The sequence below is a fragment of the Ranitomeya variabilis genome, chromosome 2 (assembly GCF_051348905.1).
Source record: "Ranitomeya variabilis isolate aRanVar5 chromosome 2, aRanVar5.hap1, whole genome shotgun sequence".
Taxonomy (NCBI): Eukaryota; Metazoa; Chordata; class Amphibia; order Anura; family Dendrobatidae; genus Ranitomeya; species Ranitomeya variabilis.
This window is the reverse complement of record NC_135233.1, coordinates 641,896,913-642,041,091: the sequence shown is the minus strand read 5'-3', so window position 1 is coordinate 642,041,091 and position 144,179 is coordinate 641,896,913. Positions and strand designations below refer to the sequence as shown.

Below are 144,179 nucleotides of genomic sequence, written 5' to 3'. Positions count from 1 at the left end.
CCATTTTTTCACAAATAAACGCAAATCATATCAATGAAATTTTACCTCTAACATTAAGTAAAATATGTCAAGAGAAAACAATGTCAGATTCACTAGGATCCATGGAAGCGTTCCAGAGTTATTATCTCATAAAGTGACAGTGGTCAGAATTGTAAAAATGGCCAGATCATTAACGTGCAAACTACCCTTGGGGGTTAAGGGGGTAATAATAAAGATTTTTCTGTGGGAAAAAAAAACATTGCTGAATATTACAAAAAAATACACACTGCTCAAAAAATAAAAGCAAGACTATAATGCCATATCCCCATATCCTAGATATCACTGAAAGAAAAATTTCAGTTGCAAATCTTTATTCATTACATAGTGGAATGCGTTGAGAACAATAAAACATAAAAAATATCAATGTAAATCAAAATTAATATTTCATGGAGATCTGGATTTGGAATGATACTCAAAATCAAAGTGGAAAATCAAATTACAGGCTTATCCAACTTCAGTAGAAGTGCCTCAAGACAAGGAAATGATTCTCAGTAGTGTGTGTGGCCTCCACGTGAATGTATGACCTCCCTTCAAAACCTGGGTATGCTCCTAATGAGGCGACGGATATTCTCCTGAGGGATCTCCACCCAGACCTGGATTAAAACATCAATCAGCTCCTGGACAGTCTGTGGTGTAACGTGGTGTTAGCAGAGGGAACGAGACATGATGTCCTAGATGTGCTCGACTGGAATCAGGTCTGGAAAAAGGTCAGGCCTGTCCATAGCATCAATGCCTTCATCATTGCAAGAACTGCTGACACACTTCAGCCACCTGAGGCCTAGCATTCTCATGCATCAGAAAGAACCCAATGCCCATATGGTATCACAATGGATTTGAGGATCTCATCCCGGTACCTCTGGCTAGCACATGGAGGGCTGTGCGGCCTTCCAAAGAAATGCGTCCCAACACCATTACTGACTTACTACCAAACTGGTCATGCTGGAGGATGTTGCAGGCAGCAGAACATTAGCCATGGAGTCTCCAGATTCTGACATATCTGTCACATGTGCTCAGTATGAACCGTCTCTCATCCGTGAAGAGCATAGGGAGCCAATGTCAAAAATCGCCCTGCACGGTGTTGGGCTATAAGCACAACCCCCAGTTGTGGACATCAAGCACTCATACCAACCTAATGGAGTCTGTTTCTGACAGTTTGAGCAGACACATGGATGTTAGTGGCCTGCTGGAGGACATTTTGCAGGGCTCTGGCACTACTCCTCCTGTTCCTCCTTGCACAAAGGAAGAGGTAGCAGTCCTGCTGCTGGGTTGCTGCCCTCCTACAGCCCCTTCCACGTCTCATGGTGTACTTGCCTGTCAACTGGTATCTGCTCCAAGCTCTGTACACTGTGCTGACAGACACAGCTACCCTTTTTTCCACAGCTCGCATTGATGTGCCATCCTGGATGAGCTGCATTACTGGAGCAACTTCTGTGGGTTGTAAACATGACATAATAGTACTGTATTGTACATTTATGGGTGAGAGCAATGGCGAAATGCAAAAGTGACCAAAACAACAGCCAAAAAGAATGAGCACAAATAAATGGTCCATGGTCACCCACTGCCGAACCACTCCTTTATATGGGTTGTCTTGCCAATTGCCTATCATTTCTACCAATTGTCTGCTCCATTTGCACAATAGCAGGAGAAATTGATTCACAATACATGTTGCTTCATAACTGGACAGGGTGATTTCACAAAAGTGTGATTGACTTGGATTTACACTTTGTTGTTTAAGTGTTCCCTTTATTTTTGAGCAGTGTATATATATATATATATATATATATATATATATATATATTATTAAGTTATTTCAGTTCTTCAATTCAAAAAGTGACACTCATATATTATATAGAGTCATTACAAACATAGTGATCTATTTCAAGTGCTTATTTCTGTTAATGTTGATGATAATGGCTTATAGCCAATGAAAACCCAAAAGTCATTATCTCAGTAAATCGGAATAATTAACAAAAAACACATGCAAAGGCTTCCTAAGCGTTTAAAAAAGTCCCTTAAGGTACCTTCACACGAAGCGACGCTGCAGCGATAGCGACAACGATGCCGATCGCTGCAGCGTCGCTGTTTGATCGCTGGGGAGCTGTCACACAGACCACTCTCCAGCGACCAAAGATGCCGAGGTCCCCGGGTAACCAGGGTAAACATCGGGTTGCTAAGCGCAGGGCCGCGCTTAGTAACCCGATGTTTACCCTGGTTACCAGCGTAAAAGTAAAAATAACAAACAGTACATGCTCACCTGCGCGTCCCCCAGCGTCTGCTTCCTGACACTGACTGAGCCCGGCCCTAACAGCAGAGCGGTGACGTCACCGCTGTGCTTTCACTTTCACTTTAGGGCCGGCGCTCAGTAAGTGTCAGGAAGCAGACGCTGGGGGACGCGCAGGTGAGTATGTGCTGTTTGTTTTTTTTACTTTTACGCTGGTAACCAGGGTAAACATCGGGTTACTAAGCGCGGCCCTGCGCTTGGTAACCCGATGTTTACCCTGGTTACCAGTGTAAAACATCGCTGGTATCGTTGCTTTTGCTTTCAAACACAACGATACACGGCGATCGGACGACCAAATAAAGTTCTGGACTTTATTCAGCGACCAGCGACATCACAGCAGGATCCTGATCGCTGCTGCGTGTCAAACTAAACGATATCGCTAGTGAGGACGCTGCAACGTCACGGATCGCTAGCGATATCGTTACAAAATCGTTTCGTGTGAAGGTACCTTTAGTCTGTTTCAGTAGGTTCCACAATCATGGGGAAAACTGCTGACTTGACAGATGTCCAGGAGGCAGTCATTGACACACTCAACAAGGAAGGTAAGCCACAAAAGGTCATTGCTAAAGAAGCTGGCTGTTCACAGAGTGCTGTATCCAAGCATATTAAAGGAAAGTTGAGTGGAAGGAAAAAGTGTGGTAGAAAAAGGTGTACAAGCAACGGGGTTAACAGCATAACCGCAGCCTTGCAAGGATTGTTAAGAAAAGACCATTCAAAATTTTGGGAGAGATTCACAAGGAGTGGGCTGCTGCTGTAGTCATTGCTTCAAGAGCCACTACACACAGACATGTCAAGGACTTGGGCTACAAGTGTTGCATTCCTTCTGCCAAGCCACTCATGACCAATTACCAATGCCAAAAGCGTCTTACCTGAGCCAAGGAGAAAAAGAACTGGACTGTTGCTCAGTGGTCCAAGGTGTTGTTTACAGATGAAAGTAAATTATAAATTTCATTTGGAAACCAATGTCTCAGAATCTGAAGAAAGAGTGGAGAGGCACACAATCCAAGCTGCTTGAGGTCTAGTGTGAAGTTTCCACAATCAGTGATGGTTAGGGTAACCATGTCATCTGCTGGTGCATGTCCACTGTGTTTTATCAAGACTAAAGTCAGCGCAGCCCTCTCCGAGGAAATTTTAAAGCACTTCATGCTTCCCTCTGCTGACAAGCTTTTTGAAGATGTAAATTTCATTCTTCAGCAGGACTTGGCATCTGTCCACACTGCGAAAAGTACCAATACCTGGTTTAAAATCAACAGTATCACTGTGCTTGATTGGCCAGCAAACTCGTCTGACCTTATTGCCAAAAGGAAGATGACACCAGACCCAATAATGCAGACGAGCTGAAGGCTGCTATCAAAGCAAGTATTGAGTGCATTTACTGAACATGCATTCCAGTAGGCCAAAATTTCAGATTTTAAAATAATTTTTTAAGTTGGTGTTATAAAGTATTCTAATTTATTGAGATAATGGGTTTTCATTGGCTGTAAGCCATAAGCATCAACATTAACAGAAACAAACACTTGAAATAGATCACTCTTTGTAATATCTCTCTATTTAATATATGAGATTCACTTTTTGTATTGAAGAACTGAAATACATTTTTGGATGATATTCTAATTTTGTGAGAAGCAACTGTATGTATGTATATATATATATATATATATATATATATATATATATATATATTGTGATGCAGTGACCCCTGTAACAGGTAGGGGGCGCTGCATGGTCTCCCCGGTATGTGCACGGAGTTGTATTGAGGCCGTGAGAATAGACCTGCAGTGATGTCAGGATCACGTGACCAGCCATGTGATCCATTACTGTGGGTGTGGTTACAGGTACATAACGTGACCAGGGTGTGGGTCACATGGTCCCTGGGTTCCTGTATGGTTCCAGTGAGTGGACCTGAGTGGTGAGGTACAGGGGGTTCCTGAGCGCTGTGTGTGGGCTGTGTATGCCCCTGTGCTGGAAGACCTGGTAGGAGGCTTCCTGGAGAGCACATGCTGGCGTGAGAGGTCCTGGGAGGTGTACCAGGACCCCTGAGCAACACACAGTGGAACTTGGGGAAGCTTCAGTCCTTCGGTGGCTCTGGACTGACTGATGTGTGCCGGCCAGGCAAGTTGGTGAACCCCGTTAGGCAGTTTCCCCAGGAGAGCGGTCTGACAAGGAGTCAGCAGACGGAGCAGGAGCTCCCATAAGGTACCTCCACAAGCTGTTGGTGCTTGTAACCTGGACTGTGTGGTAACCCATGGCAACTGGTCAGTGAGGACCAGCATGTTTAGTGTCCGTGAGTCAAACCTGTAGTTAAAGTGTTTGAAGAGGCAAGTTAATATCACCAGTTGGTGCCTGTGATGTTCTATGAACTGTGCATAACCCGGTTTATGAGGCTTAATAAACCGTATGGACTGCTTTGTTTTAAAAACCCGTGCCCGTGTGCTTGAAATATCGCAGCCAAGCGAGTGTCCCCCAACACACTCAGTAAGAATAGTGTTACATTTGGTGCTCGAAGCGGGCAGCGATCCAGCAGGCACACGTGGAGTTAATTGCTGTGGCTCGGTGGGGCCACGAAGGTTGCATCTGGCTGTAACTCGGCGGGGTTACGAAGCTGACAAGCGTCTGGCTGTAACTCGGTGGGGTTACGAAGCTGACAAGCGTCTGGCTGTAACTCGGCGGGGTTACGAAGGGGACAAGCGGCGTCCTGTGGATTGGCGGGTCCACGAAGCCGGCGGTAGAGCCTGGTGGAGCGTAGCTGCAGTGGCAGCAAGAGGTTCCCCAGCAGTGGCAGCAGCAGTGGCTTGTGGTTTGCAGCCGGAGGTGCCGGTTGTGTGTGACTGCAGCGGGAGCTGTGGCGGTACCAGCAGGAGCTGGTGAAGTGACATATAGAAAAAAAAAAAAAAAAATTTTTTTTCTTTTTGTGCAGACTCTTAAAGGGCCAGTACAAGCCCAGAGACAAAGGGGTGTACTGTGCGAACTGGGGCCTGAGTGCCGTGGGGAAGTCCACGGGGTGTATCCCAGGGTGGGGAGTATCCCTAATAGTGAGCGGTGGCCCAAACGGGGATGGTTGCCCAAAAGGGGGTGGAGACCCAAAAAGGGGCGGTAACCCGAACAGGGGTAATGGCCCAAAAAGGGGTGGAATCCCGAAGGGGGGCTGAATCCCGAACCGGGGTGGTGTCAAAAAGCGGAGCACTTGCCCAGAAAGGGGGCGGAGCCAAAAAGGGGCGGCAATCACTGAGGTGTCACGACTGTGTCCTTTTTGGCTGGATGGAAAGTGTGTGCGGGGATTGATAGACCCGGGGAGAGAAGCGTCTGTGCTGAGAACCCTTCCAGGAAATTCTGTGTCACCTAGCGACACTGAATATCTCCAGGTAGCCACTATCTACATTGTCGCAGCGGAGGTTTCCACATACCATGAGGTGGCTGTAGACCCGATCTTGCCGTATCCTATGGTAATAGGACAAGATTTGGTAGCACTATGGGAAAAGGCTGAAGTGTTTGTGGACATAATGTGGATGTCAGTTAGTAATATTGAGAAGGCGCCCCCTAGAGTTGACAGTCCTAAGGTAGGCCTGAACAAGGGAAAAGGTGCGACTGTCCAACTAACTGACCTGACGTCACCTGAAGTGTGCCACAATACGACTGGTAGTGGTCTGCTAGATAAAACAAGTGGAGCTGACACCCAGACAGAGAGTGACTCGTGGCGTCATCATACTGTGGGGTGTGACACAGATTCTGGGGGTGACTGTGACAAGTCATGGCCAGTAACAAGCGCATGTGCGGTGGTGACAGGTGGAGGACGGGGTCCAGGACCTGTGCTGACGGGTGGAGGACGGGGTCCAGGACCTGTGCTGACGGGTGGAGGACGGGGTCCAGGACCTGTGCTGACGGGTGGAGGACGGGGTCCACGACCTGTGGTAACGGGTGGAGGACGGGGTCCAGAACCTGTGGTAACGGGTGGAGGACGGGGTCCAGGACCTGTGGTGATGGATGGTGGTGACTCCCATTCAGACGGTGATGCCAGTGGAAAAGAGTGTAATAATGCCCATCTTGACCCGGGGTCTGGAAGAGGGTAAAGCTGAAGAGGAGTTGGCGCTAAAAGCAGAACAAGATGGTCACCCGGTTGCGACAGGTGTCTTGATGGAAAGGTCCATGGCAAGGCAGGAGCCATCTGTTCTTGAAGGAAGTGAGACTCCGTTCTTCAAGTGCGTGATAGATGTACGTAGAGGCGCAAGATGCATGTACCCATGAGGGTGTGCATGAGGCCTTTAAAAAGGCAGTAGAAGCGTGTAGTGTGCTCTGGGCACTGGAGACGAAACAGTTGGTGATACTGTCTTCTAAGGAAGTCACAGTGAAGAGGGTGGCTGTCCTGAGGGACATGCACCTACAGTGCCTCCGCACGAAGCAGAGGATCCTGTTGAGGAATGGTGAGGCCACTCGATGTTTGGAGCAAGCCAGGAAAGCTCAAAGTCGTCTGGGCTTGGTAGAGGACACAGTCCAAGTGCCCAGAGCTCTGGTAGCGAAGCTCATTGGCCGATTTGGGAAAGTGATGCAGGAGATGGTGGATGTGTCCGGTGTGAAGAGACTGAGGATTCCGGCTGAAGACGAGGCCCAGGTGGGTGAAGATGGGATGGTGTCATTCCTGGTCGTCGGGTCCAAGGAGAGTCTAGGAAATATCCGGATGCTCCTGAGGTATCGCGTGGCATACCTGAGAGAAGTAGAGCAGCTAAGACTGTACAGACGGCAGGTCAACAAACAGCTGCAGAACATGAGGTGGCGGCCGCCTTCTTCCCAAGGAAAAGGGAACAGAAGGGACCCTCCAAATGATGAAATAGCAGGTTGCCGGAGACTTTCAGCAAGGCAAGAACGTCGAGAATCTGCAAGTAGTAGTTCTACTCCCAGTATGAGACTGAGAGACCTGGACAGTAGTTCCTGTCGTATACTAAGTGGGTCCGACTCAGACCAGACGGTCGGTTTGACCGTCAGTAGGACTCATGACCGCGCCAACCGTGGGTGCCGGCCGTGGAGAGGAAAGTCGGGTGACGGGGCGTACAGAAAAAATGTGGTGACCAGGGGTCTGTTGACACGAGTAGATGGTGGCTTGAGAGCTAAAACTCAAAATATACACATTGACCGCTGGGGGCGGGAAGACCTTACCAAAGGTATGATTGTATGTGATGCCCAAAACCGACTGAGACGGTTCCCTCAACTGATACGGCAAGGTAACGTGCGTGACATGTCTCGTGACCCCACGTGTATGACAGGTGTTCAACCCCACAAGTTTGAACAGAGGGGGGGGATATGTGATGCAGTGACCCCTGTAACAGGTAGGGGGCGCTGCATGGTCTCCCCGGTATGTGCACGAAGTTGTATTGAGACCGTGAGAATAGACCTGCAGTGATGTCAGGATCACGTGACCAGCCATGTGATCCATTACTGTGGGTGTGGTTACAGGTACATAACGTGACCAGGGTGTGGGTCACATGGTCCCTGGGTTCCTGTGTGGTTCCAGTGAGTGGACCTGAGTGGTGAGGTTACAGGGGGTTCCTGAGCGCTGTGTGTGGGCTGTGTACGCTCCTGTGCTGGAAGACCTGGTAGGAGGCTTCCTGGAGAGCACATGCTGGCGTGAGAGGTCCTGGGAGGTGTACCAGGACCCCTGAGCAACACACAGTGGAACTTGGGGAAGCTACAGTCCTTCGGTGGCTCTGGACTGACTGATGTGTGCCGGCCAGGCAAGTTGGTGAACCCCGTTAGGCAGTTTCCCCAGGAGAGCGGTCTGACAAGGAGTCAGCAGACGGAGCAGGAGCTCCCATAAGGTACCTCCACAAGCTGTTGGTGCTTGTAACCTGGACTGTGTGGTAACCCATGGCAACTGGTCAGTGAGGACCAGCATGTTTAGTGTCCGTGAGTCAAACCTGTAGTTAAAGTGTTTGAAGAGGCAAGTTAATATCACCAGTTGGTGCCTGTGATGTTCTATGAACTGTGCATAACCCGGTTTATGAGGCTTAATAAACCGTATGGACTGCTTTGTTTTAAAAACCCGTGCCCGTGTGCTTGTAATATATCGCAGCAAAGCGAGTGTCCCCCAACACACTCAGTAAGAATAGTCTTACAATATATATATATATATATATATATATATATATATATATATATATATATATATATATATATACATATACAGTGCCTTGTGAAAGTATTCGGCCCCCTGGAACTTTTCAACCTTTTCCCACATTTCATGCTTCAAACATAAAGATACCAAATGTAAATTTTTGGCGAACAATCAACAACAAGTGGAACACAATTGTGAAGTTGAACGAAGTTTATTGGTTATTTTTAATTTTTGTGGAAATTCAAAAACTGAAAAGTGGGTCGTGCAATATTATTCGGTCCCTTTACTTTCAGTGCAGCAAACTCACTCCAGAAGTTCATTGTGGATCTTTAAATGATCCAATGTTGTCCTAAATGCCTAATGTTGATAAATATAATCCACCTGTGTGTAATCAAGTCTCTGTATAAATGCACCTGCTCTGTGATAGTCTCAGGGTTCTGTTTGAAGCACAGAGAGCATCATGAAGACCAAAGAACACAACAGGCAGGTCCGTGATATCGTTGTGGAGAAGTTGTGGATACAAAATGATTTCCAAAACTTTAAACATCCCAAGAAGCACTGGGCAAGCGATCATATTGAAATGGAAGGAGTATCATGCCACTGCAAATCTACCAAGACCCGGCCGTTCCACTAAACTTTCATCTCAAACAAGGAGAAGACTGATCAGAGATGCAGCCAAGAGGCCCATGATCGCTCTGGATGAACTGCAGAGATCTACAGCTGAGGTGGAACAGTCTGTCCATAGGACAACAGTAAGTCGTACACTGCACAAATCTGGCCTTTATGGAAGAGTGGCAAGAAGAAAGACATTTCTCAAAGATATCCATAAAAAGTGTTGTTTAAAGTTTGCAGCAAGCCACCTGGGAGACACACCAAACATGTGAGAGAAGGTGCTCTGTCAGATGAAGCCAAAATCTGGCTTTTTGGCAACAACGCCAAACGATATGTATGGCGTAAAGGCAACACAGCTCATCACCCTAAACACACCATCCCCACTATCAAACATGGTGGTGGCAGCATCAAGGTTTGGGCCTGCTTTTCTTCAGCAGGGCCAGGGAAGATGGTTAAAATTGATGGGAAGATGGATGGAGCCAAATACAGGACCATTCTTGAAGAAAACCTGCGCCCCAGTTCTGTCATGTGCTGCTCGAATCCTGCGCCCCCATCCTGTCATGTGTTGCTCCCATCCTGCGCCCCAGTTCTGTCATGTGCTGCTTCCATCCTGAGCCCTCATTCTGTCATGTGCTGCTCCCATCCTGCGCCCCCATTCTGTCATGTGCTGCTCCCATTCTGCGCCCCCGTTCTGTCATGTGCTGCTTCCATCCTGCGCCCCCATTCTGTCATGTGCTGCTCCCATCCTGGGCCCCAATCCTGTCATGTGCTCCCATCCTGAGCCCCCATTCTGTCATGTGCTGCTCCCATCCTGCGCCCCCATCCCGTCATGTACTGCTACCATCCTGCGCCCCAGTTCTGTCATGTGCTGCTTTCATCCTGAGCCCTCAGACTGTCATGTGCTGCTCTTATCCTGCGCCCCAGTTCTGTCATGTGCTGCTTCCATCCTGAGCCCTCAGACTGTCATGTGCTCCCATCCTGCGCCCCAGTTCTGTCATGTGCTGCTCCCATCCTGCGCCCCTGTTCTGTCATGTGCTGCTTCCATCCTGCGCCCCCATTGTCATGTGCTGCTCCCATCCTGCACCCCAATCCTGTCATGTGCTCCCATCCTAAGCCCCCATTCTGTCATGTGCTGCTCCCATCCTACGCCCCCATTCTGTCATGTGCTGCTCCCATCCTGCACCCTTATTCTGTCATGTGCTGCTCCCATCCTGAGCCCCATGCTGTCATGTGCTGCTCCCATCCTGAGCCCCCGTTCTGGCATGTGCTGCTCCCATTCTGCGCCCCCGTGCTGTAATTTTCTGCTCTCATCCTGCGCCCCCATCCTGTCATGTGCTGCTCCCATCCTGCGCCTCCATGCTGTTATGTGCTGCTGCCCCATATGCTGCTCCATAAAGGTTGATGGCCCCCATAAGATACTCCATAGTATATGGCCCATATGCTGCTCCATAAAGGTTGATGGCCTCCATAAGATGCTCCATAGTATATGCCCATATGCTGCTCCATAAAGGTTGATGGCCTCCATAAGATGCTCCATAGTATATGCCCCGTATGCTGCTCCATAAAGGTTGATGGCCCCCATAAGATGCTCCATAGTATATGGCCCGTATGCTGCTCCATAAAGGTTGATGGCCCCCATAAGATGCTCCATAGTATATGGCCCGTATGCTGCTCCATAAAGGTTGATGGCCCCCATAAGATGCTCCATAGTATATGGCCCGTATGCTGCTCCATAAAGGTTGATGGCCTCCATAAGATGCTCCATAGTATATGCCCCGTATGCTGCTCCATAAAAGTTGATGGCCCCATAAGATGCTCCATAGTATTATATGCCCCGAATGCTGCTGAGATTAAAAAAATGACATACTCACCTATCGTTGCTGGGCGCCGAGTGCCGGGGGCCTGAGCAGGCAGGGACACCGGCGTGCTATGGGGGTCAGGTGCCGGAGTCCCCGCTGCTTGAGGCCCCGGGCACTTGGTATAGTCACCTGTCCCCGATCCACCGGCGCTCGGTCTTCCGGGTCCTCTGGCTGTGACTGCTCAGTCAGAGGGCGGCGCCGGCATGCACTAATCGCGTCATCGTGCCCTCTGACCTGAACGTCACAGGCAGAGAATGCGGCAGACGGAGTGCCGGTGTATAGGGGACAGGTGACTATAGCATATACTCATCCCCTCCTGGCACATCCCTGCTTCTCCGTCGGAGATCGTGGTATGCGTTCAGTGTTTACGCATACAAAAAAACTAATACCATAAAATCTATAAAGTTTATTCAAAAAACCAAACCAAACTTAAAAACATTAATATAACACCAGATCACTATTTATTGACCCACCATGCTAGACATCTAAAGTACGTAAGGGTATGGGTATACCTAATTCACCCTTTCCACCTCTATCTTAACCCTTCCTATATGCGGAGGTTGGCACCCTCTTGAACGCAATATGGCGCCCCTGCTCCTCGGCGGCTCACCCTTCTATCCCTAGAATTCCCTAATTATAACATCAATTGGAGTTACCAGATATACCTCTACAAAAAACATACCATACAAAACATCTTACATTACTGAAACAGTATGTACCAAACCAGGAAATTCTACTTAAGACATCACCACCACAAAAAACTCTGTCTAGTACAAATTAACAATTTAGACAATAATGGACAAATGGGACAGATATAATGACCCTAGTGAATCCCTAGGGTGATCCCTACCTGCCAGCGGAGGTTGGCACCCTCTTGGACACAATGTGGTGCCCCCGCTCCTCGGCAGCTATTCCTGGTATCCCTACAGGTCTCTTAATATTCAAATGGTAGGGAGCTATATGAAGTCACCATTCTATATATAAATTAGCAGCCTTAGATCATCAGCCACCTCTCACTGTCTTATATCTGATGGCTCCTTAAGAATTTCCAAATCGTCACTTCAATAAATTATAAAGAGAGAAAACAGTGCAAAAATGCTCAAAGGACCTGATTATCCTAGTGGGATCTCCCATCCAGAGTCCCTCTAACAAGGTTTATAATGTGCCCTCAGCATGTCCCTCCAAGCACAAAGAAGACACTGAAAGTTGCAACATATCCTTTAGCATAAAGTTAGACTTATGTTCATACTACATGAGTGCTCCAAGCATGCCTATCTGTTAAAGACTCATTCAAATATCGGATGATTTTACAATGTATCCTCATGCCCTCCTGAGCACATTCATGATATTAAATATTGCAACATGGTGGTTGGAACCGAAGATCTAAAATATGGACTCATCAGACCAAAGCACAGATTTCCACTGATCTAATGTCCATTCCTTGTGTTCTTTAGTCCAAACAAGTCTCTTCTGCTTGTTGCCTGTCCTTAGCAGTGGTTTCCTAGCAGCTATTTTACCATGAAGGCCTGCTGCACAAAGTCTCCTCTTTAACAGTTGTTGTAGAGATGTGGCTGCTGCTAGAACTCTGTGTGGCATTGACCTGGTCTCTAATCTGAGCTGCTGTTAACCTGCGATTTCTGAGGCTGGTGACTCGGATAAACTTATCCTCAGAAGCAGAGGTGACTCTTGGTCTTCCTTTCCTGGGGCGGTCCTCATGTGAGCCAGTTTCTTTGTAGCGCTTGATGGCTTTTGCCACTGCACTTGGGGACACTTTCAAAGTTTTCCCAATTTTTCGGGCTGACTGACCTTCATTTCTTAAAGTAATGATGGCCACTCGTTTTTCTTTACTTAGCTGCTATTTTCTTGCCATAATACAAATTCTAACAGTCTATTCAGTAGGACTATCAGCTGTGTATCCACCAGACTTCTGCACAACACAACTGATGGTCCCAACCCCATTTATAAGGCAAGAAATCCCACTTATTAAACCTGACAGGGCACACCTGTGAATGAAAACCATTCCCGATGACTACCTCTTGAAGCTCATCAAGAGAATGCCAAGAGTGTGCAAAGCAGTCATCAAAGCAAAAGGTGGCTACTTTGAAGAACCTAGAATATTAGACATAATTTCAGTTGTTTCACACTTTTTTGTCAAGTATATAATTCCACATGTGTTAATTCATAGTCTTGATGCAATTCAGTGTGAATTTACAATTTTCATAGTCATGAAAATACAGAAAAATCTTTAAATAAGGTGTGTCCAAACTTTTGGTCTGTACTGTATATATAGATATGTTATCATTTTTTGCTAATACATTTGACCTATAGTTTGAAAATATGAGTTATGGAAGTGAATATAAAAATCTTTTGTTATAGATTACATTAAGCTGAGTGACATAACAGAATGACAGCAAAGCATTTTAGAAGTATGAGCTGTTTGCTGCTTATGTACGGCCATGTTTGTATTACCCAAGGCTACAGTTTTTAAACAACCCCTCACAGTTGTAAAACTACATTCATTAACTCAGCCTGCCCATGGAAAATCTGGCTCTGGAGAAGAGGACAGAGTGTACGTGACTAAACCTTTAAACTTCCTCTTTCATAAGACATCACATGATAAACAGCAATTACAATTCCTGCCTTGTGCATTGCATCTGCACATTTCAGACGCATTGCCTCACCCAGGAGCCTTGCTCATAAAGGCAGAGCTGCGACCTCTTTGGAAGGGATCCAATTTCATCTCACAGAGCTTGTTGTAACATAACAACAAAGGTCGTGTTTACCGCCTTTACATGATTAAATACTGCAAACTAGGCAGAGATGTCAAATTCCAATAACTTCAACCACACAGGGTCACTGCTTCTGGGCCAAAGAAAAGGATGAAGGAAAGTCAAACTGTGCACAAAATGTTAACTCCTTAACTACAAGGAGGTCAGCGGGAAGAAGGGTGATGGAAATAAACCACATTCTAAAATAAAGGACTGTAGTATGAAAGGGTGAAATCTGTAGCGTTTCCGCCACATAACAAGCATCCACAGCGTACTCATTTGTTCATGCTTATTTTGTCAGCTACATTAAGATTTGGGTTCAAAAACCACATTCATATGTATTGTACTGAAAATTGTTGAGAATTTGTGGTATGGGATCAGAACAGCAAATCTGCAGCAATGTGTCAGAACTGATAGAATATACATGTAATGCGCCATGGAATAAATGGCGCTTTAATAATAATAGAAAGATTCAGGTGTTTGAGTTATAAATATTGAGGCAAAATATTGAGCAAATACTATGTTAAAGGGTCCTTAAAATGCAAAGTATCACAAAGTATGTTGGACTACATTTGACAAGTTTACATGTAGATAATTTTTTACAGGCCTGTAGCGTGCTCTGCTTATTAGAACAAAAAATTTCCAAACAGATAGAGATCAAAAATGTATGCGCTTCCAGTCCACAGCGATGCAGTATACAGCTGCTAGGCAGTTGCATCTGCTTTTTGTATTTTTCACTTATTGTTACCAAGAAGAAAATTGACACATTGTGAATAGGGCATAAGTGGTTAACAATATTGGTAAAGGATAACATGATTTTCGCCTGTACAACTTTTCAAATGATGATAAGTATAGAGAGATATGTTATTTCTTGAAAGGACATCTTTCGAGTTGTAAAATATTAACTTATTTTATGGCAGTATGTAATAAAAAATTTGACACCATGGCCCCGATTCTTCAAAGCAATTGGCGTAAAACACTGTGAACGGTTGCAAAATGTTGGGCCATGCAGAGTTCAGAAAACAATTTCTGACTTTTGACCCAGCTCACATCACTTGTCAAACGCTGCTGATTCACTAGGAGACGTACACCTCTTAATGAATAAGGAGCATATGACTTAAACATGCCCTCTCAACTAAACCAGTGTCAAAATTATCAGTCTTGATAAATCAGGGCCCATGGCTTTTTTATATAAATGCCCATTGATGAAATTATACACATCTCATGGGCTTTTTATACAAGACTTGAAAAATGTAGGAAATAAAATGCATGATAGCATGGTTGAAAAAAAGCATCATCAAGTATATCAAAGCTAGACATCATCAACAGAGCATGTAATAATCATAAAAAACAATGTAATACCTCCTTGGCACGTCCGTGTTTCCAGTAGGTGTGGCATCCATTTTCACATGTACACACACACACACACACCCATTATAATCTATGGAACTGTGTGTCCGTGTGACCCACAAGTAGACAAGTCTAACTGCTACATCAAATTTAGTGTACTACAACGGACCAGTGTGAGATTTTTTTTTTAAATAAAGTGGTGAACTAGGGAAAGGGTTGGAGAGTGTTTAGGTAAATAAAGTATTTTGCATGTGTGTTTTTTTATTACTGGGCTATTAATGCAACAGGGCAATCGGGAAGAGCAAAGACGAAGCGTCAGAATTGGTGCATCTCATGTGATGCTCTACTTCTGGGGCGGCTACGGGGTGGTATTTTTAGACCAGTAAGGGCCCAATAAACAGGGACCTTCCCAGCCTGGTGTCACGATATGGTATGAAATATCATAAGTTAGTTTTCTTGCTAGCATGCGGGGGCTAAAACCCCCCCCCCTCTCTCTGGTTCTCTTTCCTTTCCTGTGTTTCTATCTGTCTGTGTAGAAGAGCTTGCCTTGTGGGGGGAGTTTTATTGACGAAAGGTATTTACGACTAGCATAGCTGCAAGAGAAATTTGTGTTAGCAGGAACTGTTAGAGAAACTTCTAGAACGCATAGAAGGTCTTTGTTCTGTTTTTGGAAGATATTATGCAAACCGTTTAAGTTACGAACACCAAAATATATCGTCATAATCACACTCGGAGGATCTACGCATCACTCTAATCACAGGCTTGTAGCTCCATCTGGTACAGAGGTAGGGATTTCTCTGTCAGTGTGCGTGACAAATAGGACATATTTGATCTCATCGGAATGCCCACGATACTATGAGATGAACGATGGGTATGGTGCGATTATTTTATGTTCGGTGGCGAAGTTACGGGCATCAGATATATTTAATGCCCAGTTAGTGAAACCGAAGAGGTAGGAGGAGTTGGAAAACCAAGCCCTTTCTGTGAGGTCACAGACTGTAGGTTTTAAGTGCTGGCAGGCATCCAAGAGAGGAGAGTTGGGAGTTTTTACCTGAAGCGACCAGACTGCGAGTGCCAATGCACTGGGATAGATGGAAAGCTCTCCTAGCCTAGCCTGCAATGCAATGATCTGAGAATATGTGAGTGTTACCGTTTCTTCCTTTAATCCTTTTATTTTCATAATTACCTTGTACATATTTGCAATTGTCTCATTTGTAACATCTTTGTAAAATATTTTATAAACACTGCCTAAAAATCATTTATGGGGTATCATAGTTATTACTAGTTCGTTCTCCATGCTCTAAAAACGTACCCTGTCTCTGAAGGGAATTACGCTACTATTTTAGGGGCTGGCTCCGGGCCCGTTTGATCGGAGCTGGTGGCAGCGACCGTGTGCCGGCTTTTGGGGGTCACTGTAGCGACTGCGGCTTGATAATTATTGTTCCTGCCTGAGTGGGAGTAGTTATCGCATTGCTGCAGTGTGCCCAATAGCCAGTACATAGCAGGCAGCCTTTCTGGCGACTAATTACCCCAGGTGCAGTACCTAATCTGACCTGAGAGTAAGGGGGGCGCCAGAGAGCTGCAAGTGTTAAGTGGAACTGTAAGCGGGATAGACACAAATCCCTGCAGTTCATGGTATACGGAAGAGCAGTGGGATACCTAAAATAAGCCCCTGCTGTAAACTAAGAGGTCAATAGCCTCGTGTGTGTTTTTTTTCATCACATTGTGGCAGTGGAGGGATAACTAGGATAAGCCCCCTGCACATGTGATAGCCGTCTGCTGGTCTAAAGTCACCCCAAGCCGTGACATATTGTAGGCAGCGGCTAAGGGACCTTGACAATTGGTGACAGTCACGGTGTGAATCGTGACAAATTGGTGGCAAGGCGGTGGGATATTAGAGCATTAGTGATTTGGTTTGAGTAATCATTCCTCTCACTAAAAACTTGCAGGAAGTTCTTGCGAGAACTCTGCGCAAATAAGTTTGGAGAACGAACTCAGTGTTTATTGGTCTTGAGACAATTGTGTGTACTGGTGATTATCCCCTCCCTTTTTCTTCGTTTTTCTATCCTATCTTTTATTTGGCAACCATGGCAACGAAAGGAGAAGCCTGGTACACCCAGCAGAAGAGGGACACTCTTGCTGTGATATGCATGTACCATGGCCTGAAACCCCAGGACAAGTCCAAGGCTCAAATGGTCGCTGAACTGGTGCAATTTGAAGCAGACCAAGCCAGGCCACAGAGCCCAGAGGCCGCAGAAGCCGGCACAAGCGAGCATGGTGCTGCAGCCGAGGTCCAACCACAGAATACGGGCCCTACTGGCAACCAGGGGGGCGCAGACCTCCGCCTGCAGCTGGCTCTGCAACAATGCTCTGCAGATGACCTAGAGAGACGTCTGCAGCTGATCCAGCAATACCAGGAGCAAGCCGAGCGAGAGGCCCAGCGAGAGGCAGAGAGAGCCGAGCGAGAGGCCCAGCGAGCCGAGCGAGAGGCCCAGGCCCAGCGAGCCGAGCGCCAAGCCCAGCGAGAACATGAACTGGAGATGCTCCGGCGGGGGGGGAACCCTTCCACTGCCCAGAGCCGTGAGCCCAGCAGCGCTCAGACGCCAAAGCCCCGGCCCGACCACTTTCCTGTTATGGAAAAGGATGGGGACTTGGACACTTTTCTGCGGGCCTTTGAGAAAGCCTGCAGGCAGTACCAGCTGCCTACACAAGAATGGGCACGGTACCTGACACCAGGGCTGAGAGGAAAAGCTCTGGAAGCGTTTGCTGCACTCCCTCAAGAACAAGATGGTGACTATGAGGCCATCAAGCAGGCTCTGATAGCCAAGTACCAGCTTACACCCGAGGTGTACCGTAAAAAGTTCCGGACCCTCCAACGTGGCCCACACGACAGTTACAGTGATGTGGTGCATGGACTGGGGACCCACTTTGACAAGTGGACCCAAGGACTGTCAGTGACCACCTTTGCACAGCTGCGAGACCTGATGATCAAAGACCAGTTCTTCCGTCTTTGCCCAACTGAAGTGCGACAGTTCGTGATGGACAGAGAACCCAACGATGTGACGAAAGCAGCGCAGATTGCCGATGCCTATGAGGCCAACCGTAGATCGGAAGTGCGGAAGCCAGTCACCACCAGCTGGAGAGGGGGTAAGCCTGCAGCCAACGCCAGTACCCCTGCCAGCCAACACACCAGAGGTCCTGTCCCCGTGGCCAACAGCACCAGACCTACCACCGAACTTCGCCAGTGTTACCACTGCAGGCAGACTGGACACCTCAGTCACCAATGTCCAGCCAGGCAGAAGAACCCCTCATCCCAGGCCCCAGGGCCTAATGCAGCCGTTCTTTTGGTGGGTGGTGTGGTTGGGAGGGGGTGTGATAACGTACAGCATGTCACTGTGGGAGGTCGTGTTGCTACAGGCCTCAAGGACACCGGGGCTGAACGAACCCTCATCCGACCCGAACTGGCGGCCCCTGAAGAAATCATTCCGGGGAAAACCCTAACTGTCACTGGGATTGGGGGCATCAGCTGTCCCTTACCGATGGCCCGGGTTTTTATTGATTGGGGTGCTGGGAGCGGGGTGAAGGAAGTGGGGCTGTCTGATAATTTGCCCACTGATGTTTTGTTGGGGACTGATTTGGGGAGGTTGGTTGCATACTTCGTGGATGACCCTCCTCCCCAATCTACTAATGAGGGTAAAGTTAACCCTGGGGATGATGATGATGATGATGATGATGGGAAATCGCATGTGTTACCTGACCATGCTTTATCTTGTAGTGATGCATCTGCTAACCATTTTTTCCCTAGGATTGATGGTGAAAATGTTGTACCTGTGCCAACTGTATCTGATAATGATGTTTCTGTAAAAGTTGATGTGTCCATAGGTACAGGAGTGCTCAGCCACGTTGCTCTGCGGAGTGAGACGGCTGAGGAACCCCTAGCAGGGGCAAGTGTCGGTGCTACAAGAAATGGGGAGATACATGGGAACCGTGAGACAGGTGACGCCATGAAATTGACCAGTGCCACCGAGGAAGGTAACTGGCCCATAAGTAGCAATGCTCCTGAGGTAACGGGGGTGGATGGGGAGGTAGAGCCCATAGCAGCGTCGGCTGTTGGGTCTGTAGAAATCCCCGGGGAGACAGCCTACGTAGCTGCTGTCACCCGCAGTCAGAGTGCCCGGAACACAGATACCTGTCTGCCTTCCGGACCCTCCTCCGTCATCAGTATGACTGAACCAGAGGTGGACCCAGTGCAGGTCCCAGAGGGCTCCCGTGGGGAAGGGACCCTGACGTCGCTTCTGGCTTCCCCTAGCCAGGAGTTTCAGGCCGCTCTGCACACAGATGCGAGCCTAGAGAGTTTGAGACAACTCGTCGAGACGCGCTTCTCCGAGACTGATAAGGAGAAGGTGTTCTGGGAAGGAGGAAGGTTGTACCGGGAGACAGTACCCGGAGAATCACAAAAGGAGTGGTTGAGGGAAAGACAGCTGGTCGTCCCGCAGCAATTCCGGGGTGAGTTGTTGCGGATTGCCCATGAGATCCCGCTAGCTGGACACTTGGGGATCAGCAAAACTAAGGCCCGGCTGTCTCAACACTTCTATTGGCCTAAGATGGGGACAGATGTGTCAAACTACTGCCGCTCTTGTGTCACCTGCCAAAGAGTGGGGAAGGCGGGGCCTGCTCTTAAGGCTCCCCTGATCCCTTTGCCAGTGATAGAGGAGCCTTTCCAGAGGATTGCGGTGGACATTGTGGGCCCGCTGGCCGTCACCAGCAGCTCTGGAAAGCAATATATTCTTACTGTGGTAGACTACGCTACCCGGTACCCAGAGGCAGTAGCTCTGTCGTCAATTAGGGCAGATAAGGTGGCGGATGCCCTGTTGGCCATCTTTTCACGTGTAGGATTTCCCAGGGAAATGCTTACTGATCGAGGGACCCAATTTATGTCTCACCTAATGGAGGCTCTCTGTAAGAAAATGCAGGTGAAGCACCTGGTATCGAGTGCGTATCACCCACAGACCAATGGCTTGTGTGAACGCTTCAATGGTACCCTCAAACAGATGCTACGCATGCTGGTTGAGACACAAGGGCGCGACTTGGAGCGGTACCTCCCACACCTGCTATTCGCTTACAGAGAGGTTCCGCAGGCCTCGACGGGGTTCTCACCCTTCGAGCTCCTGTACGGCAGGCGAGTCCGGGGACCCCTTGGGTTGGTAAGAGAATCCTGGGAAGAGGAGCCGAACCCTTCCGAAGTGTCCATAGTGGAGTATGTCGTGCGCTTCCGTGACAAGATGCAGACCTTGACGCAGTTGGTGCATGACAACATGACGCAGGCTCAGGCTGATCAGAAGCACTGGTACGACCAGAACGCCCGGGAGCGGACCTACCACGTGGGTCAAAAGGTGTGGGTGCTGGTTCCGGTACCAACGGATAAGCTTCAGGCAGCCTGGGACGGCCCGTACGTTGTCCACCAACAGCTCAACCCGGTCACCTACGTGGTCACCCTTGACCACACTCGGGGTAGGCGAAAGGCCTTTCACGTCAACATGATGAAGGCTCATCACGAACGTGAACCTTTCATCCTACCGGTCTGCAGCGCACCCGAGGACGGGGAGGAAGACGCCCTCCTGGACATGCTGGCCCAAGCCAAGGCCCGTGGGTCCATTGAGGACGTGGAGGTAAGCGCCTCGCTAGATGAACCACAGCGGTTGCAGTTGCAAACCACACTGGAACCCTTCCGGGTCGTGTTCTCCAACCGGCCTGGAAGGACTGAGTTAGCGGTCCATGAGGTGGACACCGGGAACCACGCCCCACTACGGCGAACACCCTATCGAATCTCTGACCAGGTGCAGCAGATTATGCGCCAGGAGATCGATGAGATGTTACAGTTGGGGGTGATTCGACGGTCAAAGAGCGCGTGGGCCTCACCTGTAGTTCTCGTGCCAAAGAAGGACCGGACCACCCGGTTCTGCGTGGACTACAGGGGGCTCAACGCCATTACAGCCTCTGACGCGCACCCAATGCCGCGTGTCATGATCTCTGCAGGCAGAGATCATAGCAAGCCTATAGAGGGACAAGCTCTCGGAAGATGGAACTATACTGACCATGAACTAAGCCTGCCGCGCAACTAGAAATAGCCAGGTAGCATTTCCTATTTATTGCTAGATGCCCAGCTCTGGCCTAAGACCTAAATAGCTAGCAGAGGGAAATATAAGACCTGGCTCACCTCTAGAGAAATATTCCAAAGAAGACAGTAGCCCCCCACATATAATGACGGTGAGTTCAGATGAAACAACAAACGCAGCAGGAAAATAGTCTTAGCAAATTTGAGGTCCGCTTACTAGATAGCAGAAGACAGATAGTATACTTTCATGGTCAGCAGAAAAACACTAACAAAACACCATCCAGAGATTACCTTAAACTCTGGCATTAACTCATAACACCAGAGTAGCAATCCCTGATCAACGAGAGCTTTCCAGACACAGTAACAAAACTTCAGCTGTGAACTGGAACAAATAGGCAAAACGAAACATGGACAAAAGTCCAACTTATCTAGTAGTTGTCAGAAGCAGGAACAAGCACTGAGAGGCATCAGATAACATTGTTGACCGGCAAGAAACCACCAGAGAAATGAGCTTAAATAGCGACACCCACTACTGATGGAAACAGGTGAAACAGGAAAGAGGATGACAAGTCCAATTCCACAAGCGGCCACCGGGGGAGCCCAGAATCCAAATTCACAACAGTACCCCCCCCTCAAGGAGGGGGCACCGAACCCTCACCAGATCCACCAGGGCGACCAGGATGAGCCCTATGGAAGGCACGAACAAGATCAGAAGCATGAACATCAGATGCATTGACCCAAGAATTATCCTCCTGGCCGTAACCCTTCCAATTGACCAGATACTGGAGTCTCCGTCTGGAAACACGAGAGTCCAAAATTTTCTCCACAACGTACTCCAACTCACCCTCAACCAACACCGGAGCAGGAGGCTCAACTGAAGGTACAACAGGTACCTCATACCTGCGCAATAACGACCGATGAAAAACGTTATGAATGGAAAAGGACGCAGGGAGGTCCAAACGGAAAGAAACAGGATTAAGAATCTCCAATATTCTATAAGGGCCGATGAACCGAGGTTTAAACTTAGGAGAAGAGACCCTCATAGGGACAAAACGAGAAGACAACCACACCAAATCTCCAACACAAAGCCGAGAACCAACACGACGATGACGGTTGGCAAAACGCTGAGTCTTCTCCTGGGACAACTTCAAATTGTCCATAACCTGCCCCCAGATGTGATGCAATCTCTCCACCACCGCATCCACTCCAGGACAATCCGAGGATTCCACCTGACCGGAGGAAAATCGAGGGTGAAACCCCGAATTACAGAAAAACGGGGACACCAAGGTGGAAGAGCTGGCCCGATTATTGAGGGCGAACTCTGCCAATGGCAAAAAAGCAACCCAATCATCCTGGTCAGCAGAGACAAAACACCTCAGATATGTCTCCAGGGTCTGATTAGTCCGCTCGGTCTGGCCATTAGTCTGAGGGTGAAAAGCAGATGAAAAAGACAAATCTATGCCCATCCTAGCACAGAATGCCCGCCAAAATCTAGACACAAATTGGGTACCTCTGTCAGAAACAATATTCTCAGGAATACCGTGCAATCGGACAACATTCTGAAAAAACAGAGGAACCAACTCAGAAGAAGAAGGCAACTTGGGCAGAGGAACCAAATGGACCATTTTAGAGAAACGGTCACAGACCACCCAGATGACAGACATCTTCTGGGAAACAGGCAGATCTGAAATAAAATCCATCGAGATGTGTGTCCAAGGCCTCTTAGGAATAGGCAAGGGCAACAGCAGTCCGCTAGCCCGAGAACTACAAGACTTGGCCCGAGCACAAATGTCACATGACTGCACAAAGACTCGCACATCTCGTGACAGGGAAGGCCACCAGAAGGATCTTGCCACCAAATCCCTGGTACCAAAAATTCCGGGATGACCTGCCAATGCAGAAGAATGTACCTCAGAGATGACTCTACTGGTCCAATCATCCGGAACAAACAGTCTATCAGGCGGACAACGATCCGGTCTATCCGCCTGAAACTCTTGCAAGGACCGCCGCAGATCAGGAGAAACGGCCGACAAAATTACTCCCTCCCTAAGGATACCTGTGGGTTCAGCATTACCAGGAGAGTCCGGGTCAAAACTCCTAGAAAGGGCATCTGCCTTAACATTCTTAGAACCCGGTAGGTACGACACCACAAAATTAAAGCGAGAAAAAAATAAAGACCAGCGCGCCTGTCTAGGATTCAGGCGCCTGGCAGTCTCAAGATAAATCAAATTTTTGTGGTCAGTCAATACCACCACCCGATGCTTAGCCCCCTCTAGCCAATGGCGCCACTCCTCAAACGCCCACTTCATGGCCAAAAGCTCCCTATTCCCAACATCATAATTCCGCTCTGCGGGCGAAAATTTGCGAGAAAAGAAGGCACAAGGCCTAATGACGGAGCAGTCGGAACCTTTCTGCGACAACACTGCCCCAGCTCCGATCTCCGAAGCGTCAACCTCAACCTGAAAAGGCAGATTCACATCAGGCTGACGTAACACAGGGGCAGAGGCAAAACGGTGCTTAAGCTCCTGAAAGGCCTCTACAGCATGAGGGGACCAATTAGCAACATCAGCGCCATGTCTGGTCAAATCAGTCAGTGGTTTAACGACATCCGAAAAACCAGCAATAAATCGGCGGTAAAAGTTGGCAAAGCCCAAAAATCTCTGAAGACCCTTAAGAGAGGAGGGCTGAGTCCAGTCACAAATAGCTTGCACCTTGACGGGATCCATCTCAATGGAAGAGGGAGAAAAAATATACCCCAAAAAGGAAATTTTCTGGACCCCAAAAACGCACTTAGACCCCTTCACACATAAAGAATTAGACCGCAGAACCTGAAAAACTCTCCTGACCTGCTGGACATGAGAGTCCCAGTCATCAGAAAAAATCAGAATATCATCCAGATATATTATCATAAATTTATCCAGAAAATCGCGGAAAATATCATGCATAAAAGACTGGAAAACTGAAGGGGCATTAGAAAGACCAAAAGGCATGACCAAATACTCAAAGTGGCCCTCGGGCGTATTAAATGCGGTCTTCCACTCATCCCCCTGCCTGATCCGCACCAAATTATACGCCCCACGAAGATCAATTTTAGAGAACCACTTAGCACCCTCTATACGAGCAAACAAATCAGTAAGCAATGGCAATGGGTATTGGTACTTAACAGTGATCTTATTCAGAAGCCGATAATCAATACATGGTCTCAAAGAGCCGTCCTTTTTTGAGACAAAGAAAAACCCAGCTCCCAAGGGAGAAGAAGATGGACGAATATGTCCCTTTTCCAAAGACTCCTTTATATATTCCCGCATAGCAGCATGTTCCGGCACAGACAGATTAAACAAACGACCCTTTGGATATTTGCAACCCGGTATCAAATCTATGGCACAATCGCACTCACGGTGCGGAGGTGACGACCCTAGCTTGGGTTCGTCAAAGACGTCTTGATAATCTGAGAGGAACTCAGGGACTTCAGAGGGAATGGACGACGAAATAGAAACCAAAGGTAAGTCCCCATGAATACCCTTACATCCCCAGCTCAACACAGACATTGCTCTCCAGTCCAAGACTGGATTGTGAGACTGCAACCATGGCAATCCCAGCACCAAATCGTCATGTAAATTATACAGCACCAGGAAACGAATAATCTCCTGGTGATCCGGATTGATACGCATGGTTACTTGTGTCCAGTATTGTGGTTTATTATTAGCCAATGGGGTGGAGTCAATCCCCTTCAGAGGAATAAGAGTCTCCAAAGGCTCTAAATCAAAACCACAACGATTGGCAAAGGACCAATCCATAAGACTCAGAGCGGCGCCAGAGTCAACATAGGCGTCCGTGGCAATGGATGACAAAGAGCAAATCAGGGTTACAGACAAAATAAACTTAGACTGAATGGTGCCAATGGAAACAGACTTATCAAGCTTCTTTGTACGCCTAGAGCATGCTGATATAACATGAGTAGAATCCCCACAATAGAAGCACAATCCATTCTTCCGTCTAAAATTCTGTCGCTCGCTCCTGGACAGAATTCTATCACACTGCATACTTTCTGGCGTCTTTTCCATAGACACCGCCAGATGGTGCACCGGTTTGCGCTCCCGCAGACGCCTATCAATCTGAATAGCCATTGTCATGGACTCATTCAGACCTGCAGGCACAGGGAACCCCACCATAACATCCTTAACGGCATCAGAGAGACCTTCTCTGAAAGTTGCCGCCAAGGCGCACTCATTCCACTGAGTAAGCACAGACCATTTACGGAATTTTTGGCAGTAAACCTCAGCTTCGTCTTGCCCCTGAGATAGTGCCATCAAAGTTTTTTCTGCCTGAAGTTCCAAATGAGGTTCCTCATAAAGCAAGCCCAAGGCCAGAAAAAACGCATCCACATCGCGCAACGCAGGATCCCCTGCTGGCAATGAGAAGGCCCAATCTTGAGGGTCACCCCTGAGCAAGGAAATCACAATCCTAACCTGCTGAGCAGGGTCTCCAGCTGAACGAGACTTCAGGGACAAATAAAGCTTACAATTATTTCGGAAATTCTGGAAGCTAGCTCTATTCCCTGTGAAGAACTCCGGCAAAGGAATTCTCGGCTCAGATACTGGAGCATGTACCACAAAATCTTGTAAATTTTGTACTTTCGTGATGAGATTATTCAAACCCGCAGTTACACTCTGAAGATCCATTATTGTCAGGTGCACACAGAGCCATACAGAGATTAGGAGGAGAGAGAGAAAAAAGACTGCAGCAAGGCAAACTGGAGGAAAAAAAAAAAAAAAAACAATTCCAGCAGACTTCTTATAACTCTCCTTTCTCAACCTGGGTCTTTAACACTTTATGGGCCGGTCAAACTGTCATGATCTCTGCAGGCAGAGATCATAGCAAGCCTATAGAGGGACAAGCTCTCGGAAGATGGAACTATACTGACCATGAACTAAGCCTGCCGCGCAACTAGAAATAGCCAGGTAGCATTTCCTATTTATTGCTAGATGCCCAGCTCTGGCCTAAGACCTAAATAGCTAGCAGAGGGAAATATAAGACCTGGCTCACCTCTAGAGAAATATTCCAAAGAAGACAGTAGCCCCCCACATATAATGACGGTGAGTTCAGATGAAACAACAAACGCAGCAGGAAAATAGTCTTAGCAAATTTGAGGTCCGCTTACTAGATAGCAGAAGACAGATAGTATACTTTCATGGTCAGCAGAAAAACACTAACAAAACACCATCCAGAGATTACCTTAAACTCTGGCATTAACTCATAACACCAGAGTAGCAATCCCTGATCAACGAGAGCTTTCCAGACACAGTAACAAAACTTCAGCTGTGAACTGGAACAAATAGGCAAAACGAAACATGGACAAAAGTCCAACTTATCTAGTAGTTGTCAGAAGCAGGAACAAGCACTGAGAGGCATCAGATAACATTGTTGACCGGCAAGAAACCACCAGAGAAATGAGCTTAAATAGCGACACCCACTACTGATGGAAACAGGTGAAACAGGAAAGAGGATGACAAGTCCAATTCCACAAGCGGCCACCGGGGGAGCCCAGAATCCAAATTCACAACAGCCGCGCATCGAGGAACTGCTTGAGAAGTTAGCTGGCGCAGAATACCTGACAATAATGGATCTGAGTCGCGGATACTGGCAGATTCCCCTGAGCCCCGAGGCGCAGGAGAAGTCCGCCTTTATCACACCCTTTGGACTGTACGAGTCCACGGTCATGCCCTTCGGCATGAAGAATGCCCCTGCCACTTTCCAGCGGATGGTCAATCTCCTGCTTCAGGGACTGGAGAAGTACGCTGTGGCGTACTTAGATGACATTGCCATCTTCAGTCCCTCCTGGGATGAACACCTGCAGCACCTCGAAGAGGTGCTCGGGCGAATTCACCGAGCAGGACTGACTATCAAGCCGGGAAAGTGCCAGATGGGCATGAGGGAGGTTCACTACCTGGGGCACCGGGTAGGTGGAAACACCCTAAAGCCAGAGCCTGACAAAGTGGGCGTGATCGTGAACTGGCCCACTCCCAGGAACAAGAAACAGGTGATGTCCTTCCTGGGCACTGCAGGGTACTATAGGCGCTTCGTGCAGCACTATAGTAGCCTGGCAAAACCTTTGACGGACCTCACCAGGAAGAAGCTACCCCACATCGTCAACTGGACAGATGGCTGTGAGGGGGCCTTCCAGGCGTTGAAAACAGCACTGTGCAACGCCCCTGTGTTGAAAGCCGTCGACAGCAGTCGACCGTTCTTGGTACAGACCGACGCCAGTGAGTTTGGCCTTGGTGCTGTGCTCAGCCAGGTTGACTCGGAGGACCAAGAGCACCCCGTGCTGTACCTGAGCCGGAAACTTTTGCCGAGGGAAGTGGCCTACTCCACCATCGAGAAGGAGTGTCTGGCCATAGTCTGGGCCCTGCAGCGCTTGCAGCCCTACTTGTACGGTCGCACCTTCACCGTGGTGACCGACCACAACCCTCTGCGCTGGCTAAGCACCATGTGTGGAACCAATGGCAGGTTGCTACGCTGGAGCCTTGCCCTTCAGCAATTTGACTTCACCGTTAAACACAAAGCGGGCAAAGAGCATGGTAATGCAGATGGACTCTCCCGCCAGGGTGAACCCACGGAGGTGCGCATGGAGGCATACCGAGAGGTCCTGCCGCCGTAGCGCACGCCAAAAGGGGGAGGTGTCACGATATGGTATGAAATATCATAAGTTAGTTTTCTTGCTAGCATGCGGGGGCTAAAACCCCCCCCCCTCTCTCTGGTTCTCTTTCCTTTCCTGTGTTTCTATCTGTCTGTGTAGAAGAGCTTGCCTTGTGGGGGGAGTTTTATTGACGAAAGGTATTTACGACTAGCATAGCTGCAAGAGAAATTTGTGTTAGCAGGAACTGTTAGAGAAACTTCTAGAACGCATAGAAGGTCTTTGTTCTGTTTTTGGAAGATATTATGCAAACCGTTTAAGTTACGAACACCAAAATATATCGTCATAATCACACTCGGAGGATCTACGCATCACTCTAATCACAGGCTTGTAGCTCCATCTGGTACAGAGGTAGGGATTTCTCTGTCAGTGTGCGTGACAAATAGGACATATTTGATCTCATCGGAATGCCCACGATACTATGAGATGAACGATGGGTATGGTGCGATTATTTTATGTTCGGTGGCGAAGTTACGGGCATCAGATATATTTAATGCCCAGTTAGTGAAACCGAAGAGGTAGGAGGAGTTGGAAAACCAAGCCCTTTCTGTGAGGTCACAGACTGTAGGTTTTAAGTGCTGGCAGGCATCCAAGAGAGGAGAGTTGGGAGTTTTTACCTGAAGCGACCAGACTGCGAGTGCCAATGCACTGGGATAGATGGAAAGCTCTCCTAGCCTAGCCTGCAATGCAATGATCTGAGAATATGTGAGTGTTACCGTTTCTTCCTTTAATCCTTTTATTTTCATAATTACCTTGTACATATTTGCAATTGTCTCATTTGTAACATCTTTGTAAAATATTTTATAAACACTGCCTAAAAATCATTTATGGGGTATCATAGTTATTACTAGTTCGTTCTCCATGCTCTAAAAACGTACCCTGTCTCTGAAGGGAATTACGCTACTATTTTAGGGGCTGGCTCCGGGCCCGTTTGATCGGAGCTGGTGGCAGCGACCGTGTGCCGGCTTTTGGGGGTCACTGTAGCGACTGCGGCTTGATAATTATTGTTCCTGCCTGAGTGGGAGTAGTTATCGCATTGCTGCAGTGTGCCCAATAGCCAGTACATAGCAGGCAGCCTTTCTGGCGACTAATTACCCCAGGTGCAGTACCTAATCTGACCTGAGAGTAAGGGGGGCGCCAGAGAGCTGCAAGTGTTAAGTGGAACTGTAAGCGGGATAGACACAAATCCCTGCAGTTCATGGTATACGGAAGAGCAGTGGGATACCTAAAATAAGCCCCTGCTGTAAACTAAGAGGTCGATAGCCTCGTGTGTGTTTTTTTTCATCACATTGTGGCAGTGGAGGGATAACTAGGATAAGCCCCCTGCACATGTGATAGCCGTCTGCTGGTCTAAAGTCACCCCAAGCCGTGACATATTGTAGGCAGCGGCTAAGGGACCTTGACAATTGGTGACAGTCACGGTGTGAATCGTGACACCTGGTAATATCAGCTCACAGCTGTCTGCTGTACCTTTGCTGGTTTCATTTATTTGTAAGGTTAATGCATGTACAGAAAGCTACACACACAGCACTAATTATATATCTCACGGATATCTATTTATTATCTTTGCACATCTTTAACACCAAAAAATCTGTAATTTCTATTCTGCATTCTATTCTGGTACGTGTCACACAGACGGCGCACGGTTGGCACACGGATAGTACACATGGACGGCCAACAGAATACCAAACAGAAAAAACAGACCGTGTCACAAGTACATTTTTTAAGTGGACGTGTGGGCCTAAAGGAATTTCACATGTGGCATTTTTGCAGTTTTAGCTCTTGGCAGTAAAAACACAGAGTATAAAACTCAGCTATTTGCTATGTTTGCATGTTCAGGTGTGATCTCATGTGATTTGTCGACAGTACATGTTAATAAAGTTAATTTTATTCATCAAAAACACTGAAAAATAATAATAACCACTGCTGTTTTTCAGCATTTTTGCAGAGTCTCATTATTTTCAGTGGGTAGAAACTCTACAAAAACGCTGAACTGACATGCTGCAGATTTTCAAAAATGTTGCAGTGCTCAAATTCAGACAAGAATAAAACTTGTATGTGCCTGAGGTTTATGAAATGTCATTGCTTTTGCTAGTACTATAAAACGCAGCCTCATTCCCGTCCGAAAAACGCTGCAAAATCGCCTCGTGTGAACATAATGTAATCCTAAAAACAAATTGTTAATCACTTTGGCTGTGTTAACATTGCTATTAGGGCTTTCAACTGTAGCAAATCTGGTTGTAGGAACCAATAATCGATTGACCCCTATGTCTTTACTTGGGCCACTGGGATTCTGGTATTTGTTTATAGCGTCAATAGTAATACAGTACGCTACGTTGTGTTGCCAGAAATTCCAGAGAGTTTTTCCAAACCCTAAACCGAAGCTCAACAGTGAGGTGTCTGGTAACATCAGTTGTGATGCAGAAGTCTCCTTATATTGCAAACTAAAAACTGCATGCTGCAATTTATGTCCAGCTATTGAGGCTGGACCAGTGTGAATAAGTGTCACCAGTGGTGTCTGGCTAAAATATCATTTAGATGTCCCTTTGCACATACAGGGAAATAAGCCGCTGCCAGGTTCCCTCATATAGAGCACAGGAACCATCGGCTGAGGCAAGCATCCTTTGTATGAGATAGTAGGGTGAGATAGCTGTCAGCTGGAAGATAGTTCGGCCAACAACTATTTCATGTGCATGGCCGGCTTAATGGTCATTCCCTTCATGTTCTAATTTGTATGTGTAACAAAGCTTGTGAGTATAATCTTCACCAATCACTGGCATAGATAAACATGGAAGTAATAACTTTATTTCTACTGCACCAACATATTCGGCAGCACTTTACAATTAAGTGAGGACATGTGCAGCCTATAAAGACATTACAAACTAAGGTCCCTTTCACACATCAGTCTTTTGCCGTCAGTCTCAATCCGGCTAATGTTTTTCTCATAGACCTGTATTAGCGTCGGATTGTGACGGATGGTCTCACGTTTCCTCCATTGTTCGCGGGATCCGTTGAAAATTGCTTATCCGGCAGCCGGAGAAAACGGGCAGAGTAACGTTTTTGTGTCCATCGAAAAAACGGACAGCGACGGATCCGTCCCCGTCCATTGTTTGCTAGAATGGAAGCCTATGGCGCCGGATCTGTCAAATGACGGAATCTGGCGACGGATTCCGTCTTTTTTAACTGAGCATGCTCCGATTTTTTTAAGATCCAATTAGCTGGATCAGCTAGACGGATCCGGCGAAAAAACGAATCCGTCACATCAGTTTTTCACAATTTGCGACGGATCCGTTTTTTTTTCAACATTTGACGGATTGTGACTGATGGCAAAAAACTGATGTGTGAAAGCAGCCTAATGCAGTTCAACAGTTACAGGAGGAGCGATGTCCCTGCTCACAAGCTTACAATCTACAAGAAAATAGGGGGACACAATAGGTTAAAAGTGCTTAACGGGGTTGTCCACTACTAGGAAAACCACTTCTAATATGCCACGCTTGGCCTGAAAGAATAATAAAGCTTACATTCACCTTCTGTGCCGATGCCCTTCCCGCAATGTCGGCACTCACTCTCTCCGGGTCTCCCATGCGGTTGTTGTGCCACGTGTCCCCGGCGTCCAATCAGCGCTGGCGTCATTGTCCACGCCTTCAGACAAATAAACATGAAAAGGAAGTCAGAGATCAGCTGTAGCCTGGACTTCCTCTTCATGTTCAATTTGCCTGAAGGTGGGGACAGTGATGCCAGCGCTGATTGGGCGCCGGCTTCACGTCACAGCAACCACATGAGAGACCCGGGACTGCGTGTACCGGCACCGCGAGAACTGCGCCAGCACGGGAGGTGAGTATAAGCTTTTTATTTTATCAGGGCCAAGCGTGGGGTATGAAAAGTGGTTGTCCAAGTAGTGAACATGTTCTTTAAATATTGATCACTTGATGGAGAGGGAAAGCACCTGTCTGTCGGCTGATCACATATTTTACGCAGTATGAAAAATAATTGTTAGCAGCATATGATGTGTATAAACAAGTTTGCTGCCAAATGTACACAAACTATATGACGATCAAACAATTGAATTAATAATCTTTGCCCTTTTATAGGTTACACTGGCCCGTGTATAGGCCCTTCAAACAAGCATTGGTCGATTATCACCCATTATATGCAGACATTTGCTGGCCTAAATGTGCCTTGGGGCATGGGTATGACACTGTATGTAACAAAAAGATTTCCTCAAAATTTTCTTACAACAAAAAAGAACAACTCACTTCTAATTTATATTTAAATCTAAACTACTGTATGAAATAATATGGTGGGTAGACGTAGCAAAAAGCAAAATTGTATGAAAGTGACACGAAGGAGAAAATGGTGCGTGAAACTTCATGCAGCCCTGGAAGAGTTAAAGGGAAGAAACTAAATGTAAACTGTAGTTGAGTCTGCAGCTCTTTGATCTGGGGAGCTGTGTTCCACTAGCTGTAACATGATCTGCTCTGAGAACAGGATATTTAGTTTGCTTCTCTGGAAATTCCCAAGGCCATATCCAAATGTAGAGCAAGTCAGTGATATGTCTGCAGCACAAGGGGAAAAAAATCCCTCATGTAAGGTGAGATCATATTTTTCTTCCTGCACAAGCGACTACCCTGCCTCCAGCCAAACCCACCAATCCTGTTGTTACACATGTCATATAATGGCCTCTTTGTTCCTCAGTAGTACTTCTGCATGAACCTTACCCTGCATTCATACACAGGGCCACATGGTGCAATATACATGGACTTAGGCTACGTTCACATTTGCGGCCAGCGCCGCAGCGTCGGGCGCCGCAGCGGCGCCGCATGCGTCATGCGCCCCTATATTTAACATGGGGGCGCATGGACATGCGGCGCACTTGCGTTTTGCGCCGCATGCGTCGCTGCGGCGCCCGCGTCGGGGCGCAGAGGACGCAGCAAGTTGCATTTTTGCTGCGTCCAAATTCAATGAAAAAAACGACGCATGCGGCGCAAAACGCAGCGTTGTGCATGCGTTTTGCTGCGTTTTTGTTTGCGTTGTGCGCTGCGGCGCCGACGCTGCGGCGCACAACGCAAATGTGAACGTAGCCTTAGTACGTGTGCAAGGAACGATTACCGGCCCTACAAATGCGCTGTGGTGCATAGGAGCGGCTGACATTTTCCATGCCAGCTTTTATAAATAGAAGCGGCCTTGTTGCAATCTCAGGCATGCCCTGCAATGGTTCTACCAGGTGGACCACACACTGGATTATACACTGGCTGCAGACAAATGGCCCCAGGTCACTAGGCCGTTATACATGTCAGCAACACTGAACGCTTACACGACATGATTTCCTGATTTAGATTTGGGGCACGATCCAAAAGCTGAAAGTTGTATAAAGTTCTTAGCAGAGGGAACTATATTAGGAGGGCACTGCTATTACTGTGCGAGCGGTGACGCAGCACTGACATTCTCTTTCTCCTTGGAATGTCAGGCTACCAGCACTACAGACACGCAGTGCTTCCAGAAAGGCGCAGGCGTACTAGCCAGAAGCCCTCCAGCAATGGCAGCCAGCCAGCAGCCCCTCCCTGCTCCCTTCCTGCCTCAGTCCTCCCTCTCACATAAACAGCCTGCCTTATGTGCTCTCCATGGAAGGAAGGCCTTTCTGGGAGAGCTCTGCTTGAATGAAGAACGTTTAACCCTTGCAGACACTCTGCAGCAAAGTGCCCATACTGAGCGCAGTTAGTGAATGTCCGGGCCTGCGCTACTCAGTGTGTACAGTATATTAGTAGCCCTGACGTGTGTGTAACTCCGACAGGCAAACATTTATATTTCTATAGCACCAGCATATTCCGCAGCACTTTACATTTCAGCGCTATGTATAACCCTCATCTTTTGGTTATTCTTTTTGTTTTCATACAGGGGTAGTTCTAACCTAGCAGTTTCCCCGCTGTTGTATCCTCCTCAGACCCAGAAGTCTTGTAATAGAAAAACCGTTGTACACTACAGTGTATGCAAGGTCTAAGGAGGAACTGTCGTAAAGCCAGGCACCTTGGTGTTCAGTAACATGCCCAGCGTTGGGCTAGGGCAGACACTGGTGTCACAGTGTGTGTAATGATTGACTACAGTGTCATGCTGCGACCTATGACCCATATTGACACACCGTAACCTGCAAATATGTCGGATTTCTGTCAGTGGTCACAAGCTGCCATAGATTTCAATACAAGTTGAATGCTACTGCAACTGGTGTGTGACTTATCTGCGATTTGGCCATTCTTACAGCTAAATCAGAGCTCTAATAGTCACAAGACAGCGAGTCGCACAGATGTTTTGGACTTGTCTGAGAATTGCTGCCATGCGAGACATATTGGCTTGTACCCCAAGCTTTTTACAGATGTAGAGCCAGGGATGATAGGGGAAGAAGGTGCATGCCACACTGGGCTATTCTTCTAAAGCCACGGTCACACACTGAATATTTGGTCAGTATTTTACCTCAGTATCTTTAAGCCAATATTAGGAGAGGAACAATCAGAGGAAAAGTATAATAGAAACATATGCACCACTTCTGTATTATCAGCCACTCCTGGTTTTGGCTTACAAATACTGAGGTAAAAAACCGACCAAATACTCAATGTGTGCACGTGGCCTTGATATGTTGGTGCCTTCATAACTGACCAGCCATGTTTCTCAAACCCGTAACCAGTCCCACAATGCTATAAATGGAGACTTTGTGTATTCTGTCATATTTCTCTATCTCTACTGAGGGGCAATGTCCTTTAAAAAAGGTAAGTATGTCATGTGTTGTTACAAGGCAACGGGGAAAAGCTTTTTTATGTTGAATTTGGAGAAGAATCATCCATATAAAAACTTTATGACCATACCCAAGGCTGTTTAAGAATAATGGAGTCCGTGGCTGTTTTCGGTTATATACTGCAGGCTTCTCTGAGATTATAATGGGATGAAACTGAATGGGAGGAGACAAAGATTAGATATTAGAAAAAACATTTTCACAATTAGGGTGATCAATGAGTGGAACAGGCTGCCACGAGAGGTGGCGAGTTCTCGTTCAATGGAAGTCTTCAAACAGAGGCTGGACAGATATCTGTCTAGGATGATTTAGTGACTCCTGCATTGAGCGGCTGGTTGGACCAGATGACCCAGGACGTCTCTTCCAACTCTACCATTCTATGATAATTTAGGTTGCAAGAATGTATCAGCATTATGGCTCTTGTTTGTTTCTCTAACTTGTGCATCGGGCGGGGGAAGGCACAACTAACACTTCCCAGGTATCAGACCCATGCCCTACTCTAATAGGTTTGGTGCACCATACCTACCAGTCGCACCTTATACCTTGCTGGCGGCCAATGGAAGGCTACGTCAACAGGCGGCCAACAGAAAGCGGTGTATCGCTTGTAAGGAAGCCCCCAACACTTATGGGGACCTACTGTGCTTCCATAGAACGAATTGGGGCCCAATCCATCAACATTGCAATCCTCCATGAGAATACCCCAGTCCTCCGGCGCAATAGATGGAAGCTCACAGCGTCCTAGCGCAGAGCTGCCGCCTGCACGCGGCTCGGAGGGGAAATGACACTCGGCTGGAGGGCTTTTTTCCTCTTATTACTAGAGATACATGTTGTGGGAGAATTTCCTCGTCTGCACAGAACGTACAGGAATATTTGCCGTGTGTGAGCGCCAGCTGCAGCTCTCTGCGCTTTTGACCTCTTCTTTCCTGCTAACGCAAGCGCCTTTGGCGAAGTGATTCAGCAGCATTATACAAGAGCGCGGGAGGGGGAGAACAACACGAGGACATTTTCCAACCAGTAACCGCGTGAAATCGGGGCAAGTAGCGTCCTGTGGGAGAGGGCGGCCCTGCTGTGCGCAGGAGAGATATTTCTGGAAGGACCTGGCTTTCCGCCATGCTTTGCACTAATTATTAACCGCCTCTAGTTTCCATTCACAGTGACCCACCCTAACCTTCACATGCTTGTGGCAGTGTCCACACAGATGGGGGATTGGAGTGACACGTATGGAACATGGCGGCTGCACCCCCAGACAGGACTGCAGGGGGAAGGTCACCTAGCCGTCCCTAATTACACGAAAGAGAAAATGTGCTTGCATCACACGGCCCCCTCCCCCTCCTGCCAGAGGCCATAGTAACTGAGTCAGTCAGCAGCGGCTCTTGTTTGTTGTCTTGGCAGCAGTTCAAAGAATGAGGGGGAGGAAGCGTGGGCGTGCTCGCGGAGTGGCAGTTACTGCGCCTGCGCACAGAGGAGGCGGTGGCGGCTGGACGGGGACTGTCGAAGAATCAAGTAAATAGAGAACTTGGAATCACAACGGTTGGCTCGGCCGTGACGTCACCGGCTTTGCCAGGGAGCCTGCGGCGAGCGGCGGGAAGCCGTCGTACGGGAAAAGCGGCGGAAAGTAACTAGCGGCGGGATACTACAGACGGTGCGGCTCCGCGCACATCCATGTTCTGGCAGGACTATCCCGGCTGGCACAGCAAGGGGTTAAAGCTGGAGTTGTTGTGAGCTTTTGGCTGTCTAGAGGGGGGGGGGCTCCTCTGGTGACTGAGGCCGCAGCCAATCGGCAGCCTCCTTCCCTTCCCCCTTCCTCTCCCTCCCAGCAGCGGTGCAGCTGAGGAAGGCGAGAGCCGGAGCGCTGCCCAGAGAAGGATTCCTCCGCCTGCTCCCGGGATCCTGGGCGTAGTGTGCATGTCTGTAGCTCGCCACAGCGGAGGGCGCCGCCGCCGCCCAGCTCCCCGGGGCTGACTCCCGTCCGCTCTTCCCTCGCCTCTGGATCGGAGTGGTCGCTCTCTACTGCTATGTCATCCGCCACGGTGGCCGCCTCCCGGAGACAGTCGTGCTACCTGTGTGACCTGCCGCGCATGCCATGGGCCATGATCTGGGACTTCACGGAGCCCGTGTGCCGGGGCTGTGTCAACTACGAGGGCGCCGATCGCATCGAGTTCGTTATCGAGACGGCCCGACATCTGAAGCGGGCGCACGGCTTCCAGGACGGCAGGTCCCCGGGGCCGCCGACCCCGTCCGCCTCCTCCACGTCATCGTCGGTGAAGCCGCAGCTTACCGCCAAGGAGCTGGCGCAGATCGGGCACCCGGTGGGGGCCCCTGAGGGCGTCCCGAGGAGCTCGCAGCAGCCCCCTCCCCCGCAGTGCCTGGACCGCTACCCGCTGGTGTCGGAGAGGCCGCCGCCCCGCCTGGCCTCGGATTACGGGCGGCAGGTCAATGGCATTCTTCTCCCCAACGGTTTCCCCAAACCCGACGAGCCGCCCGAACTGAACCGGCAGAGCCCGAACCTGCGCAGGACTAGCGCCGTGCCCGCCTCGCTGGGGGCCCTGATGAACGGCCGGGCGCCGCCTCTGGGCATCTCGCTGGTAGCCGCCGCCACCACCTCTGCGGAGATGGGCAGCAAGCGGCCGGGCTCGGTGTCCAGCAGCGAGCACGAGGCCAAGGACAAGCACCGGGCGGACAGCTACTCCGAGCTGGGGGACAGCCACAAGGGCCGGCCGGAGGAGTGGCTCAGCAAGCCGCGGACGGTGCGGGACACGCTGATGGCCCTGCAGCACAATCACTCGCCCTACGAAGGCAAATTCAAGAAGGATTCGGCCGCAGGGAGGGGGCTGGGCTTTGATGCCAACAACCCGGCTTCGAAATCTGGTATGAGCCTTTTCACCGTACGCGTAATCCCCGACATGCTGTGTACGCGGGGAGCTAGGGCGGGAGGCCCGGGGCGGCCAGTCATGGCGGCTAGTGCTGAGGCCTCCTGCCGCTGGGGCCATGGTGCCCGTACCTGCCAGCACCCACTGCAGGGCTCTGCATGGCTGCCAACTGTGGCGTGGGCAGGGCCTGTGGGGCTGAGCCTGTGGCGGCACGACTGCTTTCACTTTTGTGATGGGGTGTGGACATGGTGCAGAGCGTCAGGCCTGGCGAGGATCCTTTCCTAAGGTAGTACATAGGGTGTGTGTGTGGCTGTGCTGCGTGTTCCTGCCTGGTGTGTGTGGCTGTGCTGCTTGGTGTTTGTGTGTGGCTGTGCTGCCTGGTGTGTGTGTGTGGCTGTGCTGCGTGTTCCTGCCGTGTGTGTGTGTGTGGCTGTGCTGCGTGTTCCTGCCGTGTGTGTGTGGCTGTGCTGCGTGTTCCTGCCTGGTGTGTGTGGCTGTGCTGCTTGGTGTTTGTGTGTGGCTGTGCTGCGTGTTCCTGCCTGGTGTGTGTGGCTGTGCTGCTTGGTGTTTGTGTGTGGCTGTGCTGCCTGGTGTGTGTGTGTGGCTGTGCTGCGTGTTCCTGCCGTGTGTGTGTGTGTGGCTGTGCTGCGTGTTCCTGCCGTGTGTGTGTGGCTGTGCTGCGTGTTCCTGACGTGTGTGTGTGTGTGTGTGTGTGTGTGTGTGTGTGGCTGTGCTGCGTGTTCCTGCCTGGTGTGTGTGTGTGTGTGGCTGTGCTGCATGTTCCTGCCTGGTGTGTGTGTGGCTGTGCTGCATGTTCCTGCCTGGTGTGTGTGTGTGGCTGTGCGTCGTGTTCCTGCCGTGTGTGTGTGTGTGGCTGTGCGGCGTGTTCCTGCCGTGTGTGTGGCTGTGCTGCGTGTTCCTGCCGTGTGTGTGGCTGTGCTGCGTGTTCCTGCCGTGTGTGTGTGTGTGTGGCTGTGCTGCGTGTTCCTGCCGTGTGTGTGTGTGTGTGGCTGTGCTGCGTGTTCCTGCCGTGTGTGTGTGGCTGTGCTGCGTGTTCCTGCCGTGTGTGTGTGTGTGTGGCTGTGCTGCGTGTTCCTGCCGTGTGTGTGTGTGTGTGTGGCTGTGCTGCGTGTTCCTGCCGTGTGTGTGTGTGTGGCTGTGCTGCGTGTTCCTGCCGTGTGTGTGTGTGTGGCTGTGCTGCGTGTTCCTGCCGTGTGTGTGTGTGTGTGTGGCTGTGCTGCGTGTTCCTGCCGTGTGTGTGTGTGTGTGTGGCTGTGCTGCGTGTTCCTGCCGTGTGTGTGTGTGGCTGTGCTGCGTGTTCCTGCCGTGTGTGTGTGTGTGGCTGTGCTGCGTGTTCCTGCCGTGTGTGTGTGTGTGGCTGTGCTGCGTGTTCCTGCCGTGTGTGTGTGTGTGGCTGTGCTGCGTGTTCCTGCCGTGTGTGTGTGTGGCTGTGCTGCGTGTTCCTGCCGTGTGTGTGTGTGGCTGTGCTGCGTGTTCCTGCCGTGTGTGTGTGTGGCTGTGCGGCGTGTTCCTGCCGTGTGTGTGGCTGTGCGGCGTGTTCCTGCCGTGTGTGTGTGTGGCTGCGCTGCGTGTTCCTGCCTGGTGCGTGTGGCTGCGCTGCGTGTTCCTGCCGTGTGTGTGTGTGGCTGTGCTGCGTGTTCCTTCCTGGTGTGTGTGGCTGCACTGCGTGTTCCTGCTGGCGTGGGAATTTCCATGGTCATCTGCCTTGTGCAGGCATGAGTTGTGTGCTCCGCCATGTAAGGTGCTGCCTTTCTCCTGTGATATTTGTACAGTAGTAATGTTGCGGCCCTTGCCCAGCTGCGTTTTTGACTCCTGCTTTCCCTGTGGGCACTGGGTAGGGGCAGAAACGTGTGTGGCATTAGGGTTTATCGGAAATCTGTGCTAGCAGCACCTTGGCTTTTAGAATATAAGGAGCACATTACATAATCCATCGTGAGGCTTCTGTGTCATGTAGAATGATTGTTTCATCCTCGGCCCATGGTGTTGCCTCGACATGTATGGATTTGTATTTTTCCTCTTTCGGGTCTAAATTGGAATAAATCTGATTCAAGCCTTGCCCTAAGGTACCGGAGTTTCTGTAAACCGCACGGGTTGTGAAATGTGTGGCTGGTGTGTCATCAGTCTAGCTGCAGAAGGCGGCCATGGATGTTGCTACGTAGGATGACGCTCCACTAGTGATGAAACCTGGGCGTGTATGGCCACCGGTGCTTTCAGTCTTGTAATGACTGTGCTGCGTGTAAGCATTGGAGGACACGTCCTGTCGCCGAGCTCCTGCTTCTGAGCGTGCATGAAGGCACATGGAGATATGTCTGATACATGGAGGGCACTTGCTATCAAATAGCTTATTATCTTGGTCTTAAACGTGTGCACATCATAAATATTTTATTAAACTTCTGATTCTTCCTGAGCAGCCTCCAGCCGTTACCGGCAGGGGTTACCCAGACTGGAATCCCCCAGCACACGGTAACCGCTCCCTACAATGAAGGGCAATGCCTTTATTCCAGTGTTTGGTAACCCCTCGTTATTTCAAAAGAGACTTTGTACTAACAATCAATGTCTTAAATTCTCTAGTTTCTGCGTATAATAGCCCCAGTAATATTTGCATTGGTTCCGGTAGCAATGTCCTGTTTCCATCTGTAGCTTTAAAGGTGTGTTGCAGTCTTTTCAGGGAGTTTGGACCTGATGGCAGGGCGGGCATGGAACCTGGATGTCAATGTAGTACGGTCCTGTTTTGTATAGGGCCCCCCCTGTGGCGGTGCAGCCTAGGAAGCTTAGTGTCTGTGGGGTAAAGGGAGACAAAGAGCAGCCAGTGACAATTTTCAGACCCATGGTGTGGAAATAGCTTTAGTACAACCCTAATTCCCAAAAAGTTGGACACTGTAAAATGTGTGGAAAACAAGATTGCAATGATTTGGGGATCTCTTAGCCATGATTTATTCACAACATCTTAGAAGATGAAAGTTCGACATCTTTCTGCCTTCCCTCAGCCATGTCTGGGCACTTCAGGGGGGTTGTAGTTCTGGAATGTGACGGCACTGGAGGATAATGGCTTCTTGTGACCCTGTTGACTACTTGCAACAACACTTTTTGATTGTTCTATGGTCACGCTCTAATATCTTAGTGATTTCAGTAGCGCTGTATCCCTCTCAGACTTGTAGTAATTTGACTTTTTCAGAGTAAGTTGTTTGTTTTGTTTTTTTGCCTGAAAGAAGCAACCAATAATTCTGCACCCATTGAAACAAGGGTGTTGTATCTTTAGGCCTCACCCTCATTACTCATCACCTGAGCTGCTTCATCCAATAAGCATTCAAGGTCATTCATCTTTGAATTGGAAAATGTGCCTAAAAACGGTGGAAATACTAGTCTAATAATTGTGCACGCAGTGTATATTTACTATTGTAGCTGCTACATATTTAAATTGCATGCTTTGGGGAAGTATGATGGCCTAGTCTAGTCAGCAATTGACGTGACATTTATGCAGGGTGACGGGATTATGGCTATGACTTTGTTTTTGTAAAAAAAACAAAAAACAAACTTGTAACAATTTTATATTCCAATCAACAGAATAGTGCAAGGTCTTGATTTTATAAAGCAGGGCACATTGTACCTTTTGTTGCTGTCATTTTGAGGTATATTATGACATTTTATCATTTTCTATTCAATTTATTGGGAAGTTGAAACCTCTCAGATCCAATAATGCGATTAATCATGTGATATATATCTGTAGGTTAATAGTGTTGTGAAAGTGCAGCACCTGGGAGAAAATGAACATTATTATTTCTCCTAGGAGCCACTGACTTTGTCATGCAAGTGTGCACGGAGCCATTAGGCACTGGGAGTGAAAGCTGTAAATTGGCATTGCCAACATCTGATGGCCAGCTCGGCAGTGCATCAGCCAGCTGTTACTTACAGCCGCCATCCCCAGTTCCTTAAATAATTGTATTTTGTTTCAATGTCATGTCTGACCATTGGAGTCTTTGTAGGCCAGTTGCCTCCATACTTTCCTTTTTCCATGGTTTTTTTTTTCAATTGTCTGATGTTCATTCCCTTGTCACTCTTGATTGTATCCAGCCAGCGAGGCCGAGCCTTCTGTCTAAGGGTACCGTCACACATTGAAATTTCCATCGCTACGACGTTACGATTCGTGACGTTCTAGCGATATCGTTACGATATCGCTGTGTCTGACACGCTACTGCGATCAGACACCCTGCTGAGAATCGTACGTCGTAGCAGATCGTTTGGAACTTTCTTTCGTCGCTTGATCACCCGCTGACATCGCTGGATCGTTGTGTGTGACAGCGATCCAGCGATGTCTTCGCTTGTAACCAGGGTAAACATTGGGTAACTAAGCGCAGGGCCGCGCTTAGTAACCCGATGTTTACCCTGGTTACCAGCGTAAACGTAAAAAAACAAACCGTACATACTCACCCGTCGGTGTCCTTCAGGTCCCTTGCCGTCTGCTTCCTGCTCTGAGTGCCGGCCGGAAAGTGAGAGCAGATCACAGCGGTGCTGCGATCTGCTCTCAGTGTACGGCTGCACTCAGAGCAGGAAGCAGACGGCAAGGGACCTGAAGGACACCGACGGGTGAGTATGTACGGTTTGTTTTTTTACGTTTACGCTGGTAACCAGGGTAAACATCGGGTTACTAAGCGCGGCCCTGCGCTTAGTTACCCGATGTTTACCCTGGTTACCCGGGGACTTCGGCATCGCTCCAGCGCCGTGATTGCACAGTGTGACCGCAGTCTACGACGCTGGAGCGATGATTATACGACGCTGCGACGTCACGAATCGTGCCGTCGCAGCGATTAAAATTTCAATGTGTGACGGTACCCTAACATTTCCTTTTATCATTGACCCTTCGGAGTAGCTTCTATTTGCTAGTGAATGTGTATTCACCACATGTTCAAAATAGGCAAGTTTCTGTCTGGTGACTTTGCCTTTCATTGATAACTCTAGTTTCGTGTTCAAGAACATATTTTTTGGTGATCCTGGCTGTCCATAGGATTCGTAAAAGTCTAGTAGCTCTCTGTTCAAAGGCAACAACTTTCCTTCTGTCAGTTTTCATGAGTGTCTGTCTCACAACCATGTCGCAATTGCAGTGATCAGTCTTGTTTGAAGCCTGAGACGTCCTTGCACTTCCATATTTGGTCCACGCTCGCTATGGCCGCATGCCCCAGTGCTAATAAACGTTTCATATCTACTATGAAACCGCTACTTTTCTCTTCGCCACAACAGCACCCACTTGAGAGAGGGGATCCACCCCTAGGAACAGGAAACCCTATGGAGAGATAAAAGTGGCGTTCCCCCTCGCTCCCACAGTTGGTTTCCTGTTCCTAAGGGAACTCGTGGAGAAGAGGATACCTGGCCTGGACGCCGCTTGCGCGTTTTACCTTAGAGGACGGCAGGGGCTCCTGGTTCAGCTCCCCCCTCTGCTGGCAGGCACCGTGAGGCCAGGATGGGGAGTCACCTGGCTCACAGAGGAGGACGCTTCAGCTGCCCTGCGGAGGGCTAAACGCACCCAGGTAAGCACGTCGCTGTTCTCGGCGGGCGTATGCGCAAGTGTGGAGCCCGATGTGTGTTCCCCCGGAAGTGAAACAAAAGCTTCTGGGGTGAGTGAAGGAGAGAGACGGTGCCGGCAACCAGGTAGTGCGCAGGTGCATGCAAGATGGCTGCCACCCGGAAGTGACGAAGACTTCCGGGTACAACAGGGAAGCACTAAGGAGAAAAGATCCAACTGATCCACCTCTCAGCCTGTGCCTCCATCTCCTCCTCTCCAGTTGGTACCTTGATCAGTAGTTTCACTGGGGTGAGTGTGTATCCCACCCTATTAAGCTGATTGTTGCTCCCTCTTTTTTCTATGCATCCTAGGCAAAAAGAACCGAAAAATCAAAACACAAATAATGTGCTTTATGTACCCAGCCCTTCCCGGATAGTCATACAAAGAGAATGTGTTACACTTGTATTGAAACCACCTTACGTGAGGAATCCTAAGTGAGATCAGATGACATCAGACAAATGATCAGGGACGAATTGCGGGCCTTACGTAGTTCAGTATTCCTGAGGGTAAAAGCAGGAAGTATAATTCACCAAAATCAGACTTCTACTGATAATGAAGATAGCGATACGGATATTTCCCAGGAATGTATTTCCTCGGAAGGTGAACAAGATACGTGCTGTCCAACAGAAAGCATTGATAATCTTGTTAAATCTGTCTGTGACACCATGGGTATTAAGGACACCAAAGACCCCAAAACACCACAGGATATAATGTTCGCAGGATTGTCAGAAAGGAAAAGACCAACCTTTCCAGTAATAACAGCAATCAAAAATGTAGTTTAAAGGGACTCTGTCACCTGAATTTGGAGGGAACAATTTTCAGCCATAGGGGCGGGGTTTTCGGGTGTTTGATTCACCCTTTCCTTACCTGCTGGCTGCAATATTGGATTGAAGTTCATTCTCTGTCCTCCATAGTACACGTCTGCATAAGGCAAGATTGCCTTGTGCAGGCATCTACTATGGAGGACAGAGAATGAACTTCAATCCAATATTGCAGCCAGCATGCAGCCAGCGGGTAAGGAAAGGGTGAATCAAACACCCGAAAACCCTGCCCCTATGGCTGAAAATTGTTCCCTCCAAATTCAGGTGACAGTCCCTTTAAAAAGAATGGGAGAGCCAAGGGCAAAAAGGGTTGCCTTCATCATGGAAGAGGTGTTATCCCTTTAAGGACGAGAACGTGTCTACTTGGGCTAAAACCTCGACAGTAGATGCGGCAGTAGCGTCCACGTCCAGAAAATCCTTACTTCCAGTAGAGGATTCTGGTTCCCTACAAGACCCACTGGATCGCAAAGCCGACTCTGTTAAAAAGCGCATGGGAATCATGTACAGGGGCATTTAAACCGGCTATATCAGCTACATGTACGGCAAGGTCCATGTTAGTCTGGCTTAAAGACCTAGAAGAAGGTCTAAAAGGCAGCCTCTCCAGAAATAAGTTACCGTATTTTCCGGCGTATAAGACGACTTTTTAACCCCCGAAAATCTTCTTAAAAGTCGGGGGTCGTCTTATACGCCGGGAATCGTCGTGTACGCCGGTGTATATGGTGGGTGGGGAGGGGGAGTGATCCTGATGACGAGGGGGCGTCTCACAGGAAAGTGAGTAATCCCCATTACCTTATCCTAGCGGTGCAGCGTGGGGGTGTCAGTGCTGGGAGCGGCGGCGGCTGCTGTGTTCTGGTGCGGCGGCTCCTCTTCTGTGTGGGGCCTCTGTGCTGTGAGGTGGCGGCGGCGGCGGCAGCGGCGTATCTTTATCCAGTTGGGGCTCCTCCGGCATCTCCTTAGCCCTGGAGGCCCCGCCGCAACTCCATCGGTGCAATGTGGTGGCCTCCGGGAAAATGGCCGCTGCTCAGATTCAGATCTCGTGTCCCGAGATTTCGGGACGAGATCTGAATCTGAGCAGCGGCCATTTTCCCGGAGGCCACCGCATCGCACCTATTGAGCTGCCTCCGGGAAAATGGCCGCTGCATTGCACCGATGGAGTTGCGGCGGGGCCTCCAGGGCTAAGGAGATGCCGGAGGAGCCCCAACTGGATAAAGATATGCCACCGCCACCTCACAGCACAGAGGCCCCACACAGAAGAGGAGCCGCCGCACCAGAGCACAGCAGCCGCCGCACCAGAGCACAGCAGCCGCCGCACCAGAGCACAGCAGCCGCCGCCGCCACTCCCAGCACTGAGACCCCCACGCTGCACCGCTACGATAAGGTAATGGGGGATACTCACTTTCCTGTGAGACGCCCCCTCGGCATCAGGATCACTCCCCCCCCCCCCTCCCCAAAAGGCACATATTCACCGGCCCTATAAGACGACATAGGGTGTATAAGAAGACCCCCGACTTTTAAGAAGATTTTATATTTTAACTGGTAAAGTTGGGGGGTCGTCTTATACGCCCAGTCGTCTTATACGCCGGAAAATACGGTAATCTCTTCTTTACCCCTGATCAGAGGTGCTACAGCATTTCTGGTGTATTCATCTGTTGACTCTATTCGGTTAGCAGCCAAATCAGCGGGCCTAACCAACGCGGCACGTCGAGCCCTTTGCCTAAAGGTTTGGAAAGACTCTCAAACAAAATCAAAGCTGTGTGGTCTTCCATGCCAGGGTGAGTACCTGTTTGGTACAAAACTAGATGAAATCCTGACCAAAGTGGGTGAGAGGAAAAAGGGGTTCCCTAATAATTATTTTCCATCTTGTAGGAGAGCATTCCGGAAGCCCGTTTTTAATGAGAGAGAATTTTAGAAACCAGGACCGCTGGGCCAATAAAGATACCAAACAAAAAGTTTTTTTCGGAAAACGCCCATTTAAAATGGAAGACAAACCACGTTAGGACAGATCTACCAGTAGGTGGTAGATTGTCTTTTTTCTCCACACAATGGCGTATAGTAACCTCCAACTCTTGGGCAATTAACCTCATAACTTCAGGCCTAAAATTAAAATTTGCCCGAGTCCCTCCAGACTCATTCTTGTTGACTTCTTTAAAGTCTCAATCTCAACAACAGTTTTTGGAGCAGGAAATAATAAATCTATCCAAAAGAGTATTAGTAGAAGTCCCGTTTCATCAGAGGGGAAAGGGATTTTACTCCCCTTTATTTTTGGTTCCAAAACCAGATGGGTCATATACAACTATAATAAATCTTAAATTGAATATCTTTTTAGAAAACCAAACCTTCAAGATGGAGTCTATCAGATCCACTGTAAAACTTCTGTTTCCCGGGTGCTTCATGGTAGTCCTCAACTTAAAAGATGCGTATTACCATCTACCAATTTATATCGAACATCTGCAGTATCTGCTTGTGGCAATCATGATGAAGGGGCAAATACGTCATTTTCAATATACAGCAATGCCCCTTGGACTGTCTATAGCTCCCAGAGTCTTTACCAAATTGTCAGAAGTAATGTCATACAAGATACCCTCATAGTTCCTTACTTAGATGACCTTCTAGTGGTGGGAAATTCCCCTTCACAATGTCAACAGCGCCTGTTTATACGATTTCATCCCTACAGGAAATGGGATGGTTGATTAACTGGGAAAAATCCAGATTGTCTCCAACAACCTGTCAAACATTCTTGGGTCTTATCTAAGGGTACTGTCTCACAGTGGCACTTTGGTCGCTACGACGGCACGATCCGTGACGTTCCAGCGATATACTTACGGTATCGCTGTGTCTGACACACTACTGCGATCAGGGACCCCGCTGAGAATCGTACGTCGTAGCAGATCGTTTGAAACTTTCTTTCGTCGTCAAGTGTCCCGCTGTGGCGGCATGATTGTATCGTGTAACAAAGGTTGTATACGATGTGCGCACAGTAACCAACGGCTTCTACATCGCAAATACGTCATGAAATTATCGCTCCAGCGCCCTGCATTGCAAAGTGTGACCGCAGTCTACGATGCTGGAGCAATAATGGAGCGACGCTGGAGCGTCACGGATCGTGCCGTCGTAGCGACCAAAGTGCCACTGTGAGACGGTACCCTTAGACTCTGAAAGTCAGAGGTGTTTCCTTCCAGAATCCAAACAGTTAACAATAAAAATAAAGTACAATCAGTAATTAATAACCCTGTAATCTCCCTTCTGGGTTCCTTTACATCATGCATTCCGGCGATTCCATGGGCTCAACTCCATACTAGACGGTTGCAGTATACAATATTACAGGAAGAAGAGAAGTTACAAGGCCATTTAGGTAGCAGTCTATACCATCCATTAAATGTAATTGAGTCCCTGTCCTGGTGGTTAGAGCCAAATCACCTTGTAGGTGGGGTCCCTTGGGTAGTTAAACCTTCAAAAACAATTTTTACTGATGCCACTCCTACTGGTTGGGGAGCACATCTAGAAGACCAGATAGTTCAAGGGCAATGGTCTATTAGTGAGTCAAACGATTCATCTAATGAAAGGGAACTAAAAGCAGTCTATCGTGCCATATGTAAATTCCTTCCGCAGTTACACGGAAGTCACACAAGAATACTATCAGACAACATGACATCTATCGCATACATAGATCATCAAGGAGAAACGAGATCAGGAGCTCTCATGTCTATAACAGACGACATCCTTTCTATAGCCGAGATGCATCTTCTATCTTTGTCAGCACTGCATGTCAGAGGAGTGGACAATTCAAAGGCAGATTTTCTCAGCCGTCACACTCTCCACCAAGGAGAGTGGGTGCTCAGTCGTCGTATCTTCACAATGTTTACCAAGAAATGGGGCACTCCCGAAATAGACCTTTTTGCAACAAGAAACAGACTAGTCGAAAAGTTTGCTTCATTGTTACTGTCCGACAACCCCAATATCCTCGATGCCCTCCAAGTTCTGTGGACATTCCGGCAAGCATATGCATTTCTTCCATTAATACTCCTTCCAACCGTAATCAGGAAGATAAGGGAGGACAGAGCAAGCATAATCCTAATAGCACCATTTTGGCCCAAGAGACTATGGTTTTCCTGGCTCAGAGCCATGTCAGTCTCGGATCCATGGATTCTTCCAGAGGTTCAGGACCTTCTCTTCCAGGGTCCTTTCAACCACCCTCATGTGAAGGGCTTACGGCCTGGGATTTGAAAGGCAGCTACTAAAGCTAAGAGGCTTTTCAGAAAAATTAATTGATACCCTTCTACTAAGTAGAAAAAGAACTACAACAACTATATATGTAAGAGTATGGAAAAAAATTTTTACCTTCTACCCAGCAGCTCTGTCAAAAGAAATTCCCATTTCCGCCATCTTACAATTTCTCCAGAGAGGGCATGTTTTAGGCCTATCAGTCAGTACTTTGAAGGTACAGGTTTCTGCTCTAGGAGCCCTATATAGTCACAATATTGCCAGAGACAGGTGGATAGCCCGATTTATTTAAGCATGCCAAAGGTCAGAACCAGTCCAAATTCCCCATATACCACCGTGGGATCTTAATCTAGTTCTAGAGGCCCTAAGGGTATGTGTCCACGATCAGAATGGCCGGCGGTATCGTCGGAGCGGCAAACCCGCTCGGCGCTAAGCCCCGCCCTCTTCTGGGACGCGATGATGCCGGATGTGTTCATTGCACACATCCGGCATCATCGCACCCCACACATAGGGCCCTGTGTTATTCCTTGCGGCAGCGCAGCGTCGCCACAAGGAACACGGACGTGCTGCGATCTTAAAAGACGCGCAGCATGTCCGGAGTCGCAGGCCGGACGGATGCGTGTTTCCACGCATAGTGGACACAGGATTTCAAAAAATCCCCTCCACTATACTGGAACATCTGGACGCTGCGTGTTTGACGCTGCGGCTTCACGCAGCATCAAACATGCAGCGTTTCCTGAACGTGGACACGTACCCTAACGGGACCCATTCAAGCCACTACACTCGGCCCACACAAAATACGTCTCCCTCAAGACAGCTCTTGTTGCTTTAGTATCAGCAAGAAGAGTAAGTGACATTCAGGCATTATCAATAGATCCTCCTTTTCTGTCAATATTCCAGGATAGAATTGTTCTAAAAGCAGACCCTTCTTGCCTAAAGTAGGTACCAAATTCCATAGATCTCAAGAAATCTTCCTTCTAGAGTAACCCCGCAAATCAGGAAGAGGAAAGATACCATACAGTAGATGTAAGAAGGGCTATAATAGCTTACCTAGACAGAAATAGCCCCTGGAGGAAGAGCAGGGCTCTCTTTGTTTCCTTCCAGGGCCATAAGAAAGGTTCTGGTGTCACGAAGAACACGTTATCCCGGTGGATTTGGGGCGCAATTTGCCTGGCTTATTCATCAGAAGGGGAGAACCCGCCTGAAACCGTAAAGGAACACACTGCCCGGGCGATGGCTTCATCCTGGGCTGAGAGCGGAGGTCCCAATAGAACTGATATGTAAGGCAGCAACTTGGTCTTCTACCTTTTTATAGTCACTATAGATTGGACTGACATCTTTTGGTAGATCAGTTCTTAACACGGTGATCCCTCCAAAATGATTATCTCTGAAAGTCTCAAGTGGGTGCTGTCGTGGCGAAGAGAAAAAAACGGATTACTTGCCGGTAATACTCTTTTATAGAGCCACGACAGCACCCCTTCACTTCCCTCCCTAATAGTTATTTTCTCATAAGAGCACTGATAAGGGTGAATGGTTCTTGTAGTTAGCCATGCTTAAGTTAACTAAAGATAAATAATGATATTGGATTGCTTACTAAAACTGGTGGGAGGTTCATCGCAATCTCTGTAACCCAACTGTGGGAGCGAGGAGGACCACCCCTTTTATCTCTCCATAGGGTTTCCTGTTCCTAAGGGCGGATCCCCTCTCAAGTGGGTGCTGTCGTGGCTCTATAAAAGAGTATTTCCATTAAGTAATCCTTTTTTTTTTTTATCAATGAGTGACTCGAGAAAAACAAAGTTGTCAACTACTTCTATTTATTCATTTTAAGTCTTTGAGTGGAAATCCTCATTTGTGGTGGTCATGATTTTAGTTTTCTTTGTTCAGGTAAGGTCCCATCTTCTTGCTCTCTTCTTTCAGCTTTAGAGTTCGCTTTACGTCCTTCTTACACTTTGGCAGGGTTATATCATCTGCATATCTGACAGCTGATGGTTCTTCCATCTATTTTCCACAAACAACTCAAATCATCTAAGACCATCTTCCTTGTGATTTCTTCTGTATAGAGGTTGAAATGGTGAGAGTATGCATCCTCATCTTATGTCCATTCTGTGTTTCATACGTCGTTCAGTCATCTGGCATTCACAAAGTTGTTCTAGTCTTTCCTGGCTTCTCTTTGGAAGTCTATATTGAGTCTCCTTGCCTCATTCAACATGCTCTTATCCTTGGATTTTCTTATTTCCAAACTGTAAGTTGGTTGCAGTTAACCAATTATGACTACATATTAGCTTCTTGTATGGCATATGCTCTTGAGTAGTTTCAGTAATGCTTCCTTTTGGCCTGTCTACAACTCATCTGGGCACCCTTCTTCCTGCATGAGCAGGTTGGACATATTACTTCAACTGCATACTGTGGGAAGATCTTGCTGACATCAGACTGCTGCATGCCTAATCTCCCATTGTCCAACTCTGATTTTGGCTATGAAGAGTTGGTGATCAGATTCATTGTGCACCTAGTAATGTTTTTGCAGAGCGAATTCCATTTTTGCTGGCCGAGGTAGTAGTTGATTGCGATGCTGCCTTTTTGGTGATGTCCATGTGTGGAGGTGCCTCTTTGACTGGGTGAAGGTGTTGGCGATTGTAAGTTTTTCAGGACAGAATGGTACAATGCTGTCCACAAGTTCATTACTCTTCCCTCGGATTTGTCTGCCGACCACTCCATGCTTTCTGTCCCCAACTTTAGCTTTGAAGTCGCCTTTAATGTAGGTGATCTCCATTCTTGGGGTTCTGTTGATTGTGCTTTGAACTTGACGTAGAAGTCTTCAATATTGACGGTCACATTTATAGGTTTCCTTTCCTATCGTGGATGTATGGGGACTTTGTAGGCACTCTGTGATCCTTTTGTTAGCCCCAATGGCAACTTTCTCCTCTTTGCCAGAGTAACAAAATTGGTTAGTCAACACCATAATTTTCAAGAGCAGCATACTGTCTTATGTTTGTCTATCTTAAACCCCTCTAATAAACTCATAGTAAAGGTCCTACGGTCCATTTTTGTTTATTTTTTGATCATTGGTCATTGATAAGTTAATTGGTGATCATTTTACTACCTTCCAGATATGTTGATTTTTCTGTTTTGAGCTTTTGTGTTTTTCTCTCCTTCATCCAATAGCTATAACACTTTTTTTTTTTTTTTTTTTCCCCCCCCTCCATCAACCTGGCCTTATGAGGGCTTTTTTTTTTTCTCGTGTTTTTGTTCCCCTCTATGGTATTTACAGACATGATACCTCATGTTGTCTGGATTTTGTTTGTTTTGTTTTTTACCTTGAATAACAGCCAGTGTCTGGCAATGATGCAAGCTCAGTACTTCAGCGTTTATAAAAGAGCGGGACTTAAAGGGAACCTGTCACCCCCCCCCCAGTCGTTTCAAACTAAGAGCCACCTTGTGCAGCAGTAATGCTGCATTCTGACAAGGTGGCCCTTTTTGTTCTGGGTGCTGTAACTAGAGAAATAATCAGTTTTATACTTTGTCAGAAATACCTGGTCTTCAGTCAAGGAGGCCGGCCTTTCCCCCCTGCTTCAGACGCCACACAGCTGTCACTCACATCTCCTTGGCGCCGGGCGCCGCCTCCTCCGCACTGTTTTCAAAGTAGCCGGCACCTGCGCTCTTTTCTCATGCCTGGTGCAGGCGCAGTGAGCGCTGCCCGTCCTCTGTCCTCATATGCAGCCCAGCTGACTGCGCCTGTGTGGCCGCCCTGCCTGTGAATCCCAGCCCTGCAATGTGAATAAATCATAAGTCACTGCGGGGCTGGGATTCACAAGCAGGGCGGCCGCGCAGGCGCAGTCACCGAGACTGCATATGAGGAAAGACGGGCAGGGCTCACTGCGCCTGCACCAGGCAGGGGAAAAGAGCGCAGGCGCCGGCTATTTTGAAAACAGCGGTGAGGAGGAGGCGGCGCCCGGCGCCAAGAAGATGTGAGTGACGGCTGTGTGGCGTCTGAAGCAGGGGGGAAACGCCGGCCTCCTTGACTGAAGACCAGGTATTTCTGACAAATTATAAAACTGATTATTTCTCTAGTTACAGCACCCAGAACTAAAAGAGCCACCTTGTCAGAATGCAGCATTACTGCTGCACAAGGTGGCTCTTAGTTTATAACGGCTGGAGGGGGTGACAGGTTCCCTTTAACATTGTGTGGGTCAGTCTGTGCAATGTCAGGAAGGGTTTAAGGCCCAATTACACTGGCTGCTGCTAGTGATGAACGAGTGTACTCGGGTTTTCCTGAGCATGCTCGGGTGCCCTCTGAGTATTTGACTGCTCGGAGATTTAGTTTTCATCACCTCAGGTGCATGATTTACAGCTACTAGCCAGATTGATTACATGTGGGGATTCCCTAGCAACCAGGCAACCCCCACATATACTGAGGCTTCTACTAGCTGTAAATCATTCAGCTGCCGTGATGAAAACGAAATCTCCGAGCACTAACAAATACTCGCAGACCACCCGAGCAATGAGTACACTCGCTCATCACTAGTTGCTGCCATTAAAAATGTTGCCCTGCTCCGCAAGAGAATAGAGATTAGACTAACTGCTTTTTGGTCTTTACAACTAGTGTTGGGGCTCAAAAACACAGCACAGATACTCTTGGCCGTCTTCATAGCCCTGTCTCCGTGGCTGCTTGAAGCAGTTATTCGTGTCTCTTCCATTAAAGGGAACCTGTCAGCAGGATTGTGCACAGTAACCTACAGACAGTGTCAGCTCAGCTCCATTATACTGATTAAAACAATACATTGGCTGATGAAATCCATCTTGGCGTTGTTGTTAAATATTTACTTGTATTTTTCAGTTAATGACATGCTCCAGGGCGGCCTGTGTGTGTGTGTGTGTGTGTGTATATATATATATATATATTACTCCCCTTCTACAGGTGCCTGTGCCATACACATGAATACCTAAGCAGAGCACCACACAAAGAATCTATCCATTACCCCCCCCCCCGCCCAGGCCGCCTGGGGCACAAAGCATATCATTAACTCAAAACTGAAGATAAAGATTAAACAACAACCGCAAGATGGATTTCATCATTGGGCATCATTGTAATCAGTATAACGGCGGCGACCTGACACTGTCTGTAGGTTACTGAGCACAATCCTGCTGACAGGCTCCCTCTCAGGCTATGTGCACACGTTCAGGTTTTTTCGCGATAAAAACGCTATAAAAACTCATTAAAAACGCATACATTATGCATCCTAGCATTTAGAATGCATTCTGCATGTTTTGTGCACATGGTGCGTTTTTTTCGCGGTAAAAAAATGAGCATGTTCATTAATTTTGTGGATTTTCCACGTTTTTCCCGCAATTCTATGCATTTGGAAAAAACGCGTAAAAAAACGCATGCAGATTTCTGGCAGAAATGTCCGTTTTTTGTCAGGAAAATTTCTGCAAGAAATCCTGACGTGTGCACATAGCCTAAGGCTTTACAGATATATTCAGCTGACACACAATGTTTTTTGTTACCAGAGCTGAGTTTGCAGATTTGGGGCCTGTGGTAGGCCATGTCAACATTATGCAGTTGTCCTGCATCTCTTGTTTGCCATAGTTTATTTTCAGTGCTGTTAGAGAAATGGCAGTGTGATCGCATTGTGTAAACATGACCTTAGAATTGAAGAGGTTGTCTGAGATGTCACACACTGATGTGCCATTATTAAGGACAAGTATGTGTCCAAAACATGTTGGTTAATGCAGTGATTTCTATCTGCACCAATTTGTATAAGGCCAGGTGCACACGTTCAGTATTTTTCGCGTTTTTTTTCGCTATAAAAACGCGGAAAAAACGCTTACATATGCCTCCTATTATTTACAGTGTATTCCGCATTTCTTGTGCAAATGTTGCATTTTTTTCCGCGAAAAAATCGCATCGCGGGAAAAAAAAGCAACATGTTCATTAAATTTGCGGGATTGCGGGGATTCCGCACACCTAGGAATGCAGTGATCTGCTTACTTAAGTAAGCAGATCATGTGCGGTTGGTACCCAGGGTGGAGGAGAGGAGACTCTCCTCCACGGACTGGGCACCATATAATTGGTAAAAAAAAATAATTAAAATAAAAAATAGTGATATACTCACCCTCTGATGGCCCCGGAGTCTTCCCGCCTCTCATCGGTGCATGCTGCCGCTTCCGTTCCTATAGATGGTGTGTGTGAAGGACCTGCGATAACGTCGCGGTCTTGTGATTGATCGCGTGACCGCGACGTCATCGAAGGTCCTGCACACACACACCATCTATAGGAACGGACGCCGCTGAGATCGGCTGTCTGCAGGTGAGTATAACCATTTTTTTTTTATTTTTTTTATTTTTAAACTTTCTATCTTTTACTATAGATGCTGCATAGGCAGCATCTATAGTAAAAAGTTGGTCACATTTGTCAAACACTATGTTTGACAAGTGTGACCAACCTGTCAGTCAGTTTTCCAAGCGATGCTACAGATCGCTTGGAAAACTTTAGCATTCTGCAAGCTAATTTCGCTTGCAAAATGCATTAAAAAAAAAAAAAAAAAACGTAAAAAAAAAAAATGCGGATTTCTTGCAGAAAATTTCCGGTTTTCTTCAGGAAATTTCTGCAAGAAATCCTGACGTGTGCACATACCCTAAGGATTGTTTTCTGTATTTTTACAAAAGCTTCTAAAATAAAATGCTTTAGAGGTGTTACCTAGAATGGCTGGACTAATTGCATTTGTGGTAACACATTGATGGCCTTCTCTTAGGATAGGTTATCAGTATGAGATTAATTGGGGTCCAACACCCAGAACCTCCATTGATTAGCTGAAAACTGCTCCGGCAATAGTTGCAACTAAGTTGAGTGTATTCCTGGGTCGGTGTAGTTCAGTTCAGCTCCCATTTAAGTGAATGGGAGGTAATCTGGCGTTCTCTGTAGTGACCACTAAGCAGTGTATGAAGCTGAGGTGTTCTGCCCCATACATCCTCGTTCCCACTTAGGCTACGTTCACATTTGCGTTGTGCGCCGCAGCGCACAACGCAAACAAAAACGCACGCTAAAACACTGCGTTTTGCGCCGCATGCGTCGTTTTTGGCCGAAAGTTGGACGCAAAAAAAATGCAACTTGATGCGTTTCTTGCGTCCAACGCTTGCGGCCATGCGGCGCAAAACGCAGCACAACGCATGTCCATGCGCCCCCATGTTAAATATAGGGGCGCATGACGCATGCGGCGCTGACCGCAAATGTGAACGTAGCTTTAGCAGTGTATGAAGCTGAGGTGTTCTGCCCCTTACATCCTCGTTCCCACTAAGCAGTGTATGAAGCTGAGGTGTTCTGCCCCATACATCCTCGTTCCCACTAAGCAGTGTATGAAGCTGAGGTGTTCTGCCCCATACATCCTCGTTCCCACTAAGCAGTGTATGAAGCTGAGGTGTTCTGCCCCTTACATCCTCGTTCCCACTAAGCAGTGTATGAAGCTGAGGTGTTCTGCCCCATACATCCTCGTTCCCACTAAGCAGTGTATGAAGCTGAGGTGTTCTGCCCCATACATCCTCGTTCCCACTAAGCAGTGTATGAAGCTGAGGTGTTCTGCCCCTTACATCCTCGTTCCCACTAAGCAGTGTATGAAGCTGAGGTGTTCTGCCCCATACATCCTCGTTCCCACTAAGCAGTGTATGAAGCTGAGGTGTTCTGCCCCTTACATCCTCGTTCCCACTAAGCAGTGTATGAAGCTGAGGTGTTCTGCCCCATACATCCTCGTTCCCACTAAGCAGTGTATGAAGCTGAGGTGTTCTGCCCCTTACATCCTCGTTCCCACTAAGCAGTGTATGAAGCTGAGGTGTTCTGCCCCTTACATCCTCGTTCCCACTAAGCAGTGTATGAAGCTGAGGTTTTCTGCCCCATACATCCTCGTTCCCACTAAGCAGTGTATGAAGCTGAGGTGTTCTGCCCCTTACATCCTCGTTCCCACTAAGCAGTGTATGAAGCTGAGGTGTTCTGCCCCTTACATCCTCGTTCCCACTAAGCAGTGTATGAAGCTGAGGTGTTCTGCCCCTTACATCCTCGTTCCCACTAAGCAGTGTATGAAGCTGAGGTGTTCTGCCCCTTACATCCTCGTTCCCACTAAGCAGTGTATGAAGCTGAGGTGTTCTGCCCCTTACATCCTCGTTCCCACTAAGCAGTGTATGAAGCTGAGGTGTTCTGCCCCATACATCCTTGTTCTGGCCACTGCCAGGTCACGTTTCAGCTGATCGGTGAATTGCTCTCATGTTGACCACCTGTTCTATTGATTGAAAGCTCTCATGACGCAGCGATTATGCTGTAGGCCGCGTTCCGTGCCAGTACTGGCATCCCAGCACAGTTGGGTCATTCAGAAAGGGTCTCTCTATTTTATACTGTCAGCATCCCTTACTGTTACAAACACGTTTAGTTGCTTACTAAATGAGGCCGAAAGGGGAACAGGGGGCGGTGCGACGTCCGAATGACTGCAGGAACGTCCATTTATTTCTCTGCAGCCTCTCACTGTGTCTCGTTGATCTGAGTGGGAGCTGCATACGCAACTATAGCCTTTTATGAATATTTGCAAAGTAGCTTAATTTTTCATGCACTGAAACAATAAAGAAGTTGTGAAGATCTTTCCCTTAAAATGTTTGCTTTGTTTTGAAATGCAATCTGTAAATTTGAATGCTAGTTAAAGCGCAGTGAGTGAGCATATTACCCTTTCCCCAACTTCCGGTACATGTTAGATTGTCTGCAGTGGCCAGTCCTCCCCCGGACACCACTGAGTTTGTTGAACTTCAACATCTGATCCTTTTGTCCACACTGGAGATAATCGTCAAGAAGCGCTTGGTACCTTTTTCTCCACTTTTTCGCTCTGATGAGTGTCCATCTGTATGGGGAAGATGAGAACAGTTGCTTTTGGCCGACCTTATTTTAAGGTGTTTTAAGACCTTTCCTGATAACGTTTTCTAGTCGGTTGCAATTTTTTTTATATTCAATAATGTAATTCCTTAAAGGCATTTTCCCACAGACAAAAGTTGATTTTAATCCATAGATCTTGGAATAATAGGGTCCACAATTAGATGTGTTCCTGTGCTGAGATAATCTTATAGATGTGTAATGGCTGTGTCTGACCATGCAGGGACATGGTCTGATCATACCACAGCACGTGGGCAGGGGAGGAAGAAATAGTATACAGACAGGACAGCACAGAATCACAGCTGGTTCTTTTTCTAAGGTAAAACATTTCCCTGCTTGCTTTTTAACAAAGTGGGAAAACCCCTTTAAGGGGGGCTTTTGTGGTGCAGTAGCATGAGCTTTGTGCGAAAAGGAAAGTCTAGATTAAAGGGTGTTTAAGTCACTAATCCATGTTTCCTTCCCTGTAGTAGTATATTGACCAGCTGCTGTCTTCTCTTCCCGGCGCTGCTCTGCTCCAGGTTCACCAACTTTTGACCGCAGCTCCTTACTGATCGGATGGCATAGCTAACTGTCACAAGCTCTCAGTGTAAGTCTATGAGAACCTCCCTTCTGGCTTGGTTCTGACTCCCAAAGACTTACATTGGGAAGTGACCTCCGGCCCACCCAGCAAACACTGGAGCCACCCGGCAGGAGAGGACTAGAGTGACACCGAGAACAGTAGAAGCCCGCGGCTAGTGAATCTAAGACTAAGGGCAGGGAACTTACATTGGTGATATTACTACAGTGGTGAAATAAAGAAAAAAAAAAAAGCTGCTGGAGTGGTGTCTTTAAATACTTTTCATTGGACAACTATTATATCACCAGATATCCGTGTTAACTTATAGATTGCTGGTAATCTGAATACTGAGCCAGAACAGGTGCTTTTATTCCCATCAGAATGGCGTAGCTGTGTGCATCCCCCACCACTGCTCCATTCTGTATGGTGCTGCCAGAAAAAACTCAGTGCTGCACTCATCAGTCCCATTGACAATTAATGCGAACCATTCTAATGAATAAATGACAATCTGTAAGTGATTCCACTGGTTGGACCCTTGCATATTTTGGCAATAATAGTTTTAGAATGTTTTAGCAGTATACAAAAGGATTGTTTGCTATTAAGAGTTGAGAAACTCTTGCTTGGAAATGATCCAGGACTTATATGGGGCTAAGATAATACCCGTTAGTAGTTGTAAACTACCTGCTGCATGAATAGCTCTGTCTGCACAAAGCAGTGATGGATTACTCCAGGTGCGATTTTCCTCCTTCCAGTGATATTGCGCAGAAGTTCTTTGCTGTACTGTCGATATGGCATCACTGTAGATGCCATGCTGATTGACCGTCATCTCCCTTCTGCCTGACTGAGGAGTCGGCTGTCAATGGGCATGATGTTGGCAGTGACACCCGTCAGCAGAACAAATGAGGAAGAGCAGCTCTGTGGATGTGGGGTCAAGTGAAGCAGGAGAGTCCTATCCTGAGCCAGAAGAGATTGTTACAAGGAATGAGCAAATAGCTTTAGATAACTCCTTATCCGAATAGCTATAGCGCTTACCGCAGCTTACGGGGGTCTCCCTAGACTGCCTCCGATTGCTCAAAAGGCAGCTTAAAAGTGCGGGAGTGAATACAAATACGTTAGAAAACTTATGACTTTCTATTATATCCATAATTTGCTCTGTAAGTGCTGCTGCCCCCTGAGCTGCACACTTCTCTACTGTCTTTAGAACTGTTGGCCCCCCACTGGTGCATATAGTTGTGCTCAAAAGTTTACATACCGTGGTAGAATTTTTGCTTTCTTGGCCTTTTTTTCAGATAATATGAATAACACCAAAACTTTTTCTCCACTCCTGGTTAGTGGTTGGGTGATGCCCAAACTACTGTGTTTTCTCTTTTTAAATCCTAATGACAACCCAAAACATCCAAACGACCCTGATCAAAAGTTCACCTACCCTGGTGATTTTGGCCTGATAACCTGCACAGAAGTTGACACAAATTGGTTTGAATGGCTACTAAATGTAAGGAAAATTGTTCTGGATGCAAATAAAAACCCACAAATAACATCAGCTGAAATACTGGACTCTGAAAACTAGCGGTGTGGCTGTTTCAAGATGCAAATAAGGAGGCACTTGAAGAAAAATGGGCTGCATCGTCGAGTCGCCAGAAGAAAGCCATTACTGTGCAAATATCACAAAGTATCTTGCCTACAAAAACTGCAAAGAGACCAGCCTCAAAAACTTCTGGAACAAGGTAATTTGGAGTGATGAGACCAACATTAAACTTTGGAGAGAGGTCAACAAGGCCTATGATGAAAAGAACACCATTCCTACTGTAAAGCACAGAGGTGGATCGCTGAAGTTTTGGGGATGTTTGAGCTACAAAGACAAATGAAACTTTGTCAAAGTTGAAGGAAAGATGAATGCAGCTTGTTATCAGCAAATACTGGAGGCAAATTTGCAATCATCAGCTGGAAACCTGCGCATGGGACGTACTTGGACGTTCTAACATGACAACGATCCAAAACACAAGGCCAAGTCGACTTGTCATTGGCTACAGCAGAACAAAGCGAAGGTTCTGGAGTGGCCATCTCAGTCTCCTGACCTCAATATCATTGAGTCACTGGGGAGATCTCTAGAGTGCAGTTCATAATAAACAGCCCAGGAATTTACGGGAATTGGTGTTTTTTGCCAAGAAAAATTCCCCATTCTTTACCATCTGAGAAAATAAAGAACCTCATCCACAACTACCACGAAAGACTTCAAGCTGTCATTGATGTTAGAGGGAGCAAAACACGGTATTAAGAAATGGGGTATGTGAACTTTTGATCAGGGTCAATTTGGATGTTTTGGGTTGACATAATGATTTAAAAAGAGAAAACACAGTAGTTTGACAATAAATGGCTTCACCCAACCACTAACCATGAGTTGAAAAAAATTTTGGTGTCATCATTCATATTCTCTGAAAAAAAGGCCAAGAAAACAAAGATTCTGCTGGGGTATGTAAACTTTTGAGCACAACTGTATAACGTAAGATTTTTTTTTTTTTTTTAACTTTTACGTTTTACTTTAAACTTGGCGCTTATAGACTACACTTCCAGATCTTTGTCGGGTGGAAAGTCAATGTTGTAGTTCACATTGAGCGGCAATAAGTTTTGCATGTATCCTTATTTCTTTGCTGCCTTTTGGTATGTGTTGATGCCATGTCTTCGTTGTGCTGGCAGTAGTGATCTCTCGCAAAAGGGTGAGGAGCATGAGAGAGAGCCTATTCATTAACCCTTCAAGGGAGCTGTGAAATTTCTGTGATTGAAAGTTTCTTCCAAATCCCATGGGCTTCCTGCCATCTCTATGCAGTTAGAGGTGGCCATGTTTCCTAAGCTGATCTAAACAGCAGAGATGTGGACCATGGAAACCTCTAGGCTGCAGAAGTCTTACTGCCTTCTGTAGCACTGTGAAATGTGCCTGTTACCTCTCACCCCATGGACAAGTGTGTTTCTAGGTTGCCTATCTTTGTTGCTTGTGATAATGATGGCTGAAAATAGATTTCTACAAAATGGGGTTTGTCAGCATATTCTGGGGTTCATTGGTCAGTGAGAACTACAGGATTTCAAGAATCTTTCAATTAAACATAAACCACTTAGATCTTAACAGTAGATCTTTATTTGACAACCCAATGGCTTTTATATTCTGGGTTTTGTATAACAATGTTAAAGCAGAGCGGTTTGTGTCCCAGTAAATGGATTAGTTCCATTGTAGTATGTGGAATTGTCATGTAAGTTCCTTCTGCTTAAGAAGGACTGTATCGAATGTGTTGCAGGTGAAGGGGTTTTCCTTCTTGAATTTTTTTTTTTTTATTATTCTCTCGCCCTATGTAAAATTATTAATCAGTTGTTCTAGTGTTCCTTTGTTCCTGCATTGGCTTTCCGCCATGACAAACGCCTGAAGGAGGTGGTGGTGTCACGACTGCCACGGTCGCATGCTCTTTAGCTGTGATGTCACTACAATCACCAGTAGGAGTGTCGGAAAGCTTGCTGCAGGAAGGGAAGGGGTTATTGTTTTTCATAGGGCACACCTTTTGGTGTGAGACCTTTACTATAATTAAGTTGCGCTAAAATTGCCGTTTTTGCTGCAATCGTGCATATTACTTCAAGCCTTGACTCATTGATGCAGTGTAGATTTTAAAGCATAGCCAGCTTTTCCGAGTACTAAATGTACGCTTGTCAAGATGAAAATTTACATACCGTACTTTATTTATTATTAACATTTATTTTCCCTCATGTTAGCGTCCACTTTCGGTTTTGGCAACCTCTTAGCAAAACTTCAAACTGATGTTTCAGTTTGTTACTGGTTGTCAGGTTCTGAATAAATTCTTCCTTAGTTTCTTTTCAACTGGTTTTCCCAGATTAAACCATGTTATCAAGGAAGTGTTGACTTTAAAGGGGATCTGTCAGCGGGTTTTTGCTATGTAATTGAGAACCGCATGATAGGGGTTAAAGGTACCGTCACATTAAGCGACGCTGCAGCGATATAGACAACGATGCCGATCGCTGCAGCGTCGCTGTTTCATCGTTGTGTGGTCACTGGAGAGCTGTCTCACAGACAGCTCTCCAGCGACCAACGATGCCGAAGTCCCCGGGTAACCAGGGTAAACATCGGGTTACTAAGCGCAGGGCCGCGCTTAGTAACCCGATGTTTACCTTGGTTACCAGTGTAAATGTAAAAAAACAAACAAACAGTACATACTTACATTTCGGTGCCTGTCGGGTCCCCCCGGCGTCCGCTTCCCTGCACTGTGTAAGCGCCGGCCCTAAAGCAGAGCGGTGACGTCACCGCTGTGCTCGGCTTTCCGGCCGGCACTGACACATTCAGTGCGGGAAGCTCTGAGCAGCATCGCGGACGCCGGGGAACGTGACAGACATCAGAGGGTGAGTATGTACTGTTTTTTTTTTTTTTACTTTTACAATGGTAACCAGGGTAAATATCGGGTTACTAAGCGCGGCCCTGCGCTTAGTAACCCGATGTTTACCCTGGTTACCCGGGGACCTCAGCATCGTTGGTCGCTGGAGAGCTGACTGTGTGACAGCTCCCCAGCAACCACACAACGACTTACCAACGATCACGGCCAGGTCGTATCGCTGATCGTAATCGTTGGTAAATCGTTTTGTGTGACAGTACCCTTAAGAGGAGGGATTAATGAGGATTAGCTATTGCATGAAGTGGTGCAAAATGTTAGTTATCTGCCCAATGCCTCATTTTGGTGATAAGTACACCATTGGGGAGGCTGTAATCACTTCCCAACACTGACATCCAGCTCCACAGACACTCCGTGCACTCCCCTATAACGGAGTGGCTCATGGGAGGTTAGAAGCTCATTTTCATCCGGTAGCCCTTCAGTAAGGCAGCTTGACTTTAAAATTAAGTTTTAGGTTTTTTTTTTTTTTTTTTTTTTACCTGTAGATTAAACCTATATGTGCATTTCAAAGGGAATCTTTTTGATACCTTATCTGAGAGCGGCATAATGCAGGCAAAGAAAAGCTGAATCCAACAACATGTCACTTAGATTACCGGGTGCAGCCCAGCAAAGCAGAGAAGCTATCCCCAACCACACCAGGCTGTGTACAAAGTCCATAGACAGTGAGCTGCTTATCACAGGGGGCGTGGCCTGAATAATCTTTTAGTGATAATCCTTCAATTAGTAAACAGCACTTTGGCAAGTGACTAGTGTTGAGCGATACCTTCCGATATTTGAAAGTATCGGATTGGATCGGCCGATATCCAAAAAATATCAGATATCGCCGATACCCGATACCAATACAAGTCAATGGGACACAAATATCGGAACGTAATAGGGAGCGATCCTGGATTGTTCCCAGGGTGTGAAGGAGAGGAAACTCTCCTTCAGGCCCTGGGATCCATATTCATGTAAAAAATAAAGAAAAATAAAAAAAATATGGATATACTCACCCTCGGACGGCCCCTGGCTGTCACCGCTGCAAGCGTCTGCCTCCGTTCCTAAGGATGCAGAGTGAAGGACCTTCGATGACGTCGCGGTCACGCGACCAATCACAAGACCGCGACGTCATCGCAGGTCCTACACTCACTGCATTCTTAGGAACGGAGGCTGCCGGTTGCACCGCTGAGAGCCAGGGGCCGTCGGTGGGTGATTATATCCATATTTTTTATTTTTATTCTTTTTTTTACATGAATATGGATTCCGATTTCCGATAATGCAAAAATATCGGAACTCGGTATCGGAATTCCGATACAGCGAATATCGGCCAATACCCGATATTTGCAGTATCGGAATGCTCAACACTACAAGTGACACGTCCCTGAATTCTGTGTCTCAGCCTCTTATCCCCTGCTGTCTTCAGATTACATAGCAATAACCTGCTGACAGATTCTCTTTAGTAGTGTTTGTTGACATAACCGGTTCCCTTTAATGATGTAATGTGCATGGTCAGTGACCCACTACTAGTTTTAGTAGTCTGCTCCAGACATTCAGAACTCTAGTGGCTGGCGTTAAACCCTTACCAACATGACTAACAGTTGCATTATATGTCTGCTCCCTGGGTCTTTTATCTTCACATGTCCATCCTAAGAATAGGTCATCAATATGATTGTAGTAGAGAACCAATTTTATGTGGACCGCAATAGTCTATACATGCTTTCTATGTTTTTTATGCACTAAAACATTTTATTTTTCTGTTTATTTTAGGTGCTCGTTCAGCCCGGAAGAGAAAGCCTTCTCCAGAGCCAGAAGGGGAAGGTGGTTCTGTTAAGATAAATGGTGATGGACAGTCATGGCTGCCAGCTCCTGATGGTCTTAAAATTTCTCCAATGACTAGTACTTCTTTCATTTCTCCTCCATCTACTGTCTCTCCTCATTCCAACCGTACCACACCACCAGAAGCTGCACAAAATGGCCAGTCACCAATGGCTGCTTTAATATTGGTGGCAGATAATGCTGGTGGCAATCATGCTTCAAAGGATGCTAACCAAGTTCACTCTACAACAAGGCGAAACAGTAACAGTCCACCATCCCCTTCCTCTATGAACCAAAGAAGAATGGCTTCAAGGGATGTGCCAAGCCAACTTTCTAGTGGAGGAACTTCATCCCATGCAGGAATGGAACAGGTGCACCCCCCAAGCATTCCTGATTCTTCCATACCAAACAGTATACCATTGTGCTGCACTCTTTGTCATGAGCGTTTGGAGGACACCCACTTTGTACAATGCCCTTCAGTACCTACTCACAAATTTTGTTTCCCATGTTCAAGGCAAAGTATTAAACAGCAAGGATCATCTGGAGAAGTTTATTGCCCTAGTGGAGAAAAATGTCCCCTGGTGGGATCAAATGTACCATGGGCCTTCATGCAGGGAGAAATTGCAACAATTCTTGCTGGGGATGTAAAAGTGAAGAAAGAGAGAGACTCTTGACTTTTTTTTTTTTTTTTACTTTTTTTTTTTTTTTTTTTTTGCTTTGTAGCCACCATAATCTCTTACTAAACTTCTTACAGTGGGGATGCGTGTGTGTGAGATACGTTGGAAAAAAAAAATATAATATATATACACACACACAGGATAAATGTAGACTGCATAAACATGGCTGTATAATTTTTAATTTTTGAATACATTGTGTTTCTATTTTTGAAAACAAAGGTATGTACTGATCAGAAAGGTATTCTTTGTTATTGTTCTTTGCAAGTATTTGTTCCTATCCAGTGACAGTTACTGTTCAGTGTAGGCTGTGACTTGAGATGCTTTTTAGAGCACTTGGAAAACAGAAATGCTTTTAGCTGTATTTGTATGCACTTGTTAAAAATGCCAAATACATTTTATGACATTGTTAATTGTCTCTGGTTACTCATTTTCTTTGAGATTAAGCTTTTTTAATTGTAAAATTTATTGATGTAATTTGAACCACTGGGTGATGTTTATTAAAAAAAAAAAAAAAAAATCTTGTTCACCAAAGCAATATTTTGAGTGCGACATTTATTTTAAATATTGACCAACAAAAAGCAATCATAACTTCAGAACACTCAATTGGAAGGTAATGCCCATCTACTCAAACACAAGTTTAACTTCTTTCCACAAAAGGATGTTGTATTGCCGTTCTCACGTATTCGGCTCATCTCCCGCCACACGCGGCAGATAGCCAGCATCTGTCTCGGACAGCCGAGGCTGGTGAGGAGTTCTGGTCGCAACTGTTAACCGTTTAAATGCCTCTGTCAGTCTCTAACAGCAGCACTTAAAGGCGATATGTCATCACATTTGACCTACAGGTTATAGACTGCTGAAAAAAAGTCCTACCTGTATGCCGCATATCAGATGCCTTGTTATTAAATCCTCTTTTATCCCTTTATGCAAGTGACCTCTTCCAGGACATGGGGAGGATGTTGCCTGAAATATAACTCTGTCTCCAGAGATTATTTTACATGAAGGGGAAGTTACCAGAGTGAGACAAGTAACTAACACGGAACAGGAGAAATGTACTTTGTCTTCTTGCAAACACATTTTTGTTTCTCGCTGAGCTCTGATGTATTGTAACAATATTACAGCCTTGTCCGACTGTGACCTGGAAACTGAAGCTGAGAGGAACCTGCAGATGTATCAGGTATAACCACACACAGCTCTGCAGTGAGATTAGGAGAGCAGAGAGCGGCCATTACTCATCACACTGGTGACTCTCCCTTCATGTAAAACAAGCTCTGGAGGCAGAGTTATCTTCTGGGCAACATCTTCCCCCAGAGCCTGGAGGAGGTAATTTATATAAAGTGATAACAGATGATTTCTGAACAAGACATCTGATATGAGACATACAGGTATCACTCTTTTTCAGTATTTTATAACCTATATGCCCATATTTATAGTTTAGATAGGTCAAAAATGACAGATTCCCTTTTAAAGCATAAATAATTTTAATTTTGTAAATCAATAGTACACATGAAAATAAGAAATTTTGTAATGTATTGTATCAGAGAAATGTGCTTTTCATCTCCTCCTGATCTGATCTTCCATTCTCAAAATTCTTAACTCCCGGATAAAATCTGTTCAGTGAACACAGATTTTTACATTACTTGGATATAATCTTATCAGTAGCAACTGCCATCTCCTATGTAGACAGAAGGAGGTGAGGTGGAGCTAAAAGCAAATGTCCTCTCCCCTCCGGTCTTCACAGAATCTTGTCAGTAGCACCTGCCATCACCTATCTCACTAATGTAACATTCTGACTTCACTGAATACTTATTTTACCTGGAAATTGAGAATGAGAGATCAGTTCTGAGAAAGAAGTTGACTTCTCTGATAAGATATATCAAGGCTGTGTGCACACATTCCGGATTTTTCATGTTTTTTTTTCGCTATAAAAACGCAAAAAAAAGGCATCCTATTAATAGAATGCAATCCGCAATTTTTGTGCACATGTTGCGTTTTTTTCCGCTGGGAAAAAAAAACACATGGCGGTAAAAAACGCAGCATGTTCATTAATTTTGCGAATTTCCCGCTATTTAATGCATTGGGAAGCGCCGGGGGAAAAAAAAACGCGAAAAAAAACTCATGCGTATTAACTACAGAAAAAAAACGGTTTTGTTCAGGAAATTTCTGCAAAGAATCCTGACGTGTGCACATAGCCTAAAAAGTTGTTTTCACATCTACTATTGATTTGTGTGGAAAAAAAGTAAAATGAGTTACACATTAAATGTAACATGGCACCTTACAACGCAATCGGGGGATCAGTGGGTTCCGATCACAGCCCAGGGTCTTCTGAAGACCCTCGTCGCTGTCATCTTGGTCCGGTGAAGCTTGGCCATGGGAGGCCAATATTTTGACTATATATACTGCAAGATTGTGGTATTGCAATATGTTGCATAATCAATCAAATGATCACAGGTTCAGTTCCCCTAAAGGCACTAAAATATCTGAAAAATACATTTTAAAGATATAAAAAAATGTGTAAGTGTGAATCAACCTCCACTTTTTTCCATTAAAAATAAAAATTCGGTATGGCCACGTTCTTAAAAGTTTGATCTGTTGAAATATTGAATTAATCTAATCTGTAACTATTGCAAGGAGAAATAAAATACACTAGAATTTTTTTTTTCTCCTGCTATCCTCGGGGGTCAAACAAATGGTCATATGTGCACAAAATTGGACTCAATAAAACAGTTCAACTCACCATGCAAAAAAAGCACTCAATCAGCCCAATCAACAGAAAAATAAAAATATTACATGTCTTGGAAAATGGTGACAAAGCGAAAGTTATTTTGCAGTGTTCAGAAAAACATTTTCATCACTTAAATAGAAAAATAAAATGCATGTTTGGTATCGCCGTAATGAGACTGAGGTGGACAATCATTTTTCCTGGCCACTTTTACCACACAATGAACACTGTAGAAACAAAAAATTGCATTTATTTTCGTACAACTTGAATTTGTGCCCATGTTTCAGTACAGTTATATGGTAAAATGAATGATGCGATTCAAAAGTACATCCGCAACTACAAAAAAGCCCTCACATGGCTGTCAACAGAAAAATAAATGTTATGGCTCGTGAAAGGACAGGAAAAGACAAAAGCTTAAAAACCAAAAATTCCCTGGTCCTTAGAGGGTTAAAGAGTAACTAATTTTTAATTTGTCATAAATCAATAGTACACTTAAAAGTAAGCAATTTTTTTTTATATCTTGGATTAATTTGCTTTCACTTTCGAGTCGTGAGTAAAGTCTGTATTCAGTGAAGACGAATGTTTCTATTGCTGAAATTAGACATTCTGCTGAAAGTTCTCCTAAGAGAGATTTCCCGGTAGAACTTGGAGCACCAGCTCTCTTATCCCGGTAATGGGAAAGTCTGTCTTCACTGTATCCAGATGTCCCCCGTGCATTGAAAATTGTGATAATGAAATATCAGTCGTTGCAGAGAAAGAAGCGGGTTTCTCTAAGATGTTACCAAGTTTCTTATTTTCATGTGTACTAATGACTTAAGGAAAAGAATGTAAAAGTTATTCTTTAAGCAATTTTCAGTTGTCTGTAAAAACATTAGATTCCTGATGCAGTATATTGTGATTTATGAAATCATTCTCAATGTGTGGGGGGATATAATCCTTATACTACAGTCCTTTTTAAATGATGACACCCCTGTGCAACTTACAATTCTTTGTGACCATGTATAATTCCCTATAAGGACTGACAATTAAAAATATTTTTGTCTTTGAATCACTTTTTCTTTCTTATAAATTCTTTATTTGGAAAAGATGAACATGTAGAATCATGTCACAACTGTTATCTCAAGTACATTTATGAAGAACACTGCTCTTTGTAGAGTTCCTACTAGATGTAACGAGCAATTGAACGACCTCAGTCGTTATCAGGCCGGAGTCAGTAAAGGTACTGTCACACAGTGGCACTTTGATCGCTCCGACGGCATGATCCGTGACGTTGCAGCGTCGCTTGATTATCGCTCCAGCGTCGTAGACTGCGGTCACACTTTGCAATGCACGGCGCTGGAGCGATAATTTCATGACGTTGCGATGTAGAAGTCACACGGTGCATTGGGAATATCGTGCACACCTTTGTTACACGCTGCGATCATGCCGCCACAGCGGGACACTTGACGACGAAATAAAGTTTCAAACGATCTGCTACAACGTACGATTCTCAGCGGGGTCCCTGATCGCAGTAGCGTGTCAGACAGCGATATCGTAACTATATCGCTGGAACGTCACGGATCGTGCCGTTGTAGCGACCAAAGTGCTACTGTGTGACAGTACCCTTAGTCAAATCTCCGACTCCTCAATTTCCGTAACTCACGCCTCCGACCCCACAGCATCGGTCACTACTGAGCGTGTACATAAAGTGCAGCATAGATTCATCTCAGCTACGACCCCACAGCACTGCCTCACTACTGAGCATGTACATAAAGTGCAGCACAGATTCAGCTACGACCCCACAGCATCGGTCACTACTGAGCATGTACATAAAGTGCAGCACAGATTCAGCTACAACCCCAGCATCGGTCACTACTAAGCGTGTAAATAAAGTGCAGCACAGATTCATCTCAGCTACGACCCCACAGCACTGCCTCACTACTGGGTATGTACATAAAGTGCAGCACAGATTCAGCTACAACCCCTGCATCGGTCACTACTAAGCGTGTAAATAAAGTGCAGCACAGATTCATCTCAGCTACGACCCCACAGCACTGCCTTACTACTGAGCATGTACATAAAGTGCAGCACAGATTCAGCTACGACCCCACAGCATCAGTCACTACTGAGCATGTACATAAAGTGCAGCATAGATTCATCCCAACTAAAAGTCGAGATCCTTAGATCAGGAACAGAACAGACATTTATAGGACACATAACTTTCCCAAATTCTTATGAAAACATTTACAGCACTTTCTACTTTGTACTACTGGACCCAATTTATTATATATTTTAGGATCGGTCCATTTTATACGAACTCCACAGCCTCGGTAGTAATAATATGGGATCAAGAGTAGAGTTGAGCCAATTTGTTTGGGTTCCCTCTTATTTGGCAAGCTATAGCGCTTGCCGAATAAGCTGCAGAGGAAACCCGGCTTCCTGTATCTTGCCGACTGATCAGCTGATCTGCACCGCAGCTGCATGTGTTGCGGCTGTGTCACAGCACATGCATGGAGAGCCAATAGACTCTATACATGTGTTGTGACAGTGAAACGGCTGCGACGCCGATCAGCTAGCGCGATCCAGGAGGCCGGGTTAAGAGGGAACCCAAACAAATTCGCTCAACTCTAATCAAGAACAATGATTCCATGTGTGAGCACCAGGAATAGGAGGAGGGCACATCACTTATTTCTAAATACGGAAATGTAAAAGCATTTTGAATCCAGTGGTTTTGGCTTACAAATATTGATCCAAGTATGCACTGTGTAGATAAGGCCATCTAAAGTTGATAATGCACCTTAAGCCCAAATAGAAGGATAATGCAGTTTGAGTGAAAAATGGCCATTATCTCTCACTGACAATCTGTTATATAACATTTGTAGGAATTTTCTGGTGACCTTACACATTAACCCCTTAACGAATGCCGATGCGCCTTTTAACAGTGGCAGTTACGAGTACTTATTCCTCGGCGCTGAGAATTAAGGTTTTATCACCCAACCCCTCCCCCGTCCGCTCCGTGTCGGAAAATCTCCGTTATCTCGACTTCCAGGAGCAGCTGAGACTCCGGAGAACATGATTTGGGTCGCTTTTTACCAACCCTAGTGTTGCCATCACCGTTATTCACAGAATAACGGCGACCACAAAAAAAGTCAGATTTCCTATTTATTTCTCTCCGCTGATATGATCTAGCGCATCAGAGGAGAGAGAAATGGGGTCCCCTGAGCCCCCCCGGTACCTTCGATGTCCCCCTGCCCTCGGTGTCTTCCGGGAAAAAAATGGGCGCATACGCAGTGCGCCGGCCGGCACATGGAAACAATAGATTTCTCAGATTGGCTCATTTTGATCACTGTGATAGACCCTATCACAGTAATCAAAATAAATGGGGTTTGATTTACTATTTTTTTTTATCATCCTCTTAGGTAAAAATAAAAAAAGGGTTGTTTTTTTCCATTAGGGTTATGGTTGGGGTTATAGCTAGGGTTCGAGTTAGGGTTGTGTTGGGTTAGGGTTGGGATTACGGTTAGGGGTGTATGGGGGTGGGGTTAGGGCTGTGTTAGGGTTGGAGTTAGAACTGGGGGTTCCACTGTTTAGGAACATCAGGGGGTCTCCAAACGCGACATGGCGCCTGCCATTGATTCCAGCCAATTTTGCATTAAAAAAGTCACAGTGCTCCCTCCCTTCTGAGCTCTGCCGTGCGCCCAAACAGTGGCTTTCCACCACATACAGGGTATCTGCGTCTTCAGGAGAAATTGCACATCAAAAGTGGTCCATTTTCTCCCGATTCGCTTGTGGATGAAAAAGTTTGGTTCTAAAGTAATTTTTTGTGAAAAAAGTAAAATGTTCATATTTTCCTTCCACGTTGCTTTAGTTCTTGTGAAGCACCTGACGGGTTAATAAACTTCTTGAATGTGGTTTTGCGCACCTTGAGGGATGCAGATTTTAGCATGGTGTCACTTTTGGGTATTTTTCCCTTCCCCATGACAGCACTGTACATGAGAGATGGCTCCGCCCCCAGGAACTGGAAACCTGCAGCAGAGATAAAAGGGGGCGGTACTTCTCTCAGTTTGGTTTCCTGTTCTTGCGGGTGGAAGCCTGCGGCATGACTATACCTCCGGAGGGATCCCTCTCTGTTGATTCCTGGTTCGGAAACCAAGGTCCGCGGCGTGATAAAGCTGGGCGCGGTGACGTGCCCTCGTCATTCCGGTCTCGGGGCTGCCATATGCCACGCCTGATCCCGCCGCTGGACTCCCCGGCGACTGCTCCTGGCTGGAGGCTGAGCCAGGGTAGGAGGCGTGTCCATCACGACGCTGGCACCGAGTGAATGGATGACTTCCGGGTTACTCCGGAAGTGACGTCACACGCCAAGGGAGAGCGGTGTGCTGACACTTCCGGGAGGAAGGTGAATCAGAGGTGCACACACTGCTCTCACATAATATTTAAAGGGGCAGTACGCAGGGATGCGGCGGCAATAGCCTCTCAAGCAATACGGCGGACCCCATGGTGGAATCGCCTATGCCAGTGGAAAAGAACCCACAAGCTACCGTGGTACTAAGGCTCTGGTGGGTGAGTGCCTTTGTAAGGCAAAACATGTTGGAAATTGTGTTTTTTTTCTGTGTCATGCTTTTCAGGGAAAGAAAGCCAAGTCTAAACATTAAAGTGTGTGCACTGTGTAATAAAACTCTCCCTAGAACATATGAGAAACGAATTTGTCGCTCATGCATAGACAAAACTGTGGCCGAGGAGTCACCATCTCTACTCCAAAGCATAAAGTCCATTATTAGGGATGACTTAAAAACCACAGTAAAAGAGCAAATGAAACAGCATTTTTCACATAGCTCTGGGAATCCACTTCCTACGCCTGCCTAAGTCTCTGACATGGATTCAGAGTTAGACTCATGAAGAATGTGATCCCCCGTATGTGCTATCTGAAGACATCGGGAAATTAAGGCTAGGTTCCCATTGCGTTTTAGTGTGAGCGCTAACGGACAGTGTTGCACGGCGAAATTAACGCCGTGCAACGCGTCCGTTAGCGCTCCCATTGCCAGCAATGTTAAAGCGCATTGCTAGCGCGTGTCATTTTCGCCCGAGGTCCGTTCCCCGCTCTCGCAGATCGGGGATCTGCGCTAGCAGGGACGTTTAACGCGGCCCCTTAAAAGACATTGCGTTAGCGTAATCCACTAGCGCTTAGCGCTAAACGGATTGCCCTAACGCAATCTGAACCTAGCCTAAGTCTCTGACATGGAGTCTGAAGGTGAACCAGGAGAATTAGCGCCCGCTGAAGATTCAGAGTTAGACTCATGAAGAATGGTCACCCGTATGTGCTATCTGAAGACATCAGGAAATTACTTAAACTTGTCAGATCTACTTTGGGGGTTGAAACTCCCAGAGAGCAGCAATCAATCCAGGATTCCCTGTTTAGTAATCTGGAGGGGAGAAAACGGAGGGTTTTTCCCTTTCATGATAACTTATTGAACCTGATTAAAACGGAATGGGAAAAGCCGAACAAAAAGATGTCAGTTCCGCAGACTCTAAAACGCAAATACCCATTTGACAAAGAAATTGCGAAAAATGGGTAAAAGCTCCTAGATTGGATGCTGCCATTGCCAGTACCTCCAGAGGAATAGCACTTCCATTTGAGGACATGGGTGCCTTAAAAGATCCCCTTGACAAAAAAGCTGATGCCTTCCTAAAATCTGCTTGGGAGGCGTTGGCTTGGTCATTTAAACCTGGAGTGGCTGCCACCTGTACAGCTCGTGCTATGGTCAAATGGTTAGAGAAGAGTTAAGTGAACAGATAAGGGATAAGTGTCCGAGAGAGACAATTGGAGGCAATACCTTCATTGCAAAAAGCGGCAGGGTTCCTATCAAATGCTGCGGTTGACTCGGTTCGATTCTCTGCCCATGCATGCGCCCTCTCCAACTCAGGTCGAAGAGCGCTATGGTTAAAAAATTGGAATGCGGACTTCCAATCAAAAGTCAAACTCTGCGCTGTCTTTTGTGAAGGGCAGTATCTCTTTGGGAAAGCGTTAGATGAAATCTTAGAGAAAACGTCAGATAAGAAAAAACGATATACACCACCCTCCTTCTCTAGACGACGTTGGGGTGACTCTTGATGGTCCTTTCGGGGATCAGACAGGGGAGGCCAAGGCCGCCCAGGCGACAGATCCATACGAGGCAAACCCTGGAACGAAAGAAGAGATAGAGGATTCCTCTTCAACAAGCCTCCTCATAAACCAGATCCCAAACACCAATGATGCAGAATTCTGGGTGGGGGGAGGCTTCGGTTCTTTGTACATCAGTGGGAAGAGATACCAACCTCACAGTGGATAACCACCTTGTTATCTGAGGACCTACAGCTGAATTTCATCACCCCCCTTCCTCAGCGGATGATAGTGACCCATGTAGCCAAGAAGAATCAGGCAACATTAGAGAAGGAAGTTCATCTCCTTATAAAAAAGGGAGTCCCCATAAAGGTACCAGTTCAAGATATGGGAAGAGGTTTCTACAGCACCTTGTTCCTCACGCCAAAACCGGATGGTTCGTTAAGAACAATCTTCAACTTAAAAGCTCTGAATCATTATATTTGTATAGAGAAATTCAAAATGGAAACACTAAAGACAGCGGTAAAGTGACTGTAACCGGGATGTTACATGGCAGTAATAGATCTAACAGATGCTTACTACCATGTACCAATTTGTGGAGAACATCAGCAGTACTTTAGATTGGTGGTGGAGTTGGCACAGGTTCCCACTCATTTACAATACCAGTGTCTTCCCTTCGGTGTGTCAGTGGCCCCTCGAAGCTTTACGAAGATAATCTCCGAAATAGCATCCTTTGAAAGAAAAGAAAACATTCTACTGGTACCCTATTTAGACGACTTTCTCCTTATAGCAGACAGCAAGGAAGACTGCATAAGAGCAGTCGCAAGAGTACGGGAAGTGCTGACCAGGCTGGGCTGTATAATAAATTATGAAAAATTGAGAATGGTCCCAGTTCAGATACAAGAGTTCCTCGGGATCCACTTAAATTTGGTCACAGAAGATTGTGTCCTTCCGGACAGGAAAATCTGGGCCATACAACAAAGGATAAAACAGACACAAGCTGACCATTCCATCTCGGTGAGAGAGGCAATGTCCCTTCTGGGGATGCTACTGGCAACAATTCCAGCGGTTCAATGGGCACAAATTCATATGAGAAAATTGCAGTGGCAAATCCTATCTGAACAGGCAAGAGACCCCTACAATTTAAATCGAAAGATTATCTTATCACCACAAGTGCAGGACTCTCTAACGTGGTGGCTGAACACCAAGACTCTATAACAGGGCATACTGTGGTCAATCCAAAACCTATTAGTACTGACCATGGATGCGGGTCCACATCTAACGGACCAAATTCTACAGGGCCAATGGGGTCCCTCAATGAAGGCAGCATCCCCCAACCTGAAAGAACGGTGGTAAGACAGGAAATTTTCCAAGCAGGAGAGGACATCGAAGGAAAACATTTAGTAGTGTTGTCCGACAAGAGCACGACAGTCTCATACATAAACCGACAAGGGGAACAAGGTCGAGGTCTCTGATGGAAGAGGCAAAGAGGCTGTTCATATGGGCGGAAAACCATCTCTTGTCCTTATCAACACACACTTGAAAGGGGCGGACAACCTTGTGGCAGATTTCTTAAGCCATCACGTGTTACACAAGAAGAGTGGTCCTTAAATCAGGAAATATTTGGAGAAATCTGGGGTACTCCACAAGTGGATCTGTTTGCCACAAAACAAAATCGAAAAGTAAAGAGGTTCTACTCTCTAAATCCAAGGGAGAACCCAGAAGGAGTGGATGCGCTGTTACACCAATGGAAATTTCAACTTGCCTACGCGTTTCCCCTGGTCCCGCTAATCCCTATAGTCCTGAAGAAAATTCGGGAGGACAAAACGCAAATAATTCTTATGGCGCCCTTCTGGCCAAAGAGGGCATGGTTCACCTGGCTCAGACGCATGTCCATCTTGGACCCTTGGATCCTTCCAGATGACCCGAATCTCCTACACCAGTGTCCAGTAACACATCCTCAGGTGCACAGACTACATCTCACCGCCTGGAACTTGAAAGGGGACTCCTACTAGCGAAAGGATTCTCAAACCCATTAGTTACCACTAGTGTTGAGCGATACCGTCCGATACTTGAAAGTATCGGTATCGGAAAGTATCGGCCGATACCGTCACAGTATCGGAATCCAATCCGATACCGATACCCGATACCAATACAAGTCAATGGGACTCATGTATCGGACGGTATCCCTGATGGTTCCCAGGGTCTGAAGGAGAGGAAACTCTCCTTCAGGCCCTGGGAACCATATAAATGTGTAAAAGAAAGAATTAAAATAAAAAATATCGCTATACTCACCTGTCCGACGCAGCCGGGACTTCAGCGAGGGAACCGGCAGCGTTGTTTGTTTAAAAATCGCGCTATTACTTGGTTACGTGAATTCCCGGCTTGTGATTGGTCAGGTCGGCCATGTTGCCGGGACGCGGACCAATCACAGCAAGCCGTGACGAAATTACGTCACGGCTTGCTGTGATTGGTCCGCGTCCCGGCAATATGGCCGCCCTGACCAATCACAAGCCGGGACGTCACGGGAGGCTGGACACGCGCCCATTTCAAAATGAGCGCGTCCAGCCTCCCGGCTTGTGATTGGTTGATCGCGGCGCAACCAATCACAAGCCGTGACGTCACGGGAGGCTGGACACGCGCCCATTTCAAAATGAGCGCGTCCAGCCTCCCGGCTTGTGATTGGTTGATCGCGGCGCAACCAATCACAAGCCGTGACGTCACGGGAGGCTGGACGCGCTCATTTTGAAATGGGCGCGTGTCCAGCCTCCCGTGACGTCACGGCTTGTGATTGGTTGCGCCGCGATCAACCAATCACAAGCCGGGAGGCTGGACGCGCTCATTTTGAAATGGGCGCGTGTCCAGCCTCCCGGCTTGTGATTGGTTGACCGCGACGCAACCAATCACAAGCCGTGACGTCACGGGAGGCTGGACACGCGCCCTTTTTAAAATGAGCGCGTTTCCAGCCTCCCGTGACGTCACGGCTTGTGATTGGTTAATGGCGGCCATGTTGCCGGGACGCGGACCAATCACAGCAAGCCGTGACGTATTTTCGTCACGGCTTGCTGTGATTGGTCCGCGGCCCGGCAACATGGCCGCCCTGACCAATCACAAGCCGGGACTTCGCGTAACCATGTAAAAGCGGGAATTTTAAACAAACAACGCTGCCGGTTCCTGCGCTGAGGTCCCGGCTGCGTCGGACAGGTGAGTATAGCGATATTTTTTATTTTAATTCTCTATTTTACACATTTTAACATTAATGTTGTTCCGATACCCGATACCCGATACCACAAGAGTATCGGAATCCCGGTATCGGAATTCCGATACAGCAAGTATCGGCCGATACCCGATACTTGCAGCATCGGAATGCTCAACACTAGTTACCACTCTGCTTTCTAGCAGAAAGAAAATCACAACAGACAAATATCAAAATGTTTGGGAAAAATTCCTAGAATTTTCAGGACGACGGCTGTCTAATACAATCCAAAAAGTCCCAATAACCGAGGTCCTAGAATTTCTCCAAAAAGGACTAGAGAGAGAGGATTATCTACCAGCAACCTAAAAGTGCAAGTTTCTGCCCTAGGTGCTTTGTTTGATCAAAAATTGGCTGATCACCCCTGGGTGTATAGGTTCATCCGAGCCTCCTTTACGGCCCGACTATTTAAATCTCATCCAAAGGTAGCTACTTGGGATCTAAATTTAGTATTGAATGCCCTAACATCTCCTCCCTTTGATCCTCTTGCTTCCATTTTGATAAAGGCCCTGACTCTAAAAACGATTCTCCTGGTTGCCCTTACGTCAGCTCGACGTATTAGTGAACTACAAGCTATCTCTATTAACCCCCTATATACTACTTTTCTGGATGACAGAGTGATTAGTAAAACTGACCCGGCTTTCCTACCAAAGGTCAATTCAAAATTTCATAGGGACCAGGAGATAATTCTGCCCTCTTTTTGTACCAACCCAAAATCCCAGGGAGAAGAAACATTCCATTGCCTAGATGTCAGACGTTGCCTACTTCAATATCTAGAAGTATCAAAACCATGGCGACCTTCCAGGTGGCAAACGGGAAAAAAGGCCTCAAAATCATATGGCTATCTCTTTCTTACTCCTCTTCAGAGCAAACTCCTCCACTGGGTGTAATGGCCCACTCTACAAGGGCCATCGCCACATCCTGGGCGGAAAGGGCAAATGCATCTGTAGAACAGATCTGCAATGCAGCAGTATGGTCTTCACTAGGGTTGAGCGAAACGGATCGGACAAATTAAAAAATCGCCGACTTTCGGCAAAGTCGGTTTCATGAAACCCGACCCGATCCTAGTGTGGGATCGGCCATGCGGTCGGCGATCTGCGTGCCAAAGTCGCGTTTCGTATGACGCTTTCTGTGCCATTTTTCAGCCAATGAAGGAGGACGCAGAGTGTGGGCAGTGTGATGACATAGGTCTCGGTTCCCACCATCTTAGAGAAGGGCATGACAGTGATTGGCTTGCTTTCTGCGGCGTCACAGGGGCTATAAAGGGGCGTGCACGCCGACCGCCATCTTACTTCTGCCGATCGTAGCATAGGGAGAGATTGCTGCAGCTTCATCAGAAGAAGGGATAAAGTTAGGGAGGGAAGATTAACCCCCAAACTGCTTGTACTGTAGCGATTTCCAATGTCCAACACCACCTTTTTTTTGCAGGGACAGTGGAGGCTATATTTTTGTGCATCAGCTCTGTAGCTTATTAGGCTGCCTTATAAGGCTCCCTGATAGCTGCATTGCTGTTCGCACGCTGCTGTGCAAACCAACTGCTTTTTTAAAAGCAAAAATCCTGTTGCTCCTTTCTGCACAGTTATCTTGTTTATTTGTCCACACTTTTGTGTGAAGCAGTCCTTTTTATTGCTGCCATACTTGTCCTGAGATCATTGTAGAGAGATTGAAATTGTACTACAGTCCTTGTATTTTTTCATATATCTTCCAGCCACTTTCTGCCACTTACATTGCGTTGTTTTATACACTGGGCCTGAGTTTTGGTTCAGTCTCCTAAAAAAAAGGGAGATTCAAATTCTCACAAAGTGGATATACTTCAGCCCTGTTAGTTTGTCGTATATCAGCCAGCCACTTTCTGCCACTTACATTGTGTTGTTTTATACACTGGGCCTGAGTTTTGGTTCAGTCTCCAAAAAAAAGGGAGATTCAAATTCTCACAAAGTGGATATATTTCAGTCCTGTTAGTTTGTCGTGTATCAGCCAGCCACTTTCTGCCACTTACATTGCGTTGTTTTATACACTGGGCCTGAGTTTTGGTTCAGTCTCCCCCAGAAAAGGGAGATTCAAATTCTCACGAAGTGGATATATTTCAGTCCTGTTAGTTTGTTGTATATCAGCCAGCCACTTTCTGCCACTTACATTGCGTTGTTTTATACACTGGGCCTGAGTTTTGGTTCAGTCTCCAAAAAAAAAAAGGGAGATTTAAATTCTCAACAAGTTTATATACACCTTCTACCTTGTTTTACAGTACCATATAACGGTTGTTATTTTGGTTAGATTTTCCAAAAAATGAGGAAGTTTGGTGGAAGAGCCCGTGGGCGTAGGTTGCCAGCTGGCATTGATGGTGGTAGTGGTGGTGGTGCATCTGGTGGTGGTGGCAAAAGCACAATAGCACCTAAGGCTGGAGGTGTTGAGCCAGCGTCATCGTCTGGCTACACAAGGCCTCGAAAGCTCCCTTATCTGGTGGAAAAAGGACACGTCTGGCTACCCAAAATGTTGATGATCTAACCTTCATTAAAATGAACCAATCATGGATTTCAAATTATTTTGCCCCACCTTCCCCTGCTGACACATAGCTTGCCTGAAAAATGTCTTGCTTTTGGCCTCCTCTTACTGACTTCTCCAATTCCTCCATTTGCAGCTGCTGAATGTCCACCATAGGCCATTTTTATACCTCCCTAAATGAGCTGACTCCCCCCACAGGGCCGTGGTCACCACCTGGCGCAAGCACCCGTGCTAGTGCCGTTTGCCTGGACAGGTGGGTGGGCCCATTCTTGGGCGACTGCACTGGCACAGGGTCCCTCATAGTACAATGAAGTGTCTCTGACAGTGGTGGTGCACAACCAACGTCAGACACACCATCATAATATGAGGGGCCCTGTGCCAGTACCGCTGCCCACGAGAGAGTGCTCCCCCCCAGCTCGAACAGTGCTCTACCACTTGCAATACTTACCTCTCCCTGCTCCACCACTGTGTAGTCTGTGCTGTTAAATCCTTCAATGGCACTGTCAATACAAATTTGTTGAAATGATAGATGATAGTTAAAATATACAGGGGCCCTGGCCTCCATTTAGACCAGTTAATACTTTGGCCTACTACCACAGTCTGCTACTCAGCAGAGGAGCCCACCCCTGTACCTAGCTATGCCACCTGTTTATTCATGAACAATTTTTTGGCAGACATTTAGCCCACTTTATTATTTGGGCCTACTAACTTAGTCTGCTACTCATTACAATTTTCCGACACTGAGCAAAGCAATGTCGCCTGTTTATTTATGAACAATTTTTTGGCAGACATTTAGCCCATTTTATTATTTGGGCCTACTAACTGTGTCTGCCACTCATTACAGTTGTCCTCCACTGAACAAAGCAATGCCGCCTGTTTAGTCCTGTTACCAATTTTGAACTGCATTTAGCCTACTTTATTATTTGGGCCTACTAACTGTGTCTGCCACTCATAACAGTTGTCCTCCGTTGAACAAAACAATGCTGCCTGTTTAGTCCTGTTACCAATTTTGAACTGCATTTAGGCTACTTTATTATTTGGGCCTACTAACTGTCTGCCACTCATTACAGTTGTCCTCCGCTGAACAAAGCAATGCCGCCTGTTTAGTCCTGTTACCACATTTGAACTGCATTTAGCCCACTTAATTATTTGGGCCTATATCTGTGTTTCCTCCTCATCCTGCCCATTGCCCAGCCACTGCTAGATGAGTCTGCTGGTACATTGACCCAGACCACTACATTCCCCTTGCACTCTACACAGCCAGAATCTGACCCTGCTGAAAGTCAGGTTCCCCTTCCCGCATACTATACCACCTTACACGGGGACAAAGAGGAAGGTGCAGATGAAAGTGCAGGTTCCTTCATCAGGTGAGGGGGCATACTCGTTGGCGACGTCACTGGCACAGGGCCCCTCATTGTACGCAAAAGTGTCTCTGACGGTGGGAGGCGCCACCCGCCGTCAAACACACCGCCGTACTATGAGGGGCCCTGTGCCAGTGCCAATGCTGATGAGTGGGCCCCCCCTGCTTGCTCAGGATCACAGCACTTGCAAAGTTGAAATACTTACCTCTCCCTGCTCCACCACCGTGATGTATTCCGCGTTTTCTGGGCCCACGAAAATCTTGAGCCAGCCCTACCCCCCACAACTTTAGCCAAATGACCCCCAGTTTTCAATGCCTAACTATTATTATAAAGTAAAGTAAGATTTACAAGCTTCAGTAATAAGAATTGATGTTTGGCATTAAAATGGGCACTGTAGGTGTTTTCCTGTCCTCCACTCACTGCCGACTTTGATTCCCCATTGACGTGCATTGGGTTTCGTGTTTCAGTTGGCCCCCGACTTTTCGCAATAATCGGCCTATTTCACCCAACCCGACTTTTGACAAAGTCGGGTCGCGAAACCCGACTCAATCCAAAAAAAGTAAAAGTCGCTCAACTCTAGTTTTCACCTTCTACTTTCTTCCACCACTATAGGCTAGATCTGGGGCTTTCAAATCTTGCCTTTGGGAGAAAGGTATTATCTGTTGTTGTCCCACCCTAGGAGTCTTTTCTGTTTCTTCCTCTCATGTACGGTGCTGACATGGAGAGGGGAAAAAATGATAATTACTTACCGGTAATTTGATTTTCCAGATCCAATACAGCACCGCATTAATTCCCGCCCTATCTTGGTGATAGTTGTGTGATGCACAAAAGTAAAAAAATAAAAATATATAATATATATATGTATAATTTGCTAATCAGTAAAAAATTTATTTGTGGTAAATGAATATAATACACCCATACCTGAACTAATAAAGCAGTTACCTTGTATACTCTGAAAACAAACCGAGGAGAGAGGTACCGCCCCCTTCTTTTATCTCTGCTGCAGGTTTCCTGTTACTGGGGGCAGAGCCATCTCTCATGTACGGTGCTGTCATGGATCTGGAAAATCAAATTACCGGTAAATAATTATCATTTTTCTGTCAGACCCCCCAAACTCACTTCAAATGTGAGGTGGTCCCTAAAAAAAATGGTTTTGTACATTTGTTGGAAAAATGAGAAATCGCTGGTTAACCCTTAACTCCTAACAAAAACAAGATTCCAAAATTGTGCTAATGTAAAGTAGACATGTGGGAAATATATTTCAGGAAAGGTCAGAGAGGGCAGGACCTGCGCACTGCAGTACTTTGCTCTGCCCCCAACAGGGCAGACAAAGTACGCCTGCGCCGGAGTTGCGGCGTGAAGACAAGAAGAGGACGTCATCATAAGAAGATAGGAGGCCCTGGACCGGACCGCGACGTCCATTGGACCCGGACCACAGCAGGACCGCCCCTGGGTGAGTATAATATAACCTTTTTCTCATCTTTCAGGATACATTGGGGGCTAATCTACACCATTACAGAATGCTGTAGATAAGCCCCTGATACTGGTGGCCGCAGCTCATCTTCGATTTTTGGGGTGACAGGTTCCCTTTAAGGAAAATGTGGATTTCCCTTTTGCAAGACATCGGCAGATATCAAGATCTTTTTATTCAACTTTCTATGACTTGCATGTCCATGTAGACAGCTTACGAAGGTGGAGCCGACTGACAGATTAACTTTTAATTCCTCCAGTCATTAGCCCTCAAATTTATTTCAACTAGTTTAACCTTTTTGCTCCTTTCTATGTGGAAAGCTATGGTTTCCTTTCAGTTAGGTCATGTGATCTCATGGAAGCACCCTGGGAATTGCAAAACATGACCACCGAAGGTCTAAAAAGAAGAATGAAACTCTTATCACAGATAATTATGACTTCACAGCTCCTCTCACAATTTAGGCTATAGGAAATTACAGCTCAGCCTCCTTACTATATACTTATAATTGCTTATTTAAGTAAAAAGGGAAGAATGGATAATCAGTGTTATCCTAGCAGACAGATGACATGGTTCTGGCTCTAGCTGATCATGTAGTGCTGTACTGATGCATCATAGGATTTATAGAGCATAGAGGAATAAAATGAAGGATGAGAGATATAAATCAAAATGGCTTGAAAAGTAGAGGCTAAATGACATGTAAGTAAAGTACCTTATTTTTCAGACTATAAGACACACCAGACCATAAAACACACCTAGGTTTTAGAGGAGGAAACTAAAAAAAAAAATTGAAGCAAAAAATGTGATCAAGACGCACTGTTATGAGGGAATCCCCATCTGCTGCTGACACTGTTATAGGGGTAATATTCCCCAATTATGTACTAATATCCCTCATATATGCCCCTATCCTGGCATATATGACCTTCATCTCCATCCTGGTATACATGACCACCATGCTGGTATATATGGCCTCATCACACTGCACAAAAAAAAAGATTCTACTCCCCTTCCCTCCACTCCCTCACGGCACAGCATCCTGTTCTGATTGTGCTATGCGCCCCCAGATACCGAGGCCAGCTGCCAGAATATTCACTGCTCCTCACGCCCGGGACTATCGGAGAGGGGAGCAGTGAATATTCATTTTCTTTAATAGCGGACACACCTGATTGCCCAGCCACTGCAGGAAGCCGACTCCTACGCTTGTGCCCGATATTAAAGACAATGAATATTCACTGTTCCTCATGCCCATAGTCCCACTCACCTCTTGGCACCGGCTGCAGTGCATAGACGTGAGAGGGACTATGGGCGTGGGGAACAGTGAATATTCATTTTCTTTAACCGCAGGCACATGTGTTAGCTGCAGCTGCCAGCTCCTGCCTCCTGTGACCCATTCCGCTGCCGCACCTCCCCACAGGTACATACGGACTATAAGAAGCACTCCTCACTTTTTTGAGAAAAGTGCATCTTATAGTCCACAAAATATGGTAAGTGCACTATACATAAAAGTGCAGAATGTGATTGATAATTAGATTATTGTAAAAAAAAAACACTTGGTCTGCATCTTTAACAAGGCTGTCCTACAAACCAATGTACTCTACAATCAATAGATGAAAAATAAATCATTTTAAGTTAGATGTGGGTTGTTGTTTTTTTATGTTCTGCAGAGAGAAACTGATAATGCTGCATCCTGTGTAAGGCTTGTATCCAGCCAGGTAGAGGTAATTTAGCTGCAGGTCAACACTTGGTGTTTGAATAGATCCGACAGAAGGAGGAGTGATATGTAAATATTCTCTGATTGCGCTGGCAGGGACTTTACTATATTTATGACGTTACTCCTCCTTGCTTCAAGCAATAATGTTATCAACTACAGCGGAGAACCTTTGAGTTCTCCTGAGTAACTCACACCAGTGAGTACATATACAATAGATCTGTATAATATACAGTATATACAGTACAGACCAAAAGTTTGGACACACCTTCTCATTTAAAGATTTTTCTGTATTTTCATGACTATGAAAATTGTACATTCACACTGAAGGCATCAAAACTATGAATTAACACATGTGGAATTATATACTTAACAAAAAAGTGTGAAACAACTGGAAATATGTTTTATATTCTTGGTTCTTCAAAGTAGCCACCTTTTACTTTGATGACTGCTTTGCACACTCTTGGCATTCTCTTGATGAGCTTCAAGATGTAGTCACCGGGAATGGTTTTCACTTCACAGGTGTGCCCTGTCAGGTTTGATAAGTGGGTTTTCTTGCCTTATAAATGTTGTTGGGACCATCAGTTGTGTTGTGCAGAAGTCTGGTGGATACACAGGTGATAGTCCTACTGAATAGACTGTTAGAATTTGTATTATGGCAAGAAAAAAGCACTAAGTAAAGAAAAACGAGTGGCCATCATTACTTTAAGAAATGAAGGTCGGTCAGTCTGAAAAATTGGGAAAACTTTGAAAGTGTCCCCAAGTGCAGTGGCAAAAACCATCAAGCGCTACAAAGAAACTGGCTCACATGAGGACCGCCCCAGGAAAGGAAGACCAAGAGTCCTTTCATTATGTATATTGCCACCCCTTATTACATAGTTCTCACTCTTGTTATGTACAGCACCGTTCCTTACAAATTGGATTATTTTGATAGTTTTTCTAATTATTATATTTATTATGCCCTGTTCTTTATTTCATAGCATCCTCCCTTTTAGATATAAATTGAAATGACTGCTGATGAAGCATGGGAAAGCTTCTTTTCTAATGGAGGATTGGTCTTCTTGTCAGGAGCTGCTCCATCGGCAGTCATTTTGTAGCAAGAGAAGACTATGTAAGAAAGACGGTGCTGTGAATAACAAACAAGAATACTCTATGTAAGGGACGGTGCTATTCAGGGCAAGATATGATTGTAATACCAGACAGCGCTGTACATAACAACACAGACTGCTACGTAATAATGGACAGCGCCATAACATAATTAGAGAGAATGCTACATAATAAGGGATGGTATTATATATAATAAATAAGGAAACTATGTAATTAACCCCTTCATGACCCAGCCTATTTTGACCTTAATGACCTGGCCGTTTTTTGCAATTCTGACCAGTGTCCCTTTATGAGGTAATAACTCAGGAACGCTTCAACGGATCCTAGCGGTTCTGAGATTTTTTTTTGTGACATATTGGGCTTCATGTTAGTGGTAAATTTAGGTCGATAATTTTTGCATTTATTTGTGAAAAAAATGGAAATTTAGCGAAAAAATTGAAAATTTCACAATTTTAAAATTTTGAATTTTTATTCTGTTAAACGAGAGAGTTATGTGACACAAAATAGTTAATAAATAACATTACCCCCATGTCTACTTTACATCAGCACAATTTTGTAAACACATTTTTTTTTTTGCTAGGAAGTTATAAGGGTTAAAATTTGACCAGCGATTTCTCATTTTTACAACGAAATTTACAAAACCTTTTTTTTTAGGGCCACCTCACATTTGAAGTCAGTTTGAAGGGTCTATATGGCTGAAAATACCGAAAAGTGACACCATTCTAAAAACTGCACCCCTCAAGGTGCTCAAAATCACATTCAAAAACTTTATTAACCCTTCAGGTGCTTCACAGCAGCAGAAGCAACATGGAAGGAAAAAATGAACATTTAACTTTTTAGTCACAAAAATGATCTTTTAGCAAAATTTTTTTAATTTTCCCAAGGGTAAAAAGAGAAACTGGAACCCAAAAGTTATTGTACAATATGTCCTGAGTACGCCGATACCCCATGTGGGGGGGGGGAACCACTGTTTGGGTGCACAACAGGGCTCGGAAGGGAAGGAGCGCCATTTGACTTTTTCAATGAAAAATTGGCTCCAATCTTTAGCGGACACCATGTCGCGTTTGGAGAGCCCCTGTGTGCCTAAACAATGGAGCTCCCCCACAAGTGACCCCATTTTGGAAACTAAACCCCCCCAGGAGCTTATCTAGATGCATAGTGAGCACTTTGAACCCCCAGGTGATTCACAAATTGATCCGTAAAAATGAAAAAGTACTTTTTTTTCACAAACAATTTCTTTTAGCCTCAATTTTTTCATTTTCACATGGGCAACAGGATAAAATGGATCCTAAAATGTGTTGGGCAATTTCTCCTGAGTACACTGATACCTCATATGTGGTCACAAACCACTGTTTGTGCACAAGGCAAGGCTCGGAAGGGAAGGAGCGCCATTTGACTTTTGAATGAAAAATTAGCTCCAATCGTTAGCGGACACCATGTCACGTTTGGAGAGCCCCTGTGTGCCTAAACATTGGAGCTTCCACACATGTGACCCCATTTTGGAAACTAGACCCCCCAAGGAACTTATCTAGATGCATAGTGAGCACTTTGAACCCCCAGGTGCTTCACAAATTGATCCGTAAAAATGAAAAAGTACTTTTTTTTCACAAAACATTTCTTTTAGCCTCAATTTTTTCATTTTCACATGGGCAACATGATAAAATGGATCCTAAAATTTATTGGGCAATTTCTCCTGAGTACACTGATACCTCACATGTGGGGGTAAACCACTGTTTGGGCACACGGCAGGGCTTGGAAGGGAAGGAGCGCCATTTGACTTTTTGAATGAAAAATTAGCTCCAATCGTTAGCGGACACCATGTCGTGTTTGGTGAGCCCCTGTGTGCCTAAACATTAGAGCTACCCCACACGTGACCCCATTTTGGAAACTAGACCTCCCATGGAACTAATCTAGATGTGCGGTGACCACTTTAAACCCCCAAGTGCTTCACAGAAGTTTATAACGCAGAGCCGTGAAAATAAAAAATCATTTTTCTTTTCTCAAAAATTATGTTTCAGCAAGCAATTTTTTATTTTCACAAGGGTAACAGGAGAAATTAGACCCCAATAGTTGCTGCCCAGTTTGTCCTGAGTATGCTGGTACCCCACATGTGGGGGTAAACTACTGTTTGGGCACACGTTGGGGCTCAGAAGGGAAGTAGTGACGTTTTGAAATGCAGACTTTGATGGAATAGTCTGCGGGCGTCACGTTGCGTTTGCAGAGCCCCTGATGTGCCTAAACAGTAGAAACCCCCCACAAGTGACCCCATTTTGGAAACTAGACCCCCCAAGGAACTTATCTAGACATGTGGTGAGCACTTTGAACCCCCAAGTGCTTCACAGAAGTTTACAATGCAGAGCCGTGAAAATAAAAAATCATTTTTCTTTCCTCAAAAATTATGTTTTAGTAAGTAATTTTTTATTTTCGCAAGGGTAACAGGGGAAATTGGACCCCAATAGTTGTTGCCCAGTTTGTCCTGAGTATGCTGGTACCCCATATGTTGGGGTAAACCACTGTTTGGATGCACGTCAGGGCTCGGAAGGGAGGGAGTACCATTTGACTTTTTGAACGCAAGATTGGCTGGAATCAATGGTGGCGCCATGTTGCGTTTGGAGACCCCTGATGTGCCTAAACAGTGGAAACCCCTCAATTCTAACTCCAACACTAACCCAAACACACCCCTAACCCTAACCCCAACTCTAGCCATAACCCTAATCACAACCCTAACCCCAACACACCCCTAACCACAACCCTAACCCCGACACACCCCTAACCCTAATCTCAACCCTAATCCCAACCCTAATCCTAACCCTAATCCCAACCCTAACCACAACCCTAACCCCAACACACCCCTAACCATAACCCTAACTACAAGCCTAATCTTAACCCTATTTCCAACCCTAACTCTAATTCCAACCCTAACCCTAAGGCTATGTGCCCACGTTGCGGATTCGTGTGAGATTTTTCCGCACCATTTTTGAAAAATCCACAGGTAAAATGCACTGCATTTTACCTGTAGATTTACCGTGGATTTCCAGCGTTTTTTTGTGCGGATTTCACCTGCGGATTCCTGTTGAGGAACAGGTGTAAAACGCTGCAGAATCCGCACAAAGAATTGACATGCTGCGGCAAATACAGTGCAGCGTTTCTGTGCGGTATTTTCCACACCATGGGCACAGCGGAGTTGGTTTTCCATAGGTTTACATGGTACTGTAAACCTGATGGAAAACTGCTACGAATTCGCAGCGGCCAATCTGCCACGGATCCGCAGCCAAATCCGCACCGTGTGCACATAGCCTTAGGGTATGTGCCCACGCTGCAGATTCCATTGCAGAATTTTCCGCAGCGGAATTGATAAATCCGCAGTGCAAAACCGCTGCGGTTTTTACTGTGGATTTATCGCGGTTTCTAGTGCGGTTTCCGCTGCGGGTTTACACCTGCAGTTTTCTATTGGAGCAGGTATAAACCCGCAGCGGAATCCGCACAAAGAATTGACATGCTGTGGAATATAAACCGCTGCGTTTCCGCGCGCTTTTTTCCGCAGCATGTGCACAGCAGATTTCATTTCCCATAGGTTTACATTGTACTGTAAACTTATGGGAAACCGCTGCGGACCCGCATGTGCACATACCCTAATTCTAACCCTAGCCCTAACCCTAGCCTTAACCCTAGCCCTAACCCTAGCCTTAACCCTAACCCTAGTTCTAACCCTAACCCTAGTGTAAAAATTAAAGTAAATATATTTTCTTTATTTTTATTATTGTCCCTACCTATGGGGGTGATAAAGGGGGGTTCATTTACTATTTTTTTTATTTTGATCACTGTGATAGGTTTTATCACAGCGATCAAAATGTACCTAGAACGAATCTGCCGGCTGGCACATTCGGCGGGCGCACTGCGCATGCGCCCGCCATTTTGGAAGATGGCGGCTCCCATGGAGCAGACGGACGGACATCGGGAGGCTCGGTAAGTATGAGGGGGGATCGGAGCACGGGGCGTGGGATCGGAGCACGGGGGGAGCGGACAGAGGGACGGGGGAGTGGACAGGCAGACGGAGGGGAGCAGAGCACAGGACGGAGGACTGGGGAGGCGATCGGTGGCGGTGGGGGGGCAGATCAGGGTTTCCAGCCATGGCCGATGATATTGCAGCATCGGCCATGGCTGGATTGTAATATTTCACCATTTTCATAGGTGAAATATTACAAATCGCTCTGATTGGCTGTTTCACTTTCAACAGCCAATCAGAGCGATTGTAGCCACGAGGGGGTGAAGCCACCCCCCCTGGGCTGAAGTACCACTCCCCCTGTCCCTGCAGATCGGGTGAAACTGGAGTTAACCCTTTCACCCGATCTGCAGGGACGCGATCCCTCCATGATGCCACATAGGCGTCACAGGTCAGATTGGCACCGACTTTCATGACGCCTACGTGGCGTCACAGGTCGGGAAGGGGTTAATGATGGCACTATACTGTATATAACAAGAACCCCTACACTATGTACTAAAGGATGGTGCTATACATAAGGCTGCATTCCTGTTTCCATGTGAAGTGTCTGCGTGCTGTCCATATTTTTATTGGACAGCACACAGACCCATTTAGTGTGTCCTATTGTAATCCTCAAAATTGGATCAGAAAAAGACTTGCTCGGAGTCAATCTTCGATCCATGATTTTCACTGATATGTGAATGAATCTATCAAACTCTGTGAGTCAGTGTGTTGTCCAATAAAAGAAAATCTGGCAGCACACAGACATTTCACACAAATGTAGCCTAATTAACAGTATTACTCCAAATCATATAGTACAGTCACAGAATAATACTTCCAGTGACTGCAGATGTCTCATCTGATTAGTATCGTTTTCTGTTTCTTGTCTATCTAGCCAGACCTTCATGTCGACATCTCCCAGCCATGACTTGTGTTATCACAGCCCTAAAAATAACAACGTCACTGATATTGTATACTGTATATACTCGAGTATAAGCCGACCCGAGTATAAGCCGACCAGCCTAATTTTGCCACAAAAAACTGGGAAAACCTATTGACTCGAGTATAAGCCTAGGGTGGAAAATGCAGCAGCTACCGGTGAATTTCAAAAATAAAAATAGATGCTCCATACCGTTCATTATGGCCCCATAGATGCTCCATATAAAGCTGTGCCACATATAATGCTCTGCACCGTTCATTATGGCCCCATAGATGCTCCACATAAAGCTGTGCCATATATAATGCTCTGCACCATTCTGTTATGATCCGGTGACCTTGGAGCCGCATGAAAACTTTCTCTGAAGTCGGTGGAACCTGTACTGACCGCAAATCCTGAACTAACACCGCAACTAGAAGTAGCCGTGGGGTGTGCCTAACAAACCCTAGACACCTCGACACAGCCGGAGGACTAAATACCCCTACAGATGGAAATAGGAATGCTATCTTGCCTCAGAGCAGACCCCCAAAGGATAGGCAGCCCCCCACGAATAATGACTGTGAGTAGGAGAAGAATAGACACACGCAGGTAGAAAACAGGATTTAGCAAAAGAGGCCACTCTAGCTAAATAGGAAAGGATAGGACAGATTACTAGGCGGTCAGTATTAAAACCCTTCCAAAAATATCCACAACAGATAATACAAAAAGTTCCACAATCTAACTAAAGACATGGAATGTACACTCACCGGCCACTTTATTAGGTACACCTGTCCAACTTCTTGTTAACACTTAATTTCTAATCAGCCAATCACATGGCGGCAACTCAGTGCATTTAGGCATGTAGACATGGTCAAGACAATCTCCTGCAGTTCAAACCGAGCATCAGTATGGGGAAGAAAGGTGATTTGAGTGCCTTTGAACGTGGCATGGTTGTTGGTGCCAGAAGGGCTGGTCTGAGTATTTCAGAAACTGCTGATCTACTGGGATTTTCACGCACAACCATCTCTAGGGTTTACAGAGAATGGTCCGAAAAAGAAAAAAAATCCAGTGAGCGGCAGTTCTGTGGGCGGAAATGCCTTGTTGATGCCAGAGGTCAGAGGAGAATGGGCAGACTGGTTCGAGCTGATAGAAAGGCAACAGTGACTCAAATCGCCACCCGTTACAACCAAGGTAGGCCTAAGAGCATCTCTGAACGCACAGTGCGTCGAACTTTGAGGCAGATGGGCTACAGCAGCAGAAGACCACACCGGGTACCACTCCTTTCAGCTAAGAACAGGAAACTGAGGCTACAATTTGTACAAGCTCATCGAAAATTGGACAGTAGAAGATTGGAAAAACGTTGCTTGGTCTGATGAGTCTCGATTTCTGCTGCGACATTCGGATGGTAGGGTCAGAATTTGGCGTAAACAACATGAAAGCATGGATCCATCCTGCCTTGTATGGAGCATCTTTGGGATGTGCAGCCGACAAATCTGCGGCAACTGTGTGATGCCATCATGTCAATATGGACCAAAATCTCTGAGGAATGCTTCCAGCACCTTGTTGAATCTATGCCACGAAGAATTGAGGCAGTTCTGAAGGCAAAAGGGGGTCCAACCCGTTACTAGCATGGTGTACCTAATAAAGTGGCCGGTGAGTGTATATCTGCCACTCCAGAGAATCCAGCAAGACTGGGAAAATACTGACACAATCTAAGCTGGACAAGAAAACACAAAGTATAGCACTGAATTGTGAAGCACACAGCATGTGTGCCACAGGAAAAAAAAAACAGACACTTATCTTTGCTGATTTGGCAGAAAGACAGGAGGAACCAGGGAGAGGTCCACACCTCCCAACAATTGACAACTGGCAAGGACTAATGAATCCTGCACACCTAAATACCCCAGTCAGAACTGCAATCAGCAGACACACCTGACCAGGACTGCAACCCAGGGACAACTGCATTACCACCTACTACCACCGGAGGGAACCCAAAAGCAGAATTCACAACACCGTTCATTATGGCCCGATAGATGCTCCACATAAAGCTGTGCCACATATAATGCTCTGCACCATTCACTATGGTCCCATAGATGCTCCATATAAAGCTGTGCCATATATAATGCTCTGCACCATTCATTATGGTCCCATAGATGCTCCACATAAAGCTGTGCCACATATAATGCTCTGCACCGTTCATTATGGTCCCATAGATGCTCCACATAAAGCTGTGCCACATATAATGCTCTGCACCGTTCATTATGGTCCCATAGATGCTCCACATAAAGCTGTGCCATATATAATGCTCTGCACCATTCATTATGGCCCCATAGATGCTCCACATAAAGCTGTGCCATATAGAATGCTCTGCACCGTTCATTATGGCCCGATAGATGCTCCACATAAAGCTGTGCCATATATAATGCTCTGCACCGTTCATTATGGCCCGATAGATGCTCCATATAAAGCTGTGCCATATATAATGCTCTGCACCATTCCTTTTGTCCCCATAGATGCTCCATAGAAAGCTGTGCCATATATAATGCTCTGCACCGTTCATTATGGCCCCATAGATGCTCCATAGAAAGCTGTGCCATATATAATGCTCTGCATCGTTCAGTATGGCCCCATAGGTGCTCCATATAAATCTGTGCAATATATAATGCTGCTGCTGCAATAAAAAAAAAAATGACATACTCACCACTCTTGCTGCCCGCAGCTCCTCAGCGTCCCGTCTCGGCGTCTCTCCGCACTGACTGTTCAGGCAGAGGGCGGCGCGCACACTAGTACGTCATCGCGCCCTCTGACCTGAACAGTCAGAGCAAGAGGACGGGAAGACGGAGCGGCGCCCGGCGTGTGGAACGCGGATAGGTAACTATGACATACTTACCTGCTCCCGGCGTCCCTGGCTCCTTATCTCGGACAGCTGGTCTCTGGGTGCCGCAGCCTCTTCCTCTGTCAGTGGTCACCGTTACCATCATTAGAGGAATGAATATGCGGCTCCGCCCCTATGGGAGTGGAGTCCATATTCATAACTTTAATAAGCGGTCCCACGTGACCGCTGAACAGGGGAAAAGCTGCGGCACCGAAGACCGTGGGACGGGCAGGGGGTGCGCCAGGAGCGCCGGGACTAGGTGAGTATGCTACAGTCCTCTCTCCCCCTCACCCACCAACCCCACCGCCGATCATGACTCGAGTATAAGCCAAGAGGGGCACTTTCAGCCCAAAAATTTGGGCTGAAAATCTCGGCTTATACTCGAGTATATACGGTATATACATTTGCCTAACAAATAAAAAATCCCCTGCACCGCGCCCCTGAATACATATATGTACCCCACCATTAATATACTATTAGGCGACAGGAGAAAATGTTATCAAGGTCATATAATAAAATGAGGGTAGGGGGTGAGAAAGGATGCTACCAGGTAATCAGGCTTCCAGTAATAGTGTCCCCCATTCTGTGCCCCTTCCTGGGGTAATGTATTTCAACCTGGCCTTCTTGGTATAATACAGCTAAGTCCATATATATTTGGACAGAGACAACATTTTTCTAATTTTGGTTATAGACATTACCACAATGAATTTTAAACACAACAATTCAAATGCAATTGAAGTTCAGACTTTCAGCTTTCATTTGAGGGTATCCACATTAAAATTGGATGAAGGGTTTAGGAGTTTCAGCTCCTTAACATTTGCCACCCTGTTTTTAAAAGGACCAAAAGTAATAGGACAATTGACTCCAAGGCTATTTCATGGACAGGTGTGGGCAATCCCTTTGTTATGTCATTCTCAATTAAGCAGATAAAAGGCCTGGAGTTCATTTGACATGTGGTGCTTGCATTTGGAAGGTTTTCCTGTGAAGTAAACATGCGGTCAAAAGAGCACTCCATGCAGGTGAAACAAGCCATCCTTAAGCTGCGAAAATGGAAAAAACCCATCCAAGAAATTGCTACAATATTAGGAGTGGCAAAATCTACAGTTTGGTACATCCTGAAAAAAAATGTCATCAATGCAAAAAGACCTGGGCGCCCACGGAAGACAACAGTGGTGGATGATCGCAGAATAATCTCCATGGTGAAGAGAAACCCCTTCACAACAGCCAACCAAGTGATCAACACTCTCCAGGAGGTAGGCGTATCAATATCCAAATCTACTATAAAGGGAAGACTGCATGAAAGTCAACACAGAGGATTCACTGCACGGTGTGTTGTGAATTCTGTTCTCGAGCTCCCTCCTGTGGTTATGAATGGTACTTCGGCGAGTTCTGTTCATGGACTCCCTCTGGTGGCTGTGAGTGGAGCTGCTGGTTCTGAGATTCCTTCTCCAGCTGATCTCGTTCAGGTCTTGGCTGGCTGCTCTATTTAACTCCACTCAGATCGTTACTTGATGCCAGCTGGCAATGTCCTAGTACTGGTTCAGTTCTCTTGGATCTTCAGATGACCTGTCTACTTCAGCAAAAGCTAAGTCCCTGCTAGCTTATTTGTTACCACTGTGTTTTTGTCCAGCTTCCTATAATGAATTTATCTTGTTAGCTGGAAGCTCTGGGATGCAGAGTGGCACCACCGCGCCGTGAGTCGGTGTGGTGGTTTCTTTTGCACACTCTGCGTGGTTTTTTTAGTTTTTTATGCTGACCGCAAAGATACCTTTTCTATCTTCAGTCTGTTTAGTTAAGTCTGGCCTCCTATGCTGAAACCTATTTCATTCCTGTGTTTGTGACTTCCATCTTAACTCACAGTCAATATATGTGGGGGCTGCCTATTTCTTTGGGGAATTTCTCTGAGGCAAGGTAGGCTGTATTTTCTATCTTTAGGGGTAGTTAGCTCTTAGGCTGTGAAGAGGCGTCTAGGCAGAGTCAGGAACGCTCCACGGCTATTTCTAGTTGTTGTTTGATAGGATTAGGGGTTGCGGTCAGCAGAGCTCCCACTTCCCAGAGCTCGTCCTGTATTGCTAGTTTGCTCATCTGGTCATTTCTAGTGCTCTTAACCACCAGCCCAACATAACAGTACAGCTGGCCCACAAAGTGTTAATGCATCTCAATAGAGGCATAAGAGAAGTTCTGAGACCATTTTTTTTTCTCTGCAGTGTGTTTTGTATTTCTTTTCCCCTTAACCTCTGGGTGGTTCAGGACACAGGTGTAGATATGGACATTCAAGGTCTGTCCTCTTGTGTGGATCAACTCACTGCAAGGGTACAAAGCATTCAAGATTATGTAGTTCAGAACCCGATGTTAGAACCCAGAATTCCAATTCCTGATTTGTTTTCTGGGGATAGAGTCTAAGTTCCTGAATTTCAAAAATAATTGTAGACTGTTTTTTGCCTTGAAACCCCACTCCTCTGGTGACCCCATTCAGCAAGTAAAAATCATTATTTCTTTGCTACGTGGCGACCCTCAAGACTGGGCATTTTCCCTTGCGCCAGAAGATCCTGCATTGCGTAATGTAGATGCGTTTTTTCTGGCGCTTGGATTGCTTTATGATGAACCAGATTCAGTGGATCAGGCAGAGAAAATTTTGCTGGCTTTGTGCCAGGGTCAGGATGAAGCAGAGGTATATTGTCAGAAGTTCAGAAAGTGGTCTGTGCTTACTCAGTGGAATGAGTGTGCCCTGGCGGCAATTTTCAGAAAGGGTCTTTCTGAAGCCCTTAAGGATGTTATGGTGGGATTCCCCACGCCTGCTGGTCTGAATGAGTCTATGTCCTTGGCCATTCAGATCGATCGACGCTTACGTGAGCGCAAAAATGTGCACCATTTGGCGGTGTTTCCTGAGCAGAAGCCTGAGCCTATGCAATGTGATAGGACCTTGACCAGAGCTGAACGGCAAGAATACAGACGTCAGAATGGGCTGTGTTTTTACTGTGGTTACTCCACTCATGCTATCTCTGATTGTCCTAAGCGCACTAAACGGTTCGCTAGGTCTGCCACCATTGGTACGGTACAGCAAAAATTTCTTTTGTCCGTTACTCTGATTTGCTCTTTGTCGTCCTATTCTGTTATGGCATTTGTGGATTCAGGCGCTGCCCTGAATTTGATGGACTTGGAGTTTGCCAGGCGCTGTGGTTTTTTCTTGGAGCCCTTGCAGTATCCTATTCCATTGAGAGGAATTGATGCTACACCTTTGGCCAAGAATAAGCCTCAGTACTGGACTCAATTGACCATGTGCATGGCTCCTGCACATCAGGAGGATATTCGCTTTTTGGTGTTGCATAATCTGCATGATGTGGTCGTTTTGGGTTTGCCATGGCTACAGGTCCATAATCCTGTATTGGATTGGAAATCAATGTCTGTATCCAGTTGGGGTTGTCAAGGGGTACATGGGGATGTCCCATTGTTGTCTATTTCGTCCTCCTATCCTTCTGAAGTCCCTGAGTTCTTGTCAGATTACCGGGATGTGTTTGATGAGCCCAAATCCAGTGCCCTACCTCCTCATTGGGATTGCGATTATGCTATTAATTTGATTCCTGGTAGTAAGTTTCCGAAGGGCCGACTGTTCAATTTATCTGTGCCAGAACATGCTGCAATGCGGAGTTATATAAAGGAGTCCTTGGAGAAAGGGCATATTCGCCCGTCGTCGTCACCGTTGGGAGCAGGGTTCTTTTTTGTGGCCAAGAAGGATGGTTCTCTGAGACCTTGTATAGATTACCGCCTTCTTAATAAAATCACCGTCAAGTTTCAGTACCCTTTGCCGCTGCTGTCTGATTTGTTTGCTCGGATTAAGGGAGCTAGCTGGTTCACCAAGATAGATCTTCGAGGGGCGTATAATCTTGTGCGTATTAAACGGGGCGACGAATGGAAAACAGCATTTAATACGCCCGAGGGCCATTTTGAGTACTTGGTGATGCCATTCGGGCTTTCTAATGCTCCATCTGTGTTTCAGTCCTTTATGCATGACATCTTCCGAAACTACCTGGATAGATTCATGATTGTATATTTGGATGATATTTTGGTCTTTTCGGACGATTGGGAGTCTCATGTGAAGCTGGTCAGAATGGTGTTCCAGGTCCTTCGTGCTCATTCCTTGTTTGTGAAGGGGTCTAAATATCTCTTTGGAGTTCAGAAGGTTTCATTTTTGGGCTTCATTTTTTCCCCTTCTACTATCGAGATGGACCCTGTTAAAGTTCAGGCCATTTATGATTGGACTCAGCCTACTTCTGTGAAGAGCCTTCAGAAATTTCTGGGCTTTGCTAATTTTTACCGTCGCTTCATCGCTAATTTTTCTAGTGTTGTTAAACCATTGACTGATTTAACCAAGAAAGGTGCTGATGTGGTCAATTGGTCCTCTGCGGCCGTTGAGGCTTTTCAGGAGCTGAAGCGTCGTTTTTCTTCTGCCCCTGTGTTGTGTCAGCCAGATGTTTCGCTTCCGTTTCAGGTCGAGGTGGATGTTTCTGAGATTGGAGCAGGGGCTGTTTTGTCTCAAAGAGGTTCTGATGGCTCTGTAATGAAACCATGTGCTTTCTTTTCTAGAAAGTTTTCGCCTGCTGAGCGCAATTATGATGTGGGTAATCGAGAGTTGTTGGCTATGAAGTGGGCGTTTGAGGAGTGGCGACATTGGCTTGAAGGAGCCAAACATCGCGTGGTGGTCTTGACGGATCACAAGAATCTGACTTATCTCGAGTCTGCCAAGCGGTTGAATCCTAGACAAGCTCGATGGTCGCTGTTTTTCTCCCGCTTCAATTTTGTGGTTTCGTACCTTACGGGTTCTAAGAATGTGAAGCCTGATGCCCCTTCAAGGAGTTTTGTGCCTGATTCTCCGGGAGTTCCTGAGCCGGCTGGTATTCTCAAAGAGGGGGTAATTTTGTCTGCCATCTCCCCTGATTTGCGGCGGGTGCTGCAGGAGTTTCAGGCTGATAGACCTGACCGTTGCCCAGCGGAGAAGCTGTTTGTCCCTGATAGATGGACTAGTAGAGTTATCTCTGAGGTTCATTGTTCGGTGTTGGCTGGTCATCCTGGAATCTTTGGTACCAGAGATTTGGTGGCTAGATCCTTTTGGTGGCCTTCCTTGTCACGAGATGTGCGTTCTTTTGTGCAGTCCTGTGGGACTTGTGCTCGGGCTATGCCCTGCTGTTCTCGTGCCAGTGGGTTGCTTTTGCCCTTGCCGGTCCCGAAAAGGCCCTGGACACATATTTCCATGGATTTTATTTCAGATCTCCGTGTCTCTCAGAGGATGTCAGTTATCTGGGTGGTTTGTGATCGCTTCTCTAATATGGTCCATTTGGTACCTTTGCCTAAATTGCCTTCCTCCTCTGATTTGGTTCCATTGTTTTTCCAGCATGTGGTTCGTTTACATGGCATTCCGGAGAACATTGTGTCGGACAGAGGTTCCCAGTTTGTTTCAAGATTTTGGCGGTCCTTTTGTGCTAAGATGGGCATTGATTTGTCTTTTTCTTCAGCTTTCCATCCTCAGACAAATAGCCAAACCGAACGAACCAATCAGACTTTGGAAACATATCTGAGATGCTTTGTTTCTGCTGATCAGGATGATTGGGTGTCCTTCTTGCCTTTGGCTGAGTTCGCCCTTAATAATCGGGCCAGCTCGGCCACTTTGGTTTCGCCGTTTTTCTGTAATTCTGGTTTCCACCCTCGTTTTTCTTCGGGGCAGGTTGAGCCTTCGGACTGTCCTGGTGTGGATTCTGTGGTGGACAGGTTGCAGCGAATTTGGACTCACGTAGTGGACAATTTGACGTTGTCCCAGGAGAAGGCTCAACGTTTCGCTAACCGCCGTCGCTGTGTTGGTCCCCGACTTCGTGTTGGGGATTTGGTTTGGTTGTCGTCTCGTTTTGTTCCTATGAAGGTTTCGTCTCCTAAGTTTAAGCCTCGTTTCATTGGTCCTTATAAGATTTCTGAAATTATTAATCCTGTGTCATTTCGTTTGGACCTTCCAGCTTCTTTCGCCATCCATAATGTGTTCCATAGGTCGTTGTTGCGGAGATATATGGTTCCTATGGTTCCCTCCGTTGATCCTCCTGCCCCGGTGTTGGTTGAGGGGGAGTTGGAGTATGTGGTGGAGAAGATTTTGGATTCTCGTATTTCGAGACGGAAACTTCAGTACCTAGTTAAGTGGAAAGGTTATGGTCAGGAGGATAATTCCTGGGTGGTTGCCTCTGATGTTCATGCTGCCGATCTTGTTCGTGCCTTTCATTTGGCTCGTCCGGAGCGGCCTGGGGGCTCTGGTGAGGGTTCGGTGACCCCTCCTCAAGGGGGGGGTACTGTTGTGAATTCTGTTCTCGAGCTCCCTCCTGTGGTTATGAATGGTACTTCGGCGAGTTCTGTTCATGGACTCCCTCTGGTGGCTGTGAGTGGAGCTGCTGGTTCTGAAATTCCTTCTCCAGCTGATCTCGTTCAGGTCTTGGCTGGCTGCTCTATTTAACTCCACTCAGATCATTACTTGATGCCAGCTGGCAATGTCCTAGTACTGGTTCAGTTCTCTTGGATCTTCAGATGACCTGTCTACTTCAGCAAAAGCTTAAGTCCCTGCTAGCTTATTTGTTACCACTGTGTTTTTGTCCAGCTTGCTATAATGAATTTATCTTGTTAGCTGGAAGCTCTGGGATGCAGAGTGGCACCACCGTGCCGTGAGTCGGTGCGGTGGTTTCTTTTGCACACTCTGCGTGGTTTTTTGTTAGTTTTTTATGCTGACCGCAAAGATACCTTTTCTATCTTCAGTCTGTTTAGTTAAGTCTGGCCTCCTATGCTGAAACCTATTTCATTCCTGTGTTTGTGACTTCCATCTTAACTCACAGTCAATATATGTGGGGGCTGCCTATTTCTTTGGGGAATTTCTCTGAGGCAAGGTAGGCTGTATTTTCTATCTTTAGGGGTAGTTAGCTCTTAGGCTGTGAAGAGGCATCTAGGCAGAGTCAGGAACGCTCCACGGCTATTTCTAGTTGTTGTTTGATAGGATTAGGGGTTGCGGTCAGCAGAGCTCCCACTTCCCAGAGCTCGTCCTGTATTGCTAGTTTGCTCATCTGGTCATTTCTAGTGCTCCTAACCACCAGCCCAACATAACAACGGTGCAAGCCACTCATAAGCATCAAGAATAAAAAGGCTAGACTGGACTTTGCTAAAAAACATCTAAAAAAGCCAGCACAGTTCTGGAAGAACATTCTTTGGACAGATGAAACCAAGATCAACCTCTACCAGAAAAGTATGGCTGTATGGTGGTACAGCTCATGATCCAAAGCATACCACATCATCTGTAAAACACATCGGAGGCAGTGTGATGGCTTGGGCATGCATGGTTGCCAGTGGCACTGGGTCACTAGTGTTTATTGATGATGTGACACAGGACAGAAGCAGCCGAATGAATTCTGAGGTATTCAGAGCCATACTGTGTGCTCATATCCAGGCAAATGCAGCAAAACTGATTGGTCGTCGTTTCACACTACAGATGGACAATGACCCAAAACATAAAGCCAAAGCAACCCAGGAGTTTATTAAAGCAAAGAAGTGGAATATTCTTGAATGACCAAGTCAGTCACCTGATCTCAACCCAATTGAGCATGCATTTCACTTGTTAAAGACTAAACTTCAGACAGAAAGGCCCACAAACAAACAGCAACTGAAAACCACCGCAGTGAAGGAGGAAACACAGCGTCTGGTGATGTCCATGAGTTCAAGACTTCAGGCAGTCATTGCCAACAAAGAGTTTTCAACCAAGTACTAGAAATGAACATTTTATCTAAAATTATTTAATCTGTCCAATTACTTTTGGTCCCTTTAAAAACAGGGTGGCATATGTTAAGTAGCTGAAACTCCTAAACCCTTCATCCAATTTTAATGTGGATACCCTCAAATGAAAGCTGAAAGTCTGAACTTCAACTGCATCTGAATTGTTTTGTTTAAAATTCATTGTGGTAATGTCTATAACCAAAATTAGAAAAATGTTGTCTCTGTCCAAATATATATGGACTTAATTGTATCTCCCATCATGGTCCCCTTTCTGTGGTAATGTGCCCCATTCCGGTCCCCTTCCTAGGGTAATTTCCCCACCCTGATCTACTATGACAATATGATCAAGTCTGGGAAATTGTGCCCATCCTAGGCCATTTCCTGGTCTTCTTCCTAAGATGTGTCACATCCTGGTCCTTTTCATGGAGTAATATGTGCCATCCAGGTCTCCTTCCTATAATATTATGAGCAATCTTGGGATGTGGCCTATCCAGGTTTACTTCCTAGGGTAATGTGCCACTTCTTGGGATAATGTGCCTCATCCTGGTTCCCTTTCTAGAGTAATGTGTCCCATCCTTGTCCGCTTCCTGGGGTAATAATCCCATCCTGGTTTTGTTCCTAGTGTAATGTGTCCCATCCTGGTCCCCTTCCTAGGATAATGTGACCAACCTTGAGATAATGCGTCCTATCCTTGGTCTCATTCCTGCGGTAATGTGTCCCATCCTGGACCCCTTCCTGAGGTAATGTGCCCCATGCTGGTCCCATTCCTCGGAGTAATGTGTTCAAATCTGGGGCCTTTCTTGGGTAATGTTCCCCTATGCAGAGAAATGTCCCCTGTCCTAGGCCTCTTCTTGAGGTAATGTGTCCCATCCTAGGCCTATTCCTGAAGTAATGTGTCTCATCCTGGTCTCCTTACTGGGGTAATGTGCCCCATCCTGAGCCCCTTCCTGGTATAATTTGTTCCATCTGGATTCCTTTCCTGGGGTATATAATTACTCACTTATATAGCACCATTAATTTCACAGTGCTTTAAAAACATTGTTGACACTGTCCCCATTGGGGCTCACAATCTAAATTCCCTATCAGTATGTCTTTGGGATGCCGGAGAATCTGGAGGAAACCCACGCAAGCATGATAACATACAAGCTCCTTGAACCCAGGACCCCAGCACTGCAAGGTTGCAGTGCTAACCACTGAGCCATCGTGCTGCCCCAATCCTGGGGTAATGTGTCCCATCCAGGTCTCCTCCCTAGGATATTTTGAGCAATTCTGGGATAATTTCTCCAATCCAGGTCAGCCTCCTGGTGTAACGTGCCCCATCCTTGGGCATTGTGTCCCATCATGTTCCCCTTCCTAGGGTAATGTGTCCCATCTTGGTCCACTTCTCATGGTAATGTTTCCCATGCTGGACCCCTTCTTGGAGTAATGTGCCCCATCCAGGTGTAATGTGTCCTATTCTGATCCAATTACTTGAGTAATGTGTCCCATCTTGGTCCCTTTCCTGGGGTGATGTACCCAATCCTGGGCCCCATCCTGGGATAATGTGCCTCATCTTGGCCCCCTTCCGGTGTTAATGTGTAACCATCCTAATCACCTTCGTGGTGTAATGTGTCCTGCATCTTGCCCTTTGTTATGGACTGACCTGGGTTGGAGAAGTGGTATTGCAACCACTCGGAGCAGCACCGGCAGGTAGCATAGCCAGGGATAGCCAAAGAGTCGATACACATTAGCAGCAATATAGTTTAAAGGAGCAGTATGTAGCGTAGTCAAAAATAGCCAATGAGTCAGTACACTGGAGCAGCAATGTAGTTTAAAGGAGCAGTATGTAGCGTAGTCAGGGATAGCCAAGGAGTCGATTCATAGGAGCAGCAATGTAGTTTTAAGGAGCAGGTGAAAGCAAGCTAGACTAGAGGCTGGTAGCTCAATAATCTCGCAAGGAAGGGAGTGCAATGCCCGGTTTAAATAGGGTGTTCAATCAGGATTGAACCAATCAGGAACTCAGAATGGAAACAAACAGGAACAACACAGGTATAATTATCTGTGTTAGCACAGAACTGTCCAGTAAGCTGAGTAGCTCACAGGGACGAGCTGAATAGCTTACAGGGACGAGCTGAGTAGCTCACAGGGACGAGCTGAGTAGCTCACAGGGACGAGCTGAGTAGGTCACAGGGACGAGCTGACAAGCTCACAGGGACAAACTGCCGCCTGGTGCACAAGAGCTGCTGGGCTCGAGTCCTTACAGTACTCCCCTCCTTCCAGGATGGCCTTTGGACATCTCAGGCACTGGCTTCTCTGGATGTCTCTGCTGAAAAGCTCTTGTAAGTCTGAATGCATGGACATTGCCTTCCAGCTCCCATGAATTATCTTCTGGTCCGTAACTCCTCCATTGCACCAAATATTGTAGTCTTCCTCTCGATCTTCTAGAGTCCAGAATTTCATCCACAATGTACTCTTCTTCACCATGGACTTTTTCTGGTGGAGGAGGTGGCTGAGTTCTTCTTGGAAAAGGGCTCTCTCTGAGTGGCTTGACCAAGGATACATAGAACACAGGGTTAGGAAGTTTTAAACAGAAAGCAACAGGGTTAATTTGTGTAGAAATTTGAAAAGGTCCTATGAATTTTTTACCCAATGTAGAAGACAGTACGTTCGTTTTCAGATTTTTTGAAGAAAGCCAAACCTTGTCACTGACCTGAAGGGTAGGAGGGCTTTGCGATGTTTATCTGCTGTTTATTTCTAATCTTCTTGGGCCTTTTGTAACATCTCAGTTAGTTCTTTTTGAGCTTTCTGCAACTCTGTAAGTCTGTTTGTAACAGCAGGAACCAATGTATTAAATGAAAAATCTTATATATATATATATATATATATATATATATATATATATATAAAAAAAGAGTGTATGTGTATATGTGTGTGTATCGACGATGATGTCATTAATGGTTGCCATGGCGATGATGATGTCATAATGGTTGCCATGGCGACGATGATGTCATAATAGGCTGCAATGGTGACGGTGATGTCATACTGGTTGCAATGGTGACGGTTATGTCACGGGATATCATGGGAGGTGTAGTTGTTGTTTTGACAGGTGACTTTCAACAAACACTACCCGTTATACCAAGATCAACCCCTGAAGATGAACTCAATGCCTGCCTAAAAGCATCATACCTTTGGAGAAAAGTGAGGAAAATGTCGCTGAATACAAACATGAGGGTCCACGTGACAGCCTATGTTTCTACTAGACCGTTCTCAAGCCAGCTGTTGACTATTGGAGATGGCAAAGCACCAATAAGCTCAACCACTGGACAGATCATATTTTCAAGCAACTTTTGCTACATCGTTACATCAAGTGAGGAGCTAAAAGAAAAGGTTTTTCCAAACATTCAATCCAACTTCAGAAAGTCTGGCTGGCTGTGTGAAAGGGTTATTCTAGCTCCGAAAAATGAAAGTGTAAACAAGATCAATCTTAAAATTTTAAGTCTCCTTCCAGGTATGTGCACGACCTACAAGTTAGTGGATATAGAAACAGACCCTGATCAAGCATTATTCAACTCCTTGGAACCACAAGGACTTCCTTCAAATAAACTCTTTCTAAAACCAGGAGCACCTATTCTGCTGTTGAGAAATTTAGATCCACCAAAGCTGTGTAATGGGACACGACTCTTGATAAAGAACCTGTTTACACATGTAAATGAAGCAACCATTTTGACAAGATGTGCCAAAGGAGAGGACATTTTCATTCCATCTGATTTGCCTTTTGATTTTAAACACCTCCAGTTTCCAGTTCGACTGGCATTTGCAATGTCCATTAACAAGGCTCAGGGACAGTCCTTGAAAGTAGTAGGGATTGATTTGAAAAACTCCATGCTTTTCTAATGGACAACTTTACGTGGCCTGTTCAAGAGTTGGAACTGCCAAAAATCTGTTCAATGTTGTTTATCAAAAGGCTCAATGACAGGTGTGAGGTCAAAATGACAGGTGTTAGGGGGGAAATGAGAGGAGTGGGGGAAAATGAGAGGTGTGAGGGGAAAATGAGAGGAGTGAGGGGAAAATGAGAGATGTGAGGGAAAATGAAAGATGTAAGGGGGGAATGAGAGGTGTGAGGTGCTATAACTAACCACAGTTCTGTTCCTCTTTGCATCGGAAGGAAACACCAAAAATGTTGTTTACCAAAAGGCTCTTGAATGAGTTGAAAATAAAATATTATCAATATTTGGGTAATCATTTAGTTAACTTGTGTTGCAAATCTGTAGTGTTGAATATATGATGTGAAATGTTTTCATGTGCAATATAATCATTAGAATTTGTTATAACTAACCACAGTTTGTTACAAAACCCAGGCAATGTCGGGCTCTTCAGCTAGTTAGAAATACATATCGGATGTAAGCAAAAAAAAATGGACTTTGGGATGTAGAACTGTGTTTGAAGTTATTATAGGCAAATTCTGCTGTTGGTAAAGTCTACCAGTCATCCTGTAAAAAATAAAACATCGCAGGTATTGTTCGAGGGTTTGGTTAGTTCTTTGTCATGATTCTCAATGGCGAGAGAACATAGCCCAGCATATATGAGAACTAGCTCTTGGAAGATGGAAACTATACTGACCATGAACTAAACCTGCCGCACAACTAGAAGTGGCCGGGTAGCATGCCTACGTTTTTTTATCCCTAGATGCCCAGCGCCAGCCGGAGAACTACCTAATCCTAGCAGAGGAAAAGACAGTCCTGGCTCACCTCTAGAGAAATTTTCCCAAAAGGCAGACAGAGGCCCCCACATATATTGGCGGTGATTTTAGATGAAATGACAAACGTAGTATGAAAATAGGTTTAGCAAAATCGAGGTCCGCTTACTAGATAGCATGAAGACAGAAAGGGCACTTTCATGGTCAGCAGAAAACCCTATCAAAACACCATCCAGAAATTACTTTAAGACTCTAGCATTAACTCATAACACCAGAGTGGCAATTTCCGCTCACAAGAGCTTTCCAGACACAGTAACGAAACAGCAGCTGTGAACAGGAACAAAATGCAAAAACACACAAGGACAAAAGTCCAACTTAGCTGGGAGTTGTCTAGTAGCAGGAACATGCACAGAAAGGCTACTGATTACATTGTTGACCGGCATGAAACTGACAGAGGAGCAAGGTTATATAGCGACTCCCACATCCTGATAGGAGCAGGTGAACAGAGGGGATGATGCACACAAGTTAAATTCCACAAGTGGCCACCGGGGGAGCCCAGAATCCAATTTCACAACAGTACCCCCCCCTCAAGGAGGGGGCACCGAACACTCACCAGAACCACCAGGGCGATCAGGATGAGCCCTATGAAAGGCACGGACAAGATCGGAGGCATGAACATCAGAGGCAGTGACCCAAGAATTATCCTCCTGACCGTATCCCTTCCATTTGACCAGATACTGGAGTTTCCGTCTGGAAACACGAGAGTCCAAGATCTTTTCCACAACGTACTCCAACTCACCCTCAACCAACACCGGAGCAGGAGGCTCAACGGAAGGCACAGCTGGTACCTCATACCTGCGCAACAATGACCGATGAAAAACATTATGAATCGAAAAGGATGCAGGGAGGTCCAAACGGAAGGACACAGGGTTAAGAATCTCCAATATCTTGTACGGGCCGATGAACCGAGGCTTAAACTTAGGAGAAGAAACCCTCATAGGGACAAAACGAGAAGACAACCACACCAAGTCCCCAACACAAAGCCGAGGACCAACACGACGACGGCGGTTGGCAAAAAGCTGAGTCTTCTCCTGGGACAACTTCAAATTGTCCACCACCTGCCCCCAAATCTGATGCAACCTCTCCACCACAGCATCCACTCCAGGACAATCCGAAGATTCCACTTGACCGGAGGAAAATCGAGGATGAAACCCCGAATTACAGAAAAACGGGGACACCAAGGTGGCAGAGCTGGCCCGATTATTGAGGGCGAACTCCGCCAAAGGCAAAAAAGCAACCCAATCATCCTGATCCGCAGACACAAAACACCTCAAATATGTCTCCAAGGTCTGATTAGTCCGCTCGGTCTGGCCATTAGTCTGAGGATGGAAAGCAGACGAAAAAGACAAATCTATGCCCATCCTAGCACAGAATGCCCGCCAAAATCTAGACACGAATTGGGTCCCTCTGTCAGAAACGATATTCTCCGGAATACCATGCAAACGAACAACATTTTGAAAAAACAGAGGAACCAACTCGGAAGAAGAAGGCAACTTAGGCAAGGGAACCAGATGGACCATCTTAGAGAAACGGTCACACACCACCCAGATGACAGACATCTTCTGAGAAACAGGCAGATCCGAAATAAAATCCATCGAGATGTGCGTCCAAGGCCTCTTCGGGATAGGCAAGGGTAACAACAATCCACTAGCCCGAGAACAACAAGGCTTGGCCCGAGCACAAACGTCACAAGACTGCACAAAGCCTCGTACATCTCGTGACAGGGAAGGCCACCAGAAGGACCTTGCCACCAAATCCCTGGTACCAAAGATTCCAGGATGACCTGCCAACGCAGAAGAATGAACCTCAGAGATGACTCTACTGGTCCAATCATCAGGAACAAACAGTCTACCAGGTGGGCAACGATCAGGTCTATCCGCCTGAAACTCCTGCAAGGCCCGCCGCAGGTCTGGAGAAACGGCAGACAATATCACTCCATCTTTAAGGATACCTGTGGGCTCAGAATTACCAGGGGAGTCAGGCTCAAAACTCCTAGAAAGGGCATCCGCCTTAACATTCTTAGAACCCGGTAGGTAAGACACCACAAAATTAAACCGAGAGAAAAACAACGACCAGCGCGCTTGTCTAGGATTCAGGCGCCTGGCAGACTCAAGGTAAATTAAATTTTTGTGGTCAGTCAATACCACCACCTGATGTCTGGCCCCCTCAAGCCAGTGACGCCACTCCTCAAAAGCCCACTTCATGGCCAAAAGCTCCCGATTCCCAATATCATAATTCCGCTCGGCGGGCGAAAATTTACGGGAAAAAAAAGCACAAGGTCTCATCACGGAGCAGTCGGAATTTCTCTGCGACAACACCGCCCCAGCTCCGATTTCAGAAGCGTCGACCTCAACCTGAAAAGGAAGAGCAACATCAGGCTGACGCAACACTGGGGCGGAAGAAAAGCGGCGCTTGAGCTCCCGAAAGGCCTCCACAGCATCAGGGGACCAATCAGCAACATCAGCACCCTTCTTAGTCAAATCAGTCAATGGTTTTACAACATCAGAAAAACCAGCAATAAATCGACGATAAAAGTTAGCAAAGCCCAAAAATTTCTGAAGACTCTTAAGAGAAGAGGGTTGCGTCCAATCACCAATAGCCTGAACCTTGACAGGATCCATCTCGATGGAAGAGGGGGAAAAAATGTATCCCAAGAAGGAAATCTTCTGAACCCCAAAAACACACTTAGAACCCTTCACACACAAGGAATTAGACCGCAAAACCTGAAAAACCCTCCTGACCTGCTGGACATGAGAGTCCCAGTCATCCGAAAAAATCAGAATATCATCCAGATACACAATCATAAATTTATCCAAATAATCGCGGAAAATGTCATGCATAAAGGACTGGAAGACTGAAGGGGCATTTGAAAGACCAAAAGGCATCACCAAATACTCAAAATGGCCCTCGGGCGTATTAAATGCGGTTTTCCACTCATCCCCCTGCTTGATTCGCACCAAATTATACGCCCCACGGAGATCAATCTTAGAGAACCACTTGGTCCCCTTTATACGAGCAAACAAATCAGTAAGCAGTGGTAACGGATATTGATATTTAACCGTGATTTTATTCAAAAGTCGATAATCAATACACGGCCTCAAAGAGCCGTCTTTCTTAGACACAAAGAAAAAAACGGCTCCTAAGGGAGATGACGAAGGACGAATATGTCCCTTTTCCAAGGACTCCTTTATATATTCTCGCATAGCAGCGTGTTCAGGCACAGACAGATTAAATAAACGACCCTTAGGGTATTTACTACCCGGAATCAAGTCTATGGCACAATCGCACTCCCGGTGCGGAGGTAGTGAACCAACCTTGGGTTCTTCAAAAACGTCACGAAAGTCAGACAAGAATTCAGGAATCTCAGAGGGAATAGATGATGAAATGGAAACCAAAGGTACGTCCCCATGAGTTCCTTTACATCCCCAGCTTAACACAGACATAGCTCTCCAGTCGAGGACTGGGTTATGAGATTGCAGCCATGGCAATCCCAGCACCAAAACATCATGTAGATTATACAGCACCAGAAAGCGAATAACCTCCTGGTGATCCGGATTAACACGCATAGTCACTTGTGTCCAGTATTGTGGTTTATTACTAGCCAATGGGGTGGAGTCAATCCCTTTCAGAGGTATCGGAGCCTCCAATGGCTCCAAATCATACCCACAGCGTTTGGCAAAGGACCAATCCATAAGACTCAAAGCAGCGCCAGAGTCGACATAGGCGTCCGCGGTAATAGATGACAAAGAACAAATCAGGGTCACAGATAGAATAAACTTAGACTGTAAAGTGCTAATTGAAACAGACTTGTCAGGCTTCTTAGTACGCTTAAAGCATGCTGATATAACATGAGTTGAATCACCACAATAGAAGCACAACCCATTTTTTCGTCTAAAATTCTGCCGCTCGCTTCTGGACAGAATTCTATCACATTGCATATTTTCTGGCGTTTTCTCAGTAGACACCGCCAAATGGTGCACAGGTTTGCGCTCCCGCAGACGCCTATCGATCTGAATAGCCATCGTCATGGACTCATTCAGACTCGCAGGCACAGGGAACCCCACCATAACATCCTTAATGGCATCAGAGAGACCTTCTCTGAAAATCGCCGCCAGGGCGCACTCATTCCACTGAGTAAGCACAGACCATTTGCGGAATTTTTGGCAGTATATTTCAGCTTCATCTTGCCCCTGAGACAAGGACATCAAGGCCTTTTCCGCCTGAAGCTCTAAATGAGGTTCCTCATAAAGCAACCCCAAGGCCAGAAAAAACGCATCCACATTGAGCAACGCAGGATCCCCTGGTGCCAATGCAAAAGCCCAGTCTTGAGGGTCGCCCCGGAGCAAGGAAATTACAATCCTGACCTGCTGTGCAGGGTCTCCGGCAGAGCGAGACTTCAGGGACAAAAACAATTTGCAATTATTTTTAAAATTTTGAAAGTGAGATCTATTCCCCGAGAAGAATTCAGGCAAAGGAATTCTAGGCTCAGACATAGGTGCATGAACAACAAAATCTTGCAAATTTTGTACCTTTGTGGCGAGATTATTCAAACCTGTAGCTACACTCTGAAGATCCATTTGAAACAGGTGAACACAGAGCCATTCAAGGATTAGAAGGAGAGGAAGAGAGGAAGGCTGCAGTATAGGCAGACTAGCAAGTGATTCAATTAAGAGCACACTCAGAACTAGAGGGAAAAAAAAAAAAAAAAAAATTGTAGCAGATTTCTTTTTTCTCTCCTTTCTCAGCCAGTAATTTAACCTTTTTTTGGCCGGTCAAACTGTCATGATTCTCAATGGCGAGAGAACATAGCCCAGCATATATGAGAACTAGCTCTTGGAAGATGGAAACTATACTGACCATGAACTAAACCTGCCGCACAACTAGAAGTGGCCGGGTAGCATGCCTACGTTTTTTTATCCCTAGATGCCCAGCGCCAGCCGGAGAACTACCTAATCCTAGCAGAGGAAAAGACAGTCCTGGCTCACCTCTAGAGAAATTTTCCCAAAAGGCAGACAGAGGCCCCCACATATATTGGCGGTGATTTTAGATGAAATGACAAACGTAGTATGAAAATAGGTTTAGCAAAATCGAGGTCCGCTTACTAGATAGCATGAAGACAGAAAGGGCACTTTCATGGTCAGCAGAAAACCCTATCAAAACACCATCCAGAAATTACTTTAAGACTCTAGCATTAACTCATAACACCAGAGTGGCAATTTCCGCTCACAAGAGCTTTCCAGACACAGTAACGAAACAGCAGCTGTGAACAGGAACAAAATGCAAAAACACACAAGGACAAAAGTCCAACTTAGCTGGGAGTTGTCTAGTAGCAGGAACATGCACAGAAAGGCTACTGATTACATTGTTGACCGGCATGAAACTGACAGAGGAGCAAGGTTATATAGCGACTCCCACATCCTGATAGGAGCAAGTGAACAGAGGGGATGATGCACACAAGTTAAATTCCACAAGTGGCCACCGGGGGAGCCCAGAATCCAATTTCACAACAGTTCTTTCAGTGTGGCCATTGCATTGAGGGTGGAAGGCAGTAGACAAATTAACAGTAAAACCTAAAGCTGTACAGAAGCTTTTCCAAAATCTTGATGTAAACTAAACACCTCTATCAGAAATTACATTGTCAGGAATTCCATGCAGTCTAAATATCTATTTGACTATTAATTTTGCAGTTTGTAAGGTAGTTAGGAATCCCTTTAGTTGTAATGAAATGGGCCATCTTTGTGAGCTGATGCACCACAACAAGGATAACATTCTTTAGATGGCGGTAGGTCCACGATAAAATCCATTGAGATTGATCCCCAAGGCCCGGTTGGAACTGGAAGAGGTTGAAGGAGTCCTAGAGGTAAAGCTCATGGCAGCTTGTTATGTGCACATGTTAAACAAGAGAAAACATATTTTCTCACATCCTTCCTACAATTAGACCACCAAAAAGAACAAAACAGTACACTATGTTCCAAATTATTATGCAAATTACATTTTTCTCAGATTTTCCTAACTAGTCGGTGCAAATGACAGTCAGTCTAATAAAAGTCATCACCCGTTAGAGTATACATCGAATTTTATTGAAGAAACCTCCCAATGATAACAGTATAATCTCCAAAATGAATAAAATTTCAAAATGCACGGTTCCAAATTATTAGGCACAGTAGAATTTCTAAACATTTGATATGTTTTAAAGAACCGAAAATGCTTATTTGTTGAATTTGCAGCATTAGGAGGGCACATTCACTGAACAAAAAAGCTATTTAACTCTAAAACATCCTAACAGGCTAAGTTGCATGTTAACATAGGAACCCTTCTTTGATATCACCTTCACAATTCTTGGATCCATTGAACGTGTGAGTTTTTGGAGAGCGTCTGCTTGTATTTCTTTGCATGAAGTCAGAATAGCCTCCCAGAGCTGCTGTTTTGATGTGAACTGCCTCCCACCCTCATAGATCTTTTGCTTGATGATACTCCAAAGGTTCTCTATAGGGTTGAGGCCAGGGGAAGACAGTGGCCACACCATGATTTTATAACCTTTTATGCCCATAGCAGCCAATGAAGAGGTATTCTTTGCAGCATGAGATGGTGCATTGTCATGCATGAAGATGATTTTGCTCCTGAAGGCAAGTTTCTGCTTTTTATACCATGGAAGAAAGTTGTCAGTCAGAAACTATATACTTTGCAGAGGTCATTTTCACACCTTCAGGAACCTTAAAAGGCCCTACCAGCTGTTTCCCCATGATTCCGGCCCAAAACATGACTCCTCCACCTCCTTGCTGATGTCGCAGCCTTGTTGGGAAATGGTGGCCATCCACCAACTATCCACTACATCCATCTGGACCATCCAGGGTTGCTCAACACTCATCAGTAAACAAGACTGTTTGAAAATTAGTCTTTATGTACTGTATGAAACCCAAATTCTTTAACTTCCATGACTGCAATCCTCTTCAACAAAATTATACTTTTTAAAAAACATTGTTAAGAAATATTGGGAGTCTACGAATTGACATATCTCCAGAAAAAAATTATTTCACAAAATTAACAATTATATCTAGTAGTGATGAGCGAATATACTCGTTACTTGAGATTTCCCGAGCACGCTCGGGTGTCCTCGGAGTATTTTTTAGTGTTCGGAGATTTAGTTTTCATCGTCTCAGCTGAATGATTTACATCTGTTAGCCAGCATAAGTACATGTGGGGGTTGCCTGGTTGCTAGGGTGTGAAGAAACCAGATTGTATCTTAATTTCCCAGACAACCATGTTTTTGCAAAAACCAAAAGAACTGGCTTTTTATCTGTATATTGGCTTGTGAATTTAAGTGTTTACGTCTGGTGGGTCAAGAAGACAGACTTGCCAACTGATATACTATCTAAGGCTACTTTCACATTTGCGGTTAAGTCCGCAGTGTATCATCCGCAACCGCTAACGCATGCAAAAACGCATGCAAACGTCTGTTAACGCAGCGTTTTTTATCTGCATCAGCTTACGCATGATGGTAAAAAAAACGCAGCGTTTGCATGCGTTTTTACATGTGTTTGCGCTTTTTATGCGCATGCGTTTGATATTTCCAGGAGGGTGTGTCTTTAATGGGCATGTGCAGTCCGAAGTAAGCAAGCGCATCAAACGCATGCGTACGCAAAGACATGTGTATGCATGCGTTCCCATAGATAGTAATGCGTTTTTTTGCCGCATTCCTAGCGCTAACAATCGCATACGTTTCTAGGCGGCAAATTGATGCCTCTAAAATTACTACATGTTGCGTTTACCGCGCCAAACCGCAGATGAAGAAACGACGCATGCGTCGTCAAACGCTGCAAAACGCAACCGATCACAGACACATGCGTCCCTAATGTTAAATATAGGAAAACACAACGCATGCGGATATTTGCAGAAGAGACGCTGCGGACATAACCGCAAATGTGAAACCAGCCTAACATACTGTGTAAAGGTACCGTCACACTTAGCGACGCTGCAGCGATACAGACAACGATGCCGATCGCTGCAGCATCGCTGTTTGGTCGCTGGGGAGCTGTCACACAGACCGCTCTCCAGCGACCAACGATGCCGAGGTCCCCGGTAACCAGGGTAAACATCGGGTTGCTAAGCGCAGGGCCGCGCTTAGTAACCCGATGTTTACCCTGGTTACCAGCGTAAAATGTAAAAAAACCAAACACTACATACTTACATTCGCGTCCCCCGACATCTGCTTCCCTGCACTGACTGAGCGCCGGCCCTAACAGCAGAGCGGTGACGTGACCGCTGTGCTGTACTTTCACTTTGCGACCGGCGCTCAGTCAGTGTGGGAAGCGGATGCCGGGGGATGCGAAGGTGAGCATGTACTGTTTGTTTTTTTACATTTTACACTGGTAACCAGGGTAAACATCGGGTTACTAAGCGCGGCCCTGCGCTTAGCAACCCGATGTTTACCCTGGTTACCAGTGTAAAACATCGCTGGTATCGTTGCTTTTGGTGTCAAACACGACGATACACGCCGGTCTGACGACCAAATAAAGTTCTGAACCTTCTTCAACGACCAGCGATATCACAGCAGGATCCTGATCGCTGCTGCGTGTCACACTCAACGATATCGCTATCCAGGACGCTGCAACGTCACGGATCGCTAGCGATATCGTTTAGTGTGACCGTACCTTTAGTCTGTAATGGTGACTGTACATTAAGTGTGTTAAGCTTTGTTTATTGATGTGTGCTTATATGCTAATAGTGCTACTTAATCCCATCACCATTGTTTACTTTATCTTGATGTTGGACTGAAAGACCCTGGGTAATTCTAAAAATAGCTTACATGCCTTGGGTATAAAAAGACTCAGAGTTCACATCCTGGGAGACTGAAGTAATACAGAGCTACCAGCCAGAAAATCTGCAAACCACATTACAGACAGGAGAAAGGACTGCAGCCGATTCATCATGGCACCATCACGAGGGACACTGATCTATGATTCTATAGGAAACAACCCAGGGGTTTTCGGCTCTGGTTGGAAGGACACTGATCTGATCCAGTGACCATCTCTGAACCATGGATCTGTTTGGATAAAGCCAGGGTTGGGACCCGCTGGTCACCTAATTCCATGGAGATGGTCAGATAAGCCAGGTGGTGACTCTCGTGTCAACTGGCTTTGGACCTTGTATGGACTCTATGGACAGTTCTTGGTCATGTCCCTATGCTTGTCGTTACCCCTTCTCTGTGCATTCATCCACAGATGGAGTAGCGACCCTGGGAGCTCTGACATCGTGTCAACTGGCTTTGGACCTTGTATGGACTCTATGGACAGTTCTCGGTCATCTCCCTATGCTTGTCGTTACCCCTTCTCTGTGCGTTCATCCACAGATGGAGTAGCGACCCTGGGAGCTCTCACATCTTGTCAACTGACTTTGGACCTTGTATGGACTCTATAGACAGTTCTTGGTCATCTCCCTATGCTTGTCGTTACCCCTTCTCTGTGGGTTCATCCACAGATGGAGTAGCGACCCTGGGAGCTCTGACAGCATGTCATACTGGAAATACGTGGAGACGCAGTGACCTTTTATATGCGCCCATGTAACCAAATAATTCCAGCCATGGTGGGATTGTTCTGTTTGCTATTGTGTGTTGTGGTTCAATAAAGTATTGCCACACTGTTTTACCTTAACCCTGTGTTGTCTGTGTAGTGTATTGCCCATAGGGAGATAGAGCGGGTGTTCAGTGGTATGAGCCGTGGTCCATGCAGTCTTGCTAAAGACAGCCGGGCCAGCAGATGAGAGCACCCACTGACCCCGTTTCTCCACAAGGGAATCCCCACATGTAATCAAGCAGGCTAGTAGCTGTAAATCATCCAGCTGCGGTGAAGAAAACTAAATCTCCGAGCACTAAAAAATACTCTGAGAACACCCGAGCGTGCTCGGGAAATCTCGAGTAACGAGTATATTCGCTCATCACTAGTGTTGAGCATTCCGATACTGCAAGTATCGGGTATCGGCCGATACTTGCTGTATCGGAATTCCGATATCGAGATCCGATATTTTTGTGATATCGGGTATCGGTATCGAAACAACATTAATGTAAAAATGTGTAAAAGAGAGAATTAAAATAAAAAATATTGCTATACTCACCTCTCCGACGCAGCCTGCACCTTACCGAGGGAAGCGGCAGCGTTCTTTGTTTAAAATTCGCGCTTTTCTTTCCTTTACGTGAGTCCCGGCTTGTGATTGGTTGCGTGCCGCCCATGTGACCGGGACGCAACCAATCACAGCAAGCCGTGACGTAATTTCAGGTCCTTCAGGATTTTAAAATTACGTTCCGGCGTTGTGATTGGTTGCGTCGCAGTCACATGGGCGACGCAACCAATCACAGCAAGCCGTGACGTAATTTCAGGTCCTTAAGGATTTTAAAATTACGTCCCGGCTTTGTGATTGGTTGCGTCGCAGTCACATGGGAGACGCAACCAATCACAAGCCGTGACGTCACGGGAGGCTGGACACGCGCATTTTAAAATGGGCGCGTGTCCAGCCTCCCGTGACGTCCCGGCTTGTGATTGGTTGCGCCGCAATCAACCAATCACAAGCCGGGAGGCTGGACACGCGCCCATTTTAAAATTTTAAAATGCGCGCGTGTCCAGCCTCCCGGCTTGTGATTGGTTGACCGCGGCGCAACCAATCACAAGCCGGGACGTCACGGGAGGCTGGACACGCGCCCATTTTAAAAAGCGCGCGTGTCCAGCCTCCCGTGACGTCACGGCTTGTGATTGGTTAATGGTGGCCATGTTGCCGGGACGCAGACCAATCACAGCAAGCCGTGACGTAATTTCGTCACGGCTTGCTGTGATTGGTCCGCGTCCCGGCAACATGGCGCCGTGACCAATCATAAGCCGGGACGTCACTGGAGGCTGGACACGCGCGCTTTTTAAAATGGGCGCGTGTCCAGCCTCCCGTGACGTCCCGGCTTGTGATTGGTTAATGGCGGCCATGTTGCCGGGACGCGGACCAATCACAGCAAGCCGTGACGTAATTTCGTCACGGCTTGCTGTGATTGGTCCGCGTCCCGGCAACATGGCCGCCCTGACCAATCACAAGCCGGGACTTCACGTAACCAAGTAAAAGCGCGAATTTTAAACAAACAACGCTGCCGGTTCCCTCGCTAAGGTCCAGGCTGCGTCGGACAGGTGAGTATAGCGATATTTTTTATTTTAATTCTTTCTTTTACACATTTATATGGATCCCAGGGCCTGAAGGAGAGTTTCCTCTCCTTCAGACCCTGGGAACCATCAGGAATACCGTCCGATACTTGAGTCCCATTGACTTGTATTGGTATCGGGTATCGGTATCGGATTAGATCCGATACTTTGCCGGTATCGGCCGATACTTTCCGATACCGATACTTTCAAGTATCGGACGGTATCGCTCAACACTACTCATCACTAATATCTAGATGTGTGGTGAGCACATTCAACTCCTAGTTGAGCTGTGAAATTAAAAATCACATTTTTACTTCAAAAATGTTTTTAGCCCTATTTTTTTAGTTTCACAAGGGTAACAGGATAAATTACAGCTTACAATTTCTTGTGCAATTTCTTCGGACTACGTCGATACCCCATATGTGGGTGAAAACTACTGTTTGGGTGCATGGCAGTGTCACTACACAGCTGTTGGGTGACCCGGGACCAGGGACTCCTTCCCTGTCTCTAACACTAGAGGGCGCCTTAGCTCGCCCTATTCCTCAGGATACATCTGAAGGTGAAGATGCCAGGGCCTCCACCCTTGCCTTATCTCCTGAGTCAGCCCTCCATCTGTTCTATTCCCCTACCCAGGGAATAGGGGAGCTACTGTGCACCGTAGTACACCAACCCGACAAACAAGGCAACACAAACAAGGGTTAACAGAAAACTCCAGGCATACAAAATATTCACTCACATATAACAGATGAATGCACTGGAGAGTGGAGCAAAGGGACTAAACCAAAATAGAGAAGGATAGAGAATTACCACACTTACAAACCAAGCAACAGTCACAGACATCTACCTCCAACACTTCTTCTCAAATGAACACCTCTCCCTCCTGATTCCAGCAGCTAATGCTAGCTCTCACAAGGATTTGTATCAGAGCCCAGATTATAAAGGGGAAAGGAGTAGCTAACTGAGCTCAGCTGCAAGCTCAGAGATTTCCAATATGGCCGACTAACCCCTGTTCTGCCATAAGGAATAAACACCATTAAAATAAAGGAGAAGTGCCAGAGTAGGAGCATTCAGACGCTGCGCTCGTCTGGTCCACACTGTCGCGGTAACCCCGTGACTGTTCCCCCCCTTCTACGAGGGTCCTCCGGAACCCCAGGACCAGGCTTATCGGGATGTGCCACGTGAAAAAACCAGACCAGTCTGGCCGCATGAACATCAGATGCTGGTACCCACATCCTCACCTCAAGACCGTATTCCCTCCAATGTACAAAGAACAATACGAGAATTCAAGATCTTCGCAATCTGGAACTCCAACTTTTCATCGACAATGACAGGAGATAGTGGTAGTGATGGTACTGGAGATGCTAAGTATTTTTTGAGGAGAGATTAATGAAATACATTATGGATCCTAAAGGCAGGCGGTAAAGCAAGGTGAAATGCTACAGGATTGACAATGGCTATGATCTTATAAGGACCGATATACCTTGGACCCAGTTTCCAAGACGGAACCTTCAGCTTAATGTTCCTAGAGGACAGCCACACCAAGTCACCAATACACAGGTACGGACGATCTCTCAGGACTAGAATTGGGGAACATATATATGATGCAACAAATGCCACAACAAGAAGTTTATCAGGAGCTTCTTATCATTTTTCATCTGTACACAAAGGTTGTCTGGACTTTTTTCACGTTCATGCATTAGAGGATGTTCTTATCAGTAATCGAGGCGGTGATACAGACAAAGTATTGCATTTTAAAGAAGCGCAATTCATTTTCAAGTTTAATTACAGAGTTCCTTCTGGACTGAATAAGAGAACGGATATTATGTATTATTATTGAACTCATGTTTTTATGATATTATGCATTTTTTAATGTCTTGTGTCATTAGCATAATTGTCTCATTTACATGACTAATTGCTTACCTCATTTCCTTTTCCACCATTTCTATTTTGCTATGCTTTTGCACTGATCACAGATATGGCTATGATTAAGAACACTTTTGTTCGAAACGCATAATCCCTCACTTACTATTTTAACAGCATGTTTTTAAAAGCATTGTAATAAAATTAAGTTTTTCACGTCCACTCAATAACCTGATTTTGGATGTCTGTTGCTGGAACTTTTTTGTTTGATTACCACAGGTACGGACCCATGAAACGTCTCCGATCAGCCACAGTCTTATACTTGGATTCCATCTAATTATTTGTGACCCCCTGCCATATTGTAGCAATAGAAGATGAAAGCAGTTCCTCTTCCGGTAATCCAGAAGCCGATTTCTATTAAATGAACATAGGAACCCATATGCCTCAAAAAACGGAAACTTACAGGTCGATTCCTGGCAACGATTTACTTACAGCGAATTCTGCTAACGGTAAATAGGTAACCAAGTCCTCCTGATTTTCAGATACAAAACACCTGAGATACGTATCTAGATTCTGGTTATGCAAATTGCCTCTTTTGAGAAAAAGAGGGCTTAAACTCTATAGCGCCACCTGTTGGAAGTAGCGATCCTACAAGTCACAATCAACCCTTTAACGAGTCGTGCAATATGACTTAGGATAAAAGCCAAATCAGTATCTCAATTGATAGATTCTGGTTAAAGGGAACCTATCACCCCGTTTTTTAAAGATTAGATAAAAATAGTGTGAAATAGGGGCAGAGCTGGGCTTTACATTAGTGCCTTTTTGGTGCCTTTACACCCCCGTTAGGCTGCCGAAATACCTTTGTGAAGTGGCCGTTTTGTCCTGTCACTCAAGTTGGTCAGGTCGGATGGGCGTGGTCACAGCGCTGTTTCTCCCCCAGATCAGGCTCATCATTACGTTGGTGGCGTAGTGGTGTGCGCATGTCCAAGGTCCCGAATCCTGCACAGGGGTGTGAAAATAGCAGCGATGTCCGTTATTTCATTGGTGGTCGGTGGGCGCGGCCATCTTGCTTTGGCCGCGCGTGCGCAGAAGCGGCGCTCTGCTGGCCGCGGCTTCAGGAAAATGGCCGCGGGCATCCGCACGTGCGCAGATGGCTATCGCGGCGGCCATTTTCGTGAAGCCGAGATGCGAACTCTGCTTCACGAAAATGGCCGCCGCGATAGCCATCTGCGCACGCGCGGATGCCCGCGGCCATTTTCCTGAAGCCGCGGCCAGCAGAGCGCCGCTTCTGCGCACGACCACCAATGAAATAACGGACATCGCTGCTATTTTCACACCCCTGTGCAGGATTCGGGACCTTGGACATGCGCACACCACTACGCCACCAACGTAATGATGAGCCTGATCTGGGGGAGAAACAGCGCTGTGACCACGCCCATCCGACCTGACCAACTTGAGTGACAGGACAAAACGGCCACTTCACAAAGGTATTTCGGCAGCCTAACGGGGGTGTAAAGGCACCAAAAAGGCACTAATGTAAAGCCCAGCTCTGCCCCTATTTCACACTATTTTTATCTAATCTTTAAAAAACGGGGTGATAGGTTCCCTTTAACACTTTTATTCTGTCAATTAGACTGTGGGTGAAATGAGGAAGAAAATGACAAATGGATCCCTAAACTGGTGCAAAATGACCTCCAAAACTTGGAAACAAACTGCATCCCCAGTCAGAAACAATGTCGGTCGGGATCCCATGTAATCTAATTATTTCCCTGACGAAAATTTGCATCACGGATTTGACGTTTCGGTAAAGCTGGTAAAGTGATGAAATGAGACATTTTACTGAATCTACCACCACCAGAATTACAGTATTCCCTGCCGACATGGGAAGTTCTGTGATAAAATCGACCGCTAAGTGATTCCAAGGTCTACTGGTTATTTCCAATGGTTGTAGAGCCCCCGACGAACGAGTATGAGAGGTCTTAGAATCATCCTGATGAGCTCCTGGCCACCAAAAACGCAGAGTAAGAAGATCAGCTGTGGCTTTATTACCAGGATGTCCGGCCAACACCGAATTGTGATGTTCACTAAGGACTCTAAGGTGAAGACTAATGGGAACAAATAGTTTACTAAGGGGACAAGCAGCAGGGGAGTTCTCCTTAGCGTCAACAACCTCTCTTTCCAGATCAGAGCATATACAGGTCCTTCTCAAAAAATTAGCATATAGTGTTAAATTTCATTATTTACCATAATGTAATGATTACAATTAAACTTTCATATATTATAGATTAATTATCCACCAACTGAAATTTGTCAGGTCTTTTATTGTTTTAATACTGATGATTTTGGCATACAACTCCTGATAACCCAGAAAAACTTTCTCAATTAATTAGCATATCAAGAAAAGGTTCTCTAAACGACCTATTACCCTAATCTTCTGAATCAACTAATTAACTCTAAACACATGCAAAAGATACCTGAGGCTTTTAAAAACTCCCTGCCTGGTTCATTACTCAAAACCCCCATCATGGGTAAGACTAGCGACCTGACAGATGTCAAGAAGGCCATCATTGACACCCTCAAGCAAGAGGGTAAGACCCAGAAAGAAATTTCTCAACAAATAGGCTGTTCCCAGAGTGCTGTATCAAGGCACCTCAATGGTAAGTCTGTTGGAAGGAAAAAATGTGGCAGAAAACGCTGTACAACGAGAAGAGGTGACCGGACCCTGAGGAAGATTGCTGAGGAAGCAGTGGACTGAGTCTGGTGTGGAAACATCCAGAGCCACCGTGCACAGGCGTGTGCAGGAAATGGGCTACAGGTGCCGCATTCCCCAGGTAAAGCCACTTTTGAACCATAAACAGCGGCAGAAGCGCCTGACCTGGGCTACAGAGAAGCAGCACTGGACTGTTGCTAAGTGGTCCCAAGTACTTTTTTTCTGATGAAAGCAAATTTTGCATGTCATTCAGAAATCAAGGTGCCAGAGTCTGGAGGAAGACTGGGGAGAAGGAAATGCCAAAATGCCTGAAGTCCAGTGTCAAGTACCCACAGTCAGTGATGGTGTGGGGTGCCATGTCAGCTGCTGGTGTTGGTCCACTGTGTTTCATCAAGGGCAGGGTCAATGCAGCTAGCTATCAGGAGATTTTGGAGCACTTCATGCTTCCATCGGCTGAAATGCTTTATGGAGATGAAGATTTCATTTTTCAGCACGACCTGGCACCTGCTCACAGTGCCAAAACCACTGGTAAATGGTTTACTGTCCATGGTATTACTGTGCTCAATTGGCCTGCCAACTCTCCTGACCTGAACCCCATAGAGAATCTGTGGGATATTGTGAAGAGAAAGTTGAGAGACGCATGACCCAACACTCTGGATAAGCTTAAGGCCGCTATTGAAGCATCCTGGGCCTCCATAACATCTCAGCAGTGTCACAGGCTGATTGCCTCCATGCCACGCCGCATTGAAGCAGTCATTTCTGCCAAAGGATTCCCGACCAAGTATTGAGTGCATAACTGAACATTATTATTTGTTGGTTTTTTGGTTTGTTATTAAAAAACACTTTTATTTGATTGGACGGGTGAAATATGCTAATTTATTGAGACAGGTTTTTTGGGTTATCAGGAGTTGTATGCCAAAATCATCAGTATTAAAACAATAAAAGACCTGACAAATTTCAGTTGGTGGATAATGAATCTATAATATATGAAAGTTTAATTGTAATCATTACATTATGGTAAATAATTCAATTTAACACTATATGCTAATTTTTTGAGAAGGACCTGTAGATGCCATAACCACCCCTTTTTGAAGAATAGATACCGGTTCACACTTATTTTCTCCCCCAGGAAAGCAAAGAGATAAGGCATCGGCCTTAATGTTTTTGTTTCCTGGTCTATATGTGACAAAAAAGTTAAACCTGGTAAAGAACAATGCCCACCTTGCCTGTGGAGGCGTTAGATGTTTCGCCGATTCCAAAAATACCAGATACTTATGATCCCTGATTAGCATAACTGGATGAACCGCTCCCTCCAAAAGATGATGACACTCACCAAAAGCCCATTTGGTTGCTAAGAGTTCCCTGTTACCAGTATCATCATTTTTTTCATCAGGTTTCTTAGAAAAATAAGCACATGGTTCCATTTACGCACCCTGCGACAATACAGCCCTTACTCCCACCTCAGACGCATCAACCTCAACGATAAAAGGCTGAGAGACGTCAGGCTGAATAGGGATCAGCGCAGATGAAAAACACCTATTCAAGGTATCAAATACCTCCCTGGCGGGACAGGACCACTTGGAGAAGTTTGTCTCCTTCCTGGTCATATCCTTAAAGGGCCACTGTCACCCCCCCCCCCAGCCGTTATAAACTAAAAGAGCCACCTTGTGCAGCAGTAATGCTGCAGTCTAACAAGGTGGCTCTTTTAGTTTTTGATTCATTTATTACCTCAAAAAAGCGTTTTAAAAATTGGCCACACATACCAGATATTATACCGGGAGGCGGTCCGAAGCGTCCTGTATGAATCTTCCAACGGCTGTCACTCTTCTCTTCAGGGGCGATGGTCCCCGCCCCCCTGAGCGCTGTTATCGTCTGAAATCCGGCGCCTGCGCTGTGCGTGCCTGCCTGGGGCCTGCGCAGTGCTCATTGTCAGTGCGGCCACACTGTAGCTGAATCCCCCGCCCCGCACTGTTATTCATTATGCACAGTGCGGGGCTGGGGTTCCTGGGAAGGCGGGGGAGCTGGGGAGCGTCGGAGCTGGGGAGCGTCAGAGCTGGGGAGCGTCTAAACAGCGCAGTGCGCATGCCCAGGAAACCCAGCCCCGCACTGTGCATAATGAATAACAGTGCGGGGCGGGGGATTCAGGTGGCCGCACTGACAATGAACACTGCGCAGGCCCCAGGCAGGCACGCACAGCGCAGGCGCCGGATTTCAGACGATAACAGCGCTCAGGGGGCGGGGACCATCGCCCCTGAAGAGAAGAGTGACGGCCGTTGGAAGATTCATACAGGACGCTTCGGACCGCCTCCCGGTATAATATCTGGTATGTGTGGCCAATTTTTAAAACGCTTTTTTGAGGTAATAAATGAATCAAAAACTAAAAGAGCCACCTTGTTAGACTGCAGCATTACTGCTGCACAAGGTGGCTCTTTTAGTTTATAACGGCTGGAGGGGGGTGACAGTGGCCCTTTAAGAGGTTTGGCTACTACTGAAAAGTTTTTTATGAACGTACAGTAGTAGTTGGCGAAACTTAAAAACATTTGTAACCGCTTCAAATCCTCTGGACAATCCCAATCCAATACTGCTTGGACTTTTGCCTGATGACATGTGAAAACCATTGGATGATAATACATATCCTAGGAAAGGGATCTCCTCAACTGAGAACACTTCTCGGGTTTGACATATAACTTATTGTCTCTGAGTATATGTAAAACCTGCCTGACATGTACCTGATGTGACTCAAGGTCAGGTGAATAAATTAATATGTCATCCAGATAGATAACCACGAATCCGCCTACCAGGTGACTAAAGATGTCAATTATAAGGTGTTGAAAGATGGTAGGTGCGTTCGTCAACCCAAAGAGCATCACCAGATTCTCATAGTGTCCCTCAGGCGTATTGAATGCTGTTTTCCGCTCTTACCCCTCTTTAATGTGGATGACATTATACGCCCTCCTGAGGTCTATCTTTTTGAACCACTTTGCCCCTACAATCTGATTAAAGAGGTCCGAAATGAGAGGGAGCGGATAAGGATCATGGACAGTGATCATTTTAAGTTTGCAGAAATCCAGGCCCCATCTTTTTTCTTTACAAAAAGAACCCCAAGGAAACTGGGGATGAGGATGGTCTGATATATCCTTTAGCCAGGCTTTCCACGAAGTAGTCCATCATGGCCTGCCTCTTTGGGCCAGAGATATTAAAGGTAGGTGTGCTTTCAGGTAGTTTGGCACCAGGCAATCATAAGGACGACAGGGAGGGAGTTCTTAGCAAAACAATTCAGATGCAGTTGAAGTTCAGACTTTCAGCTTTCATTTGAGGGTATCCACATTAAAATTGGATGAAGGGTTTAGGAGTTTCAGCTCCTTAACATGGGCCACCCTGTTTTTAAAGGGACCAAAAGTAATTGGACAGATTAAATAATTGTAAATAAAATGTTCATTTCTAGTACTTGGTTGAAAACCCTTTGTTGGCAATGACTGCCTGAAGTTTTGAACTCATGGACATCACCAGACGTTGTGTTTCCTCCGTTTTGATGCTCTGCCAGGCCTTCACTGTGGTGGTTTTCAGTTGCTGTTTGTTTGTGGGCCTTTCTGTCTGAAGTTTAGTCTTTAACAAGTGAAATGCATGCTCAATTGGGTTGAGATCAGGTGACTGACTTGGCCATTCAAGAATATTCCACTTTGCTTTAATAAACTCCTGGGTTGCTTTGGCTTTATGTTTTGGGTCATTGTCCATCTGTAGTATGAAACGACGACCAATCAGTTTGGCTGCATTTGGCTGGATCTGAGCACACAGTATGGCTCTGAATACCTCAGAATTCATTCGGCTGCTTCTGTCCTGTGTCACATCATCAATAAACACTAGTGACCCAGTGCCATTGGCAACCATGCATGCCCAAGCCATCACACTGCCTCCGATGTGTTTTACAGATGATGTGGTATGCTTTGGATCATGAGCTGTACCACATCTTCGCCATACTTTTCTCTTTCCATCATTCTGGTAGAGGTTGATCTTGGTTTCATCTGTCCAAAGAATGTTCTTCCAGAACTGTGCTGGCCTTTTTTAGATGTTTTTTTTAGCAAAGTCCAGTCTAGCCTTTTTATTCTTGATGCCTATGAGTGGCTTGCACCGTGCAGTGAATCCTCTGTGTTGACTTTCATGCAGTCTTCTCTTTATAGTAGATTTGGATATTGATATGCCTACCTCCTGGAGAGTGTTGATCACTTGGTTGGCTGTTGTGAAGGGGTTTCTCTTCACCATGGAGATTATTCTGTGATCATCCACCACTGTTGTCTTCCGTGGGCGCCCAGGTCTTTTTGCATTGATGACATTTTTTCTCAGGATGTACCAAACTGTAGATTTTGCCACTCCTAATATTGTAGCAATTTCTCGGATGGTTTTTTTCCATTTTCGCAGCTTAAGAATGGCTTGTTTCACCTGCATGGAGAGCTCCTTTGACCGCATGTTTACTTCACAGCAAAACCTTCCAAATGCAAGCACCACAAGTCAAATGAACTCCAGGCCTTTTATCTGCTTAATTGAGAATGACATAACAAAGGGATTGCCCACACCTGTCCATGAAATAGCCTTGGAGTCAATTGTCCAATTACTTTTGGTCCTTATAAAAACAGGGTGGCAAATGTTAAGGAGCTGAAACTCATACAAGGAACAAATACTGCCACATCATGGCTGGACCACATATTACTACCACTTAGACCGAATAATACCACATACAGGGACAAATACCACCACACCAGGACCAGACGACATATACAAAACACATAGTGACCAAATACTACAATACTGATCATTAATTTAAAAATAGTACAACACTCATATTACCATAAGTGGTATTATGCACCGGAGCTCTGTACATACACTCACCGGCCACTTTATTAGGTACACCATGCTAGTAACGGGTTGGACCCCCTTTTGCCTTCAGAACTGCCTCAATTCTTCGTGGCATAGATTCAACAAGGTGCTGGAAGCATTCCTCAGAGATTTTGGTCCATATTGACATGATGGCATCACACAGTTGCCGCAGATTTGTCGGCTGCACATCCCAAAGATGCTCCATACAAGGCAGGATGGATCCATGCTTTCATGTTGTTTACGCCAAATTCTGACCCTACCATCCGAATGTCGCAGCAGAAATCGAGACTCATCAGACCAAGCAACGTTTTTCCAATCTTCTACTGTCCAATTTCGATGAGCTTGTACAAATTGTAGCCTCAGTTTCCTGTTCTTAGCTGAAAGGAGTGGTACCCGGTGTGGTCTTCTGCTGCTGTAGCCCATCTGCCTCAAAGTTCGACGCACTGTGCGTTCAGAGATGCTCTTAGGCCTACCTTGGTTGTAACGGGTGGCGATTTGAGTCACTGTTGCCTTTCTATCAGCTCGAACCAGTCTGCCCATTCTCCTCTGACCTCTGGCATCAACAAGGCATTTCCGCCCACAGAACTGCCGCTCACTGGATTTTTTTTCTTTTTCGGACCATTCTCTGTAAACCCTAGAGATGGTTGTGCGTGAAAATCCCAGTAGATCAGCAGTTTCTGAAATACTCAGACCAGCCCTTCTGGCACCAACAACCATGCCACGTTCAAAGGCACTCAAATCACCTTTCTTCCCCATACTGATGCTCGGTTTGAACTGCAGGAGATTGTCTTGACCATGTCTACATGCCTAAATGCACTGAGTTGCCGCCATGTGATTGGCTGATTAGAAATTAAGTGTTAACAAGAAGTTGGACAGGTGTACCTAATAAAGTGGCCGGTGAGTGTAGTATGTAGTGTATAGTGTCAGTGTAAAGGTAGTACAGCAACTCACCAGTGACATTATACACAGGAGCTCTGTATATAGTGTACAGTGTAATTATACAGCTACTGACTTACCAGTGATGTCTCTAGTTGAAGATATTCATCTTCTCTTTTCTTCGTCATCCAGCGCAGACCGCCATCACTTCTTTCAGCCATTGCTCATCTCTGCAGAAAATAACACACAGTTATCTAGAAAAGCGCTTCAAGAGCACATTCCTCAATTTTTCCCCAATTTCTGCACTACTTCAGATGAAGAAAAAAAGCGACATAGTGCCACCTTGCACAGTAACAGGTCCCCCACCCACACTGAAAACAGTATGCTCAAAAATAAAATCCCTTAATTAGCCCCTACAGTAATAATGTCCCCCATCATGACCCCTTCCTGTAATAGCGTCCCTCATTCTAGCCCCCATGTGTCTCATTCCTTCCCCCCTTTGTGTCTAATTCCTGGCCCCCTTGTGTCTCATTCCTCGCCTTTTTGTGTCTCATTCCTACCAAATTTGTGTCTTTTTCTTGGCCCCATATGTTTTCCCATCCTACCCCATATGTCTCCATCCTGTTACCATATGTGCTCCCATCTTGGCCCCATGTGTCTCCATCCTGGCCACATGAGTCTCCATCCTGCCCCCATATAATTTCCCATCCTGGCCCCATATGACTCCATCCTGCCCCTAGGCCTCATATGTCTTCCCATCCTGCCCCAGGCCTCATATGATGTCCCATTCTGACCCCATGTGTCTCCATAGTGCCCACAAGTTACATATGTCCTCCCATCGTGCCCCCATATGATGTCCCATCCTTGCCCCATGTGTTTCAGCCTGCCCCCAGGCCCCAAATGATCTCCCATACAAAAAAAGTTTCTCCTTACTTGGCTGCATCCATTTAGCAGGTTAATCTGACAGGAGTGGTACAGGTACCACTCCTGGCAGTGAGCACCGACTGTCAGCTCTCATATCAGCTGAACATCCGACGGCAATTGTGCACATGTAAGGGGGATGACAGCATTGCGGGTACCCGCTTACCGGGGCCAGAACTGTCGAGGCTGCATCTCCTGTTCCCGGGTGGAAGCAATAGTGAGCGGGACCTTCCTCCTGACCTAGGGGGGCGGGGAGATAAAAGGAGAAAGCATGCGCAGCAGAGTAGTTTGGCCCAGGGCAGCTTGCAGAGAGTTGAGCGGCACGCTCTGCTTCCCATTTTCCCACCGAGTACCGACACTGCGGCAGCCCCCATCGACTGCAAAGGGACCGCACCAGAGAAAGAGAGAAGCCGGGAGTGCTGCAACAATCCAGAGAGAGGGACTGCTGCGCTCAGGAAAGTTGTGTGTTCAGCAGCAGCCAGGGAGAGACTGTGAGGAGAGACATGCAGGGTGCCTGTTGGTCACCACGGAGCGAGGTGTGGAATGCTCCAGGCTAGTGAGTACTGTGTGCGTGCTGCCAGAGAGAGATCGGGTGCAGCACCCTGCCAGAAAAGCAGAGCACCAATGGTTGTTGGCGCTTCAGTCTTGGTGGGAGCAGGCAGCGCGCAGCATAGAGAGAAGAGTATAGCGCGCCCAGCAGCTCACAGAGATCGAGGTGCTGTGTGCTTCATGACCGTGAGTACATCACACGTGCCGCAAAGAGAGAACCAAGTACTGGATAAACTTTTTTAATCCACCTTATCAGGTCATGCTTTCCTGCTCACGGGAGACCCTGACTTTGCCAGTGTATATTTGCAGAGCCACGTTGGGCTCGTAAAGTGCGGTGGCCCACACCCTTGTCAGCCACTGCAGCATATGGACTAGGGATAGTGGAAGGTACCGGAGACCCACCAATATCACCAGAAGACGAGACATTGTTGTCTACAGGAGCCCACTAGAAAAGACCCCGCGCCTGCTGTTGTTGGCACTATGGACTTGATCGTCTGAGTGACTACCGACTTATTAACCGTAATCACCGGAATCGCCGTTACCTGATTCTTTGTTCTTGAACTCTGCATATCGTTTTGCAATTTGAAAGGTTTAATTCCCTGTTTAACCCTGCACCTCCCTGCGAGGAGTTAACCCTATGTGACATTAAAACTTTTATACTTGTTAACCCTTGCTCTGCCTCCTGTTCGTCACTGCATCCCTCAACCTGCTCACACTTAGCGTAGTCGGCAGGATGCAGTCCACTGGCGCAGAGGTGGCAGTCCAAGCGGTTAGGGGAGCTCCAAGGGCCAGTATACCGATGGGGACAATATTGAGTAACCTCCGTAAGTTTACAGGGAGCAACATTCTGCTATGGAGCTGGACTGAGCGAGTCAGGGGTATGTTGAGGATGCACCCCATGACCCCACCTTAATGGTGGCAGAGATTGCCCTGATGGCTCTAGATGGAGAGGCAAGGATCTCTGTTATGTTACGGCCTCCCCATGAGTGCGATACCTTTAACAAGGTGCGACAAATTCTAGAAGAGATGCATAGAGACCCCACAGATGTCGGAGAATTGCGCATGCGCTTTTTTCCGCCGTGTCCAAAAGGAAGGGGAGACTGTGACCCAGTACATGAATGTGGTACAGGAGATCCATACTGCAAGTGCAGTGCCCCAGAGTCCTGGTCGTTGCAGTACTGATGCTCCGCCGCTAAGGGGAGCGATGGTACGTCTGATGGCACTGAAGGAGTTCACCTGACCAGGTATCACAGGCACCAATACACTTCACAGTCTGGCCTCCAGGGGGAGCTAAGGGTGCTATGTATTAGGCCACTCCTCACAATCTGGTAAAACTGGGGGTTAGATAGGAAGTTAGACAGAAAGCTGACTGGGTTGGAACCAAGCAACATCCTGTGGCAGAGGGTGTTGCAGGGGAAGATTCAGGGGGGTCCCTGTCAGGGGTGGGATCCTGATAGAGGCCTAGCAAACAGGAAAGAACGTTAAGGAACCGCGCCTGCACTACATCGCTGCGGTATCTCAAGAAAGGACAAGAAGCGAGGTTTATTGTGAAGCAGTGAGAAACGAGATCGCAGCAACAAGGAGATAATACCAATAGGAGTCGTGCTGTAAGATCGAGGCAACATCCTATTGAGGCGCGTAGCCGGTGGCCAGAACGCCGAGGAAGTATTAGGCTCCAAGCAATACTTCAAACAGAGGCAGGACAGTTGATTTTAGGTTGGCTGTCTCACCAAAATCACCTAAGAAGACATAGGGGGCAACTGTGGGAGAGGGGTGACACTAGGGTCCCGGAAGAACTCCAGGCCTTCCCGTCATACGGGTGCGTCCTATCCATATCATCTGGGGGACGGAGAAGAACATCAGAACAGCCATAAGTTGTGGGAAATAACATCAGAAACAGACACAACAGTTGTGAGGACTATCCCGTGGTGCTCAGCAGGGAAGTACTACAACACACAGGCGCTAGAAGGTAGGCACAGATTTCCACCTGCAAAGGGAACTCTGGAGGTGCCATCGGACCGGCCGGTCTCAGACAGCCCTGTTAACCGTACTCTGGATTGAGGACCTTGAAGCCTTCAGCAAAGAGGTAAAGAGACTGCAACCCTGTGTCCTCGTTATTCATCGCAACCTGCACCACGCATCACCACTCACACCTTTCATTGGACGCCCCTTAGCAGGGTCACGGACCGGGTCTAGCCACCGTGACAACCCCAGAACTGAGACAGAGAAGCCCGGTACCGAGTGTCCCACGGCCCTGCGTCTGCGGGCGCTCCAAACTTGGCATCACGAACAGGATGTACTCAAGCCTGAAGAATCAGGTCATGTGTGCCTTGGAACTGTGATTTATTGTGCTTGAACTGTGACTTATTGCAAAGGCTGTGTATTGCCACTTGCCGCCAAAAATTCCCGCCAAAACTGCCGCCATTGCTGCGCCGAAGAAGAAGAAGGGCGTGCCATGGGCGGAGACTATCAAAACAGTGCCAAAAGTGGTGACCACCCCCTCCGACGTTTGCTGCGAGATGACGACCTGCCCAGAAACAGAGAGGAATCGCCCCCTGGCTTGCAACAGCAAGAACCGAGACCAGAGTGGCCTCGGCCTCGAAGAAATGGCGGAGTCAGGTGCATGCACGGCTTCTGATCTCGAGACAGCGAAGGTGACCAGCGAGTACCTGAGCAGCGATGTAGCGATCCAGGATTGTCCCCACCAGCTGGAGGCGGGCCCGAACCCACAGCAGCTGAAGGACCCGAACTCCTTGGAGCCGCCGGCGGAGGAGCTGAGTCCACCTATCCCGACCACGGAGCCAGCCGATGCGAAGCAATGGGGAGCGGAGCCATGCCAGGAGGCCGCCTTGGAGGAACAGCAGTCCGGGCTGCAGCCGATTCCAGTGTCCTCGTCAACGGAACGGATCGACATCGGTGGAATCACATCAGACGCAGGTATGGAAAGCGCTCCTGCTCCCCCGACCGACCCTGCTCCCATGACCGCTCCCCAGCCCGACAATAACCGAGTTTTCACCGCTGAGCTAGTGATACTGACCCCAGGCACTATGGAGAAGCTGGTGCCTCCGCTACCAACAACGATGGGGAAACCGCTAGATGTGAGCTCAGAGGGGGTGACCTTCCAGTGGGACACCCCACGGATCAGGCCAGATGGGGCCAGGCAGGAGGGCCTCAGCATTGCTGCGCTCACCTGGGAACAGTATAAGCAATGCTTAATTCGACAATGGCAAAACCAAAAAGAGACAGAACCACATGACCCACCGAGAGTACAGAGACCAAAGACTGAACACAATAGGAGGAACTCGGTCAAGCAGGGGACTGTACTGGCCTTCCACCCGAAGCGGGGTTGGGGCTCTATACAAGAACCGGGACTGCCGACTAAGATCTTCTTTACCAGCTACAATGTGAAAACCCCGTCCCGCAATCGATATTACAGTCAGCTACCATGTAAAGGGGACCAGGTGACCTACACTCGCCACCAGAGTGCGCAGGGGTGGTGCGCTCAAGACATCCAACGATGCGAGCCGGCCGTTTCGCCACCTACTGTCCTGACCACGACTAACCCAGATTTGACCAATGCCACTACTGTCGCCACGGTGTGCATCATTGCCGCTGCTGAACTTGCAACCACAGCTGACATTCGAATCCAGATGCCGGGTGATCTGGCCGTGTCTGGGAGACCAACTAACCATACTGATTCTGCATCCGCTGAGGACAGAGGACCGCAGCCTTCCCGGCCGGCGAGTGCCCGTCACCAACTGATGCAGTGTAACCTTCTGTGAGGATAAACCTCGATACCACGAAAATGTAAATAGTTAACTGTTCGTCTTTTTGTGTTTCTCTGCTGCTATAACCCGACTAGGGTTATCTTTTAAAGGGATCCCTTAGTTGACCCGGGATCCCTATTTTGCCTTTTTGATTGGTTCATCACTGTTTTAAAGACTACCGAATCATGGACGGTGAATGATTCACAAACTGTTTTGTACATAGTTCGCACCTTATTAACCCCTTAGTGACAGAGCCAATTTGGTACTTAATGACCGAGCCAATTTTTACAATTCTGACCAGTGTCACTTTATGAGGTTATAACTCTGGAACGCTTTATCGGATCCCGCTGATTCTGAGATTCTTTTTTCCTTACATGTTGTACTTCAAGTTAATGGTAACATTTCTTCGATATTACTTGCGATTATTAATGAAAAAAATGGAAATATGGCGAAAATTTTTAAAATTTTGCAATTTTCAAACTTTGTATTTTTATGCCCTTAAATCAGAGAGATATGTCACAAAAAATAGTTAATAAATAACATTTCTCACATGTCTACTTTACATCAGCACAATTTTGGAAACAATTTTTTTTTTTGTTAGGGAGTTATAAGGGTTAAAAGTTGACCAGCAATTTCTCATTTTTACAACACCATGTTTTTTTTAGGGACCACATCACCTTTGAAGTGATTTTGAGGGGTCTATATGATAGAAAATAACCAAGTGTGACACCATTCTAAAAACTGCACCCTTCAAGCTGCTCAAAACCACATTCAAGAAGTTTATTAACCCTTTACGTACTTCACAGGAACTAAAACAATGTGGAAGAAAAAAATGAACATTTAACTTTTTTTTGCAAACATTTTACTTCAGAACCATTTTTTTTAATTTTCACAAGTGTAAAAACAGAAATTTAACCACAAATTTTGTTGTGCAATTTTTCCTGAGTACGCCGATACCCCATATGTGGAGGTAAACCACTGTTTGGGTGCACCGCAGAGCTTGGAAGTGAAGGAGCACCGTTTGACTGTTTCAATGCAGAATTGGCTGGAATTGAGATCGGACGCCATGTCGCGTTTGGAGAGCCCCTAATGTGCCTAAACAGTGGAAACCCCCCACAAGTGACACCATTTTGGAAACTAGACCCCCCAAGAAACTTATCTAGATGTGTGGTGAGCACTTTGAACCCCCAAGTGCTTCACAGAAGTTTATAACGTAGAGCCGTGAAAATAAAAAATCGCATTTGTTTTCACAAAAATGATTTTTTCGCCCACAAATTCTTATTTTCACAAGGGTAACAGGAGAAATTAGACCACAAAAGTTGTTGTGCAATTTCTCCTGAGTACGTCGATACCCCATATGTGGAGGTAAACCACTGTTTGGGCGCACCGCAGAGCTTGGAAGTGAAGGAGCACCGTTTGACTTTTTTCAATGCAGAATTGGCTGGAATTGAGATCGGATGCCATTTCGCGTTTGGAGAGTCCCTGATGTGCCTAAACAGTGGAAACCCCCCACAAGTGATACCATTTTGGAAACTAGACCCCTTAAGGAACTTATCTAGATGTGTGGTGAGCACTTTGAACCCCCAAGTGCTTCACAGAAGTTTATAACGTAGAGCCGTGAAAATAAAAAATCTCATTTTTTCTACAAAAATGATCTTTTTGCCTCCAAATTTTTATTTTACCAAGGGTAACAGGAGAAAATGGACCCCAGAAGTTGTTGTACAATTTGTCTTGAGTACACCGACACCCCATATGTGGGGGTAAACCACTGTTTGGGCGCATGGCTGACCTCGGAAGCAAAGGAGCGCCATTTGACTTTTCAATGCAAAATTGACTGGAATTGAGATCGGACGCCATGTCGCGTTTGGAGAGCCCCTGATGTGCCTAAACAGTAGTAACCCCCCAAAAGTGACCCCATTTTGGAAACTAGACCCCCCAAGGAACTTATCTAGATGTGTAGTGAGAACTTTGAATGCCCAAGTGCATCACAGAAGTTTATAATGCAGAGTCGTGAAAATAAAAAAATATTTTTTAACAATAAAGATTTTTTAGCCCCCAAGTTTTTATTTTCTCAAGGGTAACAAGAGAAATTGGACCCCAAAAGTTGTTGTCCAATTTGTCCTGAGTATGCTGGTACCCCATATGTGGGGGTAAACCACTGTTTGGGCGCACGGCAGAGCTCGGAAGGGAAGGAGCGCCATTTTGGAATGCAGACTTTGATAGAATTGTCTGCGGGCGTTATGTTGCGTTTGCAGACCCCTAATGTACCTAAACAGTAGAAACCCCCAACAAGTGACCCCATTTTGGAAAATAGACCCCCCAAGGAACTTATCTAGATATGTGGTGAGAACTTTGAATGCCCAAGTGCTTCACAGAAGTTTATAATGCAGAGTAGTGAAAATAAAAAATATTTTTTTTCCCACAAAAAATATTTTTTTTGCCCCCAAATTTTTATTTTCACAAGGGTAACAAGAGAAATTGGACCCCAAAAGTTGTTGTCCAATTTGTCCTGAGTATGCTGGTACCCCATATGTGGGGATAAACCACTGTTTGGGCGCACGGCAGAGCTCGGAAGGGAAGGAGCGCCATTTTGGAATGCAGACTTTGATAGAATTGTCTGCGGGCGTTATGTTGCTTTGCAGACCCCTAATGTACCTAAACAGTAGAAACCCCCAACAAGTGACCCCATTTTGGAAAATAGACCCCCCAAGGAACTTATCTAGATATGTGGTGAGAACTTTGAATGCCCAAGTGCATCACAGAAGTTTATAATGCAGAGTAGTGAAAACAAAAAATATTTTTTTTCCCACAAAAAAGATTTTTTTAGCCTCCAAATTTTTATTTTCACAAAGGTAACAAGATAAATTGGATGCCAATATTTGTTCTCCAATTTGTCCTGAGTATTCTGGTACCCCATATGTGGGGGTAAACCACTGTTTTGGCACACGGCAGAGCTCGGAAGAGAAGGAGCGCCATTTTGGAATTCAGACTTTGATAGAATTGTCTGTGGGTGTTATGTTGCGTTTGCAGAGCCCCTGATGTACCTAAACAGTAGAAACCCCCACAAGTGACCAAATTTTGGAAACTAGACCCCCTAAGGAACTTATCTAGATATGTAGTGAGAACTTTGAAAGCTCAAGTGCTTCACAGAAGTTTATAATGCAGAGTAGTGAAAATAAAAAAATATGTTTTTTTTCCAACAAAAAAGATTTTTAGCCCCCAAGTTTTTATTTTCACAAGGGTAACAGGAGAAATTGGACCCCAAAAGTTGTTGTCCAATTTATCCCGAGTACGCTGATGCCCCATATGTGGGGGTAAACCACTGTTTGGGCGCACGGCAGAGCTCAGAATGGAGGGAGTACCATTTGACTTTTTTAGCGCAAAATTGGCTGTCGTGTTTGGAGACCCCCTGATGTACCTAAACAGTGGAAACCCCCAAATTATAACTCCAACCCTAACTCCAACACACCCCTAACCCTAATCTCCACACGATCCATAATCCTAATCACAACTCTAACGATAATCACAACCCTAACCCCAAAACAGCCCTAATCTCAACCCTAACCATAACCCTAATCAAAACCCTAAATCCAACACACCCCTAACCCTAATCCCAACCCCAACCCTAATCCCAACCCTAATCCCAAACGTAACACTAATCCCAACCCTAATCCAAACCCTAACCCTAATCCCAACTCTAACCCTAACTTTAGCCCCAACCCTAACCCTAACTTTAGCCCCAACCCTAACCATAACTTTAGCCCCCGTCGTCACAAAAAAAGTTCAATGTAACCTTTTTTTTGTACGTCGCGTCCGCCATTTCCGCGCATGCGTGGCCGTAACTCTGCCCCCTCCTCCCCAGGACATAGACTGGGCAGCGGATGCGTTGAAAAACTGCATCCGCTGCCCACGTTGTGCACAATTTTCACAACGTGCGTCGGTACGTCGGGCCGACGCATTGCGACCGCCCCGTACCGATGCAAGTGTGAAAGAAGCCTAAGGCTACTTTCACACGAGCGTCATACTCAGCCCATCGCAGTGTGTCAGGCCGACGTACCGACGCTAGCGTTGTAAGCGCCGCACAACGGGTGCAGCGGATGCTGTTTTTTCAACGCATCCGCTGCCCCATTGTGAGGTGCGGGGAGGCGGGGGCGGAGTTCCGGCCACGCATGCGCGGTCGGAAATGGCGGACACGTCGCACAAAAAAGTTACATGTAGCTTTTTTTGTGCCGACAGTCCGCCAAAGCACGACGCATCCGTTGCACGACGGATGCGACATGTGGCAATCCGTCGCAATGCGTCGCTAATGCAAGCCAATGGAGAAAAAACGCATCCTGCAAGCACTTTTGCAGGATGCGTTTTTTCTCCAACGACGCATTGCGACGGAAGCCAAAAAACGCTAGTGTGAAAGTAGCCTAACCCTAACCCTAACCCTAAATTTAGCCCCAACCCTAACCCTAACTCTAACCCTAACTCTAACCCTAACTCTAACCCTAACTCTAACTCTAACCCTAACCCTAACCCTAACCCTAATTTTAGCCCCAACTCGTCTTCTCCTGCCGGCCGGCAGATGGCAGCAGATGGGGGGCGCACTGCGCATGCGCCCGCCATGATGAAAAAGCCGGCTGGCAGGAGAAGACAGAAGAGGACCCAGGGACACCGGGTGAGTATGTTAGGGTCCCCGAATCCCCCTATTTCTCTGTCCTCTGATGTGCGATCACATCAGAGGACAGAGAATTACAGATCGCATTTTTTTTTTTTTTTTTTGCGGTCGCCGGTAAACTGTTAATTACCGGCGATAGCAAAACAGGGGTCGGTGCAAACCGACCCCGATCATGTTCTTTGGGGTCTCGGCTACCCCCGGCAGCCGAGACCCCAAAGATCTTCCGGGTGCCGGGCGGCGGGCGCACTGCGCGTGCACCCGCCATTTTTTCCCGGAAAAAAGATGGCGGCGCCCATCGGGAGCCACGAGGAGCACCGGGGGAGGTAGGTAAGTATCGGGAGGCTATTGGGGGCCATCGGGGACCACATTTCTCTGTCCTCCGATGTGCGATCACATCGGAGGACAGAGAAATTAAACGGCAAATCGCGTTTTTTTTTTTTTTTTGCGACCGCCGGTAAACGGTTAATTACCGGCGATCGCAACTCGGGGGTCGGTAAAAACCCCCCGAATCATGTTCTCTGGGGTCTCGGCTACCCTCGGCAACCGAGACCCCAGAGAAAATCCGACTCTGGGGGGCGCTATTCACTTTTTCCACAGCGCCGTTAATTAACGGCGCTGTGGTTTAAGTACCCTTAGCGGCCGCCGTTAAAAGGCGTATCAGCGGTCGTTAAGGGGTTAAAGGTGCCGCCTACTGGTTTTACAAGAAAGAGGACTCTTTGCGAAGACACTGTTCCTGGAAACAGTACAGGAGTTCCTGCCTTACACGAACTTGCAGCTTGAGAAGTTGCGCTACCTCCAAGAGACTTGGTTCCCTCTTAAAGGGAACGTTCAGTAATAGCACTTAAAGTATAATGTTGCCTTAAGAGAAGTAGCAATAATGTTTATATGTAGTTAGTTAGTTATAAGAAAATGTTTGATAATGTTGCTAGAGATTGAGGACAGGGAAGTGAACCCGTACGGGGTTAGATGGTGAGTCCTCCGAGGAGCCATAGAGAGATGGTTCAGTGTTACTGTACTAAGAAAAGAGGCAGTAGGCCTGGGCAGATAGACAGGCGGTCCTGCATAAGACAAATTGAGAAGAAAGTGTTGCACTTAGAAGAGAGAAGTGATAAAAGTTAATTTATATTTTAGGAGTTTTTATAGTAAGCCTTTAGTGGATTCAGCTTATACGTCCTTAGAGGCAAAGTTAAATTATTGTTAAGAATTTGCACTAAGTAGAATACCTGGCTGGGTAAGAAAAGTTATTTATAGGATGTTATTTAAAATATTTAACCATGTTTTGTTTGTAACGTTCAAGTGTTCTCACCTCCCATAAAGGGAAGCTCTGTTAAAAATTTACTTGTTTCTGAATTTCTAAAACTTGTATGTCTTTTATGTCTTTTTGCTGACATGTATTGTTGTTTTCTTCCCAGTCCAGGAGTACTGGATTTAACCGGGGGGGAGTGCAGTGCCCCAGAGTCCTGGTCGTTGCAGTACTGATGCTCCGCCGCTAAGGGGAGCGATGGTACGTCTGATGGCACTGAAGGAGTTCACCTGACCAGGTATCACAGGCACCAATACCCTTCACAGTCTGGCCTCCAGGGGGAGCTAAGGGTGCTATGTATTAGGCCTCTCCTCACAATCTGGTAAAACTGGGGGTTAGATAGGAAGTTAGACAGAAAGCTGACTGGGTTGGAACCAAGCAACATCCTGTGGCAGAGGGTGTTGCAGGGGAAGATTCAGGGGGGTCCCTGTCAGGGGTGGGATCCTGATAGAGGCCTAGCGAACAGGAAAGAACGTTAAGGAACCACGCCTGCACTACATCGCTGCGGTATCTCAAGAAAGGACAAGAAGCGAGGTTTATTGTGAAGCAGTGAGAAACGAGATCGCAGCAACAAGGAGATAATACCAATAGGAGTCGTGCTGTAAGATCGAGGCAACATCCTATTGAGGCGCGTAGCCGGTGGCCAGAACGCCGAGGAAGTATTAGGCTCCAAGCAATACTTCAAACAGAGGCAGGACAGTTGATTTTAGGTTGGCTGTCTCACCAAAATCACCTAAGAAGACATAGGGGGCAACTGTGGGAGAGGGGCGACACTAGGGTCCCGGAAGAACTCCAGGCCTTCCCGTCATACGGGTGCGTCTTATCCATATCATCTGGGGGACGGAGAAGAACATCAGAACAGCCATAAGTTGTGGGAAATAACATCAGAAACAGACACAACAGTTGTGAGGACTATCCCGTGGTGCTCAGCAGGGAAGTACTACAACACACAGGCACTAGAAGGTAGGCACAGATTTCCACCTGCAAAGGGAACTCTGGAGGTGCCATCGGACCGGCCGGTCTCAGACAGCCCTGTTAACCATACTCTGGATTGAGGACCTTGAAGCCTTCAGTAAAGTGGTAAAGAGACTGCAACCCTGTGTCCTCGTTATTCATCGCGACCTGCACCACGCATCACCACTCACACCTTTCATTGGACGCCCCTTAGCAGGGTCACGGACCGGGTCTAGCCACCGTGACGACCCCAGAACTGAGACAGAGAAGCCCGGTACCGAGTGTCCCGCGGCCCTGCGTCTGCGGGCGCTCCAAACTTATTAAGAAAGACAGCATAGGACCCCCTGACATAGTGCCACGAGACCAGCTAGTGACAGGCTGTAGAGATGCGTTGCTTAGGCAAGCCTTGCATGAGCGCCTGCGAGCTAACCCCGCATGCCTTTTTTTGAGATGGGGGCAGAAGCGCACAAAACAGAACAGGAGCAGAGGACCGCATCCTTGGCTGTGAAGTATCTACCCTGAATGAGGAAGAGCCAGGGTGGTCCCGTGAATTACAACAGGGAATGCGGAAAATCAGGGCAGAAATCGAGAGCCTGAAGGAAGTCCTTACAGCTGCCTTATTGTCCACTCCCATATCCCGGGGTAATTTATATCAAGAGAAGAAAGACGTTAGAGGAGAGAAGCGGAGCATAACAGAAACTCCAACAGCAGCCCCAAAATTTACTTCCAGATCCTGGGGTGAAGAGCGACTACAGAGGGGATATGCCTCTCGGGGAGGACGGCGATCCAGACTGAAGAGCCCACCAGACAGGAGCAGAAGTGGGTGTTGGATGTTTGGAAGAATGGGGCACCTGTCCAGAAGTTGCCCTATGAGAGACAACCAACGGTGAAGTTTCGCTCACCCTTCTGAAGGTCAGGCCAACTGGAGAGAGCACTGCCCCTGGAGGAAATGGTACCGAGAGCAGAAGAGAGTCGCACCCAGAGCCAGACAGAGCCACAACATCAGACGCCGAGAAGTGAGGGAGAAGACGTCGACTGTCTACAATGAGATGTCTGTGCTGCTCAGACACGTAGAGGCGAATCGGGTGGAATGCCAAATTGGATCCGAAGGTCCCGTCTGTGAGGATCAACCCGAAGGATTGCGAGGAGGAAGTACCACTTGCTTAATTCCTTGAAATGGAAAGGTCACTGCCCGCTAGCCCAAGGGAAGTATATAGGCCTGAAACTCCAGAGATAGCTACTCCGTTGAACCTGGATGTACTCCCATGTCCGGCGACCCAACCTGACTCTACCACTCAGCCTGAAGTTCTGAATACTTCTAATGAGCAAAGTCAAGAGGAGCTTCGAGATACTCCGTTTGACCATGCTGATGATTCGCCCCTGTGGAATGCACAGGACAATTTATTTTGGCAGAACGTGGTGCAAGATTAGCAGGCATGGATGTGAGAATTGTGGGCATCTGTCACACCTCCGAAGAACATAGAGGAGCACGAAGAACGCTCACCCGTGGAATGGCGAGTTAAAGGAGAGAGGTAGTGTAAGTGGTCGACAGCACCACGGGTCCCTGCTTGCCGGGCTGGAACTGTCGAGGCTGCATCTCCTGTTCCTGGGCAGAAGAAATAGTGAGCGGGACCTTCCTCCTGACCTAGGGGGGCAGGGAGATAAAAGGAGAAAGCGCGTGTAGCAGAGCAGTTTGGCGCCAACCCAGGGCAGCACACAGAGAGGTGAGCGGCGCGCTCTGCTTCCCGTTCCCCCACTGAGTACTGGCGCCTCGGCAGCCCCCATCGACTGCAAAGGGACCGCACCAGAGAAAGAGAGAAGCCGGGAGTGCTGCAGCAATTCAGAGAAAGAGGGACTGCTGCGCTCATTGAAGCCGTGTGTTCAGCAGCAGCCAGGGAGAGACTGTGAGGTGAGATGTGCAGGGTGCCTGTTGGTCACTATGGAGTGAAGTGTGCAACGTTCCGGGCTAGTGAGTACTGTGTGCGTGTTGCAAGAGAGAGATCGGGTGCAGCACCCTGCTGGAGAAGCAGCGCGCCAGGGGTTGTCGGCGCTTCAGTCTTGGCGGGAGCAGGCAGCGCGCAGCATAGTGAGAAGAGTACAGCATGCCCAGTAGCTGACAGAGATTAAGGGGCCGTGTGTTCATGACTGTGAGTACAGCGCACGTGCTGCAAAGAGAGAACCGAGTACTGAATAAACTTGCGTAATCCACCTTACCAGGTCATGCTTTCCCGCTCATGGGAGACCCTGACTTTGCCAGTGTATATTTGCAGAGCCACGTTGGGCTCGTACAGTACGGTGGCCCACACCCTTGTCAGCCACTGCAGCATATGGACTAGGGGTAGCGGAAGGTACCGGAGACCGACCGCTGCCGCCAGAAGACGAGGCAGTGTTGTCTACAGGAGCCCACTAGAAAAGACCCCACGCCTGCCGTTGTCGGCTCTATGGACTTCATCATCTGAGTGACTACCGACTTGTTAACCTTATTCACCGGAATCACCAGATTCTTGAACTCTGCATACCCTTTTGCAATTTGAACTGTTTAATCCCCTGTTTAACCCTGCACCTCCCTGCTAGGAGTTAACCCCATGTTACATTAAAACTGTTATATTTGTTAACCCTTAGGGTGCTTTCACAGCACGTCTCAATGCGTCGTTTTGGAGAAAAAAACGCATCCTGCAAAATTGCCTGCAGGATGCGTTTTTTCTCCATACACTTGCATTAGCGACGCATTGTGACGGATTGCCACACGTTGCATCTGTCGTGCGACGGATGCGTAGTGTTCTGGCGGACGGTCGGCACAAAAAAAGTTACATGTAACGTTTTTTTGTGCGTCGTGTCCGCCATTTCCGACCGCGCATGCGTGGCCGGAACTCCGCCCCAGCCTCCCCAGACATCACAGTGGGGCAGCGGATGCGTTGTAAAACTGCATCTGCTGCCCCGTTGTGTTTTTTTTTCTCAGTATGCGTCGTTACGTCGGCACGTCGCATTGCGACGTGCGTCATACGACGCTAGTGTGAAAGTAGCCTTACTCTACCTCCGATCTGTCACTGCATCCTGCAACCTGCTCACACGCACAGCTCATGTGCACGCAAAATTGACATGACATATCCATATGTCCAAGGTTGGAAAATACCTACTGACCTGGACGTATGGATACGTCCAAGGTCGTGAAGGAGTTAATATGTCCTATACAAAATCTTAAGATATGTTTCTTTTAAAGAAGTCTACCAACTTACCTTTGATCACTTGTTCAAATCAGATCTACAATTTCTCCAGTGGTGTACCTGGAAAATCATCATCCCACTGTAATTTAGAATCGGGGGTGACTGATTAGTGATACTGTTTTTAAAAAAACATTAAAAGTCAACCCATAAAACACTAAAAAACTATAGTCCACCACAGCTCCTGATGGAAATAGTGATGCCAGAAAGGAAAATACCGGAATTCCTAAGGCATATTAAACTATGATTTAAAATATAGCAGTGTAGACAAAAAAGCCTTTTATCCCTAATCAACCCCTCAGACAGCATTAGACAGCCTCATTAATACTTTGATATCAGTTTTTACCAGTGGGAGGGTGAGCTCATCTTTATAAAATACATCATGTGTTAAGTAGTTCTGTACAGTATATCAGACATAGCAAGACATACTCTTGGACTCATTTGATTTACCACTTGGTGGCAATATCTGACTATATACAGTAATATGTGCCTGAAAATAGTTTAACCTTAGAAATACAGTCCAAACTTTCACCATTTGGTGGCAACATCTGACTACATAGCACTTGCTGAAAACTAAATTTGACATTTATTAATAGCAGTTTTATCCTATAATAGATTGCACCAAAAACATGAGAGCTTAGATCTCTATTGCAAGAAGCATCTAACTATATCATAACACCGTATGCAAAATCAACATATTAGCTAGAGATCTCAATAAAGAAAAGGGGATTTCTTAGTGAGAAAATACAAATTTTATTATACATATTTATATATTAAATAGACAAGAATACATAAAGCATTCATATATGAGAAGCAGCTAAAAGCCATTGGTACCATAAAGTTGGTAAATATGATACCAGAAGTAGAGAAATAACCATATCTCAGTCAGCACTATCGCACAGAGTGGTAAACAATAATAATTACGGTACATTTAATACACCGTGTTAAACTGGTTAGTAGGTCAGATTAGGGGTTAATATAGGGATTATATCTGAGGTTACCATGCCTTGGCGATGATAAGAGATCTTTTTGCAATGTGGTTATAGTCTGCACCCTATTACCTCTAATAGTTCCCCCTCATGACCAGATATGATCAGTGAACCAGTCTGTCCATGGTATCAAGGAAAAGAAGATATTAAATATGTGGTAGTTTACCTTGGGACATGGTGACAACCTTGTGCTGGAGCGCCGATGAGGTACGCAAGAGCCTCGACGCGCGTTTCACCACCTACGGCTTCATCAGGAGGCGTGGTTAAAAGGTTGGGGTCACAGATATATGTATATGTATGGGAGGGTAAGGATCTATTAGCGAATCGGCGCTCGATCCCGTGTGATGCCCCCCCCCCGGTGAAGCAGGCCGGCGCGCGACATGTACGATGGGAAAGAGGACGTGCGTCATCATTTCACATCGCCATGGCAACGCGTCCGAGCATGGACCGATGTTGTCATTCCAGGCTACGGTAAACAACTGAGTGCTTCATATAACAGAGAGCCAGAGCGTCTCTCAAGTTGCCACAGTGGTAAGTCTGGCTAGCAGTTATAACAGTGCAAATCAAACGAGTTCATAAATAGGTACCACAGGCCATCATGGACATATCATAAAAACTGTGTAGCAGTATATAGGTCCCCAGTAAAAATATTACAGTGTGTAGATATGTCATATAGAGCAATACATAAATGTTAATTCTTCATCTAGATAATGACATACACAACTGATATCGCATCACAAGATATGTATACAATGGCTGTCAAACAGGGCCTGAAATGCTTATGGGTGCAGTCTGGTGAACATTTCAATAGCATAATAAATAGGTTGATATTAAGTTATGCCTACATCGAATAATTATCATATGGATATTATGGTCCTTAGGATCAGTATTATGATAGTACTGCAACCAATAAGCATTATACAGACCATGGTAGCAGTTTAACTGTGTTTAGGATATATTTCCCAGGCCTAAGTAAACGAAAGTTTACCTACATATATAAAATGTTTTCAATAATTTTTTAACATACAGTATAAGGACAATTATATAAGTGGAACATGATATATTATCATATAATAGTCCAAGGTATGCGTCATCATCCATCGTGGGTCCGTATAATAAATATCCCAGATTGTTTTCCTAGGGTTTACCGTGAATAATCGTATTGGTGATTGATCCAAAGAAGCAGTATGGTGATGATTCATCATATAGATAAATAGAGGGGGTATCTACAATTTGAGAAGACAACAACAATTAGTTTCACAGCTTAGCAACTAAAAATAGAAGAACAAAGGCCGGTGACCCACATAAAATGGCCCATATACAGTACAGACCAAACGTTTGGACACACCTTCTCATTTAAAGAT

The 144,179-nt window shown here is 46.4% G+C and overlaps 1 protein-coding gene and 1 long non-coding RNA gene across 2 annotated transcripts; one reads left to right on the top strand and one right to left on the bottom strand.

Annotated features, from left to right (window-relative positions):
• Positions 1-36,114: 36,114 nt before the first annotated feature.
• On the top strand, positions 36,115-68,237 carry IRF2BP2 (interferon regulatory factor 2 binding protein 2). The gene is made up of 2 exons (XM_077289128.1): positions 36,115-37,473; positions 63,742-68,237. Exons 1-2 carry the CDS (start codon positions 36,621-36,623, stop codon positions 64,461-64,463), a joined length of 1,575 nt encoding a protein of 524 aa, XP_077145243.1. The 5' UTR covers positions 36,115-36,620; the 3' UTR covers positions 64,464-68,237.
• On the bottom strand, positions 56,840-143,165 carry LOC143807512 (uncharacterized). Its single transcript, XR_013221753.1, has 3 exons — positions 142,982-143,165; positions 141,842-141,908; positions 56,840-56,968 (listed from the first exon to the last, which is right to left on the bottom strand). It is a non-coding gene; the product is annotated as an uncharacterized LOC143807512 (long non-coding RNA).
• Positions 143,166-144,179: the final 1,014 nt, after the last annotated feature.

Coding starts and splice junctions, on each gene's coding strand:
- IRF2BP2 (XM_077289128.1), top strand. CDS start 36,621: ATGTCATCCGCCACGGTGGCCGCCTCCCGGAGACAGTCGTGCTACCTG. Junction 37,474..63,741: donor CAACCCGGCTTCGAAATCTG/GTATGAGCCTTT, acceptor TGTTTATTTTAG/GTGCTCGTTCAGCCCGGAAG.